Raw genomic sequence first — 109,902 nt, 5'->3', positions numbered from 1 at the left:
TGTTGTGAAAAAAAGTGAAATTGCAATAGCTTGACCTTCAAGGTCATTTATGAGTCAATGTCAAATTTATTTTGATCTTAGAAATCTTGTCAGAAAGGCTCATGTAGTTGTATCAAAGTATGAAGACAATCCATTCATGCATCACTATGTTATAGCAAACTGTAGCAAAAATCAAGCAAATTTAGGTCAAGGTCATTTGGGAGTGAAGGTCAAGTCTTTCTGAAGGTCTTGCCAAATGGTTGTTGTGTTTAATATGATGATGACGACCATTTAGAAATAATTTTAAAAATGTGACCAATATGTTGGATTGTGAACAGGGACAATACCTTGACTGTAGCAAAACGAAAAATTCTATTAAAAACTTAATAGGATTTTTTAATATTAATGTGGTTTTTCCTTGACAGATTGTTCATTGTTTCCCAATTTATAACAATATTTTATGTTCAATAGGAAAGGATGTGAACAAGTGTAGGATTTCCGTAATGTTAAGTGTCTCTTCTGACACATACTTGTCACTTCTTTAGAAGTTCGATAAAAAATTTCTCAAATTTGAGTATCAATTAACCTATTTGCCTTATAACTTATACAACTGAAATATAATATGGCCTCGGATTAAGAAACAGAGACAAGGAAATTGTTACAGATGCAGTAAAGAATACTAAAGAAACAACAAAAAACAACGAAACAAATAAGACATTATGATGAATGGCAATAATGTATGCAAAGATCAAACTGGACAGGGCATGAATGTATATGAGCAAATAAACAGACAAAACACTGAAACCCTGGAATATGACTCTATTAAAGTTTCACATTCTGGAGATAAAAGTGATCATCCGAAAACAGTTTTGTTGACACAAAAAGTTTTGTTATGTGGTGTGATTCTGAATATGGTTATACTAGTATCTTTTCTTACAGTGGGATCCATCATTGTGATGGAATTATCTAATAAAGGTTTGTGTCACCGTCGGAATATTGTTTCTTCATGTTTTAACTGTGGTTGGTTGAGGTAATGTGGTTTGACTTTAATACATGTAGTTTATGACTTGATTTTCATACCTATGTTAATAGACGGTTCAGACCTGGTTATATATGTAGAAACATAATAGCTGTATCAAAGATATTCTGAAAAGGGGCGAACCCTCCAATCCCTATCGTTGGAATCCAAAGTAAACATTTTATATAAACATTGTATAATACATTAAATACGGAAACTAGCTGGTATACGGTAAATATTCTGGGTTACGCCCCCCTCCCCCTCCAAAAAAACAACATTTTAACAACAAAAAAAAACAGTTAAATCGCAGACGTGGTTTGGGTCGGTTCATAATTAAAATAGTAACATCACACCCAAAGCACCGGTTTCATCCTGTAAGACTTTGTCAGTGCAAAAACAATTTTACTGTACAAATATAATTTTAATTGGCAATATTATCGTTTTGCATGGTATGAAATTACAACTGATAATTCAGTTTCATATACCTTTTTTCCAGTTTCAATCCTGTCACAGCGACTTGAAGCATCAGTTGTTACCGTACATACTCCAGCAGTAAAACAAAATAGCACATCAAAAACTGGTAATGACTTTATTATTCTTAAAACTTTTTCGTTCAAAATTCAAATAAAACTATTGCTATTTCAATTAAAAGGGTGGTAATTAGCTGATGATTTATTTTAGCAACTGTATATAAACAAGGTTATCCCTTATTTAAACTTCTTGAGCCAATTCTGTCACATTAAAAATACCGGAAATATACTGATTTAGGACATAAAGTGTAATATAGTATCGTACTGCATTCCCTTGCTCACTTCTTGCTTTGATTTAAAGTGTAATAAATCAGGGTCTTTCAAATAGAATGGTCTGAAGTCGGACCAATTTTACGAAAAACAGATGTCTCAGTTGACTCACGTGATTAGGTTATCTATTTGAAAGACCCTGAATAAATGCAGCAATACTGTATTGCACTGCATTGTAATACAATAACTCGCTCACTCCTTGCTTTGACGAATTAATATGCTTTCAAGTGTAATCAAGGCAGCAATGTTGTACAGCACTACAATAACTCGCCCACTTATTGCTTTGATTTGACAAATATGCATTAAAGTGTAATAAATGCAGCAATACTGTATTGTACTGCAATAACTCGCTTACTCTTGCTTTAATTTGACTAATATGCTTTGTCCTAAAAAATCTCTACAAACCAAATGAAGGATAAAACATTTTTCTTGTTAAAACTATTTTATTACTCAATGAAATTAGAATGTTAATTTGAAAGAAAGAAAAAAACAAAGATGTTTGTCTGTAGAATGTTACACGGTTCATGTCTGTAGAATGTTACACGGTTCAGTCGGTCTAGAGAGCCATCTAGAAGATATCATCCAAGTTCGTAAAGTAAGTATAAAATGACAAAAAATGGCTTAAACAGGTCTTCTTGGCAGAAATTACTTACAACATAAATAAATAATCACCTTTAGACAAATTTCTCGCAGTAAAATTGAAGCCAATTACTTTATACCTATTTGAAGTGGTAATTTTGTTTTTGTTACTTTTTCAGGACACCGCGTGGCTTTCACCGCAACGCACGCTAATGGTTCAGCTCCAATTATTTTCACAAGAAGTATATATAACGAAGGTGGTGCGTACGACAACAGGAATGGAATATTCACATGTCAAGTTCCGGGATTTTATTACTTTGCATACACCTTATCCAAACAGTTCGGAGATGATATCGACTTTTTATTATGTCATATATGTGTTAACAGGGTGAACATGGTTGGAACAATGCATGATCCGTATGACAGTAATAGTGATAATAATGGCTATTCCATGTCACTATCTGGAACCTTTCATCTAGAAGCAGATGACATTGTCTTTGTCCACTGTGATACGAAGACGGGCTTTAGTGCGTTTATCAGTTACCTGTGTTCATTCACGGGATTCTTAGTGACTGCAGATGATTGATTTTCAATCAAACGTTAATAAACCTGTTATACCTCAGTAAACTTAAATATACAGTCTTCTACATTTATATATACAAAAAGGTTGGGCCAAACATATTGAATGCTTTTTAGCTCGACTATTCGATAAGAATAAGTAGAACTATTGTAGTCACCCGAGCGTTGGCGTAACTTATGTTAAAGTTTTTGTAATACCTAAAATATTTTCAAAGTCCATTGACATATGGCTTTGAAATTTTGCACACTTGTTCACCATCATGACCCCAACCTGTAGACAGGAGGAGGTAACTCTATCAAACATTTTGACAGAATTATGCCCCTTTTTCGACTTAGAATTTACGTGAAAGTTTTTGTAATACCTCAAATATTTTCAAAGTTCATCAACATAAGGCTTTGAAACATGTTGAAATTTTATACTCTTCTTTGAGAGCATACTGTAATAGGCCTATAACTGTAATATGGATTTAAAGAAAAAATTTGCCTTTTTCTTTACTTAGAAAATTTTACCTTTTAATCAAGGCTTTTTTTTACTTTCAAGCAAAGAATAGTCGAGCTTTGCTGTCCTACCAACAGCTCTTGTTAACATAGTCAACTGAATTATAAATGTTTTTATCGAGGAAACCGATTTAGTAGGTCACTTGACAACTTTCTAATTAATATACTGAAGAGGAAGATAAAAAGTGACTTCATGAATTACCTGTCATAAGGGAACACCTACATAGAACCTTATATGAGATACCTGGATAGCTTCCTTACATAAATTCAATCCCCGATGGGATTCGATCAGCAAGTTATTGACCTTAAGTTTTTTAACACTCAGTCTAAGCCCTCGAAAGCCACAATACCTTTCGAACGATAAAGATATATCTGTACAGTATGGGGATTGTTCAAAAAGTAATGACTCTGGCTCCACTGTTCACAAGTTTATGTCCTCGAAGGCGGCATATTAAAATCGCACCGTCCGTCTGTGCATCCCACTTACACAACATTCATTATTTAGTGTCCGGACTGTAATTTACCTATGCATTTATTTAAAGGACCCATTATGATAATGTGTTGCATCTAAGACCAATGTTCCTACCTCAAATGTTAAGGTCACACTTAAGAGTGAAGGATTAAGTTTAAAGGTACAAACAGTCGTGCCCGAACTAGAACTTGTCATGCATGGAAGGATACTTAAATAACCTAGCATACATGTCTACCATAATGATCAAGAATATGTGTGGCGTCTAAAACCCATGTCTCTACCTCAAATGTCAAGGTCACACTTAAGTTGGAAGGTTCACATTCTCACAATTGAGAGTTTAAAGGTACAAACATTCGTGTCCGAACTGTTACTATGGAAGGATATTAAAATAACCTAGCATACATGTCTACCATATCAAGAATACGTGTCCAGTCTTAAGACCCATGTCCCTTTCTCAAATGTCAAGGTCACGCTTAAGGTTGGTGGTTCACATTCTCACAATCCAAACTGTAAATGAATTCAATATGTGACAAGTGTCAATCTTTCAGTATTTTCCTGTGATCTATGCTTTCCTGCATCATGTTACTACAACCAGGACTCGTGGTAATGAAGCGAGTTAAAAAAATTTTTTATCTCAAGTCTCCGACAAAATTCCTAGGAGTCGGTCACTCTCCACTCTTACTTTTGAAGTATAATTGGATCTAAACCGGTATGGACTTGTAACGTGAATGAAATAAGCGATTGAAAGTATTCAATACAAGAAATCTTACGGGTGAAATGGAAAGGCAGGCATCATCATGTTATCTTTAAACATGATAATTATGTGCAGTAAAATAAATAAAGGATCTATAAACGCAGGATTTATTTTCATGAGTGGTATGAAAATAAATATTTTATGAGTGGCGACAGCAAAATGAAAAATAAAACCTGTATTTATCGAAAACAACTTGAATTTTCTGTTCTTATATACAGTTTTCTTACTATTTTTACAATTTGAAAGATTTCCTCATGGCTGAATTTAGAAGTAGTCAGTGAAAATACGAAAATTAGTTTCACTGCAGTGAAAAATATATTTTTAAAGAGAAAATAAGGGAAATGAAAATACCTATTTTATTTCATCAATATTTCATTGATAAGTATGGAATTGAATAAATTTATTGTTGCATTTACAGATCTAGCATTGATCATAATTTTGGACTGAAAGTCCTTAGATCCATACCTCAATCTTTTGAAATAGCACAATTTTATGCTTCATATAAAACGTCACTGAGGCAGGGGACGTTCATGGTCAAATGAAGACTTAAAAGGAAATTTGTCATGGAAGTGCATGTATTTATCATAAAAGTGCAGTGAAGTTCGTTTCCAGTTGACTTTGCAGTCATTCCTGGGTGATTTTAAAATGATTTGGTATGTGATGGCATCCAGACCTCGTAATGTGAATTATTCACAATTCTGCCATTCCTTGGGATAAAAATGTTGAACATAATAATGACATTTGGCATTTCCAGAACTCCAGATCAATTCTGTCTAAAGATGTTTCATGCTTAATAAAGTCTAAACTCTAGCTATTTGGGTTTTTTCAAAGAAGATTTTTAAGTTTTTGCTATACACATATAAGGAAAATCAATGACCCCCTGATGCAGGGCCAATTTTAACTCTAGGGCTTTTATTTGAACAAACTTTGTAGACACTAACTGGAAGATGTTTCATGCTTAATATCTAAACTCTAGCTATTGGGTTTTTTCAAAGACTTTTTAAGTTTTTGCTATACACATGAAATAATTAATGACCCCCGGTGCGGGGCCAATTTTGACCTAAGGGCTTTTATTTGAACAAACTTTGTAGACACTCACTAGAAGATGTTTCATGCTTAGTATCTAAACTCTAGCTATTTGGGTTTTTTCAAAGAAGATTTTTTTTAAAGTTTTTGCTATACACATAATTATAAGGAAAATCAATGACCCCCTGGACAGGGCCAATTTTGACCCCAGGGCTCTTATTTGAACAAATTTGGTAGACACCCATAAGAACATGTTTCATGCTAAATATCTTAGCTCCATCTCTTTGGGTTCTTTAATAGCAGATTTTATAAGTTTTTACTATATGCATATATGGAAAATCAATGACCACCTGGGACGGAGCCAATTTTGACCCCAGGGCTTTTATTTGAACAAACTTGGTAGACACCCATTAGAAGATGTTTCATGCTATATATCTTAGCTCTAGCTCTATGGGTTCTTTAAAAGAAGATTTTATAAGTTTTTACTACATTTTTGTACATGCATATATAGGGAAAATCAATGACCCCCTGGGGCGGGGCCAATTTTGACCCCCGGGCTTTTATTTATACAAACTTGGTAGACACCCATTAGAAGATGTTTCATGCTAAATATCTAAACTCTAGCTCTTTGGGTTCTTTAAAAGCAGATTTTTTTAAAGTTTTTACTATATGCATATAGGAAAAAAATAATGACCCCCGGGGTGGGGCCAATTTTGACCCCAGGGCTTTTATTTGAACAAACTTGATAGACACTCACTAGAAGATGTTTCATGCCAAATATCTAAGCTTTACCTTTTTGGGTTTATTAAAAGAAGATATTTTAAGTTTTTTCTATCGGTTGCCATGGCAACCAGAGTTCTGCATGGAATTAAATTCTTTCAACAATTTTTAAAGGTGACCACCAAAGGAACATTCCTGTGAAGTTTGGATGAAATTGGCTCAGTGGTTTATGAGGAGATGCCATTTAAAGTAAAAGTTTACAGACGCCAGACGAAAAGCGATCACAAAAGCTCATCCCGTCACTTTGTGACAGGTGAGCTAAAAAGTTATGGACCGAACACAAAATATACCCTTAAACAGACTATGTTAATCTTTTACCTCAAAGTGTGACCTTGACCTTGGAGGTAGGTGACCTATTGTTGCGCATTACACATCATCTCATTATTGTGAACAATTGTGGCAAGTATTTACAAAATCCCTTCAAAGATAAGAAAGTTATAAACAGGACACTACATATACCCTCAAATAGACAATGTTGACATTGAATGAGCAAGTGCGACCTTGACCTTGGAGGTAGGGGTCAGATTGTACGCATGACACATCGTCTTATTTTAACAAACATTTGTGCCAAGTTATTTCAAATTCCTTTGATAAATGACAAAGTTATGGACCGGACATGAAATATAACCTGTAACAGACTATGTTAATATTTGACCTCCAAAGTGCGACCTTGACTTTGGAGGTAGGTGACTGGTTGTTGCGCAGGACACATGTTCTCATTACTCTGAGCAATTGTGGCAAGTATTTACAAAATCCCTTAAAAGATAATAAAGTTATGAACCGGACAGGACATATACCCTCAAATAGACAATGTTGACCTTGAATGCTCAAGAGCGACCTTGACCTTGGAGACAGGGGTCAGATTGTTGCGCATGACACATCGTCTTATTATAACAAACATTTGTGCCAAGTTATTTCAAATTCTTTTGATAAATGACAAAGTTATGGACCGCACACGAAAGTGTGACGGACAGACAGATGGACAGAGCCTATTTCTATATCCCCTTTTTCTTTGAAAAGGCGGGGGACAATAACAAGTTATCACGAGAACAAAGTTGACACATTGACTGAAAATAGAGTCCATATGTGTGTAAAACGTAGTGATTTCATGGATTCTCTATTTGCTAAATTATGTTCAATGTTAAATGCATTTAATTTAATGTTAAAAACAGGTTACTCAAAGTATAGACCATCTTATGTTTGAACATTTACACCATAAAATGTCTTCGCTAGTAAAATAAACACTTGCATAGGCTCAAATAAAGTTCATTATAAAAAAACATACCTTGGTACTGTTAACTGTATCAAAGTCAAACTCTTTGTCCAGATTTCTGTTTTAATTAAACTTTGCTATTTTTTTTTATATATAAAAACTTAATGGAGATACTGAAAGGACACATTACCTTTCTTAAACCACAGGCACGAGTATCGGACCTTGGATGAAAATATATGACCAGATTGATAATAAAACCTGTGTTCATCTTAAAAGTGTCAAAAAACCCCCCAAAAAATGACCCCCTTTAAAATATACTATAAGTTAAGAGTACACCTGATACACACGAGATTCGAGTTTCAAACATTTACACGGTCTTTCAATCGCTTTCTACGCCATTATGCATCCTTGTGTGAAACGTTGCGGTTTCGTTGCTATTGGCCAATCAGAAGACTCGTTACAAAATATCGAACAGCTGATTGACAATGGCGTTGAAAGGAATCTAAATACCGTGGAAAGGTTTGAAATTCGAATTTTACGTGTATCAGATGCTACTGACGGGTGTGAGTGGTCCAACTTAATGTATTTAGTAATATTATTTAGTAAATTCAAGTGATTTTGACCCGTACTCAGCTGACAAACATGTATTAGTCTATGTTTACGTACCGAATCGTTGTGCCGCAATTCTGTCTACCAAGGATTTTTAGCACGAATTCGCTCGTTTCCCGATAGATATTTCATGAACGGGAAGGGCTAGAGACTTGGGGTCGGTCTCATTTGGAAGCTTAATACAAACGTGAAATAGTGATAAAAGTCTTTTTTAATTGTCTGGCCAATTGTTTTCACAACGGCTCGGGAAATGAATCCCTTGCTCGTAGACTCGAATCTGGAGTTTTCGGCCTTCTCTAACTTATAGTATATTTTAAAGGGGGTCATTTTTTACAATTTTTTTTTTGGTTTTTGACACTTTTAAGATGAACACAGGTTTTATTATCAATCTGGTCATATATTTTCATCCCAGGTCCAATACTCGTGCCTGTGTCTTAAACTGGTACACAAAGTAAATTACGTAATAACAACAAACGCAACTTCTTGAAACAATTGATTATAATAGCAAATATCAACATAACGGATCAACTAAACTCGAAACTGGCATAAATGAGCTTTTAAATTGTTTCAACAATAACATCATTTGTAACAAAACATTCATTTGCATGCACATAATTTTCATTTTTCCCCTCATTTCTTTTTTGTTCTTTGAACTTTTCGTCTTTTTCTTCGTCTTTTCTGACCACCTTTACTTGATCTCTTTCTTTTGTTCATTCTACTTTCTACTTTGTCTTTTTTGTAACTAAATTGTTTTTGAAAATATTCAGAATCCTCTTGTTGTGAAATTGGAACAAATGATTTGATTGGTGAGTTTATACCGCTTCTTACCCAATCAGGAACATCGTTACTATTTCTGGACTGGTTTACACAATTTTTATTTGACTGGTTATTTTTATTCCATGGCCCAGTTATTAAAGCATTGGAACCAGACTTGACAACAGAAGCAAGGGTTATGTTATCATCATCTGAAGAATCTATGGAGCTGCTTTCTTCCCTGAAAATACATAAACATTGATCTGGAGATCACCATTCACTGTTAAAGAAAATCAGTTGATAAACAGAAAATTTATTCAAATTTATTTATGATTATATACAGGCCTGCAATTATTAACTTTTCCTCATCAAATTCAACCATCTTATATCATTGAGTTTTCTTGCAGATGCTCTGTATTAATATTTTCAATCTACCGAGGAAGACGAATAACTATACACATAGTCTTTCAATAAAATGTTTCGAAAAAAAAAAGCCCTGTCCATTCTATATGCTAAAAGAACTAAGAACATACTTTCTTTTAATAGTTTAACAGTTTGAAATAATTTAATTCTAACAATATCAAAGGCAATCTCTACACTGTAAGAACAAATAATGACAGCTATGAGAAATTGTTTGCAAAGTGTCCTTATACAGTATGACCAGAGAAATTAACTCTGATTAAAACTAAAACTATCACTAAATGTGATTAATACCTCCGCAAGACTGCTTCTGCTTCGGAAATGAGGATGTTTCTAGTAACAGAATACCTTGCAAAAGAATTGAAATCGAGTTATGGTTGTGGGCAATAAAAGATATTTGTGGTTCTTGTATGTTGCATTTCCTTTCAATGTGGTTGGCCATTGATGAAGTTTTATTGAATTACTCTGCAATAAGTCCAGAAAGACAAGGAAAAAGAACAAAGGGCAATAACTCTATAAATACTGAAGATGGAGTTATGGTTATTGTACACTGCACTTCCTCTCATTGCACTTGACCATTGTATGAAGTTGTATTGAATTCCAACTACAAGTTTTCAAGTTATGCACAGGAAAAAAAAGTAACAAAGGGCAATTACTGTAATTAGTCCAAATAGAGTTTTGGTTCTTGTGTACTGCACTTCATCTCACTGCCCTTGACCATTGTATAAAGTTTTATTGAATTCCAACCATTAATTTTCAAGTTATGCACTGGACAATAAAAAGTAACAAAGGGCAAAAACTTTTAAATGAGTCAAGAAAGAGTTATGATTTCTGTACACTGCGCTTCCGACCATTGTATGAAATAGTATTGAATTCCAACTAGAAGTTTTCAAGTTATGTCTGGACAAGAAAAAAGCAATGGAAAAGTAACAAAGGGCAATAACTCTGGATAGAGTTATAGTTCTTGTGCATTGCACTTCCTCTTATTGTGCTTGATCATTGTATGAAGTTGTTTTGAATTCCAACCAGTATGTTTTAAGTAATGCTCTGGACAAGGAAAAATATCAAAGGGCAATAACTCTGTAATTTGTCAAAATGGAGTTATGGTTCTTGTACACTGCACTTCCTCTTAATGTGCTTGACAACTGTATGAAGTTCTATTGAATTCCAACCAGTAGTTTTCAAGTAATGGTCCGGGCAAGAAAAAGTAACAAAGGGCATTAACTCTGTAATTAGTCAAGATGGAGTTATGGTTCTTGTGCACTGCACTTCCTCTTAATGTGCTTGACCATTGTATGAAATAATACTGAATTCCAACAATTTGGCTTCAAGTTATGCTCCGGACAAAAAAAGCAATGGAAAAGTAACAAAGGGCAATAACTCTGTAATTACTTTAGATAGAGTTATGGTTCTTGTGCACTGCACTTCCTCTCAATGTGCTTGACCATTGTATGAAGTTATATTGAATTCCAACCATTAGTCTTCAAGTTATGCTTTGGACAAGGAAAATGCAATGGATCGCTGGACCAACCGACCGACCACCGGATGACTTCTATATACCCCCCCCCCCCCCCCACTCAAACTTAGTTTCGGGGGTATAATTAACATAAAGCTTTACAGGTGCCTTGAAGGCTAGAGTAGGTATGCGAAGTTAACTACCATCATTTTCTGGTATGCTACATGGAAAACTTTCTCATTTGAAAGTAATCCATTAAAAGTAATTTCTGGGATATTATCACAATCATAGCCTTGACAACCAAGTAATAAGGTCAGTGACTTTAACCAATTGCCCATTGAGACAACATTTCCTTGTAACAAGGTAATATTATATTCATTGGTTTTTTAAGTTGTAACAATGCTATTCAGGTCATATAATTATGACAAATTCTTATAAACAATTCAGAAGTTATTGTCAAGTATAACTGATCTTACCAACTACTCCCACTCACACTATCATCCTCAATGTCTTCCATGATGACCTGACCTGAAACATACATGTATAATACTGTAGATATACATTATAATCAAAGTATACTGTATGTAATCAATTAATATCTTTGTAAAAAAAATTAAATTCTTCTGTGATGCTAATGACCTAATCCAAAACATACTTACAAATAACAGTAGATGAATTAAAACATTAACAATATAGCAATCTAAACCCTTTGTGAGTTAAATATTATGCATTTAGTAATTGTTCTTTTTGTTATTTTTGTTGGTTTAACGTTGCACCAACACTGTTCAGCTCATATAGCATCTTTCCAGATTTACTGGTGGAGGAAAACCTCAGGTCCCTTCTGTGCATTATTTCAGGCACAGATGTGACAACATCATACATGTGAACTATTTTCGATGATCAAGTGGGTGATTTTTCTTCAAAAAGAGGGAAATTTTAGAATTTGCAATAAACAAAGAAAGTTCAGATATCAAAAAAGGTAAATTTCTTTAATTTGTGAAATACCCATTATTTTAAGAAAAATCTTTGAAAATATGGCTGCAGAAAGTGGCAGTCTCCCGCTAAAAGTGGGAGTGTTCAAATGTATGCAACATTCTGTAACAGGGTTCATACAGACATCCAATGCCAAAATTCAAGGACTTTTTAAGCACTATTTAAGAACGTTTTCCCATTTTTCAAGCACATTTGTTACACATATATCGATACAATCTTCAATGTAAGAAGTATAGTTTATTTGCCATTTTATGTTGAATGCACATTTTCTGGCCATAGTTTAAAGATTTTATAGAACAACAAAGGGCGCATCAAATACAGATTAGTTCAAAACAACTATAATTTGTCCTGACTTACTGTTATGTTGAGCAAACATTTCTTTGATTTTGATCCTTAATTGGATCATTCTTTTGATTTTGTTTACTGTTGATTTTTATTGACACTATGTCATTAAATCATTTTCACATATATTTCAGCAAATTTAAGCACTTTTTAAGCACTTTTCAAGACAGTAAGCAAATTCAAGGACTTTTAAGCACTTTTTTACATTTTCAAGCACTTTTTAAGAAAGGGACTCAAATTTAAGCACTTTTTAAGACTGTAGGAACCCTGTGTAAGCTGGACAGCTTCCTCACATGAAAAAATGTGATTCAACCCTCAGTGGTGAGGGGCTAGTGGTTTGAAGTCAATAACCTTACAAACTCAGCCACAGATGTCACACATTTAGTACTAAAGACAGTACAGGGAAATTAAATCTTTGATGAAATTAAATGCTACATGTCCCAACTTATCATGATTATTAATAGGCAGAGGAATAAGCCTTTGGTTTAAACATATCTATTTAAGTTTAATTGCTAAACAAGTTCTTGCTACTTATATTTATCACTTTCGAGTCTGCTTCCTGGAACCAACCAATACTGGTGTCGTATGAAGAAACATGGTAGTGACCCAAGTAAGGCTCGAACCCATGATCCCTGGACTGAGAGGCAGACACCTTAACCACTTGACCACTGCTTCCCTTATGGAATAAGCCTTTATACCGCTTGATTTCTTAAATAAAAGTGAAAAATTTACGACCAACACAAGATAGATGCCAGACAAAAGCTTTTTGTGCTCTGGTGAGTTTGAAACCATAGAAACTCTTCTCTGAATATAAAATGCTAAGGTGAACTAGAAATATAACAAACTAATATAACAAACTTAAACAGTAGGATAAACCTGAATTGTACCCATCATCATTCTGTGCCATCTTCTTATTTGTGCGCTTTGTTAACCCACGTTTAAATGTTCCCACTTCACGAGCTTCAGTCCGCAAACTTGGTCCACTCTCTTCCTCACCATCTCCGGCACCTCGACTCTCGACACATATTTCTCGTTTGTGACGCCTTCTATCACCAGGGGAACCGTCTGCCATCTGTCTCCCTCTGGGCGCCCCACCTCTACCAGGTGTATTACCCCGGTCATTGCTGACATGACGTCCCCTCAAGGTTCGAACTTTAACCTCTTCTTCCGGTTCAGGTTCGACATAGACATTACTAAAACCCTTTTCATCCACCTCGGCCTGCTGTTGAGCAGCTATAGCTAAACATCGACTAACATGAACTTCAAATAGTTTTCCTTTCAGAACTTGTTCATCGCAAATGTAACAAGTCTGCAACTCCCTGAAAAATGGCATTTATTTGTGTATCACACAAATAACAGATGCTGAAATCATTGTAAGTGAAAAAAAAAGTATGTGTACTCCAACTAAAAACTATACAACGACAAAAATTATCAAAATTAATTTATAAATTAATGGTTTTTATCGCTTCAAGGCTTTACTGGCAGAAAGGGATCAGACGAATATTTTTCATTACAAAAGACATTATTATCTTTGCATACACAGATGTTTTGTTTGGATTTTATGGCCAACCAACACAATTTACATGTACACCATATGACCCCAAAGAGATAAGATGATTTGGCTAACCTCGGGTGTAACAAACATAAAGCAACACCTGTGTCAATTCCACCTCACTTGCTGGAGCTAAAAGATGCATAGACTAATAATTTGATCTGCCTTTACGACCAAGCAAGGATAAACAGTGGCTGCAATTCTGATGTTTCAACCTTTAAAGGCAGCACGGTACAGATAATGAATGAGAACAAAGATTTGACTAGAAATGTGTCATCATGCCACGGATGCCCCCGCATGCAGCCAAAATTTCAGATGGTGCATTAATTATTTTTTTCATTTTAGGTTCAAAGCCCTTAAAACTTTTCAATGTTAACACAAACCATTTCCATACAACGTTCAAAGCACTGAAATTATTCAGTCTTAACCTTTTAGAAATAGCATATTGCATATTTGTAGCCAAAATAATGGCTAAAAGAATGAGTGGTGAAACTGAAAGTTCAAAATTTTTCCAACATTCAGGAAAGATAAGTTTGTCTAAAATCATTGAACCATGACCAAATTCAAACTTAAACTGCTTATTCCTAAGATGTATCTATATTATTTTCAAAGTGAAAGAGACATAACTCTGCCAAAAAATCATCAAACCATGACCAAATTCCAACTTGACCTGCCCATTCCTTTGACATATCCATATGTCAAATTAAAGTTGAATATGTGACACTGTTGGGTAGATAAGGAACAGAAACTGTAAATTTCATATTATTTTCAAAGTGAAAGGGGCATTACTCTGCCAAAAATCATTGAACCATGACCAAATTCCAACTTGGCCTGGGCATTCCAAAAACATATCCATATGTCAAATTTGAGTTGAATGTGTTGTACCATTGGGGAGATAATAAACGGAAACTGAAAATTTCATATTACTTTCAAAGTGAAAGGGGCATAACTTTGCCAAAAATCATTGAACCATGATCAAATTTGAACTTGACCTGCGCATTCCTTTGACACATCCATATGTCACGTTTGAGTTGAATGTGTTGTACCTTGAGGGAGATAATGAACGGAAACTGAAAATTTCATATTATTTTCAAAGTAAAAGGGGCATAACTCTCCCAAAAATCATCGAACCATGACCAAATTCGAACTTGACCTGTATTTTTTCATGACATATCAATATGTCAAGTTTGAGTTGATTGTGTTGTACCATTGGGGAGATAATGAACGGAAACTGAAAATTTCATATTTTTTTCAAAGTAAAAGGGGCATAACTCTGCCAAAAATTATCGAACCATAACCAAATTCGAACTTGACCTGTATTTTCTCATGACATATCCATATGTCAAGTTTGAATTGAATGTGTCCAACCGTTCTTAAGATAATGAACGGAAACTGAAATTTCATATTATTTTCAAAGTAAAAGGGGCATAACTCTGCCAAAAATCATCGAACCATGTCCAAATTCTAACTTGACCTGTATTTTCTCATGACATATCCATATGTCAAATTTGAGTTGAATATGTCCAACCGTTCTTAAGATAATGAAAGGAAACTGATGATGACGGAATGACAGAAGGACGGAAGGACGGAATGACGGAACAAGGTAACACTATATGCCCCGGCCATTACATGGCGGGGGCATAAAAATTTATTTAATTATACCAGTAATATTCTGAATAATATTTATCAGAAATAATCCTGGTTTTAAAAATTTGTTTAAGATTTAAAATCGCATACCCTTCTTCACCAGGACTGCTGCTTAAATGTTTAGCAACGTCTATCACATGTTCATCTGTAACAAATGAGGAAATAAGTGTACTTGCTATAGTAATGTCAAAACCATATCCAATACTTTTTTTTTGCAACATCCCATGCCTATTTATTGTGAGCAATTTTAGTTACTCAACCATTTGAAAATTGGTAAAACTCCAATAATGAATGCTCAGCATGAATTTTCATCCTGACCTATATCTGAAATCTTAATTCTTTGTCAAGACAAGTCAGACTATTCAAGTTTGTTTTGAAATTTGATTAATATGTTTAATCTACCTAATTCAAGATAAATCTGGAAATCTATCATTAAAAGTACCATAAAATAAGAAAAAAATATAAATATAATGAAAATCAAAAATACCTACAAACAAGAGGGCCATTATGGCCCTGAAGTCGCTCACCTGTATATTGGCCCGCCGGAGCGGGGCCAGTTTAAACCCCAGGGCTTTTATTTGAACAAACTTGGTAGACACTTATTAGAAGATGTTTCATGCTAAGTATCTAAGGTTTGGCTCGTTGGGTTTTTTAAAAGAAGATTTTTTTAAGTTTTTTCTTCACACATATATTTAAAAACAATGACACCCTGGGGCTGGGCAAGTTTTGACCCCTGGGCTTTTATTTGAACAATATTTGTAGACACTCTCTAGAATATGTTTTATGCTTAATATCTTAACTCTAGCCATTCGGGTTTTTTCCATGAAGATTTTTAAGTTTTTGCTATACACATATCAGGAAAATCAATGTCCCCTGGGGCGGGGCCAATTCTGACCACAGGGCTCTCATTTGAACAAACTTAGACATCCATTAGAACATGTTTCATGCTAAATATCTTAGCTCTAGCTCTTTGGGTTCTTTAAAAGAAGATTTTTAAGTTTTTACTATATTCATATAGGGAAAATCAATGACCCCCTGGGGCGGGGCCAATTTTGACCCCAGGGCTTTTATTTGAACAAACTTGGTAGACATCCATAAGAACATGTTTCATGCTAAATATTGTAACGACCAAGTACCTAGCTCATTGATATTTTCGGATAAGATGTTTTATCCGACTACTACTACACTACAAACATCGGAGATCTTTCCCGGTCTCCGAATAAATGACAACCAAGATTCCCTTCGTGAATCAATACCTTTTACATATGTAAATATATCCAGTGCGCTATTATAGTCCAATTTCATTTTATATATCCATAAAATACGTAATAAACACGTTTAATAATCAATTAGTTTCCCGGCTGCAGCCATTCCGAATTTAACGGACTTTACCGTTCGCGCATGTACAAGTTCAGCCGTTCCGAATGTAACGGACTTTATCGTTCACGCTTGTCCGAAACAGAGCCGGCTTGGGCTAAATTCTGGCACTGACGTCATCGGCTATATGACGTAGATGCCTGACCCCTGATACTATAAATACTCTGGCGCATGCAATCCGGCTGTCAGTGCCTGGATAGAACTTAGAATAGTAATCAAGCCGATTACAACCTAGAAAATGCCAGCAACTCCTTATTCCAAGGTAATATAATTATTTATGACAGTTTTATTGTGCCTAGATTATTAACCTCAGATAATTATATTTTCCTGACAGTTTATTTTACTCCAATTGTATTGTTTGATGTGACATAATAGAGAAATACCTATAAATACCAGCTTCCATGGTATTTTATCATAGATTCCATCCTGAAGTTCCAGCTACCATGGAACTACTAGTATAATCACCCCTTTTAATGTAGATATATTTATATGAACCAATATAATTAGACAGTTTATTATAAACCATATAGATCCACATATAACTTGGATGTCATACTTAGCTACTTTACATTGATATAGCTATTCTTTGGTTTAGTTCACAGCCTATAAGACGAGGATTATCACTAACCCTTCCAGACGTGGCCCATTGACGAGGATTTTCCAGATACTTACGAATTTAACTGTATTTGATATGAAATCTAAATAAATTATTTGTGTACTTTTATTTCAGGCTTTTGTGTTCTGTTTTTCCCTTGTAGGTTCAATTTTTAATACTCCACGTGCGTTCGAGAAGAACTCACGTCCTGGATATTGTTGCGTGTTTGGGAAGCAGACCCCGACTGCGTTTCAATATCTTAGCTCTAGCTCTTTGGGTTCTTTAAAAGAAGATTTTTAAGTTTTTACTATATGCATATAGGAAAAATCAATGACCCCCTGGGGCGGGACCAATTTTGACCCCAGGGCTTTTATTTGAACAAACTTGGTAGACACCCATTAGAAGATGTTTCATGCTAAATATCTTAGCTCTAGCTCTTTGGGTTCTTTAAAAGAAGATTTTTTAAGTTTTTACTATATACATAAAGGGAAAATCAATGACCCCCTGGGGCGGGGCCAATTTTGACCCCAGGGCTTTTATTTGAACAAACTTGGTAGACACTTACTAGAAGATGTTTCATGCCAAATATCTATGCTCTAGCTCTTTGGGTTTTTTAGAAGAAGGCATTTAAAGTTTTTTCTTCAGAGTTCTGCATCGAATTAAATTCTTTGAAACAATTTTCAAAGGTGACCACCAAAGGAACATTCCTGTGAAGTTTGGATGAAATTGGCTTAGTGGTTTATGAGGAGATGTCATTTAAAGTAAAAGTTTACGGACGACGGACGGACGCTGGACGAAAAGTGATCACAAAAGCTCACCCTGTCACTTTGTGACAGGTGAGCTAAAAAGCAAAAATAATTTGTCACATAACTCGTGCAAATACAATGATACTGCTAGGTTTTACGACAATTATGCACTTAAATAAAAAGCTATCTATTTTACAAACTTACATCTGACATAACTAGATCTCCACTCCTTTTATAATTTTTTTGCCTTACATAATCTTTAGTAAACTTAAATATATAAACTTTACCATGATGTACAAAACGACCGACAGCTTCATCAACAGATTCATGTCCATGTAAAGCTTCTGAAGGACAAGGATGACGAGTATGTACAGCTGCAGTGTGACTCGGATCATGATCACGATCATGTAGATGCATGTGTTGCTGGTGTGGTGAATGCTTGTCTTGCCTGGCAGTGTGTTTGTGAGGCAGTTGTCTTTGTGGGAGGGCTTCAGTCTGTTCCTCCTCTGTCACATTTGGATGGTGCTCGGTGATATGTGCTATATATTCTTCTTCATTCATTGGACCTATAATGTAGCAAAGTAATAATGTCTACAGTTAAGCATTTGAAAGATAGCAATATTATAACTCAAAACAACAAAACATGTTTGGTACATATACAAAATTTCATTACCTCAGATCATGGCCAGTCACCGTTAAATAAGAGGGCCAAGATGGCCCTAGATCGCTCACCATGACCTATCGAACTCATCCGAGCAATAAATAAATAATAAATAAATAAGTTTTTGACCCCAGGTGACCCATATTCCAACTTGATCTAGAAATCATCAAAACAAACTTTCAAAACAATTTGCAGGATTTTTGGATAAAAAAACAAAAGGGCCATGATGGCCCAAAGTCGCTCACCTGTATATAGGCCTGGAGCGGGGCCAGTTTTAACCCCAGGGCTTTTATTTGAACAAACTTGGTTGTATATGTATGCATGTATATATATATATATATATTATATATATATATATATATATATATACATATATATATATACATATATATATATATACATATATATATACATATATATATATATATATATATATATATAATATACATACATACATACATATATATATCATATATATATATACATAATATGTATATATATATGTATATATATATATATCTATATATATATATATACAAACACATTCCTCCATTTACGGGCATCGCTCTATTTGAGACCATACTTGTGGGGTGTATATTTAATGTGGGGCATACATAAGGCCTCGCAACTCTGGCATGTTTAAAACGATGTATGGGGGCGTAGGCTACCCTTCTAACATAGTGCCCGTAGGCCGGTTTTAGTAGTAAATGATATATGTCCCACAAATGTATATATTTATTATGGGGTTTTATGTTATTGGTCAATATGTTTTCACCTATGGTAAAATCAAATATATAGTTTTATATATATAACTTAGTACCCCTTAGTTCTGTTGTATGGAAATGTTCATTATAGGCCTATATAGTGGCGTATATAAAAATTGACTGCATGAAATAATGCCACTCAACTCGGTCTTATATATGGGCCCCGTAAGTGAAGATATGTGTGAATATATACATTTATATATATATATATATATATATATTTATATATTATATATATTTTATATATAAATATTAAATTTATATGTGTATATATATAATATGTATATATCTAACAAAAAAAAAAGTCAAGCTAATGAATGACCCCCGGGGCGGGGCCAATTTTGACCCCAGGGCTTTTATTTGAACAAACTTGGTAGACATCCATGAGAACATGTTTCATGCTAAATATCTTAGCTCTAGCTCTTTGAGTTCTTTAAAAGAAGATTTTTTAAGTTTTTACTATATGCACATAGGGAAAATCAATGACCCCCGGGGGCGGGGCCAATTTTGACCCTAGGGCTTTTATTTGAACAAACTTTGTAGACACTCATTAGAAGATGTTTCATGCTACATATCTTAGCTCTAGCTCTTTGGGTTCTTTAAAAGAAGATTTTTTAAGTTTTAACTATATGCATATAGGGAAAATCAAAGACACCCTGGGGCGGGGCCAATTTTGACCATAGGGCTTTTACTCGAACAAACTTGGCAGACACTCACCAGAAGATGTTTCATGCTTTACATCTAAACACTAGCTATCTGGGTTTTTTCAAAGAAGATTTTTAAGTTTTTGCTATACACAGTCATATAAGGAAAATCAATGACCCCCTGGGGCGGGGCCAATTTTGACCCTAGGGCTTTGATTTGAACAAACTTGTAGACACTCACTAGAAGATGTTTCATGCTTAATAGCTAAACTCAAGCTATTTGGGTTTTTTTAAAGAAGATTTTTTAAGTTTTTCCTATACACATATAAGGAAAATCAATGACCCCCGGGGCGGAGCCAATTTTGACCCCAGGGCTTTTATTTGAACAAACTTGGTAGACACCTATTAGAACATGTTTCATGCTAAATATCTTAGCTCTAGCTCTTTGAGTTCTTTAAAAGAAGATTTTTTTAGTTTTTACTATATGCATATAGGGAAAATCAATGACCCCCTGGGGCGGGGCCAATTTTGACCCTAGGGCTTTGATTTGAACAAACTTGGTAGGCACTCATTAGAAGATGTTTCATGCCAAATATCTAAGCTCTAGCTCTTATGGTTTTTTAGAAGAAGATTTTTTAAGTTTTTCTTATTGGTTGCCATGGCAACCAGAGTTTTTAATGGAATTTAAATTTTTGAACAACTTTGAAAGGGGTCCACCTAAGGATCATTTCTGTAAAGTTTGGTTGCAATTGGCCATGTAGTTTAGGAGGAGATGTTGTTTGAAAAGTTTGACGCCATTTTTTGAAGGACGCACGACGCACGACGGACGCAGAGTGATGACAAAAGCTCACCTTTGAGCACTTCGTGCTCAGGTGAGCTAAAAAAAAGTGACCTATTATAATCTCAAAGACACATGAGAAGTTACAACAAAATATCTTTAGCGGTTGACGAAATTTTGTTTTGTTTTGGGTTTTACGTCACATCGACACAGTATAGGTCATATCGCGACGTTCCAGCTTTACTGGTGGAGGAAGACCTCAGGTGCCCTTCCGTGCATTATTTCAGGCACAAACGGGCACCTGAGTAGAACCACCGACGTTCAGTATAGGTCATATCGCGACGTTCCAGCTTTACTGGTGGAGGAAGACCTCAGGTGCCCTTCCGTGCATTATTTCAGGCACAAACGGGCACCTGAGTAGAACCACCGACGTTCCGTAAGCTAGCTGGATAGCTTCCTCACATGAAAGAATCCAAAGTCCCTGTCGGGATTCGAACCCACAGCGGTGAGGGGCAAGTGGTTTGAAGTCAACGACCTTAACCACTTGGTTGACGAAATATGTCATACAAGAAGTTACATGTAAAGTTGAGTAGGATAACCCCACTTATTTTTGAATAATTGAGCAAAAACACACATACCATCAATTTCATCTTCATCTACAAGACCTTCACAAGTTGCTGCATGTTGCTCTACGATACTGACAGGAAACATTTTGCTGCACATAGGACACTCTAATTTCTCTATCTGTAATAACACAATATACTTGCAACAATCTTAAATTTTCCACCAGATATTAACTATTAGAAATTAGAATCTTAGTTATCTAAGTTTTGATTACAAAATGACCATGAATAAAGTTTGCTTAAAAATCATTAACTGAACATTTTAAAAAGTTGATTTTACTGCAACTGTTTTCTGTAAATCATATACAGTGCATCATAATATAGAATTTGTTTTCAATAACCCTGGCATTAAGTTTATCTTAAAACAATCCTAAAGCATTTACTGGTCAAAACATCAACAAAATACAATGGAAAATTAGGAATGCTGTTAAAATACCAGGCAAAATAAGGTACACTGCTATACGAGTGAAATCTAAAGCATGTAAAACATACCTTCTTCTTTCCTATTGGGTCTTCATCTGAAATGTTAGGATCTTTTACCCTCTTCCTTCCATCATTTCTTACATGACCTGTTTCCTCAGAATTATCTTGGTTTCTAATTCTGGCCCTGGTTGACCCTTTACTTCTTTCTTCATGTTCTGTACTGGAAACAGTCTCGGAGACATTTCTCCTCCTATTTCTAAAAGGTCTTCCCTCAAACAATCCAGTATCAGTCTCAATATTTCTAGTTCCACATCTTGATCTGCTAATATTTTCATTAAATATGTGCCTCTCTTTACCAGATACATTATCTAAATCGTTCAGAACATCTTGTGGATCAATCATATCTGAATCAGTGTCTTCTACTTGATGTTTTGATCTACTTAAATCATTTCTATATTGAACACTTGCATCATAGACATCTGACATATCATTAATATCAGCCTTTACATTTTTTACTTCTGGTTTAGTTGCAATGTCAGAAACAGGTGATTTTGGTGATTTTAAATTCTTTTGTTTACCCCCTTTGTTCAAGATATTTCTATATTTTGACTTTGAATTTGAAAATCCACTTGGTTCTACATGATGCTCAGTAATGCCGGTTGTAATATTTTTCCTATTTCTCAGTGTACTCTCAGGTTCAACTAAATCTTCATCTGAATCTATGTCTAACTCAATAGGTACATCAACATCACCGGGTTGTTTCACTTTATTAAAATAACGCTGAATATTCTCCATCCGAGAAAATTTTGGGTCTCTTTTTACTGATGTTCTTAAATCTTTAGTTGCAGGTACGTTTTTACTAAATTCCTTCATGGCATTGGTTTTCTTTGATCTTTTTAAGACTGGGGGGTCATCCTCAGAAACATCCAGTGAAAGAATCTCTTCATCTGAATCTTCCTTATCACATTTTGATTTTTCTTTAGACTGAAATCCTTTCCCTTTTCTAGCCTTTATTTCACAGAACTGTGTCGAGTACAAATCCCCTTCTTCATCTAAAATATTTGTGGACATCTGGCTACTGGTTATAGATACATTATCAGAGACATTAGAATCTTTACTTGAAGGTCGCTGTATAAATCTCTTTACTCCTTCAGGTATAGCAGTTTCTTCTTGGAGGTTAATATCTTGAAATGATGTCTGATCCCTACGATTCCGAGCTAAATTTGAAGAATTTGCATCTTTAAATTTCTTTTCAGAAGAATTTGCTTTATACCTCTTAAATGGTTCTTCTTCACAGTTTATATTATTTCTGGCATTAGACTTGGCATATATTTTCTTTGAAACACCATTGAAGGATTTCTTTTTACTAATAATAGGTGACTGAGAGCCTTCTTCATCATTTTCTTCGGACATTTTATTTTTTTCAGGGGACACAAAGTCTTTAGTATTAGTCACAGTGGATTTCATGTTATCTATAATGCTATTATCAATATCTGTTCTGCCTGAATCCCTGTTTGGTCCCGTTTTTTCTTCTAATCCATGTTCGGACAATTTATCTAAATCTTGCGATTCAGGAATGCTCTCCTCTTCTGAACCACTATCCAACTTGAAACAGTTTCGCTTTCTTTTACCCTGTGATACATTCCAACCACTTTGTTCTGCATCAAGATCCTGAGTATCCTCTACCAAAGTGACAACTGGTGGCTTTTTCGCTTTTCTTTTTCTCCCTCTTGCTATTGGCTTTCTATCATTAGCACTGTTTGGCACTGCCCTTTCATCGTCTTTAAACTTATCTTTAGTACTCTGTTCATTTTCTAAACAGTCCTTTTGTATATTTCTTTCTTGGAATACAACTTTCTGATGAGATTTTGTATATATCTGGTGAGGTTTTTGATTAGTAAACTTTGGAAGATTAGCTTTGTGTAATTCATTTTCAAATTCTACTTTTTCATCAATATTACCAACATTCAACCAGTCAAAGTCTTCATCTCTAGGCTGTGTTTCCTCAACAGATACTTGTGTTTCAGGTTCAGACCTTTTCAATGCTTCCTGCAAGTCCATCTCCTCTTGCTGGGTCTCTTCAACCAAAATCTTAGATGCTACTTTCTCTCTATTTAAGCTAAATGTTTTACTAGGTCTTCCTCTGGTGGATCGTACTTTATTTTCCTTTTCATTGGTGACATATTGCTTTCCTGTGAAATTTTCTTTACTTGTGCCAGCTCTAGGCCGACCTCGTGCTCTAGTTTTTGCTTCAATGACAAAATCTTCATCATCATTGTCATCTATATCATATGGTTGTGTTTCAGCTGACATAATGTCATTTTCCGCTGTATTGGATCTTACCGGGTTTCTCGTTGACCGTCCGTGTGTCAGAGATTCATTACTATTCTCGCTATCTATAATAATCTCCGCTAACTCATCTTTGCTGTTTACCTTCCTCTGCTGCTTTATAAAGCCTCTACCTACTTTTGTATCCTAGGAAAAAGAAAACAAATTACCTTTAAAAAAGAAATTACCTTGACAATTTACATTTAGATTCTATTAAGGTAAAATAATGCTTGATAGTCAATGTAGTACCAAATCTAATCTAAATTTGAAATTCTTTAAATCTCATAAAAAAAAATATATCTTGTTATCCTTCTTACCTTGAGCTGTTGTGGCCATCTGACAAGCCTATATTAAAATGTTCAATGGAATCCTCATCATTCCACTGTAGTACATATATTGTTTACTATAAATATAGTCTGTTTTATGCAGTAAATATATTAAATGCATAGATCCCTGACCTGTCTAATTCTAATTATCAAATTAGTGTATAAAATAAGAATTTCACTACCACATATTTGTTACTAAAATAGCATATGTCAATGTTTCTGATTATTAAATCTATTGTTTTCCAAATGAAAGGCAGTGTCTATTCTAGGATTCGAAAAACAGGGGGGGACTTTTATCGAAAAGTGAGAATTTATTACATTTGTTGATCTTTTTCCTTCTTTGTCTATGTAAAATTTTCCCCCTTCCTCTCAAAAAATAGGGGTGATTTCTTAAAAATAGGGGTGAATCCCCCCATCGCCCCTCCTAGAATAGACACTGGAAAGGTCAGAGTAGGGATTTTTCAATTGAACAGATTTAACATGGAGGGCTATTTTAAAGTACTGAAATCCTTCAGAAGATCAATGGACATTTACAAATTCAAGGCAAACAAATTGCAATTTAGCATACTTACAGTTCATTATCAGATATTAAATACATACTATGCCCCTTCTTGAGTAAAATATCATAATCATCGAAATTTATTGAAATCTATAAAATTCTTACTGTATATGTCAAATTTGAATAAACTATGTATGGGAGGCAGTATGGGTCAAGCAAAGTTGTTCTTTTCTTAAACATACTTACTCTGTGTGAGGTCAAAACATGTATATTCTATATTAACAAAGAGTCTGTTTAGCAATTATCAATATTTTCTAATATTTCTGATATCAAATTTGACCATAGTATATCTTTAAATATTCAACCTGCAAGGTAACAGAGGTAGGTCTTACCAGAATATCTTCTTCTGAATCTGACATTTCAATATAAACAGACTCCTTTCCTCGTCTCTTGATATCTAAAGTTCTGGACTGATGTTGACCAGTTTTAACTGGTTCCGGCCAGGCTATTCTATTACCCACATTTCTCTGCGCAATCTTTAACTTAGTCCTGTAAATCTCAAACAGTTGATATATTGCCATAGCTGATTTCTCCAACTCTTCTGTCCCACTTGTTCCGAAGTAACTGTCATATTTTAATGCCTGAAACTGAAACAATGCATCAATTGTGTCACAAATGGGCATAAAATAAGAACCAAAGACCAGTCAGATTTCTGTGTAACCTCCTATGTAATCAAATTAAGCTCAAGTTTTCTTAAATACAATTCTGTAACAGCTGATTCACTGTCTTTTATCATTACCATACAGCTAATTTGCAACAATGAATTATTTATAAATTATAATAAAAATCAGATCAAACATCTAAATCTCCTCCAATCCTCCTGAAGCATTTACTTGCCTGCAAGTCCAATCCTATATACAACAGGATTTAGTAAACCTCTATCATAAAAACTACTTTAAAACATTTGCTTCTTTTGAAATTTACTTCTAACATTTGCCTGTTTGTTAATCTAGTTTTTCACTATTTTCTGGTTATTTCTCTGTAGTCAGTCTACCTGTTTTCTTGGTAAACTTACCAGCTATTACCAATTTCTCTGCAGGTGGCAAACTACTAATCAACAGGAATTTCTCAATCAGCTGAGAGACAAATAACCAGTACACTCAATATTAAACAATCTGTGTCACAGTTTTGACTTCGCCCGAAGATTGGAACATAAACCCCTGGATTTCAAATCAAAGTTCCATGAAGATGCTTAAAATTCCTGACTAAGATACCCTCACTCACCTCTGGTCTAACTCCTCTGAAATGTCTTTTGAGAGGGACATGTTCTGTTTCAATCTGGAAATGATAAAAGTTGACATATTTGGTGAAACAAGACATCAGAAATTATGCATCATAACTTCAATCTATGTTTAAACACCAAATACTTTTTGGTTGCTGGGTTGCAAGTCACACAAAGAATGTTAAGGTCATACAGTGCCTTTCCAGCTTTACCAATGAAAGAAATAAAACATCAGGTGCAATATTTAAGACACATGTTCGCACTTGGGAAGAGTAATTGACCTCTAATAAAGCTTGATAGTTAAATCAATCTTACAGTTATGGCAGATAAATGTTATGAATTTAGGAAACCTTCACATCAACACTCTTACATTCAATCAAATAATTCTCGTACAAATAAAAATTCATAAATCACTGATCATTTACCTCACTATTCTGGCTATTTGATCTTGAACTTTGTCTACTTGGTGTCCTAGATCTTGATTTTGATCCGAATGATGTGACTGCGTCTTTCAAAGAATGCAAGCTTCCATCTGATGAAGATTTCTGAGAAGAACTGTTTCCCTTTTTCTCTGAGTTTGACTGCTTCAATGATTCGTGGGAACCAGATCTCCTTGCCCTATGCCTGTATTTTGAAGGCTGAGACTCGTTACACTGATCATCTATTTGTACAATGTATTCAGCATCATCATCTTTATCCATATCTGCAGCAAAACCTTCTGATTCTCCTGGCTTGTAAATATGAAAAATATGAGAGATTATTTTGTTACAGTTTTGTCACAATTTCTGTTACCCACAAGAGCTGTCTGAAATTACAGTGCTGTTAATTTGAAAAGTGGAGCACTTAAAAAATAATTTCTTTTTTGTCTCAGAGACAGACTTTAACGAACAAGTTAAAAAATTTAACTTCCTCAAAGTTTTATTTGTACCTATTATATTATATTACTTAAGGAATGATAATTTTACCCACAGAATGCCACGAAAATACAGGAAAAGAATTTCTCACATAAAAACTAGTATATTTTGGTCTTTTAATTAATTTTTTTTATGCATTCTTTATGCATTTAGTATATAGGTTTCTTATAAAACATTGAACTTTATTCTTTCTTTTTCACTTAGAAAATGTGTTCTTCAGAGTACAGAATGCTATAACTACATGAATTAATCAAATACATACAATAAAATGAATTCTACAGGTGTCATTACCATTTTGCTAGTCACGTCTTCAGTAACAGTGTCAGACATGTACATATCTTCCTCTTGGTGTTCCATTTCAGATACTCCTGGTTTTATATTCTTATTCCTCTTTGTAGCCACAGTGATTTCATCTACTGCTTTATCATCTTGACATTCCTGAAATAGCCCACGTATATATCTGATTTTTGTTTTGTTTATTTTCTTACCTTTAGTTGAAACTGTTATACTGTAATTTTGCAACATAATTAATTAATACATGGGTGCAAGTTAAAAAATTTTAAAAACCTGAACTATTTGTTTGGGGGCCAGGGGGCCGCCAGGGCCCCCGGTGGGTCCAGGGCAACGCCAGGCCAGGAGTTCAGGGGGCCGGAGGTCCGGCCCCCGGAAGCTCCTGCATTATAGCACATTTGAAGGCCTAAAATGCAATTCCCTTGAATGATTACATGCCAGATAACATACATACTGTAGTATAGTATTTTCACTTAAATATTGCTCACATAATTATTTCTTTCTTTTCTCTCTCTTTTTCTTAATTATATAAACAAAAACATTTCAACACAAAAAGAAATGTGCATTCATATATTGGTTCCACTATTTAATATTGTGGTTCCAACAGTAAAGAGTGATAAAACAAACCAATATATAAATAAATTGAAAATTGAGTTGATTTGTACCGAGTTTACGTTTTAATTAGGACTGAGCTGACCCTGATTCCATACAAACAATAAATTGTTTTCAAAAAAGATAATTAAAACAAGCCTGGTTATGTTTCACAGTAAGTTTGTTTTTCATATGGTTTGGATCGTCTGCGTGCATTTAATTCTTTTTTTTTCCCTGGATCCATACTTGATGGATTTTCTACATACAGTGCAGAAAGCTACGCCGGGAACGTCTGGCTTTTCCAGCCAGTTTCCGTAGTTATCCCCGTTTCGATCACATACAAACAACCATTCCCATCTCCATTTATTTTTTGAGGTCTTCTCGATATCTTTTGTATTAAATCCTTCGTGTAGAAACTTCATTTTGACTAACAAATTGTACAATTATACTTTCTGTTTACATATTACTCTGTAGCCGAATTGGTAACGAAGCCGCTTTTTCATTGGATGATTATAATTAGCGTGCCAATCTAAATCGTTGTAATAAATTCACGGATAAAATTGCATGCCGGGATTAATAATACATGTTTTCGTAAACATCTCGTATATCTTCGGAAACTATCAACAGTTTCCGCGAAAGTTTACTATTGACGCTTCGCTATGTTATATAGCGTTCTCGATTATGAACTTCTAATCGGTGGTACTTCTCATTTTGAAAGAGTAGACCCGCACCATACCCCTCCAAATATCTCAACGGATTTACGTGATTTGCAAAAATGATCCCTCCGGCACGTGAAAAACCAGAACTTCCGGCACATGCTGGAAAACTTGCACCCATGTTAATAGAGGTAGAACTTATTTCCCCTGTGCATTATTTCTGGCATAAATGGACAGCACTTAGTACATTATTTCAAGCAAAAAAGATACCACTTTGCATTACTGCATGGGCAACACTCATGAAAACTATTCTAATTGGCACCACTATGTGCATTATTTCATTTTTGAAAGAATCCAAACAGTCAAGATTTAAATCTATTGGGGGCAGGCAAGTAATACAAAGTAAGCTGCCTTGCCATGAAACCTGGATTTTGATAATTACGTTATCAGAAAAAAGTTGATCAAAGTAAACAACTTTTGGCCACATCATGGCCATGGCTGCCCATTTCAATGGCATGGATTTTGAAAAAATTCCACAAACCCTTCAAGAAATCAAAATAACATGTTAATAATACCTCAATATCCTCTATACAGTCATCATCTTTCAATGTAATATCAATATCTTCTATACATTTAGACTCGTTGTCCGAAACCTCCTCCCTAGACTCGTCTAATGTTGGTTGATCCAAATTTAAGACAAAGTCATTTTCTTCCTACAAATAAATAAACACATTCTTACAAAATTTTAACGATTGAACTTGATCAAAATACAGATATTTTCAATCAATATTTGTCACTGTAAAAGTCATATGGCAATTTTCCAGCTTTACTGGTGGACGAAGACCTCAGGTGTCCCTCCTTACATTGATTCAGGCATGAAATGGCACCCAAGTAGAACAGCTGATGTTCCTCACATAAAAGAATTCAAAGTTCCTGGTAGGATTTGAACCCACAGCAGTGGGGAGTGAATGGTTTAAGCTAATCAGAACTTATGGTACATCATAAAAGCAAAGTTACGCTTGTAAGCTATTCTAAAGAATTATATGGCCCTTGTTAATTCCATACTGTTGTCTTCCAAAGAGCACACAGAGTTAGGATTACAATTTTAAACTATCAACTTTTAACAATAAAACATATCAGAATAGCACCTAGAAACTATTGCCACAATAAATTCTCCCTATACATGTTCACTGAACCACTAACTATATAACATATGTGACAGTCCATTTAGCTATTTTTACACTAGAAAGTTATTGTCTTATCATAAAACAATTGCCCAAGTGGGCTTATACCTTTCATCATAGTAAAAGGTACTGAAGATAATTCTTGAGACCAAGGACGATTTTTTAACCCACAGAGCTTTTTTATCTTTTGTAAAAAAAAAAAAACTTTTTCAAAAAGTTTTGGATTTTTTCTCCTCATTATATTATCTGACACCCAGGCCTGACTCACTGTATTTATGGCACTTTACCCAATGATTTAAAAAAAAAAACTCCCAAAGACAAATTGGCATCATATATTCCTGATGAAGTCTACATGGTTTTGGAAGAGATTATTTCTAGAAATTATTAACAACAATCAGAGAACATACAGAAATCTAATCAATTCCATGATAAAGTGGGCTGAACTGAAAGCTCAATGTAATCCTCTCCATGTTTACACATTGACAAATTAAGCATCATAAATGCCATTATATACACACATATTTCTTAAAGGCACATTATGCCTCAGATATCCATATTTCTCAACTTTGTTAGAAATTTAATGGATTCATAGAATGTTAGATGTTAAACAACTGAAGAAAGTAGCCCTAAACATGCAGTACTGTGACAAAACAAAAGATAATTCATTTATATGGCAAATGAGTAATTTTTGAAAACTAATAAGATACCAAAGTAAAGTTTTTGAGAAATGAAAATGACAGCATTTCTGAGGCATATAAAAAGACATTTTATCTCATTATACATACCATATCAGAAGGTGGCTGTGTTGCATCATCATCATCTTGTACAGCAGACTCTTGCATGCTGCTCCTGGGAGTTGTATTGCCCTGTATTGAAAAAAAAAAACAATTTTCCTATAGGCAAGTTAAACTCTTTACCTGCTGAATTTAAGTATCAGCTTTGCCAAGGTTTGAAATCTAAACATTCCATTGGAAGTTCAAGTCTGATAATTTTTGTGCTAGGGTTGTAAACCTTATCACATAATTATGATGTGGTTGATGATCAGAAAAATATATATATTTGAAGTCTGAAGTAAATACGTTAAGAAATAAAGAACTTGTAGTGAAAAAGCCCAAAAACTTGAATCAGAAATCTTGACGAGGTCGCTGACGCTGGGCAATAAAACAGCTCTCAATACCTTAAAGTCAAGATTAAAATGTTAACAGTACTTTTTAAGTAATCACAAATATTGTCATATTTGCCATATTTTAAGCCTATCTGTTGCCATAGCAACCCCATTTTTCATCATAGGAAGAAAAGGAAAAGATGTGCATAATCTCCAGACTGCCATTTTCCTGTATTTTAAGTTTCATAAAAATATTTTCAGTGCTTTTGTGTTATCACTGGATACAGTTTATGAGTTAAATAAGCCATATTTTCAATCTATTTGTTGCCATAGCAACCAAAGTTTTCAATATAAGAAGAAAGGAAGAAGACGTGCATAATCTCCAGACTGCCATCTATCCATATATCAAGTTACATAAAAATATTTTAAGTACTTTTTGCGTTATCACGGGATCCAGATTTGTGGACGGATGGAGTGAAGGACTGACAGTCAAACGGACGGACAGAGAGAGGGTAAACCTAAAGTCCCCTCAATTTAAACCGGAAGGAGACTAAAAGCATTAAAAACACTTTTTAATACAATAAGGCCGAGTTGCACAAAAACGTGATTTTCTGAATATTTTTACTGTCTTTTGTCTATCTTTCTATTTCAACTCCACTAGTTGATCTATATAAGAATTAAAATTTTATGATATTTTAAGGCTTTTATACTAAAGTGATATTGATATTTGTAACAAAGTCATTCAGCTTCCAATTATTATCTATCATCAACAAAACGCAACAAGGTTCAAGGCTACATATTAATACTTATGTAAAATTTAGACTTCAGAAAAGAACAAAAACCTTCAAAGGCATGTCCTCTTCACTGTTTATTTCTATAACATCACTGGTTGGGGACTCCGTTTTCTGCGAAGAATATGATCTGTGATCTGATCCATTTATACCCTCACAACTCTGTTGTTTCAAACTGTGTGGTTGATGGTCTTTTGTTGATGCAAGAATTGCCTCCTACACAACAATGCAATTGCATTCATTCAACAAATCTCAATGATTTAGATTTTGCAATAATAATTGTCTTTATTACATAACATAATAATGCATAGTGAAATCCTCAGAACATGATGCACAAAATACACAATCAAGAAACTGATAAGGACAATTGGAAAAAAACCCTATCAATATAATTTATATAATAAAGGTATTGCAACAGAACTTATTAAGAACTTCCTTAGAAAGTATAGTAAGTAGTAAGTCATTTTCTTGAAATGCATTTCTTTTTTTTTTCTAAATTCTTAAATGCTACAGTGATAATGACTTACTTAATACAAGATCTAGTTATATGTAGCTACGCTGCTAGTATGATTCTATACAATAATCTTAGTATAACTCTTCTATATCTAAACTCCTTCAATTTAATTTGAAAGCAAGGTAAGTCAGTTACATCTTTTTTTGTGGGACAAGGGTCAAAAGCATTTAAACTAATAAATAATGTAAACTGCTTAAGCAGGAATACTGTTGTAGGTGATGGATGCTCCCCAAACCAGTACATTTGTCAATTTAAATTTGTTATTTAATGATGCATTGACTAAATTATCTCCCTTGGGCGCACAATAAAATACTCTGCCCAATATTTACCCTAATCTGTCTTTTCTCATCTTCAGATGCATCGTCCACATCAAACCCAGCTGAAAATGCAAAAAAAATGGTCTTAATTTCACAAATAATGAAAGGCATGAAATGCAATAACATGCCTTTTCCCAGCGTCACCACAGATCAGATTACCAGACCCGTTCCCAATGGCTTATATGCTTATTTTTTTCCCCAATCTTAAAAAAAATATTTCCAACTGAACTGAAAATACTTGATATCAAAACTGACCATAATTTGCTAGAATTCACCCCAGTATAGCTTAAGATGTTCCACAAATTTTTATTGTTAAATTTTAATGTATTTTTTTTGCTTTGAATGATATTTCCATCGGTTGGAATAAGCATGAAGGAGGTGTAAAAAGGTACCAAACACTTTTCCCAATCAAGCAATTTCACAATGCAAAATTACCCAAACTGGGCAAGGTTCTTTTCCCAAAATGATTAGGAAAAGACCTGAATAATGTTTGTCTCGAAAACATGCATAATTATGTTGAAGACAACATGTTTTCCTTTACGACAGATAGCAAATTTATTGATGTGTATTACACAGAATCTGATGATATTTTTTTCCCAATAATGTGCAAGAACAAAGTACAGAAAAATCTATCCTTCACCAAGTATTTAATAGAGGATATTTGTTTGTTTTGCATGTAAGATTGAAATATAATTTCACTGAGTGAACACCAGATGCAATATTTTTGAAAATATAATAGCTGGTGTTCACGAATGAAATATATTTCAATCTTATATGTAAAACAAATAAATTTTCTTTCTATTTTATGCTTTTTAAGTGATTTTAAGCTATTTTTTACTGATTTTGCCGCGTAACGTCTCGCATCTCCTTTGTGACGTCATAATATCATGACGTCACATCATCAGTTTTGAAATCTAGTTCCGTTAAATTTCTCTAATTTTGCTAAATTTCTAACATGATGTATGATGACATGGACTTTCTTTTCCTAAAGAAGCAAAATTTACGTATGACGGCATTTATTTCTGCCTGTTATTCCATCTAGTTATGATTATCTGTTCATCCGCATTCAGATATAGTCCGGCTACAGTGAAAATTATATTTTATAAATTTCACTAGTTGTTTATCAGAATATAATCATCTGATATATTACAATAAAACACTGGAAAGCATGAAATAAAAAGGAGTAAAAAAGAAAAGTAAAACTGCTGGCAGTCAAAATTAAGTTTTGGTACCCAACCTTCCATGTTTCACTGTTGTACTGTTAGAACTGGCATCTAAGAATAATAAGTTAGCAACAAATTAAAATATTTACTCCTTTCAACATATTACTATAATGTAATTTTTATGAAGTCTTTATTAAACTCACCAAATTCATTTATTTTTTCTTCAAATTTCTTCTTTTTCATATTTAACTTTGTAGCTGCTTTACCTTTCCTGTTTTGTCTTACAGGGAAATCATGACAAACAATCTGAAATAAAGTTAAATATAAATGAAGCAATTTAATCCATTTGATGAACGATGATCAGCTATACATCAGAAAATAAATAGTTATAGATAAAATATTATTAATATTATTTATAATATTAATGGTCATTCAAAATCACATTTTCTTTCAATAAATATTCTGACACAATATCCAAATGAAATTTTTTTATTGTTTTCATCAATATTTGAATAACTTGTGAATAAATGTGCCACTTGAAGACCAATTTACTTTAAACAATGCCAAAACCTCTGTCTGGGTCATCAAAATTACTACTGAAAAGTGGAGCAAAAAATGGCCACCTTTCATTTGCACTGAAGGTAAACTAATAAACAATTATATTGCTTTTCTTTGTTTACACTTAAATAAAATAGAGTGTGCAATTTTCCTCCCTCTAAAAAGGACTTCCAAATATTTAACAATTTAAAAGTACTTAACAAATACTCCACAATGCTGGAAAAAAACCAAACCTAAAAAACATCAACATATAATGTATCAATTGCAACCACAGCTCACTCAGAGAAGTGAGGGTGATTGCTGGGAAAACAATGCAAGTTTTGACTGCATTTTTTCAAAGAATTTTCCTGGCGAAAGATGCCTATAAACAGCTTCTGCTGTAGAAGTAAAGAAACCTGCCAAGTCCCTTGTTGAAGGAGCAAATAACTTACATCTTCATCACTTGCAGGCTCTGTCTCTTTCGGTGTTGTCACATAAGGTCTCTTGCTTCTTCCAACCATCTTTAATCATGACACAAATTTACTGAAAACAGTAAGCCAGGTAAATATAGGAAAACCATTCCATGAGGATTGTTTACAATTATAGGACATGTTAATTAGAGTCATTTTGACTTGTCCATTACAAAACAAGAGCAACTTAAACTAGATTATATCTATAATCATAATGTTGTAACCTCAAAGACTTTTTGAGTTACACTCAAGATAAAAATATGGGAATGGAAATGATGGACAAGACAATTACCATACTACTCACACTTTGAGTCAATCATGATTTTCTTGAGCAAATTTAATAATTTTGGAGCAAATTTGCTCATTAGCTCCTCCCAGCTTGAGCCCTGTAAGACCTTTATCTAATACAGATGATTATCAGGTAAATTACTTATTATTATTTACTTGGTCCCAACTGTATATAGGTTTTTATCATAGGGCCGAGTTGACCCGTACAGTTTTACCCTCCTATCTGGCTTATTCAAACTGCTAAAAAATTTGCCTAAAATTGGTCAGACAAACTTTCAATTCTCGTCTGACCCAGATAAATTTTTGTCAGTGACCAATTTTGTTTTCCAAATATATGCATACCTATGACAGCGCTGCCTTAATTTATTATTATTTCAAAGACGCAAAGGATTTCTGTAACATTTTTATTCTCTTAAATAAAAAATCATTTTATCCAGATTGATGGACTTTGTCTGAAAATGAAAACATTCAAAATCGTCATCAGGGATTTTTTTTGGCTTATTTTATAGCCGATATTCAGTCATATTCCCAATTGAAAATAGTATATTATTTTCCCAATCCACAGGAAAAAATTCCCAATTGAAAGTTACAAAGTAAAAATATTGAATAACAAATTTTAAAAATAAGGGTTTCTTCACTGTTATGGTGCTTAGATGTTTGAAGATGCCATCCTAGACAATAATTCTTTCCATTTATTTAAACACTGCAAAAGTTAAGTCATGCCTTTTTTCCCAATTTTTAACAAAACATCGCTGAAATTCCCAATTCCATAGGTATGGGTCATGTTCCCAAAATCCTGGAAAAAAAACCTGGTCATAATCAAAATCAGAGTCCTGATTACGCAGCATGTGAATAGAGTTTCAGTAAGTGGAAAAGGATAATCTGGATTCCACAGTATCTGTTTCAGAAATTTGTACTGGGTTCATTTTCTTCAGTGTCATCAAATACAGTCCGAGTGAGTGACTGAACTAAATACCTTGCATTTATAGATATCACACAACATATAAGGCCGCCAAAAAACACTTTCGCACCGCTCCATATATAAGTTCGCCAACTATTCATTTACACCATTATTTTATTAAATCTAATACCTGAACGCAAACATCTAACATACGATATGAAACCAAAGCACTTTCCTTTTATTATCCTATTTTTTTTCGACAAATTTATTTTAACATTACCGCGAAAACTAATGATAAAATAAAAATATTACACATAAAGATATTTTTCAACCTTGTATATTGTTACAAATACTGTGGTTGCAAATTATGTACATAAAGAAATCTTACCAAGTCCAGTATCGTTCTTGACGTGCTATTTTGCAGCAATAAATTTAGCAAAAGATATTTTACATATTTTACATGGCGGGAAATTTAGACTGGTTTCAATTTTTTTTTTAAGATGTTCAGTTTCGTAGGCTACCCATTTCGTACCCATAGTAATTTTCGAACTATTCGTAATCAGTATTTCAGAAATAAGAATAAATTTGGTAAAATAAAAGTAAATAGTGGAGTTCTATATTATAGGCATACCTTTTTGCATTAAAAGGTATGAATGCGTAACTTTAATAAGTTGATAAATATTATGCGCATCACGACAAAATTGAAAATGTTTCAGCTCGATCAGATTGAGCCTGTTCATGAACTTACTGTTTACGCCCCGTAGCACCGGCTTAAGTAGAATTCAATAAACATTCATTAAATGTTAAAATTTGAATTTTGAAACAACAGCAGATCCATGGCTATGTGCTAATAAGGCGGTTATCATGGAGTCTTCAATGTGGCATTCGTATGGTTCCCGAGTAGAAAAATGTTTAAGATTAGTCTATGTCAGATACGCTAACGAAGAATCAAATAATAAATTAATGAACCAAAAATGAGGAAAATTTTGATTTCAGTAACATTCAATACAGAACTTGTGCAACGTAAAAATTGGTCAAAAGAAAAAGAGATATATATTGCACTTATTAAATGGTTTACTGAAAAATTCAATAAAAATTAATTCAAATTTATATTATAGATTCGTCTGTCACAATTCTGTAAAGATCTATGACTTCTGCTTTAAAATCACTCCACGAACTGTGACTATCACATACTCGTATATATAGCGATTTTAAGTTTTTATTGTAAAATATCTCTGTACTAAAGAGTAAATTAAATTAAAGAAGCTAGCTGTGGTTTATTTACGCATGTACATGATGAAGATGCTGGTCACAACTACATGTATACATACATGTATATTCATGTAGTTTCTTTCATCATTATAGGCTATCTTTAAGGCTTTGTGATTAGCCTGTCCGTGCTCTGCCTTGTGCCATGTCCCTTTTTTGTTTGGTGTCCGTCTGGGCTCATGTGGGGGTTGCGTTTATTGAACGCCACTTTTCCTTGTTGATCTTGTTTATCATATTTTTTTATTATTTTCTATTCCAATGCGCCATTTGAACCATGGCATTCCAGGACAAGAAACTTCTATATATACGTATTTACATCAACTAAAAATAGTCTACGGTACGTGAATAATTAATTCAAGTTGTATATTTACATCAAAATATGTTATTTATACATCAACATGAATATCGTCGTCTTTTAAGGAGCATAATTTTAATATTTACTGATTAAATAGACACGTTAAATTGATACACTATAAAAATTATCATAAAAAATATAAAGACTGACAATACATACGTTCCTTTTTACATTGACCAGTTCTTGTTGAATGTTGCTATGATAAATGAATAATTAGCAGAACTTCTATTCTTATATTGAAATATAGTTTAAATATAATGTGATGTTTGTTTCTGGAAAAATGCTTATAACAGAAAGCAAAGGTTGTCTTGCAAAAAAAATGTTATTTGAATTGATTGAGATTTTCCCAATAAAGTTAAGATTTTTAGGTGTTTTCATGTTTGCTTAATTAATGAACCTGGAGAAAACTAAGTATTTCGGAAGACAGTTACATGTGTATTTTTGTTGCTTCTGCATATATAGCTATCAAACTTAAAGAGTTGAACATATTGTACTACATTACTCAGTCAACAATAATCGCAATTTAAAAATTGTTCTAGTAGTCACGTAGGTATTTTGATATTTTGAATCGTAAAATGGCTATTTATTTCAACATGTTGTAACTTCCATTAGAGTAATCTTTCATGGAAGAAATTTTGCATGATTTAGCTAGACACGTTTAGCTTCACAAACAACAACTCATTGTCTATATACATGTATCTAAAAGTTTGTTTTTTAAGCCTATTTGTGCCGCACTAGTGATTTTAGGTGTAGACCCAAATGAAAAATCTATTAGCTAAATAAGCTGGAGTTTTGAGTGGAAATCAGAAGATTAAAAGCCTGAGTATTGCATACAGCTGGCAAGTTGAAATTATACTGAGTGTGATTATACAGTAGTTTAGATAAATTTAGAATGAACATTTAAAAGATGAACAATATTTTTTTTGTTTAGATAGAACAATTTATCATCTGCTTTATTTAGATATGTTATATCGAATCAAGTACATTTTTGTATATCACACTTATTAACAACATCCATAATATAGTTTGTTGTTATGCATGATGCTATATACTTTTAAAATATTTGTTTATGTTAAAACGTACATTTCATGATTGACCATTTCATTTTAAAAACAAATGTTTATGCAGACAATGAAGACATATAATGAGTAATATATACATTGTAGAGTAGGAAAGTGTAAAATAGACTCTTAAACTTTACTTTACTTTATCCAGCGTAGGGTCGCGAGATCAGAAATCTCTTGTAACCCCCCCCCCCCCGATCTGACACCCAATAATTATTTTCCAGTATATAATTTTTACTCATAATTTTATCAAGTCTGTTTTTTTTTAACAAATTCAGCTTTTGTGAACATACCGTGCAATGTTTGGTAATCTACGGTATTCCATTCTGTTACTACTCTTAATGAGAAGAATTTGATTTTAATTAGATAAAGAATTGTGATATTTTACATATAAATAATTAACTTGTGAGAGATGTATTGTGAATTTTAACGCTTTTATCATTTTTTTCAATCAATAATAAATTTTACCACGGACTTTAATTGACACTATTTAATTGTAATTTAAATCCGTGATTTTACAGATAAGAAATATGTTTATTTTGGTCAGTTTACATATTTCCGTAAACGTTCCTGTTTTTGTTTAGATTTTTTCAGAGAAACTTTATTTGAAATAACATTTCAGAAAGAACTTTTGTCATTGAATATGTTAGATCTGATTGAATATCACCTTCATTTTATTGATTTAATAAGCAAAAGTCTGAATAAGACGCTGTACTGTATTTAAATGTAATGAACTGTGGCGAGTCGTTCCGGTACGAATCTATAGTGGGACGAGTCGTTTTAGGCTTCAGGGAGTTCAGCTACCAGTCTAAAAGTTCTCCTTGCCGTTGACCGGCTTAAGAAATTATGTGGAAAGCAACACCAAGAGGCGTGACATCACGTATAAGGGTAATCCTTGTATTTTGAAGTAAATCCCGAGACTGATAATTGTTTTCATTTCTTTCCATTCATTTAAATTTATTGATAGTGACTACCCTGATGTTCAATAAAGTGGGTTAAAGTAAGAACAATATATTGGCAAATATCTCTATAATTTCACTGTCGAGAATACTGGCTAAAATCATTACTTGTTAAGAAAAACAATATTGATATGAGTTACAGCTGCCGATTCTGAAAGAGTTTAGTAACCATAACCTGCTAAGTGAATATATATATTGCAAATATTCGTCAAAGTATCCGAATTGGCACATCGCAAATTCGAATTTAAAGAAACATAAAAATGAGGAATTTGACGAAAACGGTGCTGTAGACTGCGTCGACGCGCAGCTATGGAACCGATAATTGCAGGGAAACCGTCAATAACGTAATTCATGCACCTTCGTTTAAATAATTAGCATAAAACGTGAGGATTTGTGAACGTTTACTGAGCGGATTTGGAACATATGCAGAACCAGATTCTGGAAGCTTGTGTCAAAATTACAGTTTAACTTGAATGAAAAAAACAATTTGTAATTTTGTTGTGCATATCTGAATGAAGGTATTAAGAAATAATGAACATGAAGAATCAATCAACAAAGTATTGTATACGTGCGTTCAAAGTGCAATTTAATGTCGCAAATTTTAAGTTTTACATTATTTACTAAATCTTATTTGGCTTGAAAATTATGATGAAAAACAATCTTTTAAAAGTTTTATGTTACTTACGTCACAGAGTTTACCGTAGTGTGCGTCACACTTCCTGATTTGAAATGTAAAGACGTAATCTTTTTACAGAAAAAGGTACTCATTTTGACCATCTGTTAATAATCTAACATGCTCAGGTATAATACCGGTATGTCATTATGAAAATTCGCCGTGGTCAAAATGTTTGGACCTGAATTTAAAATCAACGCTGTACGTTGATTTCATAACTTTACTGAACAATTTCAAGAAATATGATTAACGATAGTTTATTAGATTAGTTTCAATAAAATGTTCATTATTCCATGACGCACTTACTGTGGAACTAATTGTTAATCCCTAGTACAGGGTAAGAAACGGAAGTGTGTTAAAATGAAATGACGCATTTGTTGAAATCTGATAAAAAAAATTTTGTCGAATTGTTGTGAAACTATTTGAAGAAAAGTCTAACTAAAAATGAATCCGAACATTTTATTCAGCTTACGCTTACAGACTTTAAGTATTTACGTGACTCACGTACGCCAAAGCGGCAACAACAAATCAATACGCTATTTAATGTCGCAAACTTTTAAGTTTTACATATTCACTTAAAACTTAATTGGCTAAAATATAGAGGAATAATAACAAGTTTTATAAGTTATATCTATCTCGACAGGCGGGTTTGGGAGCACGTCTCATTGAAATAGGCATACTTCATACTTTTCACGTAAAAAGACATCAGCTGCTGGGCTGCCTTTCTATAGGTTCTTAACGAAGTTTCTTCATAGTATTGCATATTCTGGAATATCATATGGTGCGCAGTAAAATAATGTTGGACGTGAATTGTCGCCGTCGTCCTGTAAATTAAGATTACATAAATATTACATAAACATCTCAGAAATATTGAATAATAAGATAATTATTAGTATACTATCCAATCAATAATTTTATATTGCTTACGAACTAACAGGTCATTGAAAAATCTTAGTTGTAAATATCCCTATTACGGTACGGCATGTGAACAAATACTTCAGGTTGGAAAATTATTACTTTTCGCGACTACAAGAAATTAGTGTTTTACGCTATCTTGAAGGTGCTTGGCTAGGTCAGAAATGTCCAAATTTACTGAATATATTCATGTTTTGTGAATAAAAACAGTATTTTTAATTAATATCAGTTTTACATTTGTACACATTTAAACCTGTCCTTGTTAGCTCACCTGTCACAAAGTGACAGGGTGAGCTTTTGTGATCGCTTTTCGTCCGGCGTCCGGCCGTCCGTAAACTTTTGCTTTAAATGACATCTCCTCATAAACCACTAAGCCAATTTCATCCAAACTTCACAGGAATGTTCCTTTGGTGGTCACCTTTAAAAATTGTTCAAAAAATTTAATTCCACGCAGAACTCTGGTTGCCATGGCAACCAAAAGAAAAAACTTTAAATATCTTCTTTTCAAAAACCCTGAGAGCTAGAGTTTAGATATTTGACATGAAGCATCTTCTAGTGAGTGTCTACCAAGTTTGTTCAAATAAAAGCCCTGGGTCAAAATTGGCCCCGCCCCAGGGGGTCATTGATTTTCCCTATATACATATACAGTAAAAACTCGCTAATGAGACCAATGAAGGGACTTTACAAATCTGGTCTTAATAGCAGGTTGGTCTCATTAATGAGTTAGGTCAAACAGAAAACCAGGCAATATATTAAGGGATACCATGTACTGTACACATGTTTAATTCTGGGCTAACCTATTTCAAATGAGAAGATATAAAGCATACACTATTATTTTTTTATTTTCATTTATTTTCTTTTACTTTTTAACATTATAAAATTTTTAAACTTCTTAAGAGGTACAAAACGTATTATGAATGTCTTTAAACACAAACATATTTTTACATTCTTGTTAAAAGAATGACATGACTTACTCAATTAAATCACCATTTTACTACAAAGCACACCGAACAATTAACCTTTAATTTTTTTCACAGTTTTCATCGCCAATAACAACTTCAAAAACCTAACCGTATCATGTTTATGTTTGTATAAAATTATGGAATGAAAGAGATAATAATAGCAGCAACACCTCTAAAAAACTTATTGAAAGTTTTCTGTTCAATACTTTGTTGTTTTAATCCTCCAGTTATGACATTAAAGGTGTGAAATTAAGAAGTTATCGACAATATTATTGATCATTTCCGGGTTTGATACAAAGTCACATTGACCTCTGCCGTAAATTGGATGTTGTTAAATGTCGTAAAACAAGGACAACTGTTGTTTACACCACGTTTCAAAAAGATTTCAGCAATATACATGCATGTCAATATCAAGGTGAGAAAGTGCCCGCGTTCGTATTTATGGGTTTCCAAATGTACAGAATTTACGAAATGGGACTGAATTTACTGGTCGTATTACGGAATAACGGGGTGGTCTCAAAATCGGGGTTAGCGACCATTAAAATAAAGAATAAAAAAATCGGGTCTTCAGTGTCTATTCTAGGACGCGCGATTGCGCGATTCACGCTAGTATTTAACAGATCGCGCACAATTCAAAATCATGTGCGTGAAAATCGCGCATCTATAAAAAAAGTTAATAAAACCGTAAAACTTCCATCCCGCATTATATTTGGTTGTTTTGTTTACATTTACACCGAAAACCGAAGGGAGGTTACTGTAAGCTAATTATAATAATTTAGTACCGTATGGTACTGGTTACGTGAGTTGACGGAAATTAACGGAATGTTCCGTATCGACCGGAACTAGTGTGCTTAGGTCTGACAGTTGGGCGCCATTTTAGTGTAGTAAATAATCAAGAAAAATGAGGCAATTCCTAGCTTGGCTACGATCTAGACGTGAAAGATAGTTCGATTATTTGTATTGCCAATCCCTTTATAATCAATCGCGGCAGTTCTGTAATAATTTGTTTTCGTTTAAAAATTCAGGGGGGACAACTTCTGCTGCCTTAAATTAATATTATCGTTTTAAATAATTATTTCATCGGTTGAACGCCTCAGTGTAAACTTAATGCAGACGATTTAACATTGGCAGTTTATATTGGCGCCCTTTGATTTTGAAAATCGCCCCCTTTTTTGAAATAGAGGGGGAAAAATCACCCCTATTTTTCAATTCCTAGAATAGACACTGGGTCTTTAAAAAATCGTTCGTATTAGCGGGTTGGTCTCGAAAACGGGGTGGTCGTAAAGCGGGTTTTTACTGTAGTAAAAACTTAAAAAATCTTCTTTTAAAGAACCCAAAGAGCTAGAGCTAAGATATTTACCATGAAACATCTTCTAATGAGTGTCTACCAAGTTTGTTCAAATAAAAGCCCTGGGGTCAAAATTCGCCCCGCCCCAGGGGGTTATTGATTTTCCCTATATGCATATAGTAAAAACTTAAAAAATCTTCTTTCAAAGAACTCAAAGAGCTAGAGCTAAGATATTTAGCATTAAACATGTTCTAATGGGTGTCTACCAAGTTTGTTCAATTAAATTCCCTGGGGTCAAAATTGGCCCAGCCCCGGGGGTCATTGATTTTCCTTTTACAGTCGACTCTCGTTATCTCGAAGTTGTCGGGACCGTCAAAAAATATCGAGATATCGAAATGTCGAGATATACATATTAGGGTTTGAATAAGGCAGAAACTGATTTTTACAAAAGACATGTGCATACCTCATGTCAAATAAACTATGATATCCTCGTGTTTTGTTTTCATAGGCCTAGTCAATATTTAACAAATGTTTACCAGCGGAAATACGAGATTCTGTGATAAAAACACATAGTGAGGTTTACTCAGTAATACACCAATATAGTGAAAACATTGTTTTCAGGGTGGTTGATCCAGATAACCTCCCGGGTTATTTATTGGGTCTATCTCGATGTTGTTTGACCGCTGATTGATTTGATGGTTTTATGATGTGAAACAATATTGCAACGACAGCGTTTCTTTACTTTCACTATTTCATTTACATTTAAAGTCATAATGAATTGATACAGTGTTCGAATATTTATAAAGAACGTAAAATTCACTCATTTGGGACATAAGTCAATCAACACGCTAAATAGATTAAGTTAACTTTTATAAAAACAGCTAAACATGTTACAAACATAATCATCATTATGAAACGTGCTATTGAGCAATAATCGTCTAGTTTGTGTTTTTCACACGTCTGAAGGGAACAGACGAAAGAAAACTATTAGTCGAGATAAACAAAGGATAATAGTGTGAAAATAACTGTTGGGGCTGAAATTGTACATCGAGATACTGAAAATATCGAAATAAAAATATCGAGATAAACAAATATTTCCAATATAGACAAAGAAGGAAGAAAATCGGGACTTTCAAAATTTCATCGAGATAACGAAATATCGAGAAAAGCGATGTCGAGATAACGATAGTTGACTGTATGTGTATAGCAAAAACTTCAAAAATCTTCTATGAAAAACCCCAAACAGCTAGAGTTTAGATATTAAGCATGAATTATCTTCTAGTGAGTGTCTATCAAGTTTGTTCAAGGGGGTCATTGATTTTCCTTATATATATGTGTATAGCAAAAACTTAAAAATCTTCTTTGAAAAAGTCCAAATAGCTAGAGTTTAGATATTAAGCATGAAACATCTTCTAGTAAGTGTCGACAAAGTTTGTTCAAATAAAAGCCCTGGGGTCAAAACTGGCCCCGCCCCTGGGGTGTCAATGTTTTTAACTATATTTGTATAGTAAAAACATAAAAATCTTCTTTTAAAAAACCCAATGAGCTAGAGCTTAGATATTAAGCATGAAACATCTTCTTATGGTTGTCTACCAAGTTTGTTCAAATAAAAGCCCTTGGGTAAAAATTGGCCCTGGCGGGGGGTGGGGCTGGTCATTATTTTACATTATATGTGTGTAGTAAAAACTAAACATCATGAAACATCTTCTAATGGGTGTCTTCCAAGTTTGTTCAAATCAAAGCTCTGGGGTTTAAACTGGCCCCGTTTCGGAGGCCAATATACAGGTGAGCGACCTCAGGACCATCATGGCCCTCTTGTATTTTTGATATGACAGAAAAAGCTGAACAGTTTAATTAAGATTTATTAAGATTTGTTACATTTATTTTAACAATTGTAACAACTTGAATGCTAGCACATTTTCACAAATTGGCAAATTTCATGATAGCTTTTTTTTCCCAAATTAGAAAATTTTATGACACAAATTTCCCAAATTTGCCATGTGCCATTTTCCCAAAACAGAGGGAAAAAAAGCCTGTGATAGTTAGCTATAGGATTATTAAAAGAACATAATTTACTGTTTATAAATATTACAAAAAGTATTTTATAAGATATAGATTTATACCCTTTTACCAAATGTTTCTTTTTACAGATATCCAATTTGAATTATTATGGTGAAAGATGTTTGGCACAACAACCTCAACCTCCTCATATTGGAAACTTAAAAGAGCCACCTGGTTCATCTACAGGGGGACAACCATCCAGTAAACCACCAAAGTAAATCATAATTATCATTAATGAGCCGTGTCACGACAAAACCAACATAATGGCTTTGCAACCAGCATGGATCCAGACCAGCCTGCGCATCCGCGCAGTCTGATCAGGATCCATGCTGTTCGCTTACAAACTCTGTAACAAGTAGAGAAACTGATAGCGAACAGCATGGATCCTGATCAGACTGCGCGGATGCACAGGCTGGTCTGGATCCATGCTGGTCGCAAAGCCATTATGTTGGTTTTGTCGTGACGCGGCTCAATTATTTTATTTTATTATTTTTAGCTTAAAGCTACTTACCCACACACGGTTGTTCCTGATATTAAAAAAGATGGGCCTCAACACAATACAACAGTTACTGTTTTTAGTTAAAAAATACACACAGATGTAAAAGTTTGTAGTGTTCGTGAGATTAGTGTGAAGTTACAGTTGTTACATTTCACTTGAGACAGATTTGAATATGGCTGCTTATTATAGTTCTAAATTTACAACCATGTTTACAAAATAAAACATTGCAACAGCTTGGTAATGTAGTTTTTCCATGCAAGTTGGTATCTCCAAAAATACTGAAAGGGAATGGGTCTGGTAAGTTTTTCCATGTAAGTTGGTATCTCCAAAACTACTGAAGGGAATGGGTTAACACTAAATACACTTACTTCAGAGCATAATAGGATGTCACTGTTTAAGGCCGATAACTCTAATAGGGATTGTGACAGATTTATGAGATTTTTTGAATTAAGAAAATTCTACATTAATATCCAGGCTCCTGTTTTACTGAGAATAGTTGAGCTTGTTGTCTATAGGACAGCTTTTTCTTCTTCCTTTTATGATACTTTATTACAAAGATGTTCAAGTCACTGAGTGTTGGAGAGTTGCTTAAAACTATGAAAATATACATGTATTTTCTTAAGTTTGAATATTTGAAGGTTTATTTCTTTCATCTGAAAAAATGCTACAATAACATACTTGATGCCTCCAATACAACTGTTTCAGATGGAATAGATAATGATTTTAATATCTGAAATATGTTCATATGTAAAAAGCATTTTTAATGTTTAATAGGAAAGGTGGTTTTGTCAAAGCAGTAATGGGCGTAAGCTTGGTTGGTGTAGGCGGAGCTATAGCTTATGCGTGGTACGATCAGGAATTTCGAAAGAAACTCAAAGGAAATATACCATACAGTGAAGGTGTCATAGATGCTATTTTTACCTACTTACCTGATAGCCCAGCGGTTCCTGCACCATACATGTAAGTGTTATGATAAAATATTGCTTTTTCTTGTTAATGTGACATCTTACTGATAAAAGAATGTTTTTATGTTTAATAGGTTTTTTTTTTTTAATAAAGAAATTTGTCTATTTCTCTACTTTTGGAGCTATCCTTTATTACTAGACACCGAGTTGAAATAAAAAAAACCCCTTCTTTGTAGAGCCTGAATATAGGCTGCTTCCCCAACCAAACTAGCCTCTTTTTTCCCCCAGTTTGGTTCTCAAAATTCCCCAGTCTTTTGAAATTTCCCATAGAATATAGAACAAAATGAAATGATGATGTTGAATTAAGGTCTTTTACTGCCGTATTAGTATTTCCCAGTGCTTATTCCTTCCTTTGTTTTTTGAAGAACTTGTTAAAAGTTAGTGTTAAATTTGAGACCCCTTTTCCCAAAGTATGCCAAAATCACGCATACAGAAATACAGAAGAATAAATCCAATAATTTTATAAGTCATATATCTGCACATGTATATATTCATATATACTTAATAAATTATACAACTGCTGAATGTTTTCAGATCAAATACAAGTGACTCAAAATTTCCACAACTGGGTAAGGATTCAAAAATTCAGGACCAGCAGCTTCTACCAAGGTTGAAAGAAAGCCCCGAGAAAATTGGAGTATCCCAGCCACCATTGCCGACTCCGCCTGTTGTACCACCCAAGCCAACGAAGGAAAAACCTAAAGGTGAGTGTCCTACATAAAAACTGTTTATATAGAAGGTCAAAGTGTGAGGAATTTAAGGCAATATGTAACAAGGATAAGAGTGACTTAACAAAACCTTATTGGACTATGTTGATATAGTGGTGATGGAAAAATGTCTGGTTTACTCATATTTCAAGCTGATGAATCATGTACTGCCTTTTTATATGGTTGTCATGAAAACTACAATGTATATTTTGTTAACATACTGTAAAGTTCAAGTTGTCCGCATAACATGTATTTAACTGTGAACCTTTTTGTCTGTTTCCAAAGACAAACTGGACCAGAAGCAAAAATTGGAAGAGGAAGCAAAGGCTCAAGAGGCTGCAAAGAAAAAAGAAGAAGAAGCTGAAGCTGAAGCAAAGAGAAAACAAGAAGAGGAGGAAGCTAGATTCAGAGCTGCTGCAAAGAGAAAGCAGGAGGAAGATGAAAGAGATGCTCTGGAGAGAAAGTTGAGGGAAAAAGAAGAAGCTAGGAGGAGACAAGCGGAGAAAGAATCCAACATTGCTGCGGAGAATGCCTCATTAGAAGTGAATCTTGAGAACATTATAGAAGCATGTGATGCTACGATACGCAAGGCATTGGAAGCTGAAGATGTTCTGATTGAAGCTACCAAACAGCACACAGATCTCCTCAAGATTGCTATGTATGAGAATTCTAGTGTAAGTTTCACATAGTTTGTCCTTTAAAAGTATAAAGCTTTATACTTGATGCAAAAATTATTGTTTGAATTTTAAAAAAGTATACTTCCAAAATATTATTATGAAAAAAATAAGGTAATATATTGCCTTAAAAGTTTCCGTTCATTATCGTTGATATTTAGTTGGTATCTCGATGTATTGATTCAAAAATTTCCATCAATGATAGCCCTATAATGTCTCTGTTCAGGTTAAGGATGAAGAAACACAGTGGCAGTCTGTTGCAAAGGCTTTTGACAAGAGAGAAGAAGCCATGAAAATGGGAGAAGAGGTCATTAAAGCTGCAAAGTAAGTGTTATTAAATTCCACACAAACATGAACATTCAGTAATTGCAGACGTTTCGACTAAATGCCTTCATCAGTGCGGAACACAATAAAATTACCAGAAGCAACATCTTAAAGGAAGACAGGTTAAAAGCTCATAACACGTTATGGTGTAAAGAGGCAAAAATATGATGACATGTAGAAACAAATATCTAAAGGGGGTTTAAGAGTTTGATAAGAAGTTTAGCACAGTTTTCTTGCTTAAAGGAATGTCTTAAGAGATTTAATTTCACCTTAGGTAAATTATATTTATACAGGTGTGTTTGTTTTGTTTGTTGTTTTTTAGGGAGAATTTAGACAAGTTGCGACAGGCTATAGATAGTGGTAGAGAAAGTGTTAATACAAAGCAAAATAAAGCTCTTGCTGCCGCTAATGAGAAGCTCACTCAACTCACAACAGCATTTAGCCAGAAAGTTAATGAGGTCAGTATGTTAGTTTAATCCCCGGGCCATTCTTGAAATAATGTTGTTTAACTATTTTGAATTAGTTTACTGACAGGATGATGTGCTAATGTTAATATAAATTGCTATCATTAACAACCTTCATAGTATCAGAAAAGCCTGACCTTCTTTGCAACTCAATCAGACTTCATACTGTTGCTTTCTAGTTTTGGAAAGTCTGACAAAGAAATCCTTGTAACTGTCTTAGACAGTTCCTAATTCAAGCTTACAGAGTTCTTTTGCACCTATTCAAAAGATTTAAATTAAAAATTAAAGGAAAGTTTACAAAAATATCTATAATGACTTTTCATTGCTTAACATCAGCTTGTGCAAAATGTGGTATAATGTCCATTTTATCTATACTGTCAATGATGTCCAAGTACTAGACATGTATGAGATTTCTCTGGGAATCCATGAGTAACATTTTACAATGAGACAGTTGTGAAGTTAATCTAAAATTATACCCATTTTCTTCCCTCAGAAATTCTGTTCCAGTTTGAGATTCCAAGAGTAATATTTTACTGCAAGACAGTTACTGTTTTTTCTGCTTGTAGATTATACACTTTACATTTCCACCTTCCTTCCTCAATATGACGTCATCTATACCTATTTTGTTCCATTAATATAACTGTCAGTGATAACCAAGTACTAGACATGTATGAGATTTCTCTTTGAGAATCCATGAGTAACATTTCACAATGAGACAGTTTTCTTCTTTTCTGCCCTAGAATAATGCAAAACAAAAATAATACCAATTTTGTTCCATTAATATAACTGTCAGTGATTACCAAGTACTAGACATGTATGAGATTTCTCTTTGAGAATCCATGAGTAACATTTCACAATGAGACAGTTTTCTTCTTTTCTGCCCTAGAATAATGCAAAACAAAAATAATACCAATTTTGTTCCAAAAATATAACTGTCAGTGATTACCAAGTACTAGACATGTATGAGATTTCTCTTTGAGAATCCATGAGTAACATTTTACAATGTTAGAGCTTTCTTCTTTTCTGCTCTAGAATTATGCAAAACAAAAATAATACATATTTTGTTCCATAAATATAACTGTCAGTGATTACCAAGTACTAGACATGTATGAGATTTCTCTTTGAGAATCCATGAGTAACATTTCACAATGAGACAGTTTTCTTCTTTTCTGCCCTAGAATAATGCAAACCAAAAATAATACCAATTTTGTTCCAAAAATATAACTGTCAGTGATTACCAAGTACTAGACATGTATGAGATTTCTCTTTGAGAATCCATGAATAACATTTTTCAATGAGACAGTTTTCTTCTTTTCTGCCCTAGAATAATGCAAAACAAAAATAATACCAATTTTGTTCCAAAAATATAACTGACAGTGATTACCAAGTACTAGACATGAATGAGATTTCTCTTTGAGAATCCATGAGTAACATTTCACAATGAGACAGTTTTCTTCTTTTCTGCCCTAGAATAATGCAAAACAAAAATAATACCAATTTTGTTCCATAAATATAACTGTTAGTGATTACCAAGTACTAGACATGTATGAGATTTCTCTTTGAGAATCCATGAGTAACATTTTACAATGAGACAGCTTTCTTCTTTTCTGCTTTAGAATTATATTCTTAAAAAAAATTATACCTATTTTTGTTCCATAAATATAACTGTCAGTGATTACCAAGTACTAGACATGTATGAGATTTCTCTTTGAGAATCCATGAGTAACATTTTTCAATGAGACAGCTTTCTTCTTTTCTGCCCTAGAATAATGCAAAACAAAAATAATACCATTTTGTTCCATAAAATATAACTGTCAGTGATTACCAAGTACTAGACATGTATGAGATTTCTCTTTGAGAATCCATGAGTAACATTTTACAATGAGGCAGCTTTCTTCTTTTCTGCTCTAGAATTATGCAAAACAAAAATAATACCTATTTTGTTCCATAAATATAACTGTCAGTGATTACCAAGTACTAGACATGTATGAGATTTCTCTTTGAGAATCCATGAGTAACATTTTACAATGAGACAGCTTTCTTCTTTTCTGCTCTAGAATAATGCAAAACAAAAATAATACCTATTTTGTTCCATAAATATAACTGTCAGTGATTACCAAGTACTAGACATGTATGAGATTTCTCTTTGAGAATCCATGAGTAACATTTTACAATGAGACAGCTTTCTTCTTTTCTGCTCTAGAATTATGCAAAACAAAAATAATACCTATTTTGTTCCATAAATATAACTGTCAGTGATTACCAAGTACTAGACATGTATGAGATTTCTCTTTGAGAATCCATGAGTAACATTTTTCAATGAGACAGCTTTCTTCTTTTCTGCCCTAGAATAATGCAAAACAAAAATAATACCTATTTTGTTCCATAAATATAACTGTCAGTGATTACCAAGTACTAGACATGTATGAGATTTCTCTTTGAGAATCCATGAGTAACATTTTACAATGAGACAGCTAACTTCTTTTCTGCCCTAGAATAATGCAAAACAAAAATAATACCTATTTTGTTCCATAAATATAACTGTCAGTGATTACCAAGTACTAGACATGTATGAGATTTCTCTTTGAGAATCCATGAGTAACATTTTACAATGAGACAGCTAACTTCTTTTCTGCTCTAGAATTATGCAAAACAAAAATAATACCAATTTTGTTCCATAAATATAACTGTCAGTGATTACCAAGTACTAGACATGTATGAGATTTCTCTTTGAGAATCCATGAGTTAGATTTTATAATGAGACAGCTTTCTTCTTTTCTGCCCTAGAATAATGCAAAACAAAAATAATACCTATTTTGTTCCATAAATATAACTGTCAGTGATTACCAAGTACTAGATATGTATGAAATTTCTCTTTGAGAATCCATGAATAACATTTTTCAATGAGACAGCTTTCTTCTTTTCTGCCCAAGAATTATGCAAAACAAAAATAATACCCATTTTGTTCCATAAATATAACTGTCAGTGATTATCAAGTACTAGATATGTATGAAATTTCTCTTTGAGAATCAATGGATAATATTTTTCAATGAGACAGCTTTCTTCTTTTCTGCCCTAGAATTATGCAAAACAAAAATAATACCTTTTTTGTTCCATAAATATAACTGTCAGTGATTACCAAGTACTAGACATGTATGAGATTTCTCTTTAAGAATCCATGAGTAACATTTTACAATGAGACAGCTTTCTTCTTTTATGCCCTAGAATTATGCAAGACAAAAATAATACCCATTTTATTCCATAAATACAACTGTTGGTGATTACCAAGTACTAGACATGTATGAGATTTCTCTTTGAGAATCAATGGATAACATTTTTCAATGAGACAGCTTTCTTCTTTTCTGCCCTAGAATTATGCAAAACAAAAATAATACCTTTTTTGTTCCATAAATATAACTGTCAGTGATTACCAAGTACTAGACATGTATGAGATTTCTCTTTGAGAATCCATGAGTTATATTTTATAATGAGACAGCTTTCTTCTTTTCTGGTTTAGAAATATATGTAAAACAAAAATAATACCAATTTAGTTCCATAAATATAAATACAACTGTCAGTGATTGCCAAGTACTAGACATGTATGAGATTTCTGTTTGAGAATCCATGAGTTATATTTTACAATGAGACAGTTTACTTCTTTTCTGTTAAAATTCCAATTTTATAGTTTTCTCTCTTCACATCATTGCCTTTGGTTAAAGTCATTGGCTTCAATTAAAATTGATGTAATTATTTAGATGTTGCATGAATGCCATAAAAATGTGTCATTTGTTTTATTTTTGAGGCACTTCATATATAAATGCTAAGAATTGGAAAAGGTTTTGATGTCATTATTATTTCAGGTATCTAAAGTGGAATCAGAGTCCAGAGTTATTTCTAAATATAAAGATCTGGTTGATAAAGCCAGGACCCAGTTTAAGAAAGAAATGGAAAGCATTACGCCAGATGTTAAAATTGGCAAAGGTGAGTGAATCAGCTGATCATATATGAATTTACCTGCACACAGCTTATTTTCCTGAATGGACCAAGCCAATGCCCAAAATTTTTGAAGTTGTTCAGCCATCAGTTACAAGGGTGGTCAAACTACTAAGATTTTCTTAGTATCTCTACTGGCTCTGTACTGGTGGTACTGGTACAGCTTTATATTGGTTGATATGGACCTTTAAAAAAGCATGCCTCCAGATTCATGCTAATTTTCATGAAAAATTTGGATATATTTTTAAAAGTAGAATACTAGTGTGAACTAAGAAAACAAATTTACATATTGCAAACAGCACTTTCAGTCCACATGGAATATCAAAAAGAGGTCAAAATATGCTAATTTGCCCTTATTGCATAAGTATTGCAGTAGAGATATTACATATGTAAATTATTGCTTGAATCCTGAATCTTTTTTTACTTTTCTTAGCTTATTTCTTTGTTGGCCACACTTGTGAAATTGAAGAAAAAAAGGTAATATACCTACAAAATGTCTTTGCCTTTTGCTAGAGAATGTCATTTAAATAAGGTATCGTCTTAAACAAGGTCATTGATGCTTAGATTGTATATAAAAGAATTGTTTTACTTTTATTTAAAGAGCCATTTTTTTGTTTTGCATTATTTTTGAGTTATTGCCCTTTTATTTATATTTCGTTTTTTGACCATAGCATAACTTTTAAAATCAACTTGATATCTCAACTTAAAACTCCTTAACTTGCTGACAAAATGACCCACAGAGGTATCTAAGCAGCCAAAATATTGATTATTTGGGGGTCCTTGGATATTTTTTTCTATATTTTTTTTTGTGTCACAATAAACCTTGGAAATTTCAGTAAACTTGTGATCTCTATTGTAATATTTCAGGTCCTAAGTTAAGTGAGGATGAATTGAATGCATTGTTAGCACATGCTCATAGACGTGTGGAACAGCTTCAGAAACAGACAGCAGAATTACTGGCAATGGAAGGACAGGTATGGCTTGTTTATTGCTTTGTTTAGCAGCCATTGAAACCCTTGAATTCTCTCTGTTTAAGAAATAGAAATGTTGTGATTTTTTATCTCATATATTCAAAGATTAGTGGGGCTATCCTACTTACTTGAGGTTCGGCATAAGACTTGGTTAAAGTTACATATCTCACGAATCACTGAAGTTGTTCTCTGGAAACTTCATACATTGAGATTATAATTGTAGGTCACTCTACAAGGCCTATAACTAGCATAGATTTTAATAGACAAACTCCGGAATTAAGAATATGTGGTATTTTCCCAGCTAATCCGTAGGTACAAACTTGGGAGCATAATTTGTATATCAGGCCAACATTTTTTTATAAAATGTTTTACGGGACCGCCGACCGTATTTTTAGAGAAAATCAAATAAAAATAAAAGTAAATTTAAGAACTTTTATTTTCATTTTGCCCGCCGACCTCTCTTACCCACTTCTGTCAAAATTAAAAGTTACTTGGTATGGAACACATTTTTTACTTTAGTTATTAACGGTAGAACCTCGGAACTTGCTTAAAACAACTGACAAAAGTTAGGCCCTTTGATGTTTACATGAATGTTACAAAAGGCGTAACAAAAGGGAAGGGCAATAACTTTACAAGCTTGGGTTGTAATAAATTTACACGTGTGAATATCACGCGACACCGGGTCACGGAAGTTCGCTTTTTTCAAAACCCGTTTTCAATACAACTATGGCAATTTGAGTAATAAATATTAGAGCATTTAATCAAATATGATAGCCTGTAAAGCTGTTAGAAAGCACGACTGGTAATTAACATCCATTGCATAAGTTGATTTGAATTACCTTCACTGTCAGAACAGTTGTAAAAAATTAAATGGGCACGGGATCAAAGCCGTTGATCGACTTTGGTGTCAAAATGAAATATTACTCGATTTACCACGTACCATGAGAATACTTCCACACATTAAAATTTAGACTCATGTATAGGTTTTATAAAGAAATATAAGTTGAATTTACCTAGACAGATTGAGAAAAACGAGTAACAAATGAGGTCTACTTACATGGTAGATTTATTGTAAGCAAATTGATAGTGAAAACTTTTTAATATGAATCTTTGAAAACAATTGATTAATTTATTATATGAAAATAAATTCCTGAAAGTTTGGTGGACAGATTTTTGTTGTTGTCTTGTTGAAATACAAGGCTTGTTTATAATTGAACACAGTCATCTATAACATTTATTAAGTTAATATTAGTATCATGACAGCAGACAGGTAGTAATGTGTGTTTTTAGAAGTTTTTTACTAGATCAATATTGAGAAAATTGGTCTTTTTTTCAATGTAAGATTATGAGCATAAGTCCTCTTTGACATTTCTGTAAAAACTGCCTATAATAAATTCTCAGCAGAAAACTCTGATTTTGTAACAATGTATGCCATTTGATTTTCTATTTACTGTCAATTGCTTTCATTTTACTAATCATTTGAAATACGAATAATTTTCAGAAATTGCAAAATTTTTGCACATACAGAACTTACTCTCTTAAAAATAATTTGAAGTTGTTGATTCAATTTACCTTGTGAAACTGACATTGTACATTATTATGTTTGTACCACTCTCCCTGTGTGGTGTTGTCGATTAGAATCCTGTCAGGAAGTTAATTTGGATTCCCGTGAGGAAACTATCAGTAAGCTTATAATAGGTTGGTGGTTCTACCTGGTGGCAAGCTTGTGCCAGTAAAGCTTGAGAGTGGCAATACGACCTTGTTTGGATACTCTTTAAATGAAGGGACTAAACAATGAATTTGGAGTTGTGTGGCATGTTTGCCCTAAATGTGAAAAGACAAAACTAATAGAAACTAGATCAGCAGCTACTAAAAACAAAAGCAAAAGTGACTTAAAGCATTTTTGGCCGGGTTGCACAGGTGCAAACCCGGGTTATAGTATGGTGAATGTCGGGCGGTGGGCGGCGGGCGGGCGGGGAAAAAATTTTCGTAACAGTTTTCTCAACAACTATGTATCACAGCTTCTTGATATTTGGCATACAGCATTTATACATGGTCCCATACTGTGGGATTTGATTTTAGGTCTGTCGCTCATCCACTTCCTGTTTATCCACTTATTTAAATTAGTTAGATTTTTCGACATTAATGGTCAATGGTATGAAATTTTCGTAACAGTTTTCTCAGCAACTACTTATCACAGCCTCTTGATATTTGGCATGCAGCATTGATACATGGTCCCATACCGTGGGATTGGATTTCAGGTCTGTCGCTCATCCACTTCCTGTTTATCCACTTAGTTAAATTAGTTCGATTTTTTAGCATTAATGGTCAATGGTATGAAATTTTCGTAACAGTTTTCTCAGCAACTACTTATCACAGCCTCTTGATATTTGGCATACAGCATTGATACATGATCCCATACTGTGGGATTTGATTTCAGGTCTGTCGCTCATCCACTTCCTGTTTATCCACTTAGTTAAATTAGTTAGATTTTTTGACATTAATGGTCAATGGTAGGAAATTTTCGTAACAGTTTTCTCAGCAACTACTTATCACAGCCTCTTGATATTTGGCGTACAGCATTGACACATGGTCCTATACTGTGGGATTTGATTTCAGGTCTGTCGCTCATCCACTTCCTGTTTATCCACTTAGTTAAATTAGTTAGATTTTTCGACATTAATGGTCAATGGTAACGTAACAGTTTTCTCAGAAACTACTAATCACAGCCTCTTGATATTTGGCATACAGCATTGACACATGGTCCCATACTGTGGGATTCGATTTTAGGTGTGTAGCTAATCCACTACCTGTTTACTAACTGAATTAAATTTTCGACATTAATGGGTCAATGGAAAAAATTTTTCGTAACAAATCAGCCTCATGATATTTGGTGTACAAATGCAACCCGGCCTTTTCTGTCTTTGACCCATTTTTTTCAATTATTTTGTTTAAAATTATGTCGAAAATACTTCAAAACTATAAAATCATTGATTTTATGAACAAAAAATCTGTTTTTGGAGTCTTAAAAAATGTTTGAAAATAAAATTTTTTAACCTCTTTTATCATTTTATTTTTATTTTGTGGTCGACTGATAAAAAAATTGAATTTTATTTTTATTTTTATTTATGCCCCCCGACCCAATTTTTTTTTAAAATGTCCCGTAAAACATTTAATAAAAAATGTTGGCCTCATTTCCAAGGCTATAACATGTACTTTTAAGAAAATCTACCCTTGTTAGTTTCTATTTTATCCTGACTCTTCTATTACTGACAAGCACTGAGATTCGAGAATTGGACAGCTTGTGATTATATTGGATAATAACATTTGCTATGTGTAACTGATTTCATGATTATTTTTTTGTATGCAGAGAATACAGATGGCGTTGGCAGAGCAAAGAGATGAAGACGAGCTAATTACGCAAGCTAGAGTGCAGCAGGAACGTCAGAAACTGTTGGATGAATTTGCAGTCATGAAAGATAAATGGGTTAGTGTTCAAACATCCTGTAGTGTTTCTACAATTTATATTGAACTCCATTTCACTGAAGGGGCATCTTTGGCAGAGTGGTTAAAGTTGTTTACTTCAAACCATTTGCCTCCTACTACTGTAGATTCGAGCCACACAAGCGTGGTCACATTCTATATGTATCACTATCTATGTAAACTATCCAGAACAGTTGTTCTACTCAGGTGTCTGTTAGGGCCTGAAATAATGTACAGAGGGTCACATGAGATCTTCATCAAACAGTAAAGCTGGAAAGTCACTCTTATGATCTATACGGTGTTGTTGTGACATAAAACTCCCAAACACACACACACACACACTCACACAAAATTTAAAAAAATAGCAAAAAAAAATGAATCAAATAATAATGCCTATATAAATGAGTTTTAATCCTTTCAAAACCCCCACCACTCTACTCTCTTTCAATACAAAGCAAGTTATAGCATTTCTGACCAATGTTTGTCATTGCTTGTTTTATATTCTATATCAGGAGGCTGATGCTCAGGTACAGTTTGAGATAGAGCTACGACGTAACCTGGCACGTCAGACCGCGGCACACAGTGAACACCTGCAGGAGATTATCAGGCAACAAGAGGAGCGTCTGTTACGGACATTTGAACAAGAACTTCACATGCGTATACTCGAGGACAGGAAAAGATTTGAAGGAGAACTATCAGGCCGAATTAATGGGATTGAGGCGGCTATTGCAGGTTAGAATTCCCTCTCTTGTAATTGTAAAATTCAGTTGGTTTATTTCATGATCATAAATTTAGCTATCAATTTACAGTTAAGAAATATATTCACAATTTAGATAAATTCAGCTTGAGAATAGCAAAGCCAATTGACTTCTCTTATTTCTGCTCTTAGTGATTGAAAAAATGGGATTTAAATTATATTTGTACCAGAATTTGTAGTTTAAATAAATATTTAATGTTTGATTGGTAAGCATTTTACATGAGATGTGAAAATAACTTTGTATTTTAGCACGTGCCGAGTCTGAAATGCAAGCGAAAGAAGCCCAAGCGTTATGGCTGGCATGTGTTTCATTGAATGGTGCTCTCCGTCTTGGTAACGAAGAAGGGAAAACTTGGGAGGAACAGCTTAAACCTCTCGAAAAGGAAGTGGACAAGGTATTCTTTGCGGCTAAGAATAACCCATTTGTGTGTCTTATTCTGGAAACCATCCCGGAAAAGGCGTTGAAACGAGGTGTTTTTACTGAGGAAAATTTGAAAGACAGGTTTAAAAAAGTTAGTAGTGTAGCGAAAAAGGTTGCGTTAATCGATGAAACTGGCGGAAAGCTTTCCAAATACTTCCTATCTTACATTCAGTCAAAGTTTATAGTTTCACGAGTCTATGCAAAGGAACATGGAAGTAGTGTAGATTTAGATAACTTTGACACGTTTCAAATTTGTAGCCATGCTGAATACTGGCTGGAGAGGAACGACATCGAGCAAGCCCTGAAATTCATGAATCAGCTTCATGGGGAGTCGAGACGCGTCGCTGCCGACTGGATAGAGGAAGCTCGACTGCTCTTAGAAACACGTCAAGCTACGTATTCTGTAATGGCTTTCGCATCTTCTACTGGACTGGGAACATTGTTTTGAGATGTACATTTACGTAAATGTGATGTTTTTTTGTAAAGAGTGATAACTTTTAAAAAAGTTTGTAGCAATATGGGACAGATATGACACATATACTTCTGTGTCAAAACAAAAGAGTTGTGTAAAATTTTGTTGTGTGTAGTAAAAGAATAGAAAATTTGAAATAATAATTTTTTTTTGAAAAGTTCTTATATTCTAAAAATATTCTATAAACGATTATGATATTGATAATGAACAGTTCTGAGTGGGGAATAAGTCTTAAGTGTTTTGTTAATTTATTATGCCCCCATTTCGAAGAAAAGGGGGTATATTGCTTTGCACTTGTCGGTCCGTAGACCAAATGGTTTCCGAGTGATAACTAAAGAACCCTTAGGCCTAGGAACTTCAAAATTGGTATGGTGATTGGTCATGACCAGTAGATGACCCCTATTGATTTTGGGGTCAAGGGGTCAAAGGTCAAGGTCACATTGACCTTGTAAGCAAAAACGGTTTCCGATCAATAACTAAAGAAACTTAAGGCCTAGGAACTTCAAACTTGGTATGGTGATTGGTCATGACCAGTAGATGACCCCTATTGATTTTGGGGTCAAGGGGTCAAAGGTCAAGGTCACATTGACCTTGTAAGCAAAAACGGTTTCCGATCAATAACTAAAGAACCCTTAGGCCTAGGAACTTCAAACTTGATATGGTGATTGGTCATGATCAGTAGATGATCCCTATTGATTTTGGGGTCAAGGGGTCAAAGGTCAAGGTCACATTGACCTTGTAAGCAAAAACGGTTTCCGATCAATAACTAAAGAACCTTAAGGCCTAGGAACTTCAAACTTGATATGGTGTTTGGTCATGATCAGTAGATGATCCCTATTGATTTTGGGGTCAAGGGGTCAAAGGTCAAGGTCACATTGACCTTGTAAGCAAAAACGGATTCCGATCAATAACTAAAGAACTAAGGCCTAGGAACTTCAAACTTGGTATAGTGATTTTTCATGATCAGTAGATGACCCCTATTGATTTTGGGGTCAAGGGGTTAAAGGTCAAGGTCACATTGACCTTGTAAGCAATAACGGTTTCCGATCAATAACTTAAGAACTTTAAAGGCCTAGGAACTTCAAACTTGGTATGGTGATTGGTCATGATCAGTAGATGACCCCTATTGATTTTGGGGTCAAGGGGTCAAAGGTCAAGGTCACATTGACCTCTTTGGTAAAAACGGTTTCTGATCAATAACAAAAGAACCCATAGGCCTAGGGACTTCAAACTTGATATTGTGATTGGTCATGATCAGCAGATGACCCCTATTGATTTTGGGGTTAAGGGGTCAAAGGTCAAGGTCACATTGACCTTGAAGGTAAAAACGATTTCCGATCAATAACAAAAGAACCAAAGAATCCTTAGGCCTAGGAACTTCAAACTTAGTATGGTGATTGGTCATGACCAGCAGATGACCCCTATTGATTTTGGGGTTAAGGGGTCAAAGGTCAAGGTCACATTGACTTTGTAGGTAAAAACGGTTTCCAATCAATTACTAATGAACCCTTAGGCCTAGGGACTTCAAACTTGATATTGTGATTGGTCATGATCAGTAGATGACCCCTATTGATTTTGGGGTCAAGGGGTCAAAGGTCAAGGTCACATTGACCTCTTAGGTAAAAACGGTTTCCGATCAATAACTAAAGAACCTTAGGCCTAGGAACTTCAAACTTGGTATGATGATTGGTCATGACCAGTAGATGACCCCTATTGATATTGAGGTTAAGGGTCAAAGGGCAAGGTCACATTGACCTTGTAGGTAAAAATGCTTTCAAATCAATAACTTAAGAACCTTTGGCCTTGGAACTTCAAACATGGTATGGTGATTGGTCATGACAGCAGATGACCTATTGATTTGGGGTCAAGGGGTCAAAGGTCAAGGTCACATTGACGCTTGTATGTTATAACGGTTTCCGATCAATTAACTTAAAAAGCTTAGGCCTAGGAACTTCAAACTTTGTATGATGATTGGTCGTGACCAGCAGATGACCCCTATTGGATTTTGGGGTTAAGGGGTCATAGGTTAAGGTCATGACCAGTTATACTTGATAACCCTTATTAATTGTTTGATCACTGGGTCAGAAGTCATGCATAATAACCTTATCACATGACTCATTGGCTGCTGATAGGGGGCATACATGTTTTACAAACATATCTTGTTTTTTCTGTAGTAAAATCATGATTATTTAAGTTGTTAAGATGTGTATGATAAAGAAACAGTGTTGGTCTGTGAGGAATTTTATTATCATTTAAATACAATATTATTGATCCACAGTGCTCCTTTAGGTACAAAATGTCAGGTCCCTGATGGAACCCTCCTTTAACTGTAGACTTTTGAATTTTTAATGCCTGCTCGCCTATTTTAAAATATTTACTTTATATATATAGTATATATAAATAAAATAAATTTACTAACTTCTACAAAAATTCCTTCAAAAAAAAAAAAAAAATTCCAAGAGGTTTACAGAAATATAGATATTGTTTACAATAGAATGGAAAGATGCTAACTGAAATTTTGCAGTGATTAAATGGATGCAAACAATTACTGTCTAGGATGGCATCTTCAAACATTTAAGCACTATTACAGTGAAGAAGCCCTTATTTGCAAAGATTTTATAATTTTTATTCAATATTTTTATTATTTAACTTTCAATTGTGAAATTTTTTCCTGTGAATTGAGAAAATAATATACTATTTTCAATTGGGAATATGACCCAATAATGGCTATAAAATAAGCCAAAAAAATCCCTGGTACTTTCCAAGTTTCGATGTAATACGCCTTTGTTTGAGGTACATTACATGTATTATATACATACAGAAAAGCACCAGATTTCTTTGCATGTGTATTGTGTAGAATCATAAAGTGAGGAACAGTACAATGTTGCAGTCTGTTGATTTTGAAATGAAATGGATATATGTATGATTTATTATGTGTTTTTATTTAAATTGATAGAACTTAACCTGCACATCATGTCAATATTAGCTCGTCTGTTTTAAAGAAAAAATGGACCTATTATCATTACTGCAGCGTTGTTGTTCTCATTGTTGTCCTGCAAAAACATTAGTGCAGCCCATTATTCAGACATTTTAAAAGTTTGAATACTTGCTTATCATGACAAAGCGCATAATTCTGAGAGCAATAGTTTTTGAAGTTATCCCCCTTTTTAACATAAATTTTAACAGACGAGCGTTACCAAGTGTTCATGTTTGAAGATGTAATAACTTCTGTTAACAACGCATTTCTCAAGTACAAATAGTTTCACAAAGAAAAAGTTGTAATAGTATGTTTTGATGTACACAAACCCGCATTTTCTGTAAGAAAGAAAAGCCTTGTTTTCTTTATGGAACATTTTTTTGTCAATTTTGGCATAAATGGGGCCAACTTTCTTGATTTTTATTTCTTTAAGGAACAGTTGAAAACGAGGCTCAAACAATGGTTGTTATATTATATTAAAAGTTAGTCTGAGATTTGTGTCTTTTTCCTGGAGTGCTGCTGCTATTGTATATAAAATGTCTTAATAGTTCTACATAACTATGTTCTAATGTAGACAATGGAAATAATTTAACCCTTACTGTGCTGTAACAAAATGTGAGTATGCTTTTGCTAAAATGATGTGTTTAGATGCTGTTTTGTTCACCCTTGCCTTACAATTGATTTTCTTATGTTTTATTATATTTTGTTGCAACTATGAAATAGTTAGATTAATTACTGGTTATAACAACATGCAATTAATTATAATTGATGCTTATTGTTGCCATGTATCTGAAAGTGCTATATATAATTCAATTGAAGGCTATTTTATTACATAAAATGTGCAAAACCTCAACTTTCCTGTGTTGAAAGTTATTTTGTGTAATGACAAATGTCAATCTACACATGCATTTTTATTTGAACACAGCTTATGCATAGATACCTTACCTGTCTAATTCTATTATCAGATTAGTGGATTACAATAAGAATTTCCCCACAACTTATTTGTTAACAGTTAACAAAAGTGCAAATGTCAAAGTTTTGTAGTTAAATCTGGGACAATTTTTTTTGTCCCAGATTAAACCTAATGTTATTCAAATAAAAGGTACAAGTAGGGACCTCTCAATTACATGAAATTGATGATATCTGAGTGATGTTCACTGACTTCAGACATTCACCCTTCATGCTGCTTTGTTAAATTCTTGCCAAGGAGATGGTTAGGGGGTTATTTTTATGAGGAAGTTATCTACCTATCATACAGAATGATAGTACCTGTAGTCTTGAGTATATGTGTTTGATTCTGAAATAATTCTGAATTAATTTGAAATAAGACGCAGTGGGGTATCTGAGGTCTTCTACCACATGTATTACCGTAATGCTGGAAAATGCTCATACAGTCTTTACAAGGTCAATGTAACTTTAAAATACAAACATGAAAAGCAGATGTTAAAATGATGTAATGAATATTTGGAATATGTATGTATTAATGGAATTGTTGTCAATTTTTTGTTAAGGAAATTATGTACTCCGTATGTAATATATGATGTTATAAATCTAGTAAAAAAAATTAGAGAGTGCATGTTATTTGTACACAATTCTCTTACTATGTGCTTATTAAAATCATTAAGAAAATTTACTTGTGTTTTTCTCTTTCTTTAACTTTAAAAAATTTATACTAATCAGGCCCCTTGTGCAAATATTAACCCCACCTCTGGGGTCACTTAGTTAATATAGAGTTGTATAGGAAAATATATTTAAGTTTCTGTGTGAAACTTAAATAATTAAGAGCATAGATACATGTTTTTGGCAAATAGCATTTCACTATGAAACTCCGCTAACCTGATGAAAAATCATGCACCTTTGGTCAATATTGGCACCGCCCCTGTGGTCACTTAACTTGGTTACTCAAAAATAAGAACGGTGACCCCATTTTTTTCCCGCTTAAAATGTTTGTTATCATATTCTAACAACATGCCAAAATAGAGAAAAACAGAATCCCTAAAGAAAGTCCAACACGTCAAAATTGAAAATGTTGCAGACTCGGTTTGATTGAGCCTGTTCATGGACGGTACTGGAAAGTGCAAGTTACCGTCCACGCCCCCTAGCACCGGCTTAAGCAGAATTCAACATTTAACACGAAAATGGTGAAATTTAGAAACATCCGCAGATGTGTTCATACGGCAGTTATCATGGAACCTTCAATGTGACACAGTAGTGTCATTCCATGAAAAGCGGCGTATGGTCCCCAGGTAAAAAAATGCTTGTGCCCTAAACGAGAAAACAATGGGCGGAACTAAATAAAATGGAATTTTGAAAGGGGATCGGAGGTTATGAAGCCTGCATATCACAGATAAGACGGTCAAAAGACAAATTTAAAAAGCATGCAACATATCCTAAGGGTGATTATACTATAATACAGTATTCAAGTAGGAACACTGGAACCACCCAAATGGAAAAAGGCCGAATAGAAGAAACTAAAAGTACCACATAACATGTATACACAACAATAATGCCGTGCTGAACGATCTTCAAGGATCGAAAATATAACATCATTGATTAAATGTACGGGAAGACTTTTTAAGGAATTCTATAGAACAGTTTTAATTTTGCCTATATGTCTATATGAAAACTCCCGAAACGTTCTTAAGAGTACAAGCCATGCGTATTTAATATCGATATGTCAAGCCACACGGCAATTTCTACTTAAAATACTACATTTACTTTAACAAAAAAGAAAACAAAGATGACGTTATTCGACGTTCAAGGAAAACGGAATATAACCTGTGACAGAAAGGTACATTTTAGTCCCATCCAAGTTATGCGTTTCTCTTTTTATCATTAAAGCAACTTGCAATGACGATATGAATATATATTTACGGTTTGCAAATGTCATGGGCGTTTATTGTCCCCCGCCTTTTTGAAGAAAAAGGGGGATATAGAAATAGGCTCCGTCCGTCTGTCCATCCGTCTGTACATCCAATGGCTTATGAGCTTCATTCCGTCCATAATTTTAGTTAAGAAAAGAAGGAAATCCCATAAACCGACTGGTTTATATGGTAATTTTACTGGTTAATGGGTAAAAATGCCACATAAAGATCAAAGAAAAAGCACATAAACCCCAAATGTTGGCACGGACGTCCTGCCCTGTGACTGCGTCCGTCCGTCTGTCCATCCGTCCGTCCGTCACACTATCGTGTCCGGTCCACAACTTTGTCATTTATTAAAGGAATTTGAAATAACTGGGCATAAATGCTTGTTATAATAAGACGATGTGTCATGCGCAATTACCAGACCCCTACCTCAAAGGTCAAGGTCGCACTTGCTCATTCAAGGTCAACATTGTCTATTTGAGAGTATATGTCGTGTCCGGTCCATAACTTTTTTTATCTTTAAAAGGATTTTGTAAATACTTGCCACAATTGTTCACAATAATGAGACAATGCGCAACAACCATTCACCTATCTTCAAGGTCAAGGTCACACTTGGAGGTCAAAGATTAACATAGTCTGTTATGTGGTATATTTTGTGCCCGGTCCATAACTTTTTCATAGTCCAAGGGATTTTTAAATAACTTGGCACAAATAGTTACAATAATAAGACGATATGCAAAGTACAACACCTGCACCCCTACCTCCAAGGTCAAGGTCACACTTAGAGGTCAAAAATTAACATAGTCTGTTAAATGGTTTATTTTGTGTCCGGTCCATAACTTCTTCATAGATCAAGGGATTTTGAAAAAATATTTGGCACAAATAGTCACAATAATAAGATGATATGTCATACGCAACCTCTGTGTCCTTACCTGCAAGGTCAAGGTCATACTTAGAGGTCAAAGACTACATAGTCTTTTACAGTATATTTTGTGTCCAGTCCATAACTTTTTCATAGATCATAACTACTTCGCACAAATAACCACAATAATAAGACGATATATCAAGCGCAAAACATGGGTCCTTACCTCCAAGGTCACACTTAGAGGTCAAAGATAAACATAGTCTGTTATAGGGTATATTTTGTGTCTGATCTATAACTTCTTCATAGTTCAAGGGATTTTAAAAATACTTGGCACAGACAGTTACAATAATAAAACGATATGACGGGCGAACGGCTTGCGTTTCGGACAGGATCAGTGAGTGTTCTGCAAACAGAATATGTCAGACATTCTTGGAATGATAACAGATCCGGTACGCTTGGTGTCAAGGCTATTTATCAAGGACGGAATGAATGACAACTTAGCCTGTATGTCAAGTGAGAATTTCGAAGAAACACGAGTTGACGTCGAAATGACGCCGTGACTTGCGCCGCTATCAATATACTGCAAAGTTTTAAACTTTTGTTATTTGTAAAAAAACAATCTTCAAATGAATGAAATTGTGTAAAATGGAAATATATTGGATTTCAAAGATATAGATTTGATAATACTATATCGCCCTTTTTTATTTTATCACGCGAACCTGTAGGTCAAACCTTGTACAATGTATTAATACTTGTGTTATATGTTAGAAATCAACACTGCCGAATCTTTTAGCATACAACGTGTGCATTTAATGTGCTTGATAAATAATGATTATTTTATTACAGTCATCTAGCTAAGCATCTAGCTCTTTACCAAACAACAGGGAAACGGTTCCTCGTGTTTACTCGGTTCCGTTTGTACATCTCTTTAGGTATCATAAACAATTAACCTTTCGTATATAATACATTGTATATTCACATCACAGCACATTTGTTTAATATTTTAAACTATTCGCACCTGTAACTCGGACCTTCACACAATGTGTTAAGTAGCTAGTTAATAATTAAATTAATACATGTGGTACATTCTATTGTGAAAATAAAATGCACCAAATCACCTGTAGCACTTTTGACTTTAAGCTTTAACAAATATAGTCCCTGTGTTTGTAATATAGCAGAATGTAGAGAAGTTACGACACATAACATGTTTATGACAAAATTCATGGCATTGCAAATTGACAATTAAATCACTCAAGACGTCGTTCGATGACATGACGTTAATTATTTCACTTCTAGGCACCCAAGAGACCGCGACTTATTTGATTTATTTCTTATCACACAATTTTAACAAAAATATTCGTTAATTTCGCCCTGTTTCGCCGACTTCGTTATCTTGTTCCCCATCTACAATATGTCCTAGGCTTACTGTGTTTGTCTTCAGTATATGGTTAAATGAAAATCTTATCTCTTTTTTACACCATTCATTAGACATATTTTCTAACAGCGTGTCGCCGTCTTGTACAGCCTTTTCTGTTGCCTTAACATTTGCAAAGATACGAGCCTCGCTATAAGCGGAAAGATTTCGTAAAGTTTTACTTGTAGAAATGATAACAGTATCCAGGGCGGCTTCGTCTTTCTCTAATTGTCTCTTATACTCCTGATGTTTGGCTCGAATTTGCTCCTTCGACAACTTTGCTAGGTCTTTAATTTTTGCGATGATTTCATCCTGGAATACGTCAACATCTTTTAATAGTTTTTCTTTTTGCTGATTAACATTCGTTAGGTTCTTTGTTCTTAAATCTTTTTCCACTCTCATCTTTACAATAATGTCATCTAAAGAGTCTTTTGATGTTTTGTATTCTGTGGTTGCCTTGATACCTCTACCAACATGCCGCAGAGTGTCAACATGGGTACATGATCTGGAAATCAACATTAGTACAGATATCAAATCTTTTGTGTCAGACAATTAATTAAACTTATACACTTGTATATTTGAAACAGAACAGCTGAAACAACCGGATTTCTTAATAGAACGGCTAATACAAGGTAAAAGTGTTTGTTTGAACCATCTTGACTGGTACTATTGTTTGTTTGAAACAGCACAATAAATAATTGATGATTTTAATAATAACCCAATGTAAACAGAATTATAATTGAAACATCGACAAAATTGAACATGGTGGTTATCAGCAAATTGCAGATTCCTTATTTCTAAGATATTGGGAGATACATGGACATGGTTGGTAAAATGGTGTAAGAATGTAAGTTTAATGTATGTATGTGTGGTTTTATTTTGTCTGTTAGTTTTGTCTTTTTACTTAAAGTAATCAGTGTTTAATTAATGTTCAGCTATTTTGAATATTGTTTAAAATTTCAACATTTGCCCTTTTATCACATGTTTATGGGCAAACTTGATATTTCCTTGATCAAAAATCTTACAATGGGTGCTATAATATAATGTTATGCAAGAAACGATGAATTAAACATTACATAACTTACTTAAATACATTGTAATTGGTAATTGATATCAAGATTCATTTATGACCTTTTAATAGTTTATCAGTATAACATTCGATTATAATGCAAATTTCCGCGTTATTAAATCCAATCAGAGGTTTTTAAGCTTTATATAGGAGAAAAAAGTATTGCTGACCCAAATTAATTATGACAACAACACATTATAGACGAGTATAATTACGATTACAAGACTAGTAATCAAAATGGTCATCAAATACCGACATCACACATAATTTATGTTTACTACTAGTACATATTGAATAGATCGAATTTTACCGAAGCATGACGGAAATGGCCGAACAATTCTGCTTTTATAACATCGATTTTAATGCCAGACTTACGTAAAAAATCATAGTCTCACCTGTGTTTAACTACACGGCAAGTTTCACAGCAAACGACGTCATGGTCGGCGCAATACTTCGTGATGATGTTACCATGGTGCGTAGCACACCTCTCAAATGGCAAGATTCCGGCCATTGTTCAGTGCTGGACTCTCATTACGTACCGAAGAAAAATTGTGGTATCTTGTCCTAGAATTAAGACACGTTATAAATATACCAGTACATATCTTCGGCACTATCACATACTGCTCATAAAAACCAATATCGGATTCACGACTCAAACAGATATAAATATCCAACAATTTATAAAATGCTGCTACAATTAATATAACAACCTAAGTTATATTCATAGCGTAAAGTGTTCCTTTTTAAAGTGTTAAAAAGTGTAACACAAGTTTATGCAATTTATTTCTATTTTTAACTCAATAATTATCGTGTAAACAAATCTCCCATTCACAGCAGCATTACAGATCTCAACTCTGTCTGCCTTTTTGGTCTTACATAACAAGTTATCGATTTGCCACACGGTGCCATACTGTCTAACACTCCCGAGCTGATCGTCAACGATTTACTGTTGTGAGTAATTAGTTAATGCGTAAAAACAATGCCCCGTCCGATCATGGCAATAGATATTATTCATCTTTGATCTCGCTGCGTTCCTCTTCTTTTATCATCTACATAAAATAAAATAATATTTTTTAGGCATTGCCTTTAAGTTAACAAACTCAATAGAAACTGTATTTGCATTTATGCCATCAGATAATCATATAATTGTCGTGTTAATGAAGACATTAATGCATACATTAATTAACTAGTTGATCCCTCACTATTATAATTTATTATTATATAGTTATTTAGTTATCGTACGCCGATCACTTAACATCTAGATGTTCTGGCAATTGTCGACTCGGCATTATCATGTATTTCTCCCAGTTAAGATGATTATTTTGATCACAATAGTAATTAGTTACAGACAATGTAAACCACATAATTAACGCGACAATTAAGCAATTAACTAGTTACTAAACGCATTAACCACATACTTTACGCGATGATTAAGCAATTGGCTAGGCACGTAACGTATTTACCGCATAATTTACGCGATAATTAAGTGCTTTACTAGTTATTTAACGCTTATGTCACTTGATTTAGCGATAACTAAGTCATTAACTAGTTACTTAATGCGTTAACCGGTTTACTAATTACTTAATGCGTTAACTTAATTATTTACGCTATAATTAATCGGTTAACTACTTACTTACTTACTGTGTTAACCATTTAATTTATGCGAATTTTAAGTGATCAACCAAATATTTACGCTTTAATCACCTTACGTCAATGCCATTATTATTTTGTGGCAGAAATATGTCAACATTAGTACAATGGCAAAATAGATATAAGTTATAGCACAGTATTTATGACAACAAAATTGGAATTCAAATGATTTATGGCGCCATTTCAGTGATATTGCCGCTGACGCTATTTCCAAGCGAATAAAACGTATAGATACGCGTTTTTGATTATTTTATTTAACAATTAAATGTTTTACATTACTTGCTAGCACATGCAGGAGTTGCACATACATGTTGATTGAAATGGACACGATCAATCGGAAAAAGTATGCACCCTAATTTTGTTCAAAATTCAGTATCCTTTCTTTTTAGATAAGTGAATTGAATTACGGCATTTTGTTTTGAACTCAACTTCTGTATACCTTTATCATCTACAAATGTGTTGTCGGTACTTAAATCTTAGTTCTGTTTTGTGTTACGGTACGTAGGGGGTCTTTACTTGCTTGATTATGATCTTACCACTTTAGTCTGTTCTATTAACAAGGTGAATAGGCGTTTGTCAAAATTTTACCATTACATGTTTAAATGTTGAATTAAACTGCTTAAGCCGGTGTCAGGGGTTGCGAACAGGCTATCAAACCGAACCTGCAGCATTTTCAATTTTGTGGTACTGGACGTTCTGTATGGATTCCGTTCTTATTCATCTTTTTGTGATTGTTCTCAGCATGCACAGACTGTAAGAACATTTCGCAATTTTCATTGATATCGAATTGCGAAAATATTTCACCTTATTTGTAGGTATTAAAATGGCAAATAATTTAAAAGCAAATTGTAATTATAGCCTTCGTTGGTTGCCCAAGGTATATATTCTGAACATGATACAATGCAGGTACGACAAATAAACCGTGGATAACCGACGATGAATTCTAGCGCAAAGGTAGAGAGTTTGCACTAAAGAACAATTTAATTTTTAAGAACAGAACAGAACAGAAATTTTATTTTCTAGACTTATACAAAGTACATCGTCTTGTTAACATGTATTGAATAATATATACAACATAATCACATAAATATATGTATGGCGAGTCATTATAATAAATATAAACATAACAATTACAAGCACCAAATTCATGAGAGGATAAACTACAATTGAGAGTTCAAAATTGAATTTCTTAGCTTTAAAGCTTCTTTGATATATTTGCAAACATTTATTAATATTTTTTTATTTTTAATACACAATAATTCAGTAAATTTAAACATAGATGGTCTGTTATAATAGTAACTTTTTATATATTTTTTACGTAAATCTACAAAACTTGAACACACACATATGAAATGATACTCATCCTCTATATCTAAAACATTACAGCACTGACAGTATCTTTGTTCACGAGGAATGTTATTAGTGGCATACCTTCCTGTTTGTATTTTGAGAGGATGAACAGATAGTCTTAATCGACAAAAATACATTCTAAATTTACGTGGTAAAATGTCAAGATAATTTTCGTAACTAAGACACGATTTAAAATGTTTGTAATTACATAAAACAGAACTTCGATCTAGGATACTGGCCCATTCTTGTTTATACGTATCAATAACTCTACTTTTAAATTTTTGAAGAAACAATTTAGGATCTATATAATTATCACTATCAAAAATATCAGCAAAACCATAATCACATAACAACTTCTTCACATTTGAGACCCAATTTTTACACCCTCTTTTACAATCAATTACACCTTCTCTATACATTGTATTTAAAATGATATTATCCGAGTTTTTCAACTTGCACCAAAATTTAATTATTCTAACATAACGGGACACATATAATGGATATCTTCCTAATTCACCATAAACAGCAGCAGAACAAGTATTAGGTCTTACATTTAATAATCGTTTGCAAAATTTTAAATGAATTCTTTCTATTTCTTTAGATTTTGTGTACCCCCATATTTCAGATCCATATCCTAAGATTGAGCCTACAAATGCATCAAATAACTGGCATAATATTTTTGGTTTTAAATCAAATTTCTTACAGTTATAAAATAAAACATTTAGAGCCTTTAATGCTTTCCCTATTAAATGTTCCTGATTAAGTGTGAAATTACCAGTATAGTTAAAAACAGTACCCAGGTAGTTAAAATCATTTACAATATCTAAGATTTGGCCGTCGTAGGTCCAGTGTTCTGTGGGTAGAAGTCCTCCACGCTTTCTAAAAACCATTACTTTAGTTTTAGTAGTATTTACCTTGAGACCCCAAGTATTACAATATGAATATAAAAGATCTAAATTATTTTGAAGTTCTATTGGTGACTTGCCCACGATGGCCATATCATCAGCAAATAATAATAAAATCAATATAACATCATCAAATGTCAAACCAGTTTCAATGTTGTCTTGCAAATAAAGTTCCAAATCCTCAACAAAGAGAGAAAATAAAATTGGAGAAATTACCTCCCCTTGACGTAGGCCAATGGCATAATTGAAATAATCAGAATAACTAGAACATGAATTAACACATGATTTTACATTTTGGTACATATCTCTAATTATTCTTAACATTTTACCTTGGATACCTATTTTATACATTTTGAGCCATAATGCGTTTCTGTAAATACTATCAAAACATTTCATCAAATCAACAAAAACTACATATAAACGTTTATTTTGATTTAAATATTTTTGGATTAAAGACAAAAGAATAAATATAGCATCCATTGTAGAACGCCCTTTTCGAAAACCGAATTGAGCATCAGATATAATATTATTACTTTCACAAAAAGTTTCAATTCTATTATTAAGCACAGTGGTAAATAATTTTGAAAAACAGCTAACTAATGTTATACCTCTATAATTGTTAACATCATCAGTACTACCCTTCTTATGCAAAGGTATTATAATTCCCTCAGTCCATTTCTCTGGATAAAAACCCGAATTTAAAATAGCATTAAATATATCACACAAATGCGCACCTATTATATCAAAACCTTCTATGAAATATTCATTCATTAAATAATCACTACCTAAAGATTTACCCCTTTTCAATAATTTAACAGCTTTTGAAATTTCCTCTAAAGTTATTGGTTTATCTAATTCTTCAAATGGAGTATTCAAGTCATTAAAAGAATGGCTTTCACAAACATTTTCTGCATCAATATTTGTACAGTTAAATAAATCACTACTTATGCTCTCAAAATATTCCTTAAATACATGTACAGGGATACCGTTATGTTTTGAACTGGATTTACTCTTAAAATATTTCCAAAATTGTTTCGGATTACTATGCTTTAAATTTTCTAATTCAGACATTTTTTTATTGTAAAACGTTTTTTTCTTTTTCCGCACAATATCTTTATATTTCTTTTTACAATTACATAATATTATTCTATTTGAATCATTAGTACATGTATTAAAAACCCGTAATGCTTCCAAGTATGTATTTCTTGCATTAATGCATTCTCTGTCAAACCAATCAGAGTTATCTAATACTGATTTATCACTAAAATTGGAACATGTGTTAAATTTACAACATTTTCCAAAAGGGTCCGCTACGCTCCGTATAACAGAAGTGAAGTCATTTAATACACTATTTATACAGTCTCTGTTTGAAAAATTAATATCATCAATAATAGTATTTAGCTCAGGCAATTTAGATGATAAGATTAATGAATTAAGATGATTTTACATGTATTTGAAATGTTATACTTATGTATTATTAAATTAAGTAAACATTCAATTAACACAAACGTTCTTTCATACTCGAAGGTAAGACTGGGCCACATGTTTGGATTTTTTTCTCTCTCGAAAAAAATGACTAAAAATAGAAGTAAAGAAGTCAATATGTTATTTTCTTATTAATTAAAGAATAATTTAAGTATAGTAATGAAAAATAAAAGTTGGATTTTGTAATTCCAAAATTCCTAAATTCCATCTCATAAATTTTTTGACTAAAATCAAGAGATGTTGACTTTGGTATGCTCGAATTGAGTAAGCCTATCAGAAGGAACATCATTCCTTATTAACATACTAGGGTTAACCAAAAGGTTCTCATAAACGATCCAGTATGAAAAAATTTAACGCACTATACGCTTTAAAAGTTTTTGTGAAAATAAAAATGTATTTATAAACACACGGCAAATTTACAGAGTACCAGCGTACGCCAAAATATTGTTGATTTTCGTTTATACAGATGTGTTCTTTGTATCATAAGTGATAAAAGTACCTAGCGTGATTTTCCGCGACTGGTTGACTTAAACCCAACCGACTACTTGGAATATGTAGCTAAATTATTGACGTTGTTTGTTGAGCTGGTTGATACAAAAGCTTGTTGACAAAAAAGATGAAAAATATTAGGTAAGAATGAAAGTGAAAAAACTATAAATGTTATCTTTCTTTTTTAATACGAGCGTTATTATCGGCACAGTTTTATGTAGCGCGAAATCACCTGTTTGGGTACAAACTGTTAATTTGACAAATACATTTCTTTACATTTCTTTCCCAAAAACAGGTGAAAATTTTACACCAGTCACTCAGTGATTTCACAGTTAAATTCAGAAATAACTAAAACGTATTGTCATAGGTAGCTATCTATACGATATATTATATCTTTTCGTTGAAGAAAGGGAAAAAATGCTTACACTAAGGGTGCTATCATGTGACACATTTTCGTACAATTGTAATGACAATTTTAATTTCTTGTCGCCTTTTCAGATATTGTACATGTAATAGGTGCTTTGCCACTTAATGAAAATCGTGACACAAGGTGGCGGCTTGGTGACACATGTGAACTTTTTTTTTCCATTTCTATCATCACCTCACTGTAAAATTATAGATCAATGCAATCAGTTTTTTTTCTATTTTCCTGATGGATAGGGAGAGTTCATGGCGTTAGTCGGGGATTCTTAAGATTTCAATAGGTCATATACAGTATCCCATTCTGGTAGAGATAACACAAACTTCTAAAGCAAATATAATTATGATACTGAAATTCGTTAAATGCAAGTTTGCTTTAGTTTTTTTAGAAATGCAATAAAATAAAACATAGCATAAGTATTTTTCTTTAGATGATCAAAGGAGTAAAACAGTTACTATAGTCTCGTGCATATATCAGATAGAAATATCGCCCATGCCGATTGCCAATTTTCTTTGATTATCTTATCTAATAGTCATCACACTTTTCGTTTACTTATTAGTTAAAGCTCCACAAATGTATTGAAAAAAACTACTGGAAAACACCCTTTTGTGTCAATAATTAAAAAAAAGCTAAGTTCCGAGCGAGTTTGTTTTGTCCTAAACGTTATTCTTTTAATTTGTGTAAAAACCATTTTACAAAATAAATTGTAATAATTATTTTCAATTTTAATTTAAAACAATTTAAAGCGATTTCACAACTAAACAATACATACTGACGATTTAACCATCTTTAATATTACAGATCTCGGCACTAATACGAATCAACTTTTAATCCCTTTTATTCTGTTCTAGATAGATTAAGACATTTATTTATTTATTATTATTGTTTTTCTTCTCCTTCTTCTTCTTATTATTATTATTATTAGCGCCACACCCGTTCTTTGCAATTTGTTTCAATTACCATGCCTTTTTAAGACGGATAATTTTGCACATGAAATAAATTTTTAAAATCATTAGTGTTTCTGTTTTCATATTGGACCTATACAATTTACAAAAGATTTTAAGTTACAAGTGATGACTGGGTTCAACAATTATTTGCATGCACGTAAATACAATAGACACATAATATTTCCAATAACCATGTGTAGGACATCTAAATAAAACTTTAATCAAAAACATCTTCAGATACATGTACATCAACTAGCCAAGTGGACAGTTCTATCACATGTACGAATTCAGCGTCCCTGAAATGATCAAAGTCAGTGGCAGACAAATGACTTTTACCATTCGGCCACGACAGTCGCTAAATTTAATTATTATAAACATTTGACTTTACTTTGTTGACATATTGTAATGCTATCTGTGTTTTTTATTTCTTTATCATCATTTTTTTGAATGGACAATTAATGTACTTTCATATCTATGGATACATTTATTTAGGCTAGATTGTAAATGTGCCCAAGTTCTGCAACTTATATTACCTACTGTCAAGATTAGCCACTTGAAATAACCTGTTTGTTCTAATGCCAAATGAGGAAAGCTAGTCTTGACCAAATTAGAGCTTGAACTGATGCACGTTTAATTGTACCCAATATACTAGTTATCATGTTTGAATTAAGGAAATGATGAAATCTGTTCTTTTTGTGATATTTTTCAATACCAACAAAATTTTTCTGTTTTTACATGGAGCACTGTCAAAAGTGTCGTATACTTAGAAGAATATTGTCCTAAATTCAAACAACTAAGAAACAAACATTTTAAATGTGTGTCAAAATATGGATAAGCTAAATAGTCGGTCTTTTTGTTCACGTCTTTTGGGCAAGGATTCATTTTATCTAGAGACTAACTTATTTCTAAATCGCACATGTTTCCCTATCGGCATTGGAAAAAATTCAAATAATGTCTACATTTTTTTTAAATTTAATTTTAAATTATTTATTCATTCATATGATATGTAATGTATATCTACATCTACTTAATATTTTGCCGATGGGTTAAATCAGATAATTTGATTGCCTATTTGTTTTACACTCAACAACATGCTTTATACTAAACTGCTGGTACCTACTAAGGAAAATATATACATGTATTGATGTATGACTTACATCGAACATATTGAGTGAACATGAATAGTTTTAGTTCACCCTGTCTCCAGTCATGTTTAACTATTCAAATTGCAATTACCAATCAGCGTACAAGGTGTTGCAGCAGGCACCGCCCGTTATGCTGAATGTTTTCTTTATCGTGAGAAAATTTGAACTGCTTGGAGAACGTAATAGCAACATTGATTTTGAAATGTTCATATTCAGCTCACGATCAAAGTTATTAATGTTAATTGAAATAAGTTACTGCCACATAAAATAGTATTTACATTTATACCGTCATGTAAAGATTTTCACACTTTTGTGCTATATATTAACCGTCACAAAGATGGCTTTCTCGCAGAAATAAAATTCATCTTATAGGGTGTTTTTGTTACAGATTTTCCAGAAACCTATCAAAAAGATATTTCTCATTTGCAAGCGGCTTCTAGATGTGAAAGGTAGGTTACTTTTTATATTGACATTTATGTTCTTTTCTTTATTTAAGTAAAGGCATTTTAGATCAGATAAAAACAACAAGAAAAAATAATTTGTTCATATGAAATATGATATCGTTACATCGCACATTTGTTTCTTATTTTTTAGTCATGTATTTATTTTGCTTAAATCAAAATTCACATTTTTTTAAATTTCTAGGATTTAGCATGGAGATTGCGCATCGCATGGCTGAAGAAGGCCGCAAGTCCGAAAGCTACGGCAAATTTAAATAAGCGTTTTTGATTATATACGGCAAATATATATCGTTATTAGTAAATAAGTTTTTAAGTAAAAACATTTACACATATATAACTATATTCCCTTTGAGTATTCATATCTTTAAGGATGACAGGTTTCTGTGATAGTTTTACATAATTGTTTATATTTACAGAAAAACTGTATAGAGATGAAATTCCCTGTTATTTTTGTAAATGTCTGTACAGTGTTACTTACTATCTTTGACCAAAGTTTTGAGTTTTTATTGGATGACCAAAACAATCAGACTGCAATACTATTCATGGATGATGTTGCAGAAGCTCTTGACATCGATAAAGAATTTTGCCCCATGACATGCAAAGAATCAAACATCACAGATAAAGACAGACCAAATTTGTGTTGCATTAAATGTGACTGCAGTCAGGATTGCGTTGCTGCCGGGACATGTTGTGTAGACGCACCATCTGACCATAATCCAGTAGATTATATACAAGAAAATTGTGTCCAGACCGCTATCGGAGATAAACGCAATACAACCGGCATCGTAGATATTGATGCTTATATGTTGATTCAGTTCTGTAAAAGTGAAGCTATCAAAGATATTAGTGACGACGTAATCACAAAATGTCTTCAGGCAGATGAAGATAAAATTGAAGAAATTCTACCTGTATACAGTGACGTAACAGAAAAGAATTACAGGAACATATTTTGTGCGATGTGCAACGACGATCATAAACATGCTGTACCATGGGAAAGTCGAATCATCTGCAATACATTTCTACCTGTATTTTTCATATTTCCGAAGATTGCAGAAAGCTCAGTTTTACTAAATATAAGACACAGCGAACATTGCTTTTTACAAATAAAACCTAATAATGATAAGGCAAGTGAATGTATTGACAGTAATGCACTGATTTCAGACTGTTCTTTGACACCATTTTCAATTTTAAATCCTGAACTTATAAATCTGTGTTCAGAAGAAATGTATTCGCCGGTGAAGGGTGAGATGGGCATCTATAAGAACGTGCATTGTTTACATTGTAATGAAGGAGACTTCACTCTATTATCTATTTGCAAAGACAATAGACCTCCTGCAAATGTTTTTAAGTTGACAAACCTTAGAATAGAATTGTATTCTCAACTATATTACGATCACAAGAAACCATCGGAAGAGTCCTCTAGGTGCATGACAGGATCAATCTATGACAAAAAATTGGTAAGAATGTTATTTTCATTCTAAACATACTTAACAATGAAGTGTTTTAGAAATTTAAAATTTCATTTGCTAAACACATATTCACTAACACAAATTCAATATATTTGACCTGGCAGTGTTACGACAGACAAAGCACTGCTTATTTTTCCGATATGTCCCCCTATTAAACGCCAATTTTATGGGTTAAGGACAAGGGTAACAAATGAGTGATGTATTGATTTTACTCTAAAAAATTATTTTTCTTTTGTTAATCAACTTTTAACATCATCAAAGGCTGATACATAACTTGACTTAAACTATACTATTCTAAAATATACATGCTATACCAATACATGGGTTTAACATGTCCAAGATGTAGTGGCCAACTGAAGGAACCATGTCATATCTATGAGTCATGCCATTTGACTAATTATTGACCATATTTGTATTTCAGGAACTATGTTTATGCAAACGATGCGCATTAAATGAGGTACAAATTGGGCAAAAATGCGTTCCACTAATGCAAACGGTTGAAGGTGTCAGCTTGGATTACCGCTTCAAACTTTCTTATCAATCTGAAAAGTTCCTTTTTTCCTCAGAAGAACATATATTTGCAGAAGTTCGTCATCTAGTTTTACACATGCAGTCAAGCGTAATCTGTAAAGAACAATTGCTGAGTATAGATGCAGATAAGGCACAAGTTATACTACGAATTCAGCTCACAAAATTGTCTGACGATAAAAATTACAATATTACAGAAGACTTTCAAATCGTTCAAGAGAAAGTTAGTCAATTTAACCAATTAGCAGCAAACGGCGACAAAGCATATACCGTAGCATTGGATAATTCGCCCTTTTTACCAATTATTGGTACATATGTGCAACTGGCAACATTCGAGGAGCATACATATTCTGAGAAATGTGGTTTCTCGGTTGCTGTATCAAACATGCAGTTTTGCAAAATGGTTGAAGTAAGAAACTTTTACATAAAGGACAATCGGGATGTCATAGTTCATGATAATGTTTCTTTTGCACGAAATGAATACATAGAATCGTATAACAATGATGAAAAAACTGTACATATTTGTTACGATTTGTTCGTTGCTAGGATAATGGACGAGTTACAACGATTGGAGAAATCCAATATGTCTACAACCATCAATACTCAAACGGTGGCGTTCTTCATGATATCAATGATAGCATTCTTAAAAACAGTATTTTAACAGATAAAATACATGCATATGTAAACAAAAACAGTTAACTGGCTTCGAAGGGGTCCCTCAAAACAATTTGAACAACAATATATAATGCAAATAAATATAATGTAAAACGGCAACATTTCTCACGTCACCAAGCATAAAATGGTATAATTATATATGCTTTATAGGATATTTGTAGTCAACATCTATAACCAGTATAAAATCATAAGGTTTTACATTCTATAGGCAAAAATAAGATAACTGTAAAATATGAGAAACAATATACAACACAAACAAATATTTGTAAGCACCGACGAACAAAATGATGTGATAAAGTATTTCTCTCATGTATTTGTTGTTGTTGTTTTTTCCAAGTACTACAGTAATTGGCTCAAGCGTTTCCAATACAGTCAGTACGCTTGAACAAGCACTAGGGGCCGTGTGAGATGTTACTTTGCCGTTAATATTTACAGCTCCCTTAAACACACTCGTTGTACTTTTATTATGATTCTGGCGTTAAACATGTGATGTTTTAAATGCAGATATTATGCATGAGCACAAACCCGTCTATTCCGAATTATCAGATAATAAATTTCACCACTCATTATTTATTTTATTTATTATCTTTTGTTCATAAAAGAACACATGTCAATGTTTGTGGTTAAATCTTTTGTTATTCTAATAAAAGGTCAAACTAGAGATCTATCAATTCAGTCGCTGAAAATATCTTGATTGAATTGGTAGAATACTAGGCATAAAAAATAAAAAGGGCGAAATAAAATGAACAAACTACAATGAGCAATATTCTAGAAAACATAATGCCAAGAATAAAGAAACTGAGCAACAACTTACCAATTCAGTGAGAAATAAATTCAAAACTTGATTAACAGGACATGACTGCCCTCCAAAAATATTCTATCTGGATAGTTTTCCTTAAACTTAAACACCATAAGATTAAAGTAACTTAATGAGAAGAAACACATGGAGATATGAGATGCGGTTATAAACTAGATGATGATGTGACAATTTTGAATCAAGGACTTATCAGCAGACTTCATCTTCATAAAATGTGCATGGTATTTTAATGGTTATGCATCATGAAAGAATCAGAATCCGTGACTCCTAATCCAAGCAGTAATTGTGACGAACAAAATGGTATGAAGGGGATAAAAATGGGACAGATTTGCATTTTAATTTTGATTGAAACAAAATTTGTTCACACTTCTTTTTTTAAAGTATATTTTTATCATTAATTGGATATTTATTTCATAATAGGACAACATTTAAACGACATTATTCTCATACTGGCATTGTCTAGTTTAGCTGAATTAACTATGTATTTCGAAAGATTGACTCTTATAACGGTGATTGATTTTAAAATGTTTAGGATAAAATATAGATCTGCCTTATATATAAAAAGACTGCAATACTCTTCAAAGGTGAACGTCGCGTGGCCATGACTTACACTATACCCCCGTTTCCCCTCTACAACACAAAACCCTTAAAACATCATCCAAACATCATAAGTATTGACAAAAATAAATTTTATGAAAAAAGTTTTTATGACTCTAAAAGATTATAAAGGTATTTTACTCTACTTTCATTTTGCATTGAAATATCACTAGCATCTCAATTATCTGCTCATATATTCACCAATTTTTCACCAATCTTAACAATCTTGGTGTCAAAATCTTAGATAAATAAATACTCTTTAAGAAAACAACACTGGCACCTTCGCTGATAATACGTAGCAAGAAATATTCAAGCCCAAACTGTCAACAAATGAAACTCTTGCACTGTTTCGGTAAAACTGTCACGAGTAAAACACAGTGAATGAATATTTATTTGTATTGCGTATTTAAATATGATAAAATTAAATTATTATTTGTAATAAATGTTCAATCAAAGCATCATATGAAACTATAACGCACCTTTTTTCCTATATGTCAAATTCTCAATCTAAAATGAAAGTAAATTGGCACAGCAGATTTCTTTCCCTTTAAGTATTTTCATTGGTCCGAGGTTTTTATGTGACCAATGAAAATACTCCATTTAAAAACAATCTGCCGCGCCATTTTACTTTCAATCAAATGGCAGAATTTAATGTCAAGTGGGAAAAACAGTTTATGTACATAGAATGCTCATTCATGTATCTATCTAAGCTTAATCTTGCTCTGTGATACAATATATTGAGACACATACTTTGACTAACGGTACCACTGTCTATTTTACACATGTCATGAATTGTGTGATTAAAGTATATTTTTTTGGGTTATATTGGTTGTAGAAGATCTATGAGGTATGTTCAAGAAGTTCGTAAAACAATGGTTCTTGTTCAGGTTTAGTGGATTATCCAGTCTTTTTATTGTCAATTAATGGTCTTAAAATTTACATCTTATTAAAGCAGGACGCCTCCAGATTCATGCTAATTTTCATGAAAATTTTGAAAATGTATTAAAAAATAAAATATTGTGAAGTGAACAAAGAAAATAATTTTAACATTGCAAACAGCATTAGCAACCCATGTAAATAACCAAAAAAAGAAGCCAACATTTGAAAAAAATTACCCTTACTGCGTTAGTAACGCGTTAGAAATGTAGAGCGTTGTAGGGTATATGTGAACCATCACGTATTTTGGACCGCATATCTCATTATATAACGTTTAGAAGTTTAATTCCATTAAGTTATGCAATAAGACATGACAATCAATCGTCCTTTTTCTGCTGGCTTCCACCCAGTGCCTGTACATTAAGAGAATATTATTATTTTTTGTATTATGTGAAATTTAGGAGAATCATGCCACTGTTTTATAATAAGCATAAGAAAAAATAGCCAATACTTAAATTCATAAAACCTGTTTATGATATATTTTGTAGAAGTAAACTATACATTTAGGATGAAAAAATCCCCTGATCAACATGTGAGCATATTTTATTTGTTAATACTACTTGATTTATCATAAAATGCGGTTCCTAAAATCCCGACAACATTTTATTGATGTAGAATGTTTTGGGACACGTAGATATCAAATGTTTATTATGTTATTAGATATAATAGAAACGTATCATTAACTCAGTGAAGTTGTGTTTGTATGTCAGATATGTTTTTTTTAAAAAACAAAACAAAAAACATCTCAAAACAAAATTATAAAAAGGGCAGAGAAAATGAGGATAAAACAAAATGATTCAGAATTAAGCGGAAAAACTGAAAAGGGAACCTGACTCCTTAGAGATTCCGACATATCAGTTTATTGTGATGACAATGATCTTGCAGATGAGGATACGAGCATTACACTTAAACATGCTACTCCTGCAACATGCCTTTTCTTATTAAAAGTGCTACATAATATACATGTACCAGCACGTTTAAAGCATAGCACAATCTATGGTATCATAGTACAAAATGAAGACAAGGAAACGAGGAATTGCCGATTTAATGTTTATTGTCCAAGAATAGCGCTAATATTTAACTCAGACATTTTGATTCTCTCACTGTGCTGTCTCAGACTTTGATTGTGTGTTCATGCTTCTGAATATATTAATGCATACAGACAGGGGCATTAAACCTCTTATAGTACTTAATCTAATTAAACAGATAAATTAGACCATTTGATCTCAAATACACTATAGATCTATAAAGCATCATACAATAGTATTATATTTGATTTAGACTTGTTATTTAAAAAAAATAATCAGTCAAATTTAACTATGCAAAATAAGATTTACTGTTCTATGTTTTGTTACACTTTTTTACACTAAAATTAATGTGTCCCAAAATGCCCTTCTTTCTGTCCATAAATACTCGAAGTGTCCTAAAACTGCCTCCTCGTGCTCTTCTGTTTAACAAGGTATATCGCGTTTTGTTATTCTCGTAAATCGCTCATAACATACAAATTATTACTGTTATCTTGATTCTTTTTACTTTTCTTAAAATCTCAGTACTTTTTACCAAAGTTTTATTATAATTTCACTTAGAGGCATGTAGCTTTAAGCTGGATGGAATGAAATTTTATATGCAAAAACGTTTTTGCACGAGACAAGGAGAAAAGTCATAATGCAAAGATTTCTTTTCAGACATAATTTATCGAAGAAAAACAATAACTTAAAAGAGGAAACATCGGAGATTGGTTCAAAAATATATTTTTTAGTTTTGAATTGTAATTGTTTTGGATTTTATGAAATATATACAGGTATATTGCACACATACACATACACACGCACGCACGCACGCAAGCACGCACGCACGTACACACACAAACACGCACGCACGCAAAATGACATCGACCGTTGCGGATTGATTTTCATATAGAACAGTCGTTCACTGTAAACCACATTGACATGTTAAGTGACAATGCATCATTGAGTTTTACGATATGCGGCAAAAAACCATCTGATAAAAAGCACGGTGTTTATTAAAAATTGAACAGTGATTATAAAGTGTAATTAACCCTTTGCGAAACAACGCACTTTCGACCCCCCCCCTTTTTAGGCCTGAAATAGTGAAAAATTGTCCTACTTGGGCCCCAAACACATGTTTTCGTTTGAGAAATGTTGCTTAAAAAAGTGAGCACTTTTTCGGCGCCGCCCCCATCCAAAAGATACATCAGGGGATTGCCAGAAGGGGGATGTGCCCCCTTCTGTTTGGGGGGGGGTTGAAGGGGGGCGGAGCCTCCCCCCCCCTCATCGCCAAGAAAATTTTGGACTTGTGAGAGGCTAGAAAATGTCCCCAGGTCGATCATAAGGCAACGTGTAACCAACGCTGAAAAGCCTTTGACCCTATCTCAATCCCCTTGAGAAGTTGCAGCACTTTGAAATGAACTTTGAAGGAAAAAATCGAGGCAAAATAGTGATTTTTGGCAATTTTGAGATGTCCCCTCGTTGCCATGGTAACAGGAAATTTAAGACAAAGCATGTCGGTAATTACAAAAGCAATGGTCCAGTCAACATTTGTGCCAAGTTTGATTAATATTGAAGCATTTTTCATAGTTTCATAGCAGTTTGAACTTGTAACAGCAGGCTTTTCAGTGAAAACGGCCATTTCTCACAATACGCTTATGAGGGAAAGGGTTAAGAACTATTTGTTCGGGAAAATGGATTAAAAAATAGGCGAGGTAAAAACAACCTTTGACGAAGTAAGTACTTAAACTTTTAATCATTCATTTGATAAATTAAATGTAACGATATCTTGTGACGAAGTTTATGCTGCTGTTTCCAACCTAAATCGTACCGAAGCTGCATCACCAAGTGGTAATTTAGTAAATGAATATTTTTATTGAAACCAGCTCAGCTCAAAAGCTTGGACATTGGATTTATAACCAAGGAGTAGGTGGTTCGATCCTCGTTTACGGCGTAATTTCTCCTATGGTCATTTGTCTTTTAATCGCTGACTCATTTGGTATTAGTAGTAGTCACTTGCAAAGATATTCATAACAAATGATTATATGGTGGCTAATTTGATACACTTTATGTGTTGTGTTGTCGAAAGCGACAACACAACCTATATCGTTATCGCCTGTGTTGAATACTGCTTAAGCCGGTGTCAAGGGGTGTGAACCGGCTTTCAAACCGAACCTGCAACATTTTCAATTTTGTGGTATTGGACTTTCTGTATGGATTCCGTTTTTATTCATTTTTGTGATTGGTCTCAGCATGCACAGACTGTAAGAACATTTTGCAATTTTGGTGAGAAATATTACATACCTAACGATTAACGCAAATAAAAGCATATGTCGTGCCTTGAGGCTACCTATGTGTGTTTAAAAGAGGGTACCTGTGATATAAAAATCCAAATGAAGAGAGGTAGCCCGTGCCGCTGCAAAACCGAAAGTAGGGTGTTTTTATGAATTTTACATTTATTTTTGACAATGTACTGCCATTTGTCAGAAGATGATATGTTAATGAACATATTGAATATGTATGATGCATATATAATCAAGCCACAGGTTCATTTCAGCCCCAAAAATATGTCGAGGTGATGGGCGAAGCAAGACATGTCGATTTTTTGTAGCTTATTGTGAATTTGTATACATGAAAAACGGGCACATGACAAATCAGCACATAGATAAAACATTCTAGTGTTCCGTGGTATACATCTTTTCTACGTGTCATACCTTCTTTCCTTATTATATTGAAATTTTACTGTATGGTTTTCCATCGCCGGTTTGTTTTTAGCAGAGAGTGGCCTGTGCATGTGCAAAGAGGGTACCGTTTCAGCAGATTTTGCAAAGAGTGTACCGATATGGATATGCACCGTGAACAGGCTCTGGATTCTATTAAATATACCGTTGATCAAATAATATAGTAAAAGTCATTTAATTATTTCTACCGTTGGCTAGCTCTGTATTTTTTCTAAGATATGACATTTAAACTGTTCGTATCTTTAAGAAAATTAAGATTTATTTTATTGTTTAGATTTAATATCACATTTTAAAAAATCAATAATGCCTATCAACGAAGAGTTGCTGCTTCTGCAAATTATGATAATGATGATAATGATGATGAGAAGTTCCGCAACACAATAACAAATAAATATAGTTTATATATAATTTCAACATAATTAGAAACAATTTAATAGCTAGGCCCCTATGTATACAGCCCTACAGAAGATAAAACTTGAACATAGACAGAAAATTTATTGAATGAATTTATTTCAGTCTTGACCTGAAAACAAAAATGAAGAACATAATTTTGCGGGACCTGTTTACCGTCGGCATGCATCATTGGGGGAAGAAAAGACTTACAAATAGGCCCTGTTTATTATTGTTCCCCGGAATCAAATCCACATGACCGTAATGCAATAGCCATTTTTGATGATAAACAATTGTTACACAAAGTGGCTTATCTCCGCAGAGAGGACGCAAAGGTTGTAAGGCAGTTGTTTGATAAGTCATTTATCGCATCACACTGCTACTTAAGAGCAAAAGGTGTTCCAGAAAAGTTTGGGAGACGGACAGGCCCTATGCAAAATGTCAGCATTGGATTCCTATTTCCTGAAGGGAAAAAAGACGAACTTTTGAACTTTGTACATGAGGAAAAGTCTGCATATAAAATATTTAACTTGAACATTTCGTATACATGTACCTGTGTTAATATATGTGCATGTGATCGTTGCCAAATACAGAGTTTGATATTGATAAAAAGTTTCTTAGTGAAAGAAAAATCTAATAAAGTAGTGATGTTTTGAATATCGGCTTTTCTTCTTCTCATTAATTGTACGTTTTACTAGGAAAATGAATATGGTTTATCTGGCTTCTGACGGCAATTTCTGACAGTAACCTGCACACATGTATATTTATTTGAATTAAATGTTCGTCAAAACACGAGACACACAAAGTGACGATATAATGCATTTTACTTGCATACATTAGTGCATTAAACTTATTATAATTATTTGTATTTTGTTCAAAGCCTTCGTCATCAATATTTATTACAAGTAAAGAACTGTAATGTGAAAATCAGCTTGCTCATAAGTATATCAATTCGTCGTATGCACAGGCCAGTAGCTAATTACATCTGTGTATTTATAAGTTAACCTACAAGGTGCATGATTACTAAGTTTCATGACTGGTTTAAGAAATAGTATATTTACATTTAGACTTCCATATGCCATTCCTACAAATTTAAACCGGCCCACATGTTCGGATTTTAGTTTTCGACAGCCTGACTTTAAAAATTAGAAGTCAATATGTTTCATTCACAGGCGCTAGTCACATAATCAAATATTTTACATAATCGGTCTATATATGTATATAAAGATATAAGGCCCCCAACGAAACAAAAACATCATGCGGAACAAACAAGAACACTGCTGCAAGAAACGACCAGATCACGGTTATCTCTTTCTGGTCGCCATCTGAAAGGATCAATCCAAGCGTTAAAGCTTTTTATTTCATTAAAATCCCTCAAATAGCAAAGAAATGAGTAAAAGTTTCAGAAAATGCCAATATTTTCAATCCATGTCGTTTTCGACGTCCAATCTATTCATGTATACAAACACGATTTCTGATCGATTTCTATAAAATAAATAGAAAACATCTAAAATTTCCTCATAAAATTCATAAACAAACTCTTTTTCTATCAATCTGCGAAGTCCAAATTGAACTAGAGCCCTCTTTGTACGCAAATATTTAAAACATATTGGTTGTAGAAGCGGAGGTCAAGTAAAGTGCGCCATTTTGAATTTGAAGTGACAGGTAAATGAAGCAAAGAAATAGTATTATACGATTGGTCAATAGTATTCCGGTAATTATCTTAACCAATCAAATCCTTATATAATATCCAGAGCGGAACAGTATATACATGCACTATACATGGCGATAAAATACTGTCACAAGCGAGATCCTTGTGTATTTTTTTATGAATTACGTACGAAGAGGGCATTTGATCAGCGAATACTTCGCAGATCGATAGGAAAAGAGTTTGTTTATGGAACGTACGTGGAAATTCTAGCCGTTTTTTGTTTTTTTTTCCGTAAAAATCGATCAGAAATCGTGTTTGTATACATGAATGGACTGGACGTCGAAAACGACATGAATTGAAAATAATGGCATTTTGCTAAACTTTTCCCAATTTCTTTGCTATTTGAGGGATTTTAATGAAATAAAAAGCGTTGGCACTTGGATTAATCCTTTCAGATGGCGACCAGAAAGAGATAACCGTGATCTGGTCGTTTATTGCAGCAGTGTTCTTGTTTGTTCCGCATGATGTTTTTGTTTCGTTGGGGGCCTTATATCTTTATATACATATATAGACCGATTATGTAAAATATTTGATTATGTGACTAGCGCCGGTGTATTCATTCAAATAAATAAAAAAAAAATAATTTAAATACAACACTGTAATTTGGATTTTATGTTCTTGCATAGCAGACTGGCGTTTCCGTGTGTTTTACCCATGCCGGAAATTTCATCTGGCATGGGGGGTGCCAGATGAGTCGCGTGCTGTACAATGGCACGCTTTAGATTGACGTCATTTTACCGTTATGAATGAAGTTGCAATTTCATACGCTGTTGTAAGAAAATAGTTCCCGCTATAATGATATAAATATCCATTGAAAATAAAGATAAATAATTTAAAATATAATGGAATATTGTAGAATATGCAAGAAAAAATATCTGACATATGTTTGCGGTTCGGATCGGAATATCCGTCCCTCGGTAACCCGCCCATGGGCGGTAACTCGGCAAGCCTCGTTACCGCCCAATGGGCGGGTCACCTCGGGACGGATATTCCGGTCCGAACCGCAACATATGACAGATATTATTATTCTTGAATTCCACCTCATAAAAAATAGCTAATATCACGAGAAAATCGAATTGAGAAATTCTATTGGAACCTCATTCCTTATAAACATACAAGGGTTATCCCAAAAGTTCTTATGAAAGTTTGAAAATTATATAACGCAATTTTTAATTTAAAAAATGTATTTTCTACTGAAATATGTAACAACACGGCAAAATTACGGAGTCTGAGTCATTAGTATATATTTTTTGACCAATGGACGTCACAATATTGTTGATTTGCGTCTTATCAGAGGTGTTTTTTTTGTGTAATTTTATGTTTTACTATTACCACAGTACATGTTCCTCCTTGTTAATTTGTGTCTAATCAGTAGAGGTAATACAAACACAAAACTTTGATTGATAGTGTCTGGCAAAGCCAGACATCTTTATTGTACAAGAATAGATGATGATATAATCAAAAGATTAACTAAAAACTTCAAATACGCTTTCATAAAGAAAACAATTGTAGCAAACGTTCTAATAGATGACACAAAGTTGGACAACAAAAACCACTAAACTACCCAACCAAAGGAGGAACGACAGACCGTGAAAAGCAACGAAAACGAAAGAGCGACAATTTGATATATGACATAAAGTTTACATTTACAAATAACAAACAAAAATATACGATAATTTTGAATCACCTATATTGTCTACATATAAAAGTGATTTCAGAAGTTTGACAAAATTACTCTTATTATCACTATTATTATTATTGTTGTTGTTGTCGTTGTTGTTGTTGTTTTTTATGAATCTTTATTTTTCATTTGTTAATTAGGTGTGCTTATCATTATCATCATTTTTAATAATTTATATTGTAGGAGCAGTAGTCCAGTGGTAGGACGCGCGCTTAGGGATCGAGAGGTCCCGGGTTCGAACCCCACTAGGGGCACTGCTAATTTCCTTGAGCAAGAAATTTACCTGCGATTGCTTCACTTCACCCAGGTGTAAATGGGTACCTGCGAGGGTGGTATAAATCCGTTGTCGGCTGCATTAAGCGGAGTTAAAAGACTCCCCAGGGAGATTGATAGATAGATACCAGTAGCCCGATGACCAGGGGTAATAGCTGTAAAGTCGGTGAACGTGCGTAAGCATGAAAGCGTAAGCATGAAACTTAGACTATAAAATGCAATTACTTTACTATATGGATCGTATAGTGTAAAATTAATTACACAGGCTTATTAATGATTTCGCAGTTATGTCTGTTTTCTTTATTATTTCTTATTGTATCATTCATGTATTATTATTATTATTTATATTATTTTTTTTAAAAAGTTTATGTTAAACACCACCAATAACAGAAATAGATGATTAAAATTTCATTAGTACACAATGTATTATTAAAATTACTATTTGTTCAAATATATAACGGTAAAAATGTTTTGTTTCCGTAATATTATGGTCATTCTTTAAAGATTTGTAACATAATGTATCTGATATATAAGACATAAATAGTGTTACCAGATATTTAAAACATGAATAGCGTACCCCACACACATATAAAGTGTTGTAGTCCAAAATATTTTATTTAAAGCATTTTAAACGTTAGCGTGCATGTGCCATTCGCTCATTGGGCAATAAACAATATTTTCGTCTACTTTTTTCCCAGGTATTTTGTAACCTAGCGTGATTTTCCGCGACTCGTTTACGTACACCCAACAAGCTACTTGAAAATATGTATTTTGAGCTGGTTGATACAAAAACTTGTTGACAAGTAAGATGAAAAATACTATATAAGAATAAAAGTGAAAAATATAAATGTTATCTTTCTTTTTTAATATGAGTGTTATATTTGACATAGTTTTATGCAGCGCGAAATCACCTGTTTGGGTACAACTGTTAATTTGACAAATACATTTCTTTACAATATTTTGTTCCAAAAACAGGTGAAGATTTTACACCAGTCACTCAGTGATTTCACAGTTAAATTCAGGAATAATTAAAACGTATTGTCATAGGTATCTATCTATACAATATATCTTTTCGGTGAAGGAAGGAAACTTTAATAAGGGTGCTATCATGTGACACATTTTCGTACAATTGTAATGACGCTTTTATTTTCTTGTCATCTTTTCGGATTTTGTACATGTAATAGGTGCTTTGCCACTTAAAGAAAATCGTGACACAAGGTGGACTTGATGACAAATGCGAACTAGATTTTTGTTTCATTATTTCTTTGTTTTTTTTAAAGAATCATCATCTCACTGTAAAATTTGTCCAATGCAAAAGTATTATATCACTCTAATTCAATAGGGCGAGTTCTTGGCGTTAGTCTGGAATTCTAAAGATTTCAATAGGTCGGTTTTGATAGTTTTCACTCCGGATCACGACAGTAAGCCACATTGAATTCACTTACGTAAATAGACTCATAATATTTCCAACAATAAAAACCAGGGTCCATATGTTTTCAAGTAGAAAAGTATACACTTTTACCATCATTATTTTTTATTTCTAAGACAATTTGAGTTTGATACATAATTATGGAATTTGCTGGACTTGCATATAAATATAATTTATAAAAAAATGTTTTTCTATTTTTGTTAACACAATGCATATCTTGGCTTTTTCAAAATAGTATTTTTAAGTCCATTTTTTGTCTAATTTACATGGTTTTAATGCTCTACAGTTCTACCACCCTTGTTGATAAATATTATTGGCTTTTAAGCTAATCAAACGTTTGTCCTGTGGCTACTTGTTTGTAGGTTTACAATTTGTTTAAATGAAACACAAAACTCTAAAAGAGTTGTAAGTACTTTCTTTTCAAGTGGAAACTGAATTAACAATACTTGAATAGCACTTCTTAATTCTCACTCTGCTATAATCTGTACAGTTTAAGTGTGGTGACCAAGCGTATACTTTGGTTGTATTGACCAAGCCTATGCCATTTGTCGACATTCTAGAATAACGGTTTGGTAGGATTTGGTTCTCTTGCGTTATTTGTTGTTGTTTTTTGTGGGGTGGGGGTTGGGGTCGGGGGACTTGAAAAGAAACATAAACTAGCCAAGTGGACAGTTTTATCACATGTTAGAATTTAGCGTCCCTAAAAGGAACAATATCAGCGGTAGACAAGTGACTAAATTTCAATGCCTTTTACCATTCGGCCAGTCGCTAAATTTAATTATTATAAACATTGACTTTACCTTGTTTACATATTGTAATGTTATCTGTGTTCTTTTTATTTCTTTACCAACACTTTTGAATGGACAATTAACGTACTTTCATATTTTTTTAATATAAGGCTAGATTGTATATACTGACAAGTTTTTGCACATTATATTACTCACTGTCAAGATTGTCCTCTTGGAATAAGCTGTAAGGAAAGCTTGTCTTGAACAAAATGGAACTTGAACCGATGCCCATTTAATTGTACCCAATATACTAGTTTTCATGTTTGAATTAAGGAAATGATGAAATATGTTCTTTTTGTGATATTTTTCAATACCAACAAAAATGTTCTGTTTTTCCATGGAGCACTGTCAAATCTGTCGTATATTTTGAAAGATATGGTCCTGAATTAAAACAATTAAAAAAAAAAACACAAATTAAATGTGTGTTAAAATGTGGATAAGCTAAGTAGTCGCTCTTTTTATTCACGTCTTTGGGGCAAAACGATTCATTTTATGTAGAGACTTACTTATTTCGTAATCGCACATGTTTTCCTATCGGCATTGGAAATAAAATCAAATTATGTCTACATTTTTTTAGATTTAATTCAAAATTATTTACACATTAATTTGATATGTAATTTTTATCTACATCTAGTTACTATTTTGCCTAATATTTGGAAAGATGACTTAAATCAGATAATTTGATTGGCTATGTGTTTTACACTTAACAAGATGCTTTATACTAAACTGCTAGTACCTACTGGGGACAATATATATTGATGTATGACTTACATCGAACATATTGAGTGAACATGAATAGTTGTAGTTCACCCTGTCTCCAGTCACGTTTAACTATTCAAATTGCAAGTACCACTCAGCGTACAAGGTGTTGCAGCAGGCACCGCCCGTTCTGCTGAATGTTTTCTTTAGCGTTAGAAAATTTGAACTGCTTGAAGAACGTAATAGCAAAATAGCATCGCACATTTGTTTCTTATTTTTTAGTCATGTATTTATTTCTTAAATCAAAATTCACATTTTTTTAAATTGCTAGGATTTAGCAAGGAGATATATATACCAATACCGAAAAACAATAGAAAGTTTGTGGAAAAATAAATTAAGAACCTACGGACCATATGGAATTAATACCAAAGAATAAAGCGGCATATGGTAAACAACGTCACGGCGGGCGTCGTTCATTGACGTTACATCACTTCCATTGTTTTTTTTGTTTTTTTTTTTGGATATAATATTATGTATGTAAAATAAATGCTGCTGAAGAAGGCCTCAAGTCCGAAAGCTATGGCAAATTTAAATTAGCGTTTTTGATTATATACGGCAAATAGTAAAATAAGTTTTTGAATAAAAACATTTACACATATATAACTATATTACCTTTGAGTATTCATATCTGTAAGGATGACAGGTTTATGTGATAGTTTTACATAATTGTTTATATTTACAGAAAAACTGTATAGAGATGAAATTCCCTGTTATTTTTGTAAATGTCTGTACAGTGTTACTTACTATCTTTGACCAAAGTTTTGAGTTTTTATTGGATGACCAAAACAATCAGACTGCAATACTACTCTATATTGATGATGCAGAAGCTCTTGAAATCGATAAAGAATTTTGCCCCATGACATGCAAAGAATCAAACATCACAGATAAAGACAGACCAAATTTGTGTTGCATTAAATGTGACTGCAGTCGGGATTGCGTTGCTGCCGGGACATGTTGTGTAGACGCACCATCTGATCTTACTCCAATAAATCATATACAAGAAAATTGTGTCCAGACCGCTATCGGAGATAAACGCAATACAACCGGCATCGTAGATATCGATGCTTATATGTTGATTCAGTTCTGTAAAAGTGAAGGTGTACAAGATATTAGTGACGACGTAATCACAAAATGTCTTCAGGCAGATGAAGATAAAATTGAAGAAATGCTACCTGTATACAGTGACGTAACAGAAAAGAATTACAGGAACATATTCTGTGCGATGTGCAACGACGATCATAAACATGCTGTACCATGGGAAAGTCGAATCACCTGCAATACATTTCTACCTCTATTTTACATATTTCCGAAGATTGCAGAAAGCTCAGTTTTACTAAATATAAGACACAGCGAACATTGCTTTTTACAAATAAAACCTAATAACGATAAGGCAAGTGAATGTATTCACAGTAATGCACTGATTTCAGACTGTTCTTTTGCACCATTTTCAAATCCTGAACTTATAAAACTGTGTTCAGAAATGTATTCGCCGGTGAAGGGTGAGATGGGCATCTATAAGAACGTGCATTGTTTACATTGTAATGAAGGAGACTTCACTCTATTTTTTCTTTTTGCAGAGACAATGTACCTCCTGCAAATGTTTTTAAGTTGACAAACCTTAGAATAGAATTGTATTCTCAACTTTATTACGATCACAAGAAACCATCGGAAGAGTCCTCTAGGTGCAAGACAGGATCAATCTATGACAAAAAATTGGTAAGAATGTTATTTTCATTCTTAACATACTCAACAATGAAATGTTTAGAAATTTAAAATTTCTTTTGCTAAAACATATATTCCTTAACCATTTCAATGTATTTGACCTGGCAGTGTTACGACAGACAAAACACTGCTTATTTTTCCGATATGTCCCCATATTAAACGCCAATTTTATGGGTTAAGGACAAGGGTAACAAATGAGTCATGTATTGATTTTACTCTAAAAAATTATTTTTTTCTTTTGTTAATTGACTTTTAACATCATCAAAGGCTGATATATAACTTGACTTAAACTGTACTATTCTAAAATATACATGCTATACCAATACATGGGTTTAACATGTTCAAGATGTAGTGGCCAACTGAAGGAACCATGTAATATCTATGATTCATGCCATGACTGATTATTGACCATATTTGTATTTCAGGAACTATGTTTATACAAACGATGCGCATTAAATGAGGTACAAATTGGGCAAACATGCGTTCCACTGATTCATACGGTTAAAGCTGTAAGCTTGGATTACCGCTTCAAACTTTCTTATCAATCTTATATTTCTTATATCTTTTCCTCAGAAGAACAGATATTTGCAGAAGTTCGTCATCTAGTTTTACACACGCTGTCAAGCGTAACCTGTAAAGAACAATTGCTAAGTAAAGATGCAGATAACGCACAAATACGAATTCAGCTCACAAAATTGTCTGACAATAAAAACTACAATATTACAGAAGACTTTCAAATCGTTTAAGAGAAAGTTAATCAATTTAACCAATTAGCAGCAAAGGGCGACAAAGCATATACCGTAGCATTGGATAATTCCCCCTTTTTACCAATTTTTACTTCATATGTGCAACTGGCAATATTCGAGGAACATACATTTTCTGAGAAATGTGGTTTCTCGGTTGCTTGTATCAAACATGCCGGTTTTGCAAAATGGTTTGAAGTTAAGAAACTTTTACCATAACAGGAAAATCGGGATGTCATAGTTTCATGGTTATGTTTCTTTTTCACGAAAATGAAATACATACTCAATCGTATAACTAATGAAAAACTGTACATATTTGTTACGATTTTGTTAGTTGCTAGGATATTGGATGAGTTACAACGATTGGAGAAATCCAATATGTCTACATCCATCAATACTCAAACTGTGACGTTCTTCATAATATCAATGATAGCATTCTTAAAAACAGTATTTTAACAGATAAAAATACATGCATATGTAAACTAAAATATGCAAGATTCGGTTTGATGAGAGATAATGTAAAACGGCAACATTTCTCACGTCACCGAGCATAAAATTGTATAATTATATATGCTTTGTAGGATATTTGTAGTCAACATCTATAACCAGTATAAAATCATAAGGTTTTACATTCTATAGACAAAAATAAGATGACTGTAAAATATGAGAAACAATATACAACACAAACAAATATTTGTAAGCACCGACGAACAAAAATGGTGTGATAAAGTATTTCTCTCATGTATTTGTTGTTGTTGTTTTTTTCCAAGTACTACAGTAATTGGATCAAGCGTTTCCAGTACAGTCAGTTTTAAATAAATACCGCTTGAACAAGCTCTAGGGGCCGTGTGAGATGTTACTTTGCCGTTAATATATATTTACAGCTCCCTTAAACACACTCGTTGTACTTTTATTATGATTCTGGCGTTAAACATGTGATGTTTTAAATGCAGATATTATGCATGAGCACAAACCCGTCTATTCCGAATTATCAGATAATAAATTTCACCACTCATTATTTATTTTATTTATTATTTTTTGTTCATAAAAAGAACACATGTCAATGTTTGTGGTTAAATTTTTTGTTATTTAATAAAAGGTCAAACTAGAGATCTATCAATTCAGTCGCTGAAAATATCTTGGATTGAATTGGGAGAAAACTAGGCCTAAAAATAAAAGGGGGAATAAATGAAAAACACAAAGACAATTTCTAAAAATATGCCCGATAAAGAAAAATGGGGAAAAACTTCCATTTGTGGAATAAAATTTAATTGATTAAAAGGAAAGGGCGCCCCCCAAAAATTTTATCTGGTAGTTTTTCCCTTAACTTAACCCATAGATTAAGTAATAAAAGAGAAAAAACATGGGATATGAGATGCGTTTAATGATGTGATGTGACAATTTTATCGACTTTAGCAGACTTTATTTTCATAAAAATTTTGTGGTATTTTTGGTTTTGCTCTCATAAAGAAATCAAATCTAAATTTTTGTGACAAAAAATGGTATAACGGGGTAAAAAATAAAACAGATTTGATTTTATTTTTTTATTTTAAAAAAATTTGTAATTTTATTTGTAAAAAAAAAGGAAATTATGGCAAATGTAAACCAATTTCAAGTTACTTGTTATATTTTTTTTGGTGAGATAAGTCCTGTTATTGAAAACACTTTAAAGTGAAAGTTTGGTTAATTCTTTTGTCACTTCTTTTAAAAGGGGAAAATTGAAAAGCTTTTGAAATTTTTTGTGTTTTCAATCAAATTCCCCGAATTTTTTTAACCTGTTAGGAATTTTATTTTACCCCCGTTATAATAAAAAGTGATATGTTGCATGGCGATTTTAAAGCAAGATGGTAAACGTTTTTTTTGATAAGTTGTAATACGATGATTTTGTGTATCAATCTAAGTTAAATTTGTCTGTGATACCCCTTTATTGAGCCGTAAAATATTTTTTTTTTTGATAATGGTACCCTTTTATTTTAAAATTCATAAATGTTGTCAAAATATAAATTTTTGGGTTATATGAGTTGTGGGAGATCTATGAGGTATGTTCAAGAATTTCGTAAAACAACAATGGTTCTTGTTCAGGTTTAGTGGATTATCCAGTTTTTTTTATTGTCAATTAATGGTCTTAAAATTGACATCTAGTTAAAGCAGAACGCCTCCAGATTCATGCTTATTTACATGAAAATTTTGAAAATGTATTAAAAAATAAAATATTGTGAAGTGAACAAAGAAAATCATTTTAACATTGCAAACAGCATTAGCAACCCATGTAAATAACCAAAAAAAGAAGCCAACATTTGAAAAAAATTACCCTTACTGCGTTAGTAACGCGTTAGAAATATAGAGCGTTGTAGGGTATATGTGAACCATCACGTATTTTGGACCGCATCTCATTATATAACGTTTAAAGTATAATTCCATTAAGTTATTCAATTAGAAATGACAATCAATTTTCCTTTTTCTGCTGGCTTCCACCCAGTGCCTGTACATTAAGAGAATATTATTATTTTTTGCATTATGTGAAATTTAGGAGAATCATGCCACTGTTTTATAATAAGCTTAAGAAAAAATAGCCAATACTTAAATTCATAAAACCTGTTTATGATATATTTTGTAGAAGTAAACTATAAATTTAGGATAAAAAAATCCCCTAATCAACATGTGAGCATATTTTTTTTGTTAATACTACTTGATTCATCATAAAATGTGGTTCCAAAACACCCGACAACATTTTATTGATGTAGAATGTTTTGGGACACGTGGATATCAAATATTTATTATGTTATTAGATATTATAGAAACGTATCATTAACTCAGTGAAGTTGTGTTTGTATGTCAGATATGTTTTTTAAAAAAACAAAACAAAAAACATCTTAAAACAAAATTATAGAAAGGACAGAGAAAATGAGGATAAAACAAAATGATTCAGAATTAAGCGGAAAAACTGAAAAGGGAACCTGACTCCTTAGAGATTCCGACATATCAGTTTATTGTGATGACTATGATCTTGCAGATGTGGATACGAGCATTCAACTTAAACATGCTACTCCTGCAACATGCCTTTTCTTATTAAAAGTGCTACATAATATACATGTACCAGCACGTTTAAAGCATAGCACAATCTATGGTATCATAGTACAAAATGAAGACAAGTAAACGAGGAATTGCCGATTTAACTTTTATTGACCAAGAATAGCGCTAATTAATTAACATTTGCAGAAGCCCTCAGACATTTTAAATCTCTCACTGTGCTGTCTCAGACTTTGATTGTGTGTTCATGCTTCTGAAGATGTTAATGCATATAGACAGGGGCATTAACCCTCTCATAGTACTTAAACTAATTAAACAGATAAATCAGACCATTTGATCTCAAATACACTATAGATCTATAAAGCATCATACAATATTATTATATATGATTTAGACTATGCAAAATAAGATTTACTGTTCTATATTTTGTTACACTTTTTTTACACTAAAATTTATGTGTCCCAAAATGCCCTTCTTTCTGTCCATAAATACTCGACGTGTTCTAAACCTGCCTCCTCGTGCTCTTCTGTTTAACACGGTATATCGCGTTTTATTATTCTCGTAAATCGCTCATAACATACAAGTTATTACTGTTATCTTGATTCTTTTTACTTTTCTTAAAATCTCAGTACTTTTTACTAAAGTTTTATTATAATTTCACTTAGAGGCATGCAGCTTTAAGCTGGATGGAATGAAATTTTATATGCAAAAACGTTTTTGCACGAGACAAGGAGAAAAGTCATACGGCAAAGATTTCTTATCAGACATGATTTATCGAAGAAAAACAATAACTTAAAAGAGGAAACATCGGAGATTGGTTCAAAAATATATTTTTTAGTTTTGAATTGTAATTGTTTTGGATTTTATGAAATATATACAGGTATATTGCACACATACACACGCACGCACGCACGCACGCACGCAAGCAAGCACGCACGCACGTACACACACAAACACGCACGCACGCAAAATGACATCGACTGTTGCGGATTGATTTTCATATAGTTCAGTCGTTCACTGTAAACCACATTGACATGTTAAGTGACAATGCATCATTGAGTTTTACGATATGCGGCAAAAAACCATCTGATAAAAAGCACGGTGTTTATTAAAAATTGAACAGTGATTATAAAGTGTAATTAACCCTTTGCGAAACAACGCACTTTCGACCCCCCCCTTTTTAGGCCTGAAATAGTGAAAAAATGTCCTACTTGGGCCCCAAACACATGTTTTCGTTTGAGAAATGTTGCTTAAAAAAAGTGAGCACTTTTTCGGCGCCGCCCCCATCCAAAAGATACATCAGGGGGTTGCCAGAAGGGGGATGTGCCCCCTTCTGTTTGGGGGGGGGGGTTGAAGGGGGGCGGAGCCCCCCCCCCCCTCATCGCCAAGAAAATTTTGGACTTGTGAGAGGCTAAAAAATGTCCCAGGTCGATCATAAGGCAACGTGTAACCAACGCTGAAAAGCCTTTGACCCTATCTCAATCCCCTTGAGAAGTTGCAGCACTTTGAAATGAACTTTGAAGGAAAAAATCGAGGCAAAATAGTGATTTTTGGCAATTTTGAGATGTCCCCTCGTTGCCATGGTAACAGGAAATTTAAGACAAAGCATGTCGGTAATTACAAAAGCAATGGTCCAGTCAACATTTGTGCCAAGTTTGATTAATATTGAAGCATTTTTCATAGTTTTATAGCAGTTTGAACTTGTAACAGGAGGCTTTTCAATGAAAACGGCCATTTTTCACAATACGCTTATGAGGGAAAGGGTTAAGAACTATTTGTTCGGGAAAATGGATTAAAAAATAGGCGAGGTTAAAACAACCTTTGACGAAGTAAGTACTTAAACTTTTAATCATTCATTTGATAAATTAAATGTAACGATATCTTGTGACGAAGTTTATGCTGCTGTTTCCAACCTAAATCGTACCGAAGCTGCATCACCAAGTGATAATTTAGTAAATGAATATTTTTATTGAAACCAGCTCAGCTCAAAAGCTTGGACATTGGATTTATAACCAAGGAGTAGGTGGTTCGATCCTCGTTTACGGCGTAATTTCTCCTATGGTCATTTGTCTTTTAATCGCTGACTCATTTGGTATTAGTAGTAGGCACTTGCAAAGATATTCATAACAAATGATTATATGGTGGCTAATTTGATACACTTTAAGTGTTGTGTTGTCGAAAGCGACAACACAACCTATATCGTTATCGCCTGTGTGGAATACTGCTTAAGCCGGTGTCAAGGGGTGTGAACCGGCTTTCAAACCGAACCTGCAACATTTTCAATTTTGTGGTATTGGACTTTCTGTATGGATTCCGTTTTTATTCATTTTTTTGTGATTGGTCTCAGCATGCACGGACTGTAAGAACATTTTGCAATTTTGGTGAGAAATATTACATACCTAACGATTAACGCAAATAAAAGCATATGTCGTGCCTTGAGGCTACCTATGTGTGTTTAAAAGAGGGTACCTGTGATATAAAAATCCAAATGAAGAGAGGTAGCCCGTGCCGCTGCAAAACCGAAAGTAGGGTGTTTTTATGAATTTTACATTTATTTTTGACAATGTACTGCCATTTGTCAGAAGATGATATGTTAATGAACATATTGAATATGTATGATGCATATATAATCAAGCCACAGGTTCATTTCATTTCGAGGTGATGGGCGAAGCAAGACATGTCGATTTTTTGTAGCTTATTGTGAATTTGTATACATGAAAAACGGGCACATGACAAATCAGCACATAGATAAAACATTCTAGTGTTCCGTGGTATACATCTTTTCTACGTGTCATACCTTCTTTCCTTATTATATTGAAATTTTACTGTATGGTTTTCCATCGCCGGTTTGTTTTTAGCAGAGAGTGGCCTGTGCATGTGCAAAGAGGGAACCGTTTCAGCAGATTTTGCAAAGAGGGTACCGATATGGATATGCACCGTGAACAGGCTCTATTAAGGCCTGGATTCTATTAAATATACCGTTGATCAAATAATATAGTAAAAGTCATTTAATTATTTCTACCGTTGGCTAGCTCTGTATTTTTTCTAAGATATGACATTTAAACCGTTCGTATCTTTAAGAAAATTAAGATTTATTTTATTATTTAGATTTAATATCACATTTTAAAAAATCAATAATGCCTATCAACGAAGAGTTGCTGCTTCTGCAAATTATGATAATGATGATAATGATGATGAGAAGTTCCGCAACACAATAACAAATAAATATAGTTTATATATAATTTCAACATGATTAGAAACAATTTAATAGCTAGGCCCCTATGTATACAGCCCTACAGAAGATAAAACTTGAACATAGACAGAAAATTTATTGAATGAATTTATTTCAGTCTTGACCTGAAAACAAAAATGAAGAACATAATTTTGCGGGACCTGTTTACCGTCGGCATGCATCATTGGGGAAGAAAAGACTTACAAATAGGCCCTGTTTATTATTGTTCCCCGGAATCAAATCCACATGACCGTAATGCAATAGCCATTTTTGATGATAAACAATTGTTACACAAAGTGGCTTATCTCCGCAGAGAGGACGCAAAGGTTGTAAGGCAGTTGTTTGATAAGTCATTTATCGCATAACACTGCTACTTAAGAGCAAAAGGTGTTCCAGAAAAGTTTGGGAGACGGACAGGCCCTATGCAAAATGTCAGCATTGGATTCCTATTTCCTGAAGGGAAAAAAGACGAACTTTTGAACTTTGTACATGAGGAAAAGTCTGCATATAAAATATTTAACTTGAACATTTCGTATACATGTACCTGTGTTAATATATGTGCATGTGATCGTTGCCAAATACAGAGTTTGATATTGATAAAAAGTTTCTTAGTGAAAGAAAAATCTAATAAAGTAGTGACCAGAAAGAGATAACCGTGATCTGGTCGTTTATTGCAGCAGTGTTCTTGTTTGTTCCGCATGATGTTTTTGTTTCGTTGGGGGCCTTATATCTTTATATACATATATAGACCGATTATGTAAAATATTTGATTATGTGACTAGCGCCTGTGTATTCATTCAAATAAATAAAAAAAAAAATTAAATACAACACTGTAAGTTGGATTTTATGTTCTTGAATTCCACCTCATAAAAATAGCTAATATCACGAGAAAATCGAATTGAGAAATTCTATTGGAACCTCATTCCTTATAAACATACAAGGGTTATCCCAAAAGTTCTTATGAAAGTTTGAAAATTATATAACGCAATTTTTAATTTAAAAAATGTATTTTCTACTGAAATATGTAACAACACGGCAAAATTACGGAGTCTGAGTCATTAGTATATATTTTTTGACCAATGGACGTCACAATATTGTTGATTTTCGTCAAATCAGAGGTGGTTTTTTTGTGTATTTATGTTTTACTTTTACCACAGTACATGTTCCTCCTTGTTAATTTGTGTCATAATCAGTAGAGGTAATACAAACACAAAACTTTGATTGATAATGTCTAGCAAAGTCAGACATCTTTATTGTCTAAGAATAGATGATGATATAATCAACAGATTAACTAAAAACTTCAAAATTTAATACGCTTTCATAAAGAAAACAATTGTAGCAAACGTTCTAATAGATGACACAAAGTTGGACAACAGAAACCACCAAACTACCCAACCAAAGGAGGAACGACAGACCGTGAAAAGCAACGAAAACGAAAGAGCGACAATTTGATATATGACATAAAGTTTACATTTACAAATAACAAACAAAAATATACGATAATTTTGAATCTCCTATATTGTCTACATATAAAAGTGATTTCAGAAGTTTGACAAAATTACTCTTATTATCACTATTATTATTATTGTTGTTGTTGTCGTTGTTGTTGTTGTTTTTTATGAATCTTTATATTTCATTTGTTAATTAGGTGTGCTTATAATTTTCTTGCATGTCAGACAGGATTATCTACCGTTTACACCGGTGCTAGAAAACTCTGTCTTACACCCCCCATGTAAGACAAGTCGCGTGTTTTAAATGACGTCATTGACGCGAGCCTTTTATGAATGAATCGCGTTCTTAGGATGACGTCATTTTTCCGTTATGAATGAAGTTGTAAGTTCATACGCTACTATAAGAAAAAAGTGCGTAATGAGAGTATCAGTTTTCATAATTTCTTTTCCGAAAATAATTGACATGTAATATGCAAGAAAAAGAATCAAACACCGGCTGTTGGTACAGACCGGAATATCTAGCTCTCGGGTAACTGTTTAGCGGAAACTCGGCAGAGCCTCGTTACCGCCGTAAACAGTTACCCTCGAGCTAGATATTCCGGTCTGTACCGGCAGCCGGTGTAAGATCCTTATAATCATCATTTTTAATAATTTATATTGTAGGAGCAGTAGTCCAGTGGTAGGACGCGCGCTTAGGGATCGAGAGGTCCCGGGTTCGAACCCCACTAGGGGCACTGCTAATTTCCTTGAGCAAGAAATTTACCTGCGATTGCTGTAAGGTGTAAATGGGTACCTGCGAGGGTGGTATAAATCCGTTGTCGGCTGCATTAAGCGGAGTTAAAAGACTCCCCAGGGAGATTGATAGATAGATACCAGTAGCCCGATGACCAGGGGTAATAGCTGTAAAGTCGGTGAACGTGCGTAAGCATGAAAGCGTAAGCATGAAACATAGACTATAAAATGCAATTAATTTACTATATGGATCGTATAGTGTAAAATTAATTACACAGGCTTATTAATGATTTCGCAGTTATGTCTTTTTTCTTTATTATTTCTTATTGTATCATTCATGTATTATTATTATTATTATTATTATTTATATTATTTTTTTTTAAAAGTTTATGTTAAACACCACCAATAACAGAAATAGATGATTAAAATTTCATTAGTACACAATGTATTATTAAAATTACTATTTGTTCAAATATATAACGGTAAAAATGTTTTGTTTCCGTAATATTATGGTCATTCTTTAAAGATTTGTAACATAATGTATCTGATATATAAGACATAAATAGTGTTACCAGATATTTAAAACATGAATAGCGTACCCCACACACATATAAAGTGTTGTAGTCCAAAATATTTTATTTAAAGCATTTTAAACGTTAGCGTGCATGTGCCATTCGCTCATTGGGCAATAAACAATATTTTCGTCTACTTTTTTCCCAGGTATTTTGTAACCTAGCGTGATTTTCCGCGACTCGTTTACGTACACCCAACAAGCTACTTGAAAATATGTATTTTGAGCTGGTTGATACAAAAACTTGTTGACAAGTAAGATGAAAAATACTATATAAGAATAAAAGTGAAAAATATAAATGTTATCTTTCTTTTTTAATACGAGTGTTATTATTGACATAGTATTATGTAGCGCGAAATCACCTGTTAGGGTACAAACTGTTAATTTAACAAATACATTTCTTTACAATATTTTGTTCCAAAAACAGATGAAGATTTTACACCAGTCACTCAGTGATTTCACAGTTAAATTCAGGAATAATTAAAACGTATTGTCATAGGTATCTATCTATACAATATATCGATTTGGGTGAAGGAAGGAAAAATAAGGGTGATATCATGTGACACATTTTTGTACAATTGTAATGACGCTTTTATTTTCTTGTCACCTTTTCGGATATTGTACATGTAATAGGTGCTTTGCCACTTAAAGAAAATCGTGACACAAGGTGGACTTGATGACAAATGCGAACTAGATTTTTGTTTCATTATTTCTTTGTTTTTTTTAAAGAATCATCATCTCACTGTAAAATTTGTCCAATGCAAAAGTATTATATCACTCTAATTCAATAGGGCGAGTTCTTGGCGTTAGTCTGGAATTCTAAAGATTTCAATAGGTCGGTTTTGATAGTTTCACTCCGGATCACGACAGTAAGCCACATTGAATTCACTTACGTAAATAGACTCATAATATTTCCAACAATAAAAACCAGGGTCCATATGTTTTCAAGTAGAAAAGTATACACTTTTACCATCATTATTTTTTATTTCTAAGACAATTTGAGTTTGATACATAATTATGTAATTTGCTGGACTTGCATATAAATATAATTTATAAAAAAATGTTTTTCTATTTTTTTTAACACAATGCATATCTTGGCTATTTCAAAATAGTATTTTTAAGTCCATTTTTTGTCTAATTTACATGATTTTAATGCTCTACAGTTCTACCACCCTTGTTGATAAATATTCTTGGAAAGCTAATCAAACGTTTGTCTTGTGGCTACTTGTTTGTAGGTTTACAATTTGTTTAAATGAAACACAAACCTCCAAAAGAGTTGTAAGCAATTTCTTTTCAGGAAAAACTGAATTAACAATACTTGAATAGCACTTCTTAATTATCACTCTGCTATAACATGTACAGTTTAAGTATGGTGACCAAGCATACACTTTGGTTGTGGTGACCAAGCGTATACTTTGGTTGTATTGACCAAGCTTGTCATTTGTCGACTTTCCAGAATAACGGTTGGGTAGGATTGGGTTCGCTTGCGTTATTTGTTGTTGTTTTTTTTGTGGGATGGGGCTTGGGGTGGGGGGACTTGAAAAGAAACATCAACTAGCCAAGTGGACAGTTTTATCACATGTTAGAATTTAGCGTCCCTAAAAGGAACAATATCAGCGGCAGACAAGTGACTAAAATTCAATGACTTTTACCATTCGGCCACGACAGTCGCTAAATTTAATTATTATAAACATTGACTTTACCTTGTTTACATATGTAATGTTATCTGTGTTCTTTTTATTTCTTTATCAACACTTTTGAATGGACAATTAACGTACTTTCATATTTTTGAATATAAGGCTAGATTGTATATACTGACAAGTTCTTGCAAATTATATTACTCACTGTCAAGAGTGTCCCCTTGAGCTGTGAGGAAAGCTAGTCTTGAACAAAGTGGAACTTGAACCGGTGCCCATTTAATTGTACCCACTATACTAGTTATCATGTTTGAATTAAGGAAATGATGAAATATGTTCTTTTTGTGATATTTTTAATACCAACAAAATTGTTCTGTTTTTCCATGGAGCACTGTCAAATGTGTCATATATTTAGAGGGATATGGTCCTCCTGAATTAAAACAATTAAGAAAACAAACACAAATTAAATGTGTGTTAAAATCTGGATAAGCTAAGTATTCGGTCTTTTTATTCACGTCTCTGGGGCAAAACGATTCATTTTATCTAGAGACTTACTTAATCGCACATGTTTCCCTATCGGCATTGGAAAAAAATCAAATAATGTCTACATTTTTTAAAATTTAATTCAAAATTATTTACACATTATTCTGATATGTAATGTATATCTACATCTAGTTACTATTTTGCCTAATATTCGGAAAGATGAGTTAAATCAGATTATTTGATTGGCTATGTGTTTTTACACTTAACAAGATGCTTTATACTAAACTGCTGGTACTTACTGGGAAAATATTTTTGATGTATGACTTACATGTGAACATGAATAGTTTAAGTTCACCCTGTCTCCAGTTATGTTTAACTATTCAAATTGCAATTACCACTCAGGGTTAAAGGTGTTGCAGCAGGCACCGCCTGTTCTGTTGAATGTTTTCTTTGGCGTTAGAAAAATTTGAACTGCTTGGAGACCGTCATAGCAACGTTGATTTTGAAATGTTCATATTCAGTTCACGATCAAAGTTATACATGTTAATTGAATATTAGTTACTGCCACATAAAATAGTTTTTACATTTATACCGTCATGTGTAGATTTTCATTCACACTTTTGTGCCATATATTAACCGCCACAAAGTGGGCTTTTTGCAGAAATAAAAATCATCTGATAAGATTAATTTGTTACATAAATCTATCAAACACGATATTTCACATTTGCTAGTGGATTCTAGATGTGAATGGTAGGTTACTTTTTATATTAACATTAATGTGCCTTTCTTTATCCAAGTTAAGACATTTTAGACAAATAAAAACAACAAGAAAAAAAATTGTTTCACATAAAATATGACATCGTTAGATCGCACAATTGTTTCTTACTTTTTGGTTATGTATTTATGTCTTAAATAAAAATTCACATTTTTTAAATTGCTAGGATTGGACATGCAGGATGGCTTGCATTTACAACTGCCGTACCTGAACAGTCTTTTTAAAACCGGATATGCAACACAAAATTTTAAATATCCACCTGTAAGAGTACCTATAATATTCTATTTTTATTCAAAGTTGCAATTTTGTGTCAGCTGTGTCAGTTGAAGTTTAACGTTTAATTGCACATTTTAAATCAGAGCATGGCTTTTATGGGTACATGATAAGGATAGTTGATATCGAAATGAATTGTTAATAGCATTGTGTTCTTAGTCAGATACATATATTTCTAGATATAGATAATTATTCTAATGTGTATATAGAAAAGAAAATTAGAATTTTTTTAAAAGTATCACATATCTATTACTGGGTTATTTTATCTTATTCATAGTGGAAGTTTATCTATGATATAAAATATATTTCTCTTTATTAGTTAAATAAGTTTTGAGAAAAAAACATATACACACACATATACACATACATGTATTTAACTATATCAACTTGGAGTATTTATACCTTTTAGAATGACACGTGAAAGTTTAACATAATTGACTATATTTACAGAACAACATTACAACTGTATAGAGATGGGATTCCCTGTTATTTTTCTAAATGTCTGTACAGTGTTACTTACTATCTTTGACCAAAGTTATGTGTTCCAAATATTGGATGATCAAAACAATCAGACTTCAACACTACTCAATAATGATGTTGCAGAAGCTCTTGACATCGAAAAAGAATTTTGCCCAATGACATGCAAAGGATCAAACTTCACAGATGAAAACAGACCAAATTTGTGTTGTATCAAATGTGACTGCTATCAGGATTGCGTTGCTTCCGGAACATGTTGTATAGACGCACAATCTGAACTTACACCAACAAATTATATACAAGAAAATTGTGTCCAGACCGCTATCGGAGATAAACGCAAAACAACCGGCATTGTAGATATTGATGCTTATATGTTGATTCAGTTCTGTAAAAGTGAAGGTGTACAAGATATTAGTGACGACGTAATCACAAAATGTCTTCAGGCAGATGAAGATAAAATTGAAGAAATGCTGCCTGTATACAGTTACGTAACAGAAATGAATTACAGGAACATATTCTGCGCGATGTGCAACGACGATCATAAACATGCTGTACCATGGGAAAGTCGAATCACGTGTGATATATTCCTACGTGCACTTTTCATATTTCCAAAGATTGCAGAAAGTTCAGTTTTACTAAATATAAGGCACGCAGAAGATTGCTTTTTGCAAATAAAACCTAATAATGATAAGGCAAGGGAATGTATTGACCGTAATGCATTGATTTCAGACTGTTCTTTGACACAATTTTCAAATCCTGAACTTATAAATCTGTGTTCAGAAATGTATTCGCCGGTAAAGGGTAAGATGGGCATCTATAAGAACGTGTATTGTTTACAATGTAATGAAGGAGACTTCGCTCTGTTATCTTCTTGCAACAAAAATGTACCTGCAAACGTTTTTAAGTTGACAAACCTGAGAATAGAACTGTATTCTCAACTATATTACGATCACAAGAAACCACCGGAAGAGTCCTTCAGGTGCATGACAGGAACAATCTATGACAAAAGATTGGTAAGAATATTATATTAATACTTTACATACTTAACAATGAAATGTTTTAGAAATTTAAAATGTCATTTGCTAAAACAAATATTCACTAAAACAAATTCACTGCATTTGACCTGGCAATGTAACGACAGACAAAGCACTGCTTATTTTTCCGATATGTCCCCCTATTAAACGCCAATTTCATGGGATAAGGGCAAGGGTAACAAATGGGTGATGCATAATTTTACTTCAAAATATTCTTTTCTTCTGTTAATCAACTTTTAACATAATCAAAGGCAGATATATAACTTTACTTCAACTAAGCTATTTCTAAAATATGCATGCTACCGTAATACACGGTTTTAACATCTTCAAGATGTAAAGGACAACTGAAGGAACCATGAAAAATCTATGAGTCCTAGGATTT

At 33.3% G+C, this 109,902-nt stretch overlaps 4 protein-coding genes and 1 long non-coding RNA gene across 7 annotated transcripts; 2 read left to right on the top strand and 3 right to left on the bottom strand.

The window, feature by feature from the left end:
* Window positions 1-376: 376 nt before the first annotated feature.
* LOC132712960 (C1q-related factor-like) lies at window positions 377-3,015 on the top strand. Its single transcript, XM_060695398.1, has 3 exons — window positions 377-954; window positions 1,494-1,577; window positions 2,556-3,015. The coding sequence occupies exons 1-3, from the start codon at window positions 699-701 to the stop codon at window positions 2,960-2,962; spliced, it is 747 nt and encodes a 248-aa protein (XP_060551381.1). The 5' UTR covers window positions 377-698; the 3' UTR covers window positions 2,963-3,015.
* A 5,770-nt stretch (window positions 3,016-8,785) lies between these two features.
* LOC132712959 (uncharacterized) lies at window positions 8,786-36,716 on the bottom strand. Of its 3 annotated transcripts, none has more exons than XM_060695395.1 (18): window positions 36,627-36,716; window positions 35,032-35,122; window positions 34,246-34,348; window positions 32,892-32,941; window positions 32,100-32,264; window positions 30,938-31,018; window positions 29,544-29,681; window positions 27,722-27,868; window positions 26,942-27,247; window positions 26,519-26,572; window positions 25,627-25,881; window positions 22,151-24,556; window positions 21,674-21,779; window positions 18,476-18,754; window positions 15,561-15,615; window positions 13,148-13,590; window positions 11,413-11,464; window positions 8,786-9,301 (listed from the first exon to the last, which is right to left on the bottom strand). In XM_060695395.1, the coding sequence occupies exons 2-18, from the start codon at window positions 35,098-35,100 to the stop codon at window positions 8,938-8,940; spliced, it is 5,073 nt and encodes a 1,690-aa protein (XP_060551378.1). In that variant the 5' UTR covers window positions 35,101-35,122; window positions 36,627-36,716; the 3' UTR covers window positions 8,786-8,937. The 3 variants fall into 3 exon arrangements, with proteins under 3 accessions (XP_060551378.1, XP_060551379.1, XP_060551380.1); XM_060695396.1 differs by having other exon boundaries at window positions 25,627-25,875; XM_060695397.1 differs by having other exon boundaries at window positions 9,162-9,301; window positions 13,159-13,590.
* On the bottom strand, window positions 20,883-21,619 carry LOC132712967 (uncharacterized). The gene is made up of 2 exons (XR_009623388.1): window positions 21,449-21,619; window positions 20,883-21,336 (listed from the first exon to the last, which is right to left on the bottom strand). It is a non-coding gene; the product is annotated as an uncharacterized LOC132712967 (long non-coding RNA).
* Window positions 36,717-39,675: 2,959 nt separating the features above from the next.
* On the top strand, window positions 39,676-59,628 carry LOC132712958 (MICOS complex subunit MIC60-like). The gene is made up of 12 exons (XM_060695394.1): window positions 39,676-39,814; window positions 45,874-45,998; window positions 47,058-47,243; window positions 47,783-47,952; window positions 48,241-48,629; window positions 48,856-48,953; window positions 49,276-49,411; window positions 53,278-53,398; window positions 54,278-54,384; window positions 57,752-57,868; window positions 58,377-58,596; window positions 58,871-59,628. The coding sequence occupies exons 1-12, from the start codon at window positions 39,773-39,775 to the stop codon at window positions 59,488-59,490; spliced, it is 2,331 nt and encodes a 776-aa protein (XP_060551377.1). The 5' UTR covers window positions 39,676-39,772; the 3' UTR covers window positions 59,491-59,628.
* Window positions 59,629-67,104: 7,476 nt separating this feature from the next.
* LOC132712966 (uncharacterized) lies at window positions 67,105-69,673 on the bottom strand. Its single transcript, XM_060695408.1, has 2 exons — window positions 69,102-69,673; window positions 67,105-68,142 (listed from the first exon to the last, which is right to left on the bottom strand). The coding sequence occupies exons 1-2, from the start codon at window positions 69,215-69,217 to the stop codon at window positions 67,584-67,586; spliced, it is 675 nt and encodes a 224-aa protein (XP_060551391.1). The 5' UTR covers window positions 69,218-69,673; the 3' UTR covers window positions 67,105-67,583.
* Between the last annotated feature and the right edge of the window lie 40,229 nt (window positions 69,674-109,902).

The sequence above is a fragment of the Ruditapes philippinarum genome, unplaced genomic scaffold (assembly GCF_026571515.1).
Source record: "Ruditapes philippinarum isolate M1 unplaced genomic scaffold, ASM2657151v2 ctg4862_1_1_1_1, whole genome shotgun sequence".
In the NCBI taxonomy this organism is placed as follows: Eukaryota; Metazoa; Mollusca; class Bivalvia; order Venerida; family Veneridae; genus Ruditapes; species Ruditapes philippinarum.
Note: the sequence above shows the minus strand (reverse complement) of the source record. Positions and strands in the feature narration are given on the sequence as shown.

Bases quoted from the DNA above. Each gene is read 5' to 3' on its own strand.
- LOC132712960 (XM_060695398.1), top strand. From the start codon at position 699: ATGATGAATGGCAATAATGTATGCAAAGATCAAACTGGACAGGGCATG. The intron at 955-1,493 runs GTTTGTGTCACC...CCTTTTTTCCAG, and splicing joins GATGGAATTATCTAATAAAG to TTTCAATCCTGTCACAGCGA. The intron at 1,578-2,555 runs GTAATGACTTTA...TTACTTTTTCAG, and splicing joins AAATAGCACATCAAAAACTG to GACACCGCGTGGCTTTCACC.
- LOC132712959 (XM_060695395.1), bottom strand. From the start codon at position 35,100: ATGGTTGGAAGAAGCAAGAGACCTTATGTGACAACACCGAAAGAGACA. The intron at 21,780-22,150 runs GTATGTTTTACA...GTGTTATTACAG, and splicing joins ACCCAATAGGAAAGAAGAAG to ATAGAGAAATTAGAGTGTCC. The intron at 15,616-18,475 runs GTAAAGTTTATA...CATTTGTTACAG, and splicing joins CGGTCGTTTTGTACATCATG to ATGAACATGTGATAGACGTT.
- LOC132712958 (XM_060695394.1), top strand. From the start codon at position 39,773: ATGTGGAAAGCAACACCAAGAGGCGTGACATCACGTATAAGG. The intron at 47,953-48,240 runs GTGAGTGTCCTA...CTGTTTCCAAAG, and splicing joins AACGAAGGAAAAACCTAAAG to ACAAACTGGACCAGAAGCAA. The intron at 53,399-54,277 runs GTGAGTGAATCA...GTAATATTTCAG, and splicing joins AGATGTTAAAATTGGCAAAG to GTCCTAAGTTAAGTGAGGAT.
- LOC132712966 (XM_060695408.1), bottom strand. From the start codon at position 69,217: ATGGCCGGAATCTTGCCATTTGAGAGGTGTGCTACGCACCATGGTAAC. The intron at 68,143-69,101 runs GTGAGACTATGA...GTTGATTTCCAG, and splicing joins TGCCGTGTAGTTAAACACAG to ATCATGTACCCATGTTGACA.